The sequence below is a fragment of the Hylobates moloch genome, unplaced genomic scaffold (genome assembly GCF_009828535.3).
Source record: "Hylobates moloch isolate HMO894 unplaced genomic scaffold, HMol_V3 SCAFFOLD_8, whole genome shotgun sequence".
Lineage (NCBI taxonomy): Eukaryota > Metazoa > Chordata > Mammalia > Primates > Hylobatidae > Hylobates > Hylobates moloch.
In genome coordinates, this window is record NW_026652283.1 from 51,731,154 (window position 1) to 51,873,621 (window position 142,468).

General features: G+C 46.6%; 2 protein-coding genes, 1 long non-coding RNA gene and 1 other non-coding gene across 7 annotated transcripts; 2 read left to right on the top strand and 2 right to left on the bottom strand.

Moving 5' to 3' along the window:
- Window positions 1-18,087: 18,087 nt before the first annotated feature.
- On the bottom strand, window positions 18,088-18,191 carry LOC116474039 (small nucleolar RNA U13). The gene has a single exon (XR_004249579.1). It is a non-coding gene; the product is annotated as a small nucleolar RNA U13 (small nucleolar RNA).
- Window positions 18,192-23,902: 5,711 nt separating this feature from the next.
- Window positions 23,903-76,176, top strand: RNF11 (ring finger protein 11). Of its 2 annotated transcripts, XM_058442407.1 has the most exons (5): window positions 23,906-24,510; window positions 56,897-57,066; window positions 58,100-58,422; window positions 60,242-60,415; window positions 75,089-76,176. In XM_058442407.1, exons 1-3 carry the CDS (start codon window positions 24,388-24,390, stop codon window positions 58,269-58,271), a joined length of 465 nt encoding a protein of 154 aa, XP_058298390.1. In that variant the 5' UTR covers window positions 23,906-24,387; the 3' UTR covers window positions 58,272-58,422; window positions 60,242-60,415; window positions 75,089-76,176. The 2 variants fall into 2 exon arrangements, with proteins under 2 accessions (XP_032016705.1, XP_058298390.1); XM_032160814.2 differs by having other exon boundaries at window positions 23,903-24,510; window positions 58,100-60,415.
- Window positions 74,207-109,817, bottom strand: TTC39A (tetratricopeptide repeat domain 39A). Of its 3 annotated transcripts, XM_032160810.2 has the most exons (18): window positions 109,668-109,817; window positions 109,270-109,374; window positions 100,332-100,463; window positions 99,640-99,716; window positions 98,750-98,817; window positions 96,768-96,832; window positions 92,879-92,978; window positions 91,977-92,042; window positions 90,041-90,149; window positions 89,457-89,524; window positions 89,307-89,366; window positions 88,526-88,687; window positions 83,028-83,119; window positions 81,346-81,466; window positions 77,465-77,576; window positions 76,956-77,070; window positions 75,791-75,907; window positions 74,207-75,232 (listed from the first exon to the last, which is right to left on the bottom strand). In XM_032160810.2, the coding sequence occupies exons 1-18, from the start codon at window positions 109,709-109,711 to the stop codon at window positions 75,109-75,111; spliced, it is 1,737 nt and encodes a 578-aa protein (XP_032016701.1). In that variant the 5' UTR covers window positions 109,712-109,817; the 3' UTR covers window positions 74,207-75,108. The 3 variants fall into 3 exon arrangements, with proteins under 3 accessions (XP_032016701.1, XP_058298388.1, XP_058298389.1); XM_058442405.1 differs by lacking the exons at window positions 99,640-99,716; window positions 100,332-100,463; window positions 109,270-109,374; window positions 109,668-109,817 and adding an exon at window positions 99,454-99,607; XM_058442406.1 differs by lacking the exons at window positions 88,526-88,687; window positions 89,307-89,366; window positions 89,457-89,524; ... (7 more) ...; window positions 109,270-109,374; window positions 109,668-109,817 and adding an exon at window positions 83,314-83,331.
- Window positions 109,818-117,538: 7,721 nt separating this feature from the next.
- Window positions 117,539-119,166, top strand: LOC116473144 (uncharacterized). The gene is made up of 3 exons (XR_004249253.1): window positions 117,539-117,694; window positions 118,015-118,098; window positions 118,757-119,166. It is a non-coding gene; the product is annotated as an uncharacterized LOC116473144 (long non-coding RNA).
- Window positions 119,167-142,468: the final 23,302 nt, after the last annotated feature.

The following is a 142,468-nucleotide window of genomic DNA, read 5'->3' on the forward strand; positions in this document are numbered from 1 at the left end:
AAAAAATTAGCCGGGCGTGGTGGCGGGTGCCTGTAGTCCCAGCTACTCGGAGAGGCTGAGGCAGGAGAATGGCGTGAACCCGGGAGGCGGAGCTTGCAGTGAGCCGAGATTGCGCCACTGCACTCCAGCCTGGGGGACAGAGCGAGACTCCGTCTCAAAAAAAAAAAAAAAAAAAAAAAAAAAAAACTTATTTTGCAAATTAATTCGTCCTGCTATGATTTATCCTTGCTGAAAATGGGAAACTAGAGAGAGAAAAATTATGTTTTAGAAGAAAAATTATGTTTTAGAAGAAAACTATAGTCCACCCACTATTTGATTCTAGCCCTGTTCATCGTTTGTGAGTTTTTGTTATTTGCCTACAATATGAACGAAATCATAAATTCTTTCCTGGCTACAAGTCCCTATACTAATGTTTCCAAATTTTTCTTCCACTTTTCTGACTTGGACGCAATACAATTGCTACCGTCTTTTTCCTGAGGCCCTGCAGGCTGAAGCTCATATGTTGTGACATACAAACTGCAGGCAAGAAAAACCTGTCAGATTGCCAGCATCTACTTCCACTTTAACTGAAGATGCTTCAGGCCGGGCACGGTGGCTCACGCTTGTAATCCCAGCACTTTGGGAGGCCGAGGCGGGCGGATCACGAGGTCAGGAGATCGAGACCACGGTGAAACCCCGTCTCTACTAAAAATACAAAAAAATTAGCCGGGCGTGGTGGCGGGCGCCTGTAGTCCCAGCTACTCGGAGAGGCTGAGGCAGGAGAATGGCGTGAACCCGGGAGGCGGAGCTGGCAGTGAGCCGAGATTGCGCCACTGCACTCCAGCCTGGGTGACAGAGCAAGACTCCGTCTCAAAAAAAAAAAAAACAAAAAAAAACTGAAGATGCTTCAAGTCTTACATCCATACAACTCACCTGACTGCCTCCAGACTCTAAGGAAACTGGTTTATAGATTGTACCAAACATTAACCTTTGTTTTTCTTCTGTTTGAAAGCCCATCTGCGATGTCATCTTCTGATATGAGCAGCTTTTAGTGTGTGAAACTTCTAGGGAAGTTTCAGACAGGGTAATGTTGGGGCCAGGAAACCAATACCACAAAATATGGCGTTTTGACATGGGGAACTGAAGAAGCCTCAAGGTCTTTCTGACCTTCCCCCAACATGCACGTATACTGTCTCACTCAAAGTCCCTATCTGCCTAACGTCCAGACTCTCCAAAACGAACAATTATTTTTTCTTCCCTTCCCTATAAGACCAAGACTGTAACCACACCTGAAGCAACCCCTTCACAAGATAATGTACAAGTTAATCTCTGTTCCCTGATCCATTTATTCTCCCTAGTAATGCCCTCAATGGAATTCCTCTTCCCCCTCTCACAACCTGCTTTGCCAGAATAGCATACAAGCTTCTGAATCGCATTGTGGGATGGGCAAACACCCCATAATTCTCCCCATGTATGCACATTAAATAAATGTGTATGCCTTTTCTCCGATTAATCTGCCTTTTGTGAGCTGATTCTTCAGTGAACCTTTGGAGGGCAGAGGGGAGGTTTCCCTTGACCCGTAAAGCCTCAGTGTATCTGATTTACTCTGTGAGAAGGACCACCGAGTTGTAGGCAGAGTTCCTGACCGTCCAAATTATAAAAACGAGCTTTTTAATCCAAGCCTCTCCAAGCAAAAAAAAAAAAAAAAAAGCCATCATTGAATAATCTTTCAAAATAGAATGTCCTATAGAAAATATACATTCGCTATAAAAATAAGCACTAGGCCATGCATTCCTTGGTTCCCACTGCCACCGTCCTAGTTCAGGCCCCAATATTAGACCACCACAGCTGAGTCCTAACTACATTTTCTCTGCCTCCAGTCTCTTCCATCAGTCCATTTCCCCTTGCCACCAGATTGCTGTTTCTAAAGCACAGAGCTAATCATATCACTCTCCTGATTAAGAAAAACAGAAAAACAATTTCAGTGGCTCTCACAGCCTACTGGATCAAGTACAAACTCCTTTGTCTAGTATTCAAGGTCTTCCATTAACTGGCCCCAAACTACCTCCCAACACACACACACGTACTATACACACACACGTTCTTTCTCTAAATTTCAGCTTCCCTGAATGTTATTCTTAGAACACAGTGAACTTTCATGTCATCAAATATTTGTATGTGTTTTTCTCTCTAAAATGCCCTTTGGCCTGCCAGTCTTCTCTGTCTCTCTCTCTCTTTTTTTTTTTTTTTGAGACAGGTCTCACTCTGTCACCCAGGATGGAGTGCAGTGGTGCCATCTCGGCCCCCTGGAACCTCTGCTTCCCAGATTCAAGCAATTCTCCCACCTCAGCCTCCCAGGTAGCTGAGAGTACAGGTACACGCCACCATACCTGGCTAATTTTTGTTGTTTTTTTTTTTTTTTTTTTTTTTTTTTAGCAGAGTCAGGGTTTCGCCATGTTGGCCAGGCTGGTCTTGAACTCTTTTTTTTTTTTTTTTTTTTTTTTTGAGACGAAGTCTTGCTCTTTCCCCCAGGCTGGAGTGCAGTGGCGCGATCTTGGCTCACTGCAAGCTCCGCCTCCTGGGTTCATGCCATTCTCCTGCCTCAGCCTCCCGAGTAGCTGGGACTACAGGCGCCCTCCAACACGCCTGGCCAATTTTTTGTATTTTTAGTAGAGACGGGGTTTCACTGTGTTAGCCAGGATGGTCTCGATCTCCTGACCTTGTGATCCACCCGCCTCGGCCTCCCAAAGTGCTGGGATTACAGGCGTGAGCCACCGCGCCCGGCCTTGGTCTTGAACTCTTGCCCTCACGTGATCCGCCAGCCTCAGCCTCTCAAAGTGCTGGGATTACAGGCATGAGCCAGGCGGTGGGATAGCTTGAACCTGGGAGGTGGAGGTTGCGGTGAGCGGAGATTGCGCCACTGCACTTCGGTCTGGGCGACAGAGTGAGACCTGTCTCAAAAAAAAAAAAAAAAAAAAAAAGACTCAGTTTATTTTACTGCAGTTTCAGAGTGAGAAAAAAAGAAAAAGAAAAAGATTCAGCTTAAATGTTCCACCTAATGGTTAAAATCATGATGTCTGGTCTACCTGGGTCCAATCCAGGCTTACTTAATGGGTGACCTTGAGCAAGTTACCTAAACTCTCTTTCCTTTAGCTTCCTCATTTATATAATGTGGGAAATAATAGTAACTACTTCTTAGAGTTGTAGGTCATAAACCAAATAATACATGTAAAAAATTTAGAACAATGCCGGGCATCTGATTAGAGCTCAATGAATGTCAGCTCTGATTTAAAATAATGATAAATTAATAATGAATAAAGAAACAATACATAAATGTCCTATTTCCTGAGAAGGTTTTCTTATTTATCCAAAGAAATGTAATCACTTCTATCACAATACATTCATGGTTTATACTGCTTATAACATTTACTTTCACATCTCTTCATACAATTTCTGGAAGACAGAATGTGTTAAAAAATTATTTGTTTAAAATGAGGTCATATTTACTATTCAAAGTTGTTTTTTTTTTTCTTTCTTTAGAGATAAGGTCTCACTGTGTCAGCCAGGCTGGAATGCAGTGACATGATCATAGCTCACAGTAGCCTCAAGCTCCTGGGCTCTAGCAATCCTCCTACCCCAGCCTCCCGAGCTGCTAGGCAGGTGTATGCACCACACTGGATTTTTTTTTTTTTTTCTAGAGACAGGGTCTCACTATGTTGACCAGGCTGGTCTCAATCTTCTGGCCCCAAGCGATCCTCCCATCTTGGCCTCCCAAAGTGTTGGGATTATAAGCATGAGCCACCATGCCTGGCCAAGTTTTTTTATTATTTTTTTTGAGAGGGAGTCTCGCTCTGTCATCCCCCAGGCTGGAGTGCAGAGGCACAATCTCAGCTCACTGCAACCTCTGACTCCCAGGTTGAAGCGATTCTTCTGCCTCAGCCTCCTGAGTAGCTGGGATTACAGGTGCCTGCCGCCATGCCCGGCTAATTTTTGTATTATTAGTAGAGACAGGGTTTCACCGTGTTGGCCAGGCTGGTCACAAACTCTTGACCTCAAGTGATCCACCCACCTTGGCCTCCCAAAGTGCTGGGATTACAGGGTGAGCCCGGCATCTGGCCAAGTTTTTTTTTTTTTTGAGACGGAGTCTCGCTCTGTCGCCCAGGTTGGAGTGCAGTGGCGCGATCTTGGCTCACTGCAAGCTCCACCTTCCAGGTTCACGCCATTCTCCTGCCTCAGCCTCCTGAGTAGCTGGGACTACAGGCATCCACCACTATGCCCAGCTAATTTTTTTGAATTTTTTTTAGTAGAGATGGGGTTTCACCATTTATTTATTTATATTTATATTATTTACATTATTATAATATTTATTTATATTAAATAAAATAAAATATTTATTTCTTTTTTTTTTCTTTTTTTTTTTTCCGGAACAGGGTCTCATTCTGTTGCTCAGGCTGGAGTGCAGTGGCTTGATCTCGGCTCACTGCAACCCCTGCCTCCCAGTCTCAAGCAATCCTCCCACCTTAGCCTTCTAAGCAGCTGGGGCTACAGATGCGCACTACCATGCCCAGCTAGCTTTTGTATATTTTGTAGAGATGGGGTTTCGCCATCTTGCCCAGGCTGGTCTCAAACTCCTGGTCCACCTGCCTGAGGCCTCCCAAAGTGCTGGGATTACAGGAATGCGCCACCACGCCCAGCCTGCGTACCTAATTATATAAATTCTATGTTCCTCTGGTAATCCAACAAATGTCTACATGCCATCAGAAGTAGCCCAACCTACTTCAACTAGTCTTCATTGGAACTGAAAATCAGAGCTATAAAGGCCCTTAGAGTTCACCTAACCTAGCCTAACACTGCTGAAGTTGGGGAAATAGTTCTAGAGAGGAGACACTGACCCAAAGTCATGGAGTATTTCAGTCGTCCACTGCTATGTAACAAACTACCCCAAAGCTTAGTGGCTTAACCCAACAACCATTTTATTATTTCTCATAATTGTGTGGGTCAGGTATTCAGTCAGGGCTAGGCAGGTCACTTCTGCTGTTCCACATGAAGTCAATTGGGGTCACTCCATGGTATTCACTCACATGCCTTGAGCCTTCACTCATATTCCTTAAGCCTTGGCAGGAATGGCTGGAAAGCTGGCTTCATTTAGGCCCCTCTATCTCTCCATGTAGTTTTAATATGATCTCTCCAGCCAAGTACGTGGTGGGCTCCAAGGGACAGTGTTCCCAAGAGGCAGGAAATAGTAGTTACTAGTCTGAATTTCCTGGGCTTGGAAAGTAGCACAGTGTCACTTCTGCAGTATTCTATTGGTCAAAGCAATCGCAGAGGCCACCCAGACTCAAGAGGAGGCACTCCTTGATACTCGTACCCACCTGTCAATGGTAAGAGTATCAAAGAATTTACAACCATCTTTAATCTGTAACAGTCGGCCCTCGGGCCACAAATTATTTACATTCCTCACACATGCAAAATATATTCACATCTTCAAAGGACCTACCCAGCAAAATTCAGCACATTACAGCATCAGACTCAGGATCAAGGTCCATGATCTCATCATCTGAATAAGTTCCAGATGTGGAGGTGGGCTCCTCAGATGCAGTTCCTAGGGTGTAGCTTCTTTTCAACCTGAAGACTTGTGAACTAAAGAGATAAGTTATCTGCTATCTGCTCCTTATATAACCAGCTATAATGGTGATAGAGGCATAAGAACTGCAATAGACACTTCTGTTCAAAAGAGGTGGTAGCCTGGCGTGGTGGCTCATGCCTGTAATCCCAAGACTTTTTTTTTTTTTTTTTTGAGATGGAGTCTTGCTCTGTCACCCAGGTTGGAGTACAGTGGTGAGATCTTGGCTCACTGCAACCTTCACCTCCTGGGTTCAAGCGATTCTCCTGCCTCAGCCTCCCAAGTAGCTGGGATTACAGGCACCTGTCACCATGCCCTGCTAATTTTTTGTATTTTTGGTAGAGACGGGGTTTTGCCATGTTGGCCAGGCTGGTCTGGAACTCCTGACCTCAGGTGATCTACCCACCTCAGCCTCCCAAAGTGCTGGGATTACAGGTGTGAGCCACTGCACCTGGCCTGTAATCCCAATGCTTTGGAGGCTGAGGAGGGAGGATCCCTTGAGCCTAGGAGTTCGAGACCAGCCTGGGTAACATAGGGAGACTCCATCTCTACAAAAAAAAAAAGAAAAAAAAATTAGGCCGGGCGCGGTGGTTCACGCCTGTAATCCTAGCACTTTGGAAGGCCGAGGCAGGCAGATCACGAGGTCAGGAGATGGAGACCATCCTGGCTAACACAGTGAAACCCCATCTCTACTAAAAATACAAAAAATTAGCTGGGCGTGGTGGCACGCGCCTGTAGTCCCAGCAACTCAGGAGGCTGAGGCAGGAGAATCGCTTGAACCCAGGAGGTGGAGGTTGCAGTGAGCCGAGATTGCGCCACTGCACTCCAGCCTGGGTGACAGAGCAAAACTCCATCTCAAAAAAAAAAAAACGAAAAAAATTAGCTGGGCATAGTGGCACGTATCTGTGGTCCCAGCTACTTGGGGCAGAGGTGGGGCGTATATCAGGAGGATCACTTAAGTCCAGGAAGTGAAGGCTGTAGTGGGTCGTGACTGTGCCACTGTGCCCCAGCCTAGGTGACAGAGCAAGACCTTGTCTCAAAAAACAAAAACAATAAACAAAAGAGGTGGTGGTGGGGAACAAAAGCACATAGCAGTCACTGGTGCATAGAAATTCTGAAATCTAGCTAGGCATATTTTGCCAGTTCTGCTCCCTACAGATGATTCTCTGTGAATTTTGATTCTGCCTCTGAGTCATCCTTCCTTTTCCATAAGAAATAGCCCATTTTTGTAGCTGAGCAGTTTTCTTAGTCTGCTTTCGGCCCTACTGGCTGGAGGGGAAGAAAGGGGGGATCTAAAGACTTCTTCATTTTGTACTATCTCAGTAGGTTTCAGGCCAAGCTAATGTAATCTTTCTAAAATTTGGGGAGTTTCCCATATGGCAAGTTACACTTCACTCCATTAGCAAAGCACCACACCCACAAATGTCTCTCAAACAGCCTTTCTCTACCTTGGACCTCCTGTAAAGCTGCTGCGGCACCACAGCAGTAAGACTCTAAGAAACTCAATTATTTAGCACAGAAGGTCTATAAGGCACAAAATTAAGTTCCTTATAATTTTTTCCTTAGAAATGATTTTGAAAGTATCTATGAGACACTGCCTTAAATCTTTCTGATCTCTTAACAAAAGGTTTTACATTGCGTGCTTGACTTGTCTTTGCCCTGTGATATCGTTTTACTGGCAACACCATGGTCTTAATTGTTACCCTAAGGCCATTTCTTCCTTTTTTTTTTTTTTTTTTGAAGCCAGAGTGTCTCAATCTGTCACCCAGGCTGGAGTGCAGTAGTGCAATCTCAGCTCACTGCAACCTCTGACACCAGGGTTCAAGCAATTCTCATGCCTCAGCCTCCCAGGTAACTGGGACTACAGGCGCACGCCACCAGACTCGGCTAATTTTTTGTATTTTAGTAGAGACGTGGTTTCACCAGGTTGCCCAGATTGGTCTTAAACTCCTGGCCTCAGGTGATCCACCCGCCTCGGCCTCCCAAAGTGCTAGGATTACAGGTGCGAGCCACCGCGCCTGGCTCCTTTGAGATTCTTATTCGAACTAGAAATATTACCCTGGGCCCTTCTCATATCTCATCATAGCCAACTAGGAAAAGACAGATGACACTGTACTTTCTGCCTGGAATCTTCCCAGCCAGATCCATAAGTTCATTAGGTATCTTTCTATTTTCCATGTTACCTCAAGGGACAGCATTGCCAAACTTTCCTCCAGCTTCCAATAACAAGTACTCACCAACAATCTCCTCTAGGCCTTTCCAGTATGCAGTAATAGACTCCTCAAGACCCTTCAAATCTCTACCCATTGCTCAGTCCCAAAGCCAATGTCATATATTTTGGGTTGTTATGAAACCACCATTGCAAAATTGTAACTGAGACAGTGAAAAAGAGCTGACCTAACCAACTCCATCTTGCTTCTAACCTTCAAGCAAATGGAGTTGGTTAGGTCAGATCTCCAAGTTATTCATTCCTGGGCATAGGCTGAACTCATTTTGGGAGGAACTTAGTTTATAGTTTTGTTTTGTTTTGTTTTGTTTTGTTTGAGACAGTCTCGCTCTGTCACCCAGGCTGGAGTGCAGTGGCGCAATCTCACCTCACTGCAACCCCTGCCTCCAAGATTCAAGCAATTCTCCCTGCCTCAGCCTCCCAAGTAGCTGGGATTACTCAGATTCAAGCTGTCCGCCACCACGCCCAGCTAATTTTTGTATTTTTAGTAGAGGCGGGGTTTCACCATGTTGGCCAGGCTGGTCTCGAACTCCTGACCTCAAGTGATCCACCCACCTCAGCCTCCCAAATTGCTGGGATTACAGGCATAAGCCACTGCACCTGGCCATAGTTTATAGTTTAAAACAAAGATGATAACAGCCCTTTCCCAAAACAAACTTCCTTCTTGTCTGGGGACTAGACTGCCTTTGTAGGACTAACAGATTAACCACAAGATTACAAATTATGGTTTAGGAGTCCTGCATCTGGAGGCTACAAGATTCTGACCCTCCGTAAACTGTTCCTAAAATCAGTGCTTGAGATATTTTGGCCGGGCATGGTGGCTCACGCTTGTAATGCCAGCACTTTGGGAGGCCGAGGCGGGCGGATCACGAGGTCAGGAGATCGAGACCACGGTGAAACCCCGTCTCTACTAAAAATATAAAAAATTAGCCGGGCGTGGTGGTGGGCGCCTGTAGTCCCAGCTACTCGGAGAGGCTGAGGCAGGAGAATGGCGTGAACCCGGGAGGCGGAGCTTGCAGTGAGCCGAGATTGCGCCACTGCACTCCAGCCTGGGCGACAGAGCGAGACTCCGTCTCAAAAAAAAAAAAAAAAAAGAGATATTTTGCAGACCCTGCACTTGATGGATCAGTTGACACCGCCCAGATGGATAAAATGGCTCATATGATCTTGTGGCCCCCAACCAGGAACTGACTCAGCTCAAGAAGACAGCTTCACTCCCTATGATTTCATCTCTGACCAGACCAATCAGCACTCCCGGCTCACTGGCTTCCCCCCACCCACCAAGCTGTTCTTAAAGACCGATCCCTGAATGCCTGGGGAGACTGATTTGAGTAATAATAAAACTCCAGTCTTCCGCACAGCCCACTCTGTGTGAATTATTCTTTCTCTATTGCAATTCCCCTGTCTTGATAAATTGGCTCTGTCTAGGCAGCGGGCAAGGGGAACCCATTGGGTGGTTACAGTTACCGAAGCACCCCGTTTCCAGGTATCAGATTCTGTTCCAGATATCAGTTGTTGTATAACAAACTATCCCCAAACTTAGTTGCTTTATTTAAAAAAAGGTATTATTTCTCTCAATTCTGTGGGCCAATATTAGGGGTGAGGCTTGGATTGCCGATTCTTCTGCCCCACCGGGAATTAACCAGGGTCAGTTGATGGTATTCAGCTAGCAGTTGGGACAGTCTGGAGCTTCCAAGACTTCTCCGCTTCCACGATTGACATATTGGCAAGGACAATTGAAAGGCTGACTCAGCAGGGCCCTTCACCCTCTCATGAAGGCTAGGCTCAGCTAGATCCTTCTAGTCTCAATGCCTATCCATGAGGTCTCTCCAGAAGAAATGTCAGATATCTTACATGACACCTAAGGACCCCAAGAAGCAGTGTTCCAGGAAATAGGACGTGGAAGCTTTTAGTCTTTTAAGGTCTGGGCTTGGAAACTGAAACAGCATCATTTCTACCATATTTTATTCATCAAAGCAGTTACAGAGTCTGCTCAGATTCAAGGGGAAAAGATAACTAGCTGGGATAGCCCACAGTCTAATAAGGTGAGTAGATATCTTGAAAGATAATGCTAGATGCTAATAGAGAGGTGTACCAAATGCTGGCAGAACACAGGACTAGGAAATATCTATAGTGGGGAAAAGGGAGGATCAGGGTGGGCTTCCCAGAGAAATGAGTATAGTGTTAAGTTTTAAAAGATGAAGAACACTGGGTGTGGTGGCTAACACCTGTAATCCCAGCACTTTGGGAGGCCGAGGCAGCCAAATCACTTGAGCTCAGGAGTTTGAGACCAGCCTGGCTAACATGGCGAAACCCTGTCTCTACAAAAAATACAGAAGTTGCCCAGTGTTCTGTTACCTATTGTTCAAACACTAAGCAAATCATTCTGCTTCTCTGTATTTTTCTTTCTCTGAAAGCTCCAAGGACTGTTCCTTCCCATCTTGGAATACGGGGCCCCATTTTTCAAAAATAAGCTTGACAAACACAATATTCTATCCATAACTTTGCCCTCATTTTTCTAATTTTTTTCACTGCACAAACTGTTTTGAAACAATAATATTAACGAGGAAGAGAGAGAATATTGCTGACAATCCTCTCCTATTGAACCATTTTGATTTTTCTGTATTACCTTGGTGACCATTGTCTCCAAGTTCCAAAATTCTAGTCTCTGTCAACATGTCATTTTTTCATCATTTTAATGAGAGAACACATTTCATTGTATTTTCTGTATTTTTTTTTTTTTTTGAGGCCAGGTGAGTGCAGTGGGCAATCTCGGTCATGCAAGTCCGCCTCTGCCTCAGCCTCTCCGAGTAGCTGGGACTACAGGCGCCCGCCACCACGCCCGGCTAATTTTTTGTATTTTTAGTAGAGACGGGGTTTCACCGTGGTCTCGATCTCCTGACCTCGTGATCCGCCCGCCTCGGCCTCCCAAAGTGCTGGGATTACAAGCGTGAGCCACCGCGCCCGGCCTGTATTTTCTGTATTTTTAACTAAATATTATATCCCAATAAAGTTTTATGTTTCATTCATGCATATAGCCAACAACTATACAGTTCCTACAATGTGCTAAACTTTTTTTTTTTTTTTTGAGCCGGGGAGCCAGGGTCTATAGAAGCTCATCATTAACAGAAAAAATAAAATAAAGGGACAGGGTCTCTCTCTGTTGCCCAGGCTGGAGTGCAGTGGCATGATCACGGCTCACTGTAGCCTCAATCTCTCAGGTTCAAACTCTAGGACTCAAACAATCCACCTGTTTCAGCCTCCAGCATGGCTGGGACCACAAGCACGTGCCACCACGCTCCGCCAGTTTTTTTTTATTATTATTATTTGTAGAGACAGGGTCTCCCTGTATTGCCCAGGCTGGTCTCCAATTCCTGGACTCAAGCTATCCTCTGGCTTGGCCTCCTAAAGTGCTGGGATTATAGGCATGAGTCACTGTGCCCGGCCTTTTGTTTGTTTGTTTGTTTGTTTTTTGTTTTTTTTTTTTGAAATAGGATTTCACTCTGTTGCCCAGGCTAGAGTGCAAGATCATAGCTCACTGCAGCCTTGAACTCCTGGGCTCAGGCGATTCTCCTACTTCAGTCTCCTGAGTAGCTGGGATTACAGGTGTGAGCTGCTGTGCCCAGCTTAGACTATTTAAGATGCTGAGGATTGCTAGCAGTGAGTAAGAGAAGGCCCTTGTCCTGTAAGCTTAATTCCAGTGGAAGAGACATGCAATGAACAATTCATAATAGTAAAATGTCAGGTGTTATCAAGAAAAACAAAGCAAGGTAAGAAAATAGAGACTGACATTGTGAAGTATGACCATTTCAGAAAATAACCTCATGGAGTGATTATATGATTACTGTACTTAATCACTTCTGTATGATTGAATAGATTGTTATTTTTGAGATTGTCTTCAGTGAACATCTATATATATAATTATACATATTTTTCCTTATTTTATTTTTATTTTAAAATTTTAAAATTTTATCCCATGTGGGAAGCTGAAGATGAAAAATAATTAAAATTTTCCCCCAGGGAAAGGACTACAGGCAGTTTTAGCTCCTGATTTTTATTGCAGAATACTGTAATCACCATAATTAATATTTTAGATGTCTAAATGTTACCAAGACTTTAGATATGTTCTATGTGTAGTTTTCCAGTGTATCATGACATTTCTCTCTACTATACCTTCACCCAAGCTCTTCTGTCTCCTTGAGTCCTTCGTCTACAGTCAGTCCCACCATACCCAGCTGCTCTTCCTCCTCCTCCTCATACAAAACTTGAGTGTCATCTCCTCCAAGAAGACTTTTTAACTCCTGTAGACCAATGTTTCTCAAACCTTTTTTTTTTTTGAGACAGAATCTCGCTCTGTAGCCCAGGCTGGAGTGCAGTGGCATGATCTCGGCTCACTGCAACCTCCATCTCCCAGGTTCAAATGATTCTCATGCCTCAGCCTCCCAAGTAGCTGAGACCACAGCCAAGCCCCACCATGCCCAGCTAATTTTTGTATTTTTGGTAGAGACAATATTTCACCATGTTTGCCAGGCTGGTCTCAAACTCCTGGCCTCAACTGATCCTCCTGCCTCAGCCTCCTAAAGTGCTGGGATTACAGGCATGAGCCACTCTTTTTTTTTTTTTTTAAGACAGGATCTCATTCTTTCAGGCTGGAGTGCAGTGGCCCCATCATAGTTCACTGCAGCCTCAACCTCCTGGACTTAAGCTCAACTCCCAATGTGTTGAGATTATAGGCGTGAACCACCATGCTTAGCCTCTGAAACCTTAATGTGCATACAAATCACCTGAGGATCATGGTAAACTGTATATTCTCATTTAGTCAGTCTCAGGTGGGGCCTGAGAGGTTGCAGTTCTAACAAGCTCACAGGATATTCAAATAAGTGCTGATCAACAGAGCATCCTTTGAGTAAGAAGGCCTTAGAACAGCAACTGTCAAACTTTCCATTTTTGGATTAAAAAGTGTTGAGTTCCTTCTTTTCCCATATGCAAAAGAAGAAAAGAATAAGAAAATGTTTTGAGAGAGAGACAAAAAACAAAAATATTGAGAGGCCAGGCTTGGTAGCTCACGCCTGTAATCCCAGCACTTTGGAAGGCTGAGGCAGGAGGATCACTTGAGCCTAGGAGTTCAAGACCAGCCTGGGCAATGTAGTGAGACACTGTCTCTACAAAAAAAATAGCTGGGCATGGTGGCGTGTGCCTGTAGTCTCAGCTACTCAGGAGGCTGAGGCAGGAGGATAGCTTGAGCTAGGAGGCCAAGGCTGCAGTGAGCTGTGATCATGCCACTGTACTCCAGCCTAGGTGACAGAGCCAGCTCAAGCCCCTGCCTGTAAAACAAATAAATAAAATCTAATTAGAAATCAAAATTGAGAAATATAAAAAATATTTATTTAATTTGTTTAAAAGTAATAAATTAAGCCCAATAAATGTTAAGATAAATAACATGTTTATGAAAAATAACTATATTTTCCAAAACAAAAAAAGTTCTACATTTCTGCAATATCACTTTAATATCTGGCTCATTTTCTCGGAGAAATAGGCCAGCAAAAAATATGTAATAATAGGCCGGGTGTGGTAGCTCACACCTGTAATCCCAGCACTTTGGGAGGCTGAGGTGGGCACATCACTTGAGGTCAGGAGTTCGAGACCAGCTTGGCCAACATGATGAAACCCCGTTTCTACTAAAAATACAAGGAATCCAAGGGAAGTTGATCTGACATGGAAAGATATAATGTTACTGCTAGATCAGACACTAACCCCAAATGAGAGAAGTGCCACCATAACTGCAGCCCGAGAGTTTGGCGACCTCTGGTATCTCAGTCAGGTCAATGACAGGATGACAACAGAGGAAAAAGCAACTAAGTCAAAAAGTGAAAAGGGAGCTTACTAACTCAAAAATCTTAAAGTATGGGGCTATTCTGTTAGAAAAAGGTGATTTAACACTAACCACTGAAAATTCCCTTAACCCAGCAGATTTCCTAACAGGGGATTTAAATCTTAATTACCATACAAAGGTCCGACCAGACCTAAGAGTAACTCCCTTCAGGACAGGACGGATAGATGGCTCCTCCCAGGTGATTGAGGAGAAAAAAACACAATGGGTATTCAGTAATTGATAGGGAAACTCTCGTAGAAGCAGTTAGAAAAATTGCCTAATAATTGGTCTGCGCAAACGTGCCCAAGCTGTTTGCACTCAGCCAAGCCTTAAAGTACTTACAGAATCAAAAATCTCTATCTCAATCCTGACTCAAAAGGTTACCTGCAACATCTCTGAAATGAATTTGCATAAGAATTGTTGTTTATGGGAATGCATCTTGATGGGGCAGCTGGGTTGTTATGAACCCAGGAACCCAGCCCAGCTCTAGGACTCACCCCGAGCACAAAGGCAATGTTGGGCACGCTGGTAAAGGATCACCAGAATCCAGCAACCTGGACCTTTCTTTGTGGTCAAGAAAGGCAGGAAAACAGGTGCAAGACTGCTACATCGGTAAGCATAACTAATCCGATAAGCAGAGGTCCATGGGTTGTTAGGCACCCTGGAAAGGAATAAGCATTAGGACCATAGAGGACGCTCTAGGACTAATGCTCATCAGAAAATAACTAGGGGTGCTGGCATCCCTATGCTCTTTTTTCAGATGGGAAACATTCCCCCCAAGGCAAAAACGCCCCTAAGACGTATTCTGGAGAGTTCGGCCCAGAGTGCGTGTACCTTTTTCTCTCTCAGACTTAAAGCAAATTAAAATAGACCTAGGTAAATTCTCAGATAACCCTGAGAATTAAGTTAGGACAATCCTTTGATCTGACATGGAGAGACATAATGTTACTGCTAGATCAGACACTAACCGCAAATGAGAGAAGTGCCACCACAACTGCAGCCCAAGAGTTTGGCGATCTCTGGTGTCCCAGTCAGGTCAATGATAGGATGACAACAGAGGAAAAAGAACAATTCCCCACAGCCCAGCAGGCAGTTCCCAGTGTAGACCCTCACTGAGACACAGAATCAGAACACAGAGACTGGTGCCGCAGACATTTGCTAACTTGCGTGCTAAAAGGACTCAGGAAAACTAGGAAGAAGCCTATAAATTATTCAATGATGTCCACTATAACACAGGGAAAGGAAGAAAATCCTACTGCCTTTCTGGAGAGACTAAGGGAGGCGTTGAGGAAGCATACCTCTCTGTCACCTGACTCTATTGAAGGCCAACTAATCTTAAAGGATAAGTTTATCACTCAGTCAGCTGCAGACATTAGAAAAAAAACTTCAAAAGTCTGGCTTAGGCCTGGAGCAAAACTTAGAAACCCTATTGAACTTGGCAACCTCCGTTTTTTATAATAGAGATCAGGAGGAGCAGGTGGAACGGGACAAACGGGATTAAAAAAAGGCCACCGCTTTAGTCATGGCCCTCAGGCAAGCAGACTGGAGGCTCTGGAACAGGGAAAGGCTGGACAAATCGAATGCCTAATAGGGCTTGCTTCCAGGGTGGTTCAAGTAGAAATAAGCCACCCCCTCGTCCATGCCCCTTATGTCAAGGGAATCACTGGAAGGCCCACTGCCCCAGGGGACAAAGGTCCTCTGAGTCAGAAGCCACTAACCAGATGATCCAGCAGCAGGACTAAGGGTGCCCGGGGCAAGCGCCAGCCCATGCCATCACCCTCACAGAGCCCTGGGTATGCTTGACCATTGAGGGCCAGGAGGTTAACTGTCTCCTGGACGCTGGCGGCCTTCTCAGTCTTACTCTCCTGTCCCAGACAACTGTCCTCCAGATCTGTCACTATCCAAGGGGTCCTAGGACAGCCAGTCACTAGATACTTCTCCCAGCCACTAAGTTGTGACTGGGGAACTTTACTCTTTTCATATGCCTTTCTAATTATGCCTGAAAGCCCCACTCCTTTGATAGGGAGAGACATCCTAGCAAAAGCAGAGGCTATTATACACTAGAATTAGGAGAAGGAAAAAGGGTAAATATATATAGAGACTCTAAGTATGCTTACCTAGTCCTCCATGCCCACACAGCAATATGGAGAGAAAAGGAATTCCTAACTTCCGAGCGAACATCTATCAAATACCAGGAAGCCGTTAGGAGATTATTATCGGCTGTACAGAAACCTAAAGAGGTGGCAGTCTTACACTGCTGGGATCATGTGAAAGGAAAGGGAAATAGAAGGGAACCGCCAAATGGATATTGAAGCCAAAAGAGCAGGACCCTCCATTAGAAATGCTTATAGAAGGACCCCTAGTGTGGGGTAACCCCCTCCAGGAAACCAAGCCCCAGTACTCAGCGGAAGAAATAGAATGGGGAACCTCACGAGGACATAGTTCCCTCCCCTCAGGATGGCTAGCCACCAAAGAAGGAAAAATACTTTTGCCTGCAGCTAACCAATGAAATTACTTAAAATCCTTCACCAAACCTTTCACTCTGGCATTGATAGCGCCCATCAGATGGCCAAATTATTATTTACTGGACCAGGTCTTTTCAAAACTATCAAGCAGATAGTCAGGGCCTGTGAAGTGTGCCAAAGAAATAATCCCCTGCACTTCAGGCCATACATTTCAATCCCTGTATCTTTAACCTCCTTGTTAGGTTTGTCTCTTCCAGAATCGAAGCTGTAAACTACAAATGGTTCTTCAAATGGAGCCCCAGATGCAGTCCATTATTAAGATCTACTGCGGTCCCCTGGACTGGCCTGCTAGCCCATGCTCCGATGTTGATGAGATTAAAGGCACCCCTCCTGAGGAAATCTCAACTGCACAACCCTTACTTCGCCCCAATTCAGCAGGAAGCAGTCGGCCAACCTCCCCAACAGCACTTGGGCTTTCCTGTTGAGAGGGGGAACTGAAAGACAGGACTAGCTGGATTTCCTAGGCCAACTAAGAATTCCTAAGCCTAGCTGGGAAAGGTGACTGCACCTACCTTTAAACACACGGCTAGTAACTCAGCTCACACCCAACTAATCAGGTAGTAAAGAGGGCTCACTAAAATAAAAATTAGGCTAAAGCAGGAGGTAAAGAAATAGTCAAATCATATATTGCCTGAGAGCACAGAGGGAGGGACAATGATCGGGATATAAACCCAGGCATTTGAGCAGGGAGTGGCAACCCCCTTTGAGTCCCCTCCCATTATATGGGAGCTCTGTTTTCACTCTGTTAAATCTTGCAACTACAAAAATAATAATAATAATAAATAAATTATATTTTATAATTAAGTCCCACTCTTTGGTCTAAGGACACTTCCCAAGGGCTCCTTTCCAAAACCAGGTTAGGAAGAAGATCACTGAATAGCTACTTCCTCACATGTGAATACACGTTTATGCCAAAGGCATTCAAGATAAGCCTTCTCCCATTCCCTTTATCTGTGAATAGCCATGTGACATCACGCAAGTTACTTAATCTCTTTGAAGCCATATTCGTATTTCTTTTTTTTTTTTTGAGACGGAGTCTCGCTCTGTCGCCCGGGTGGGAGTGCAGTGGCACTATCTCGGCTCACTGCAAGCTCCGCCTCCTGGGTTCACGCCATTCTCCTGCCTCAGCTTCCCGAGTAGCTGGGACTACAGGCGCCCACCACCACGCCCGGCTAATTTTTTGTATTTTTAGTAGAGACGGGGTTTCACCATGTTAACCAGGATAGTCTCGATCTCCTGACCTCGTGATCCCCCTGCCTCGGCCTCCCAAAGTGCTGGGATTATAGGCGTGAGCCACCGCACCCAGCCATATTTGTATTTCTGCAAAAGATGACTATCACTATACCTTCCAGGTCTCTTTATTTGTCCAGTTCTATCTAATAAACGGCAGTTATGATTATACACACTAACAACTGTGGCTGGGTGAGGTAGCTCACGCCTATAATCCCAGCACTTTGGGAGGCTGGGATTGCAGGTGTGAGCCACCACGCCTGGCTCTACACAAATTTTAAAAATTAGCCAGGTGTGGTGGTGCATGCCTGTGGTCCCAGCCACCTGGGAGGCAGATGCGGGAGGATAGCTTGAGCCCAGGAGTTCGATGTTGCAGTGAGCTATGATCTTTCCACTGCACTCCAGCCTGGGTGATGGAGGGAGACCCTGTCTCTAAAATTCAATAAATAAATAAATAAATAAATAAATAAGAAAAAAATGTGTTAAAATATTCATATACGATTAGCAGTAGGCATACATAATATAATATAATAATAGATGCTTTTTTTTTTATCATTGCATATATTCCAACTGAATGAGATCAGAGACAGCCTCATGAAGAAAGTGGTATTTCAGGATAATTGTTTTTTCATGTCAGACCCATAATGTGTTGACGTTGTAACAAGGTTCCAGGGTGGCACATCTCACACATGCACGTGAATACCCAGTCATCATGCTTATGAATTACAAAAGAATCTGAGAATCTTAAAAGATGCTTGATTCAACAGAAGGGAACAGCATGGCAAAAGTTAGAGGATAGAGATGGAAAGACATACTGAAAGTCAAGGCTGTGGAAAGCACTGTGATGTGGCTGGAATGTAGGATGCCAGGTTGGAATTGGAGTCACTTGGTTAAGTGTAGACAGTCAACGAAACAATTAATCAAGTCCTGCAACATTTGTTGATTTCCAAGGTATAAATACTCTCACCATGGGCAATTTCAAGCTACCAATCTGGCATCATTAAACAGAATTAGGGAGAGATGTTCAGCGGCTTGTCATTATAAAGTTTTTTTTTTTTTTTTTTGAGACAGAGTCTTGCTCTGTCGCCCAGGCTGGAGTGCAGTGGCGTGATCTTGGCTCACTGCAACCTCCGCCTCCCAGGTTCATGCCATTCTCCTGCCTCAGCCTCCCAAACAGCTGGGACTACAGGCGCCCACCACCACGCCCAGGTAATTTTTTGTATTTTTTTTAGTAGAGGCGGGGTTTCACTGTGTTAGCCAGGATGGTCTCGATCTCCTGACCTTGTGATTCACCCGCCTCGGCCTCCCGAAGCCCTGGGATTACAGGCGTGAGCCACCGCGCCCGGCCATTATAAAGTGTTTCTGCTACAGAGATACACTAGAGGGAAATAGCCTCAATAACACAGATAATAGTGAAATACGGTAAAGTAGTTAGAAAGCCATTAGTTTTGGGTATTTATTATGTTTGTTTTTAATATACCTATTTAACTGTAAGTTTACATAATTTAATTTTTAGTAATGACTATGTTTAACAACAAGATCACACAATTCCCAAAATTCTAACAATTGGCTCATATGAGCTAGTATGAACCAACTCTAGCACATCTGTTTATATCTTACATCATTTGTAATATGGGGATATCAGCAGTGTCCATTTCATAGAGTTTTTAGGGTTGAATGAATTACCAGAGAGGGCAAATAAAACACATGCTGTCAAACAGAGAGTGTTTTATAAGTATTTGCTATGATGGCTATTATTCAACTTGGGCCAAAGAAAATGTTATTTTCACATCTGATTAGCTTGTGAGTATCCAAAGAGCCATGACTGTGTTAGGCCCTAGTCACTCTGCAGATCATTTAATTAGCATTAAATGAACAGAAGTAAAGCATTTGGGACAGTGCCTGACACATAGGAAGCACTACATAAGTGATAGACACAATTTTATTCTGGTAGTTTTATTCATTATTATCAAGACCACATGGCTGGGCATGGTGGCTCATGCCTGAAATCTCTGAACTTTGGGAGGCCAAGGCAGGTGGATCATTTGAGGTCAGGAGTTCGAGACCAGCCTGACCAACATGGTTAAACACCGTCTTGATTAAAAACACAAAAAATTGGCTGGGTGCGGTGGCTCACGCTTGTAATCCCAGCACTTTGGGAGGCTGAGGCAGGTGGATCAGGAGGTCAGGAGATTGAGACCAGGTGAAACCCCGTCTCTACTAAAAATACAAAAAATTAGCCGGGCGTGGTGGCGGGCGCCTGTAGTCCCAGCTGCTCGGAGAGGCTGAGGCAGGAGAATGGCGTGAACCCGGGAGGCGGAGCTTGCAGTGAGCCGAGATCCTGCCACTGCACTCCAGCCTGGGCGACAGAGCGAGACTCCATCTCAAAAAAAAAAAAAAAAAAAAAAAAAAAAAAATTAACTGGGCATGGTGGCCCCCAGCTATAATTCCAGCTACCAGGAGGCTGAGGCACGAGAATCACTTGAACCCAGGAGGCGGAGGTTGCAGTGAGCCAAGATTGTGCCACTGCACTCCAGCCTGTGTGATAGTGAGACTCCGTTTAAAAAAAAACAAAAACAAAAACAAAACAAAACAAAAAACTTCCATCTTTTTTTTAAACTATGTGAAAATTGTAGCTGATATTTTACTCATCCACAAGAAAATAATGGTCAATAACCATTCACCTTTTCTAAAATATCATTTCCCCTGAGCTCAGGGGAATATGCAACAGTTACTCTCTCACCAGACACAGAGGTCTAAAGCTGTACCTTTGTGAGGTAGTGATATATATATGCTCATGGAAGCAAAAGTTAAAAATAAAAGTAGAGCAAAGATAAAGGTCTGAATGTAGCCCTGCTAACTGTTCACCTACTTGTCTCATCTACTTGAGTTTGAGCTATTTGAAGGCAGGGACCATGTCCAAGCCATTAATGGGATTCAAATGCTCCTCCCATCTTCTGGCGAACAACCAACCTTGTTTGTTTGTTTATTTATTGATTCTCCTGCCTCAGCCTCCCAAGAAGCTGGGATTACAGGTGCATGCCACCATGCCCGGCTAATTTTTGTATTTTTAGTAGAGATGGGGTTTCGCCATATTGGCCAGGCTGGTTTCGAACTCCTGACCTCGTGATCTGCCTGCCTCGGTCTCCCAAAGTGCTGAGATTACAGGCGTGAGCCACCGCGCCCAGCCCAAGCTAGTTTTAGACTTAGCAATATCACTTATTTTCACAAGGCACTGTAGAACTTTTCAAGGGCTTGTGTCAGTGTTATCCACCTGTGGAAAAAAAGTATGAAAAACAAAACTTAAAAAAATAAATCTGGCCTGGCGAGGTGGCTCACGCCTGTAATTCCAGCGCTTTGTGAGGCCAAGGTGGGTGGATCACCTGAGGTCAGGAGTTCGAGACCAGCCTGGCCAACATAGTGAAACCCCGTCTTTACTAAAAATACAAAAAATTAGTTGGGCGTGGTGGTGCGCGCCTGTAATCCCAGCTATTCGGGAGGCTCAGGCAGGAGAATTGCTTGAACCAGGGAGGTAGAGGTTGCGGTGAGCCAAGATCGCACCATTGCACTGTAGCCTGGGCAACACAAGCGAAATTCTGTCTCAAAAAATAAAAATTGGCCGGGCGCAGTGGCTCACGCCTGTAATCCCAGCACTTTGGGAGGCCGAGGCGAGCAGATCATGAGGCCAGGAGATCAAGACCATCCGTGTCAGAAACCCCGTCTCTACTAAAAATACAAAAAAATTAGCCGGGCGTGGTGTCGGGCAACTGTAGTCCCAGCTACTCCAGAGGCTGAGGCAGGAGAATGGCGTGAACCTGGGAGGCGGAGCTTGCAGTGAGCCGAGATCGCGCCACTGCACTCCAGCCTGGGCTACAGAGCGAGACTCCGTCTCAAAAAATAAATAAATAAATAAATAATAAAAATTAAAAAAATTAAAACTAACTAAATAAATCTATGTCTGGCCAGGCATACAGTGGCTCACACCTGTAATTCCAGCACTTTGGGAGGCTGAGGCGGGAGGATCGCTTGAGCCCAGGAGTTCGAGACCAGCCTGGGCAACACGGCAAGACCTCGTCTCTACCAAAAACAAAAACAAAAACAAATGCAAGGCATGGTGGCGTGCACCTGTAGTTCTAGTTACTGGAGAGGCCTTAAGCAGGAGGATCACCTGAGCCCAGGAGGTTGAAGCTGCAATGAGCCTCGATCAAGCCAGCCTGGGTGACAGAGTGAGACCCTGTCTCCAAAACAAACAATGTCTACAAATTCTAGCACTGTGTAAATATTATGTCAAATAATTTTATAAATTATTATTAATAAAAATTTCTTTAGGTGTGACAATAATTTGTGGGGTAAATTTTCTCATTTTGTAAAAATTCCAGGGTACCTCTGATTTCTGGTAAATTTAGCCAATCATAAATTAAATGAGTTCCTGGAAGCTCAACAATTCCAAAACCAAAATTATGAGTCAGTTAGTTTGTTCTTTCTTTCCTTTCCTTCTTTCTTTCTCTCTTTCTTTCTTTCTTCCTTTCCCTTTTCTCTTTCTCTCCCTTCCTTCTTTCCTTCCTTCCTCCCTTCTCTCTCTCTCCTTCCTTTTTTTTTTTTTTGAGACTGAGTCTTACTCCCTCGCCCAGGCTAGAGTGCAGTGGCACAATCTGGGCTCACTGCACTGCAACCTTCATCTGCCAGGTTCAAGCGGTTTTCCTGCCTCAACCTCCTAAGTAGCTGGGACTACAGGCGTGCACCAGCACACCTGGCTAGTTTTTGTATTTTTAGTAGAGATGGGGTTTCACCACGTTGGCCAGGCTGCTCTCAAATCCCTGACCTCAAGTGATCCACCCGCCTCGACCTCCCAAAGTGCTGGGATTACAGACGTAAGCCACCACGCCCGGCCCAAAATTATGAGTCTGTTCAAAAATTTTATATCAAAAAGGTGATATTTAATGTGGAATTTGAGTGCATTTAAATAAGATAGTGACTTCGTAGAATAGGGACTGCAGAGTAAGAATGTTCAGACCCATTCGAGTTTAATATAGCCCTACCTCTAAGAATCCTTTCTGTTCCTCACTCAAATGAACTAATTGCTGTCTTCCGGTTCCTCTAAAAACCTTGGGGTCTGTGGCAGGGTGTGGGCTTAGGACTCATCTGATTACTTGTATTCCCAGGTGGTCTCTGGGCTCTATCAGGAACAAGCCAGGTATGATCATCCTTTTCCCTAGTCCTTAGCGTGGGGTCTGGTATACACACGCACACACAACTTCAGTAAATGGTGAATGAAACGAAAGGCAGTCAAGATCCACCTGTTGAATGAACGTCTATCAGGAGCACTGTCATCCTTCTTGGTTCCTTCTTTTGCATATGTTGTTTGAGCTGCTCATTCAACCAAGGAGAGAGCATACTCTACCTTGGGCAGTGTGCCAGCCTTGCACAGAGGGACAGATGATTCAGCTTGATCAGGCTGTGACAGAGAAAAGCTCAGGGTCTGAGAGCACAGAGGAAGCGACTAACCCAGACTGGAGGGTCAGGAGAGTCTCCCCAGGGGAAATGAAGTTGCATCCAGAAGGATTCCTGAGAATAATGATTAGCCTGATAAGATGCAGAAAGTTTGGGAGTGGAGAGAAGTGGGTTTCTGTGAGAGAAACAATATGGACAAAGGCCCCAGTCAGAGGCAATAGTATTCCAGATAACGAAAAGCATTTTAGAGAATCTAGTTTAGAATTTGTGAAGGAGGTGACAGTGCTGCTAATGAGATTGAAAGGGAGTCAGATTTGTAAACCATTTAAGGATTGTCTTAAGGACAGCCTTGAGGAGACATTGAAGGTTTTAACAGGAGAATGACATGATCCGATTTAAATTTTAAAAAGATAACTCTGTCAACTGTGCCAACGGTGAATTGGATGTGGGCAATGATGAACTCAGGAACAGCTGAGAGTCTATTGCAGAAGCCAAGGTGAGAGATGATGGTGGCTTGGACTTTGGTGCTGGGACTGGAAAGAAATGAACAATCTGATATACAACTGGAAGAATAATCTCTCTGGCTATGATGTGGGAGGATAAGGACATGATTGGATAGGTAGGGAGGGTTCACTAACGAGCTAGGACTTTATTCTGAAGGAATAAAGGGGAAGCCTTTTAACATTTTAATCATGGGACTGACCCATTCCGATATGGGTTTATATAAACAGACTGCTTGGCCGAGGGTGGTGAGAAGACTGTCAGGCAGTGCACAGGTAAGAACTGAGCCCTAGACGGGGCGGGAGCAATGAATGTGGGGAGGCGCGGAAGACTGGAGATTGGTTTCGGAGTCAGGTACCGAGCCAAGCAGAGAGAAGCAAAAATTGACGCAGCACCGGGAACAGCTGCTAGTGGAGAGGGGGATGGGCGCCGCCGGAGCCGCCCTCGCCCCCTGGCGCCGGGGGCGGGACCAGAGCACGCACGGCGCGATGACGCAGGGCCCGAGCCGGCCTCGTTCTGGCTGCCGCCGTCTCGCTGAGGCGGAGTAGGATGAGGCCCGCGGCCGTGGCTCCGGCGTCGGCGGGGGCAGCAGCAGCTGAGGCAGCAGCTGAGGCAGCCGCGACGGCCGCGCCCCCCCTTGCTGACCTGGATTAGGCCCAGCAGCTCCGTGGCCGCCGCCGCCCCGCGGGGGGGCGGGGTGGGGAAGTGCTTGGTCTCCCCGCCCCCCCCCCCCCCATCGCTGCCTCGCAGGAGGCAAACGCCGCGACCCCAGCGGAGCCCGCGGCCCAGCCTTGAGCCCCCACCCCCGGGGGCTGGCATGAGCGACCCCTCGGCGGCACCGTGGGGCGGTGGAGTCGCCTCCGCCTGATCCCCGGCCTGCCGCCCGACCCCACCTCGCCAACGGAGGCGGACCGCGGAGCGTGCGAACGACCCACCGCTGCTTTCTCCTCCCCTAGATCACGCACCCTAGCTCCGGAAGATGGGGAACTGCCTCAAATCCCCCACCTCGGATGACATCTCCCTGCTTCACGAGTCTCAGTCCGACCGGGCTAGCTTTGGCGAGGGGACGGAGCCGGATCAGGAGCCGCCGCCGCCATATCAGGTAGGGGAGGGTGTGTGTTGGGGGGAGCGAGGAGAGGCAGCTCTGGCGGAGATTGAGGGGGCTTCGGGGCCGTCTCTGCCCCCGGCTTCGGCAAGGCCTCGCCTGGGCTGCATTGACCCCTTAGGGCTGGATCTGAGGGCATTTGCTGTCTGATCTCAGAGTAAGGTTGATTCTTCGCCTCCCCTCGGGCACCGAGTGGGGTTGATACCCTCTGCCCTTGAGTTCTGGGATCAGAGTATGTGATCACATCCCCTTGGCCAGTGTCTGGTGGTTCGCTTGTGGAGTTTGGGAGTGACATTTTCCTGCCTTTATGTCTGAATCGTATGATTTCCTCATCGCACCGCCAACTGGATTATGGGTTCTGGATAGGTGGTTGCCAAGCACCACCCCCCCGCCCCATTTATGTTTTCATGTGTGGTCATCCTCTTACCCCCCTCCCTCGTCTTTTTGTTAATTAGATCTGGCAGGTTTTCCCTCTGCTTGGGAGACGGATCTCCAAGTGGTGATTTTAACCCTAGCGACATCGAGTTACTTGTTTTTATATATATATATATATATAAATTTTAATCCCTCCTCCTCTTGCTCCACCCATATGACACACCTTTTAAACGTGCTGACTTAAGAAAACTTGATTAGCTTGAACTTTGGAAACCTTTAAACCTGGCTTGGGAAATTCCTTCGGTTACTCGTGTTCTGCCTTTGTATCAGAGACTCTCCTAAATATGTTTTACTGCTTTCTGTACAACAATCAGTAGTCCCAGATGTGTTGCAGAATTCGAGTGAAGACCTCTTAAACTCAAAATAGGTATGTGGATATTATAATCCACAATATATGTGTGAAAACCTTTCCTGTGCTTTTTTCATTTTAGATGATATTGAATACAACCTTTTCCAGAGGGCTTCAATGGTAGTAGTGCTTAATTTTTTCCTGAAGAGTTTAGTTTTCTGACTGGGTAGGCTCCTTTGTTGTTTCATGTGATGACATCATTATCTAGTGTTTTCTTTTCTCATTTCTGTGTAAACCAATGTCTCATCATACCAGAAAAACCTGATCATATATGTTCGTTTTCTGAATAAAATTCTTCCGGGGCATTTCATATATACCAGTAAGGTCCAGTCTTGATTGTGGTATACAGAAGCCTCCATGACTTCTCTCTCTTAACATTCCATATTCCAGGCCTACCAAATACACCAGGCTGTTCACACCTTTTTTTTTGCCCCAGTTCCTCTCTGCTTGGAGCCCTTCCTCCCCCAGGTCAGCCAGGTGGACATCTAATCCTCTTTGAGAACTCAGCTTTCATGTCTGAAGTCCCAGCATTCCCTTCCCTCCCAGCCCGAATCCCTTGTGTCCCCACTGAAACCTCTACACTTCCATAAGCAATATCTATAACACTTTAGTGTTGTATCTTTGTTAGATGTGTGTCTCATCCTTGGATTCGCCTCCTTCAGTGCAAGCTGCGTGAAGGTAGAGAATCTGTGTTTCCGGTTTGCTGTTGTATCTCTCGCATCTGCCTCAGTAGGTACTCAGTAACTGGGAGATAAATTACGAGTAAAAGCCCTTGAGAACAGGGACTCTTCCCTCGCTCAGTTTCTGGCACATAAGCACCTAAATGCTGAATTAATTAATTAAGTTGAATTTAGTATTTTCTGTATTTACACAAATATTTTTTCCAAAGTAAGTTGTCACAAGGGTAGTCTCTTAAAAATCAAAGCTGAATCTGGGTATCTTTACAAGTACCTTTGAGTGAAGCAAGCAATCTGTTTATCCTTCACTCTTTCACTCCTATATTTACTATACAACAAAAGTGCTTATTTAACTTTTTTTTTTTTTTTTATGAGACGGAGTCTCGCTCTGTCGCCCCGGCTGGAGTGCAGTGGCAGGACCTCACTGTTCACTGTAACCTCCACCTCCCGGGTTCTAGCGATTCTCCTGCCTCAGCCTCCTGAGTAGCTGGAATTACAGGCGCATGCCACCACACCTAGCTAATTTTTGTATTTTTAGTAAAGACGGGGTTTCACCATGTTGGTCAGGCTGGTCTTGAACTCCTTTCCTCAAGCAGTCCACCCACCTCAGTCTCCCAAAGTGCTGGGATTACGGGCGTGAGCCACCGCATCTGGCCTGAAGTTTTTATTTTAAAATCTCTTATGCTCCCTACCCTCACCCCCTTCTATTTTTAAAAAAATAGAGACAGGGACTCCTATGTTGCCTAGGCTGGTCTTGAACTCCTGGCCTCAAGCAATTCTCCTGCCTCCTATCCCCATTCTTAATTGAATATCTTTGACTTGTTCTTTCTCCTATCCTTGTGATAATTGTACTATTAAAGGTACTAGAATTTATGGAAACTGTGTTTGCCTTTTCCAGAAGAACTAGATGATGATGAGGGATGAGGGGTTTTTGGTGTCATGAAGGAACTTTTTTTTTGGAAATGTTATATTTTTGACGGTGGGAGTTTTTTATGGTTGCAGTTTCCTGAAGTGAATGACGCAGGCTAATATACAAATTCAGTATCAATTGGAAGAAAATTACTTTAAAAGATGGGAGCATAAAAAGAAACTTTTGGAGAAAAAGTATTGTCCCCCACCCCCAAAGAAATAAGATCTGTTTTAGGAATGGTTATTTTAGATGATCTGAGAAACAGCAATCCAAGGTTATTTATTCATTTATTTGAGTTGAAAATCTCCCTCTGTCATCCAGGTTAGAGTGGATTGCTCACTTGGCAGCCTCAAACTCCTGGCTTCAGGTGATCCTCCTCCCTCAGCCTCCCAAAGACTGGGATTACAGGCATGAGCTACCTCACACAGCAGATTTATAGTATTCTCAGTTGATAAAATTAACTTTTTCAACAAATTGTATGTAATTAACAGTGAATAGCTGATTGTAAAGGAACATGTTCTCTTGAGGTGAGTAGTTAAAAGATGTCATTGTTTGCTGCTTTATATGTACAGTGTACCTATAATGACAAGAGCCAGTTCCAGTTATTTCCTATTAACATCTGACAAATTTGTTTTTATTTATTTTTGCCTAAAAGTAAACCCCTGCACCATTATGATCCAAGTTTGTAGGAAGTGCATATTTCTTTCCATGGTTTCTTTTGTAGCCTCCTAACAGTTCTCCCTGCTTTCACCCTTGTCCTCGCTAAGGCCTGTCCTCAACACAGCAGCCACAGTTATTTTGGTAAAACTGAGCATGACAGGCTGCCCAACCCTCTGTGTGGATCCTTGTTTCATTCAAAGTAAAAATCAAATTCCTTATAGTGTCCCATAAACCCTACATAATCTGTACCCCTTGTTTCCACACACGTCCCTTGACATCTACAGCTAACCGCTTTGTTGGCTTCCCTCCGGCTTCCCTGGCCTCATTGCTATTCTAGGACCTTTGTCCTCCTTATTCGGGAATACTCTTCCCCAGATTTCATGGCTGACTGATCTCCTTACCTCCTTCAAGTCTTTTCTCACTGCCACCTTAAACCTTCTCTGACCCACCCTGTTTGAAAGTGCAACCTGCCCTAATACCCTGGAAGTCCCTCTCACCCTGTTCTGTTTTTCCCCCCCAGTACCATTTATTACATTCTAACACACGTTAGAAAGTTACGTTGTCTATTACCTGTCTTTTCCCACTAGGTAGAAAGGAGGAAAGGGGATTTTTTTTTTTAATTGGTGTTTCCTAAGTACTTACAACAGTGCCTGGCACATATTAGGCATTCAGTAATTTGGTTGAATGAATGAATAGATTTCTTTTAAATGAACTAATGTATTTGAGGCAGGTATAGCTGAACTGCTTACAAGAACTCTGCATATTCCTAGTGCCATTTTTGCTTCTATATTGTAGATCAGTTTTTTTGTTTTTGTTTTTTGTTTTGTGACTGGGCCTCCCTGTGTTACCCAGGCTGGTCTCTCTCTGTATATATATGTTTGGGTTTTTTTGTTTTCTCTTTTTTGAGAGCAAGTCTTTCCTTGTTGCCCAGCTAGAGTGCGGTGGTGTGATTTTGGCTCCGCCTCCTGGGTTCAAGCGATTCTCCTGCCTCAGCCTCTGGAGTAGTTGGGACTACAGGCATGTGCCACCAAGGCCAACTAATTTTTGTACTTTTGTTAGAGATGGAGTTTTGCCATGTTGACCAGGCTGGTCTCAAACTCCTGACTTCAGGTGATCTGCCTGCCTTGGCCTCCCAAAGTGCTGGGATTACAGGCGTGAGCCCCTGAGCCTGCCCTTTATATTTTTTAAATTTAAAAAATAGAGACAGGGTCTCATTATGTTGCTAGTCTCAAACTCCTGGGCTCAAGGGATACTCCTGCCTCAGCCTCTTGAGTAGCTAGGGTTACAGGTGCACTTCCTCTCTGCCTGGCTCAGGTTTTAAAAAAAGTTTATTTCCTTTAGAGATGAGATCTTGCTGTGTTGCCCAGGCTGGAGTGCAGTAGCTATTCACAGGTGCAATTATAGTGCATTGCAGCCTCCACCTCCTGGTCTCAAAGGATCTTGTGGCTTCAGCCTCCTGAGTAGCTGGGACTACGGGGGTACACCACTGTGTCTGGCTGTTGTAGATCAGTTTTAAGGAATCCTAAGAAGTCAAATTCCAGTAATATTAAATACAGTAATTGGTTTAAACTAATGTGTTAAGTGATTTAGGGGTTTTTACCCTGTATATATATCACCACAAGATATTTAGGTAATGGGAAAGTACTTGGGGGAGAAAAAGGAAGTACTTGAATCCCTATCCTTGAAGTATTGGATGGGAAGAGATTTAGGGTGTTTGTCGAATTAGAAAGTAGAAACAAATTTGTCACACCCTCTACCCAACTCCCTTATTCCTAAATGTTTAAAAATAGTACAGAGGAAATCTGCCCAGCCAAGGCAATCTTGGAAGGACGGTGAGTGGGAGGATAAGCCAGGAAAGGCTGAAGAAGGGAGGTCCATGAGAGGGGGAGGCCAGGTAGGCAGCCCAGCCCTGAAAGGCATATGTATAACAGCTTGAGGTACCCCTCTGTCACTGTCAAGAGCTTTGTTATGTGTTAAATTGAGGGAGGCACTCTGTTAAAAGAGTGTAATATTCATTGAACAACAAACCATGTTACATTTTCTAATCTGAATATATAAAAATTAGGATAGGTATCTCTCAATTTTGCAGTAGTTATGTAGTTTGAGATTCGCCAGTCTTCTTCCCCGACCTATGCTTTTTGATTAATACATTTGAAATTTTAAAATCCTAAGAAAATAACTTTGTGTAGCATTGAATGCAAGTATAGCTCTGGTTTTAGAGTCAGATGGTCCTGTGTTCAAATTCTGGCTTTGCCGCTTACATGTAAAATACGAAAAAGGAAAGAATTTATCAGATTGTTTTGGGGAGCTTTTTTGACAAATAAGAAAATGTAACATTTTGGATATTTCAAATTGCGCCTGCATAAAGCTTTCTTCAAGATACTTTTTTTTTTTTTTTTGGCTGGGCACATTGGCTCACGCCTGTCATCCCAGCACTTAGGTGGCAGAGGCAGGAGGATCACTTGACCCCAGGAATTCGAGACCAGCCTGGGCAACAAAATGAGACCCCATCTCTATTAAAATACCAAACAAAAACAAAAAACAAACAAAAACAAAAACCCTCTTTTTTCGTTAAAAGGATTGGTTTATCCTGTAGAATGCACTAAAAATAACCCCCTTCCTTATAAAAAATCTAGAATGTACTGCTTATTTTTAAGCATGCAATGCTATAATGTTTTGTGGGGGATGGGCTTGTTTTTTAGAGATGGGGTCTCACTTTGCCCAGGCTAGTTTCGAACTCCTGGGCTCAAGTGATCCTCCCACCATGCCTCCCAGTGTTGGGATTACAGATGTGAGTCACTGTGCCCTGCCTGTAATGGTATATTAATGCCTCATTTTCCTGATAACTTACGAAGTTAAATTTAGATAATTAAAGGGTTGTGTTTTTTTTCTTATTAGCATTTTGTTTACCATTTTGGTGGAAAATATCCCCAAATTTATTTCACGTATTTGGCCTTATTATACAATTATTCAGCTTTTAACAATTTACCTTTTTGAAGTTTTATCCCTCCCCTTCTTCATGTTCAAGAAGTTCAGCCTTCTTATTCAGGGGCAGATCAACTAACTCCACCTTTCTTAATAAAGCCTTCACTGACCATTTTTTTCCTTTCACTGCTGATTTGTCATGTGTATTTTTTTTGTGTTTGTAACATTTATCTGGAAATCATATATTGCCTTATTAGCTTTTGTTGCTTTAACAGTTATTTTTCCATATCACAATTTCCTCAAGAATGAGAATGATACATTAAACTTGTAAGATGTCTTAGTGGGGTAGAATGTTACCTTCCATATTGTAGACACCCAGTGAATATTTGATGATAGACTAACTTTGAACTGTGACTTCTTCACCTTGTAAGGTTATCATCATAATTGAGGTCCTCATCAGTTCTTACAGCAACATAATTGATGTCTCCTCCTCATTCATTTCATACCATGTTGCCAGATAAATTTCATCCCTGATCAGATCACTTGCCTCATAATCCTTAATGATTATTATTATTATTATTATTTTTTGAAACAGAGTCTTCACTCTGTTGCCCAGGCTGGAGTGCAGTGGTGCCACCTCAGCTCACTGCAGCCTCCGCCTCCCAGGTCCGAGCAGTTTCCCTGCTTCAGCCTCCCGAGTAGCTGGGATTACAGGCATGCACCACCACGCCCAGCTAATTTTTGTATTTTTAATCGAGATGGGGTTTCACCATATTGCTCAGGCTGGTGTGCAACTCCTAACCTCAGGTAATCCACCCGCCTTGGCCTCCCAAAGTGCTGGGATTACAGGCGTGAGCCACCATGCCCAGCCCTTAATGATTCTTTTTTTTTTTTTTTTTTTGAGACGGAGTCTCGCTCTGTCGCCCAGGCTGGAGTGCAGTGGCGCAGTCTCGGCTCACTGCAAGCTCCACCTCCCGGGTTCACGCCATTCTCCTGCCTCAGCCTCTCCGAGTAGCTGGGACTACAGGCGCCCGCCACCACGCCCGGCTAATTTTTTGTATTTTTTAGTAGAGACTGGGTTTCACCGTGGTCTCGATCTCCTGACCTCGTGATCCGCCCGCCTCGGCCTCCCAAAGTGCTGGGATTACAAGCGTGAGCCACCGCGCCCGGCCAATGATTCTTTATTAGGACTAACCACTGAAGATATCTGACTTAGCGTTCAAAGTCATGATTTGGCTCTATGTATACTTTTTCAGCTCTTCATAGCCTTGTGCTTTCTTTTATACAACCTGTATACTCCAGTCATACTGAGCAGTTTGCTGTATTCCATGTATGTCTTCTGCTTTCTTGTCTTTCCCATTCTATATCCATTGCCCAGAATGTTCTTCCTTAATCCTTCCCAGTCTCATTTCTAATATCCAGGGCCCAGTTCAAATGCCAAGAATCCACAAATTCTGATTTCTCCTACGTATACTTTTCTTAATCTGAACTCCTTTATTACTTCATGCACCATTCTTAAGACACTTTACCCTTTTAATTTTAATTATTTGTGACAGTGTCACATCTACTCTTTTAGAATTCAAGTCTGGTTCATTTTCGTATTGCTAGAACTACAGTTTTCACAAAGCAGGCGCTTATACTTTAGTGAATGTCATGATCAGCATTTTGCTGTAAGAGTGTGCGATTGTATGGTTGTTAGTGTCTATTAAACATTCCCAGAATCCTGTGCTTTAGTATTTGGCCTATCACTTCTAATTTATAAAGTGCGTTGAGCTTTGGGAAAGTTAATTTCATTATATATTTTTTGAATTTGGTTTTGTGTTCCATGAAGTTCAGCTTGCCTAGGTGACTTTTATAAATAAGTAACCAGTTATTTGTTATTTGTGTGATCCCATTGTTGCAGGTTTTTTCTTTGTTTCTGCCTGATCTTTCATTCTGAATGTGCTTTAATAAAGGCTGGTTTTTTGGCATTAAGATTGTATGCATCATTAAGAGTAAGACAGTCTGTTCAGAGTTTAATTCTAGAGCTAATTGTAGGGTAACTTGAGAAGATGGGATGGTGAGTTACTTGGTACATAAGATCTGAGCACTTGATTTTCTTAAAATATTTTTTAGGTAATAGTAGAAACCTTTGTTGCAGAATTTTGATCTTTAAAAGTTTTAATATAAATACTTAGGTAAACTGGGATTCTTTTTCTTTCTTTGAGACATAATCTTACTCTGTTGCCTAGGCTGAATGTAGTGGCATGATCACGGCTCACTGCAGCCTCAGCCTCACAGGCTCAAGCCATCCTCCCACCTCAGCCTCCTGAGTAGCTGGGACTACAGGTGTGCACCACCTTGCCTGGCTAATTTTTATTTTTTGTAGAGACAGGGGTCAAGCAGTCCTCCCACCTCAGTCTCCTGAGTAGCTGGGACCACAGGTGCGTACCACCACACCCAGCTGTTTTTTGTATTTTTAGTAGAGATGAGGTCTCACTGTATTGCCCAGGCTGGTCTCAAACTCCTGAGCTCAAGGAATCCACACACCTCGGCCTCCCAAAGTGCTGGGATTACAAGTGTGAGCCACCATGCCCAGCCAACAGCCTTTTTTTTTTTGGAGATGGAGTCTTACTCTGTCACCCAGGCTGGAGTGCAATGGTGCAGTTTCAGCCCACTGCAACTTCTGCCACCCGGGTTCAAGTGATTCTCCTGCCTCAGCCTCCTGAGTAGCTGGGATTACAGGCACCTGCTATCGTGCCTGGCTAATTTTTGTATTTTTAGTAGAGACGGGGTTTCACCATGTTGGCCAGACTGGTCTTGAACTCCTGACCTCGTGATCCACCCACCTAGGCCTCCCAAAGTGCTGCGATTACAGGCGTGAGCTACTGGGCCGGCCACCAACAGCCTATTTTTAATAACCCATATGAATACAGGGCAGAAATATATCCCTAACTCTGTACCTGAAGTAAGGTAATACATAAAAGACATATTTGCAAATGACTTGAGGCAAGAAAAGAAATGTAACACATCTCTAATTCTGATTGTATCTACAGTCAACCTCTTATCACTTCCCTCTTTATGTGCAGAATTTACCTTGGCTGAGACACAGTCAAGAAGGAAGACAGGCGGCCAGGCACAGTGGCTCACGCCTGTAATCTCAGTATTTTGGGAGGCTGAGGTGGGCAGGTCACCTGAGGTTAGGAGTTTGAGACCAGCCTGACCAACATAGAGAAACCCCGTCTCTACTAAAAATACAAAAATAGCCGGGCATGGTGGCACATGCCTGTAATCCCAGCTACTTGGGAGGCTGAGGCAGGAGAATCTCTTGAACCCAGGAGGTGGAGGTTGCATTGAGGCTAGGTTGTGCTGTTGCACTCCAGCCTGGGCAACAAGAGTGAAACTCCATCTCAACAAAAAAAAAAAAAAAAAAAGAAGAAGATGACAGGCTCTGTACAGTGGTTCATACCTGTACACCAGCACTTTGGAAGGCCAAGTGGGGAGGATTGCTTGAGCCCAGGAGTTCGAAACCAGCCTGGGCCAAATAGCGAGATCTCGTCTCTACAAAAAAATAAAAAATTAGTCAGGTGTGTTGGCACATGCCTGTAGTCCCAGTTACAGGCTGAGGCAGAAGGAATGCTTGAGCTCAGGAGTTGGAAGGTATAATGAGCTGTGATGGCACCATTGCACTCCAACCTGGGCAACAGAGTGAATGGGGGCATGGGGAAGGCCAGGTGTGGTGGCTCACACCTGTAATCTGAGCGCTTTAGGAGGCTGAGGCGGGAGGATTGCTTGCGTCCAGGAGTTTGAGACCAGCCTGGGCAACACAGTGAGACTCCCATTTCTACAAGAAAAAATGTAGGCTGTTAAGTGGAGAGTTATTGTTTAGTGGGTCGAGTTTTCTGTTTTATAAGATGAAAAGTTCGGGAGATGGATAGTGGTAATGGCTACATAACTTTATGAATATATGTAATACCACTGAACTATACACTAAAAAATTGGAGCCAGGCTTGTGCCTGTGGTCCCAGTTAATGAGGAAGCTGAGGCAGGAGGGTTACCTGAGCCCAGGAGTTCGAGGCTACAATGAGTTATAATTGAGCCACTGCATTCCAGCCTAGCCAGCAGAGTGAGACCTTATCTCTTAAAGAAAAGGAAAAAATAATAGGCCGTAAACAGTTGATTCCTTACCAGTAACTTTTAATATTGAATTAATATATTTATGGTATTTTTAACATGCTCAGAGTTCAGGCTTTTTTCAGCTGTGATCTAAATGAAAGTGAAAGTGAGGTGGTGAGAGAAGTCGGTGGAAATGTGAGTGAAAGATTGAAGAAGAGCTGGCTTAGATAGCCACAGTGTGTAGTTATTTTTTTTTAGAAATGGGGTTTCACCTTGTTGCCTAGGATGGAGTGCAGTGGCTATTCACAGGTGTGATCATAGCACACTACAGCCTCAAACTCTTGAGCTCAAGCCAACCTCTTGGTTCAGCCTCTCAAGTAGCTGGGACCACAGGCTCATGCCACCACATCCAGTCAAAGTGTCTGGGTTTTTTGGTTTTCAATTAGGTTCCTCAGGTTAAATGGAAGTATGTGTTTTTTGTTTGTTTGTTTTGTAGAGACAGTGTCTCATTATGTTGGCCAGGCTGGTCTTGAACTCCTGGCCCTAAGCGATCCTCCCACCTCAGCCTCCTAAGGTGCTGGAATAACAGGCATGAACCACTAGGCCTGGCCAAAGTTGAAAAGTAAAGTGATAAGGGAGAAGTAAATATATTTTATCCTCTTGGGGAATTTGCTTGACCTATTGATTTTTATATTCAAATTGACCTATTGATTTTTATATTCAAATTGGCCTTTTGAACTCTTAGATGAGTTCCTTATTTTGACAATGAATGCATGTGTCCCTATCTTTTAATTAAGTTGCCAGCCTAGAGTGTACTCCCAGGGGCCAAACGAGTAATTATCTTGTTACTTAATCTAGAAAGCATACTGTAAGGTAACTAAAGGATCTGAAAGTGTGGGAATGAAGAAAGCAACCCTCCAAATATATTTGCTTCTAAAATTCTTAAAATTTTCTGACCACTTATAAAGTTGAATGGCTTTAAGAAGAGTGAGACTTTATAATTGACCTAGTTAGTTAAAGTTACATGTAATTTTGTGTAACAGTTTAAACCTTATTTTTGTGGAAGAAAAAGAAGCAGTTTACCATAACTGAGTAGCAAGGCCTTAAGGGTAAGAAATAGCATGCTTGATACCTATTTTCTTCTTTTTTTTTTTTTTTGAGATGGAGTTTCACTCTTGTTGCTCAGGTTGGAGTGCAGTGTCACGAGAAAGTACATTTACAGTGCTATACTGTATTTTCTTTTTCTTTTTTTGGCTTTGAGATGGAGTCTTGCTCTGTCACCCTGGCTGGAGTGCAGTGGCACGATCTTGGCTCATTGCAACCTCCGCCTCCTGGGTTCAAGTGATTCTCCTGCCTTAGCCTCCTGGGTAGCTGGGATTACAGGCGGCGCCACCACGCCTGGCTAATTTTGTATTTTTAGTAGAGACAGGGTTTCTCCATGTCAGGCTGGTTTCGAACTCCCGGCCTCAGGTGATCCGCTCGCCTCGGCCTCCCAAAGTGTTGGGATTACTGGCGTGAGCCACTGCGCCCGGCCTCTAGTTTGTTCTGTCAGTTAGCAAGTATGTTTTAAGCTCCACGGGGAAAGGAGAAATGATGAGCCTCTTACCCCTAGGAGCCTACAGTTAAGGGACAAGACATGAAGCAATTATGAGGTCAGCATGAAATAGTACATAATCAAGTATTAAATTGTTTCGTATATAGTTTTGAAGTTGTGTGATCAGTTTGTGATAGGGCAGTGAATCACAAATGTACTTTTTAGCTTCTGAATCCTTCGGATAATCTTACTTGGAACTTGAGTATAAAAAATGAATAAAAACAACAGAGCTGCCCTGATTAAATTGAGTGGTGGAGCTTGGAGTCAAAAGATAGCCTTCTGTATTAACAGGTTCCACATCCTCTGATCCATCCAATCACAGAAAATATTTGGGAAAGAAAACAAAAACAATACAAGAGATAATACAAATTAAAAAAATATATAGTGTAACTATTACATAACATTGTATTAGGTATTATAAGTAATCTAGCGATGATTTAAAGTATATGGGAGGGTGTACAGGTTATGTGCAAATATGCCATTTTATATAAGGGACTTGGGCATCTGAGGATTTTGGTGTTCAAGGATTTTGAAGTCAGTCGGGTGGGACTAATTATTAGATGGTGGATATGAATTTAGAGGTCATTGAGTTGTGTAATTTTTTTTTTTTTTTTTTTTTTTTTTGAGACGGAGTCTTGCTCTGTCACCCAGGCTGGAGTGCGGTGGCGCAATCTCGGCTCACTGCAAGCTCCCGGGTTCACGCCATTCTCCTGCCTCAGCCTCTCCGAGTAGCTGGGACTACAGGCGCCCGCCACCACGCCCGGCTAATTTTTTGTATTTTTAGTAGAGACGGGGTTTCACCGTGGTCTCGATCTCCTGACCTCGTGATCCGCCCGCCTCGGCCTCCCAAAGTGCTGGGATTACAAGCGTGAGCCACCGCGCCCGGCCGAGTTGTGTAATTTTGTACAGTAAAAGTATGTGTGTGTAAGTTTTAATTAAAATGTATTATACAGAAACTAGTGTATCTTTAACACAGTATCTTGAGTTTCTTTTGATTGACTGATTGATTGGTCGATTGAGATAGGGCTCTTGCTGTGTTGCCCAGGATAGCACTGGGCTCAAGTGATCTTCCTGCCTCAGCCTCCCAAAGCTCTGGGATTACAGGTGTGAGCCACTGCACCCAGCAGGTTTCTTAATTACATAGGCTGGTGCACTTGCAAAATATAGCCACAACTATAATATAGTCTATTTCCAAGCCCCCAAAAGGCTCCCTCCTGCCCCCTCCAACAGTTAGTACCTTTTTTCCAAAGGTAACTGTTGGTCGTTATGACCTCCTATCACCCATATTTGTTTTGTGTGGTCATGAATTTCAAATGGAATAACATTCTAGCATTGTTTGTGAAATTTGTGTTCTTACATAATGGCAGTAGTTCCCATTCTTTTTCATTGCTATGCAGTATTCAAAATTGTGTAAATATAACACATTTTATTTATTCATTCCATTATGTGTATTTGGGTAGTATCAATTTTTGGCTGTATAAATAAAGATGCTGTGAACATTATACCTGAGCACCTATTTTGAGTTTATATCCAGGGATAGAGTTACTGGATAATGGAGCCACGTGTATATTTAGTTTTTCCTGCAGCATTTTATTACAGAAATTTTCAAAAATAAAGAAGAGTTGACAGAATTGTTTGGATACCCATATTCATTCCTACCACCTAGATTCTGCAGTAAACATTTTGCTGTATTTGCTTTCACACATACCTATTCATCATTCTCCTGTCAATCTATCCTGTTGATGTGTTTCAAAAATAAGTTGCCAAATAGTTTTCCAAGTGGTTGCACTAATTTTCTGCTTGTACTGACAACATGAGAGTTTCATTTGTGCCACATCTTCACTAGAACCTGGTATTGTCAATCTTTATTTTTGAAATTTCTTTCAGCTTTGAAGTATAATTGATATAATTATATATACTTATGATGTACACCATGGTGTTTTAATATATGTATACATCATGAAATGATTACCACAGACAAGCTAATTTACAGATCCTTCACCTCACAGTTATGATTTGTTATTGTGAGAATATTTAAGATGTATTTTCATAGCAGTTTTCAAGTATACACAATACATTATGCTTAGCTGTAGTCACTATGTTATACAACAGATCTCCGGAATTGTAGGTCTGTTTTATTTTAGACATTTTAATAGGTGTGTAGAAGTATAGAAATGCAGTTGACCCTTGAACAACATAGAGTTGAATAGCATGGGTCCACTTACAGTGCTAATTTGTTTACACAAGTATGTTGGAATTTTTGTTTGAGATTTGTGACAATTTGAATAAACTTAGGTGATTCTCATTTTTTGAAATATCAAAAAATTAAGATATGATGGATGCATAAAATATGTAGATACTAGTCCATTTTATCATTTACTACCATAAAGCATTCACATCTATTATAAAAAATTAAAATTTGGGCTGGGCATGGTGGCTAATACCTGTCATCCCACACCTTTGGGAGGCCGAGGTAGGAGGATCACTTGAACTCAGGAGTTTGAGACAGCCTGGGCAGGATAGCAAGACCTCATCTTTACAAAAAATCAAAAGAATTAGCTGGAGCCAGGCAAGGTGGCTCATGCCTGTAATCTCAGCACTTTGGGAGGCCAAGGTGGGGGGGATCACTTGAGGTCAGGAGTTCGAGACGAGCCTGGCCAACATGATGAAACCCTGTCTCTACTAAAAATATAAAAATTAGCTGGGTATGGTAGTGCATACCTGTAACCTCAGCTACTCAGAAGGCTGAGGCAAGAGAATTGCTTGAATCCGGGAGACAGAGGTTGCAGTGAGCCAAGATCATGCCACTGCACTCCGGCCAGGGTGACAGAGCAAGACTCCATCTCAAAGCAAAAAAAGAGAGAAAGAAACAGAAAAAGAAAATACAGGATAGCACTGTAAATGTATTTTCTCTTCCTTAAGATTTTCCTAATATTCTTTTCTCTGGCTTATTTCATAAGAATGCAATATGTTTTACATGTAACATACAAAATATGAGTTAATCAAGTTTGTGTTATCCATAAGGCTTCTTTGGTCAACAGTAGCTTATTAGTAGTTTTTGGGAAGTCAAAATTTAGGCCAGGCATGGGGCATATACCTGTAATCCTAGGTATATGTCTTGGGAAGCCAAGACAGCAGATCATTTGAGCTCAGGAATTCGAGACCAGCCTGGGCAACACAGCAAAACCCTGTTTCTACAAAAAATACAAAAGTTAGCCGGACGTGGTGGCAGGTGCCTATGGTCCCAGCTACTTGAGAGGCTGAAGTAGGAAGATTGCTTGAGCCTGTGAGGCGGAGGTTGCAGTATGCCAAGATTGCGTCATTGCACTCCACCCTTGGTAATGGGAGTGAAACCCTGTCTCAAAAAAAAAGAAAAATTATATGAAGTTTTGCGACTGCACTGGGGGTCGAGACCCCTAATCCCCATGTTCAACGGTCAACTGTATTTCATTGTGGTTTTAATTTGCATTTTCCCAGTGAGTACTAGAGTTAACCTTTTCAAATGCTTGTTGGCCTTTCGGGTATTGTCTTTTGTGAAGTCTTTTGTCCAGTTTTTATGTGTGTGTGTGTGTGTTTTTTTTTTTTTTTTTTTTTTTGAGACAGAGATTCTTGCTCTGTTGCCCAGGCTGGAGTGCAGTGGCGCCATCTCGGCTCACTGCAACCTCCACCTCCCAGGTTCAAGCGATTCTCCTGCCTCAGCCTCCCAAGTAGCTGGGATTACAAGCGCCCACCACCACGCCCAGCTAATTTTTTTGTAGTTTTAGTAGAGATGGGGTTTCACCATGTTGGCCAGGCTCGTCTCAAACTCCTGACCTCTTGATCCACCCGCCTCTGCCTCCCAATGTGCTGGGTTTACAGATGCGAGCCACCGCACCCGACCTTGTCCAGTTTTTAATTGGGTTGTCTGTCTGTTAAAAACTTGATTTGTAGGAGTTTAAAGTATATTTTACTAATAAAAAAGAATGGTAATTGTTCTGTGCATAATATTTAGAAAATAAGGCCGGGCACAGTGATTCAAGCCTGTAATTTCAGTGCTTTGGGATGCCAAGGTGAGAGGATCCCTTAAGGGAAGGAGGTTGAGACCAGCCTGGGCAGCATACTGAGACCCCATCTCTACAAATAATATAAAAAAGTTAGGTGTGGTGGCATGCACCTGTAGTCCCAGCTACTTGGAAGGTTGAGGCAGGAGGATCACTTGAGCCCAGGAGCTCGAGGTAACAGTGAGATATGATCACACCACTACACTCCAGCCTGGGCAACAGCAAGATCCTGTCTCTTAAAAAAAAAAAAAAAGGGAAAAGGAAATAAAGAATAGAAGCAAAGTAGAGATTGTGTTAGATCCTAGAATGTAAAGATAAATAAAATGATCTCCATGTTCTCTGTACCCTCATTCTAGAGAGGGATGTAGGTAAATGGATATAAAATACACTGCCATAAATTTTATGAAGAAGAATGTTTAGGGTGCTATAATTTGCTCAACACTTCATTATTTTTGCTTTCTTGATAGTTTAAATAATACTATGAATGTTTAATCGATAAAACACATCTTGTTTTAGAATATTTTATTAGTATAAATTTTTTAGGGATTGCTGGATCTGGCCAGGCACAATGACTCATGCCTGTAATCCTAGCACTTTGGGATGTGGAGGCGGGAGGATTGCTTGAGCCTAGGAATTGGAGACTAGCCTGGACAACATAGTGAGGTCCCATCTCTAAAAAAAAAAGGGAAGGAATTGGAAGGAATTGCTAAATCAAAGGATGTGAGGATTTTAAAGCCCTACACAATCAAACAATCGGATCATCCGAAATAATTTATCAAAACCGTGGAAGAATATGTTCCACAACAAAGCATACCTCTTTGGTGACCAAAATGTGGCATTGATGAATATTGGGGGTTCCCCCTAAAACTTTAACCCCCTTTGTGTTGGCACATTCATGAGATAATTCTGTTGACTAGGTTATAGTTTTTTTTTTTTAATCAAAGAATAAAACATGGTCTCCTTTGCTAGCTCCTTGAATGAATTCCTTTTTCTTTTTCTGTTTTTGAGATGGAGTCTTGCTCTGTTGCCCAGGCCTGTAGTACATTGGCACGATCTCCGCTTACTGCAACCTCTGCCTCCCGGGTTCAAGCAATTGTGCCTAAGCCTCCCGAGTAGCTGGGACTACAGGTGCATGCCACCATGCTTGGCTAAATTTTTTGTATTTTTAATTTTTTTTTGAGATGGAGTCTCGCTCTGTCACCCAGGTTGGAGTGCAGTGGCAGGATCTCGGCTCACTGCAAGCTCCATCCCCTGGGTTCAAGCAATTCTCCTGTCTCAGCCGCCTGCCAAGTAGCTAGGATTACAGGCGTGTGCCACCACTCCCGGCTAATTATTGTATTTTTAGTAGAGAGGGGATTTCACTATGTTGGCCAGGCAGGTCTCAAGCTCCCAGACTCAAGTGATCCGCCCACCTCGTCCTCCCAAAGTGCTGGGATTACAGGTATGAGCCACTGCACCCGGCCATTTTTTTGTATTTTTGTAAAGGCAGGGTTTCACCACGTTGGCCAGGCTGGTCTGGACTTCAGGTTGCCCTGGCCCCTCAAAGTGCTGGGATTATAGGCATGAGCACCCAGCCTAGTTCCTTTTTCAAATGAATACCAAAGTATATGTTGGCTCTTACTAACTTTACTCTGGGAGAAAAAAAACATAGCTCCAATTTTCTTTTCATTATAGGCTCTTTCTTGAATAGAATACTTGCATAGAATAACAATAGCTTATACATTGGTGAGGGGAGTGTTTACATTGCCCCCACCATACTGTTTAATGCATAATATACATTATTTTATTTAATTATCACATAGTATCTGTAAAGAGGAACTATATTATTTTTAATACTATTTATATGCTATATAATATGTATATATATGTTTCTACTTATATATCATATGTAATATGTACATTATAGCTGACATAGAGACTAAGCAGTTTGTACTCTGGATAAATTTGTTACATTTAATTTTTTATTTTTCTTTTTAGCGACAGGGTCTCACACTGTTGCCCATGCTTGAGTGCAGTGGCACAATCATAGCTCATTGCAGCCTCAAACCCTGGGCTCAAGCGATCCACCTGCCTCAGCCTCCTGAGTAGCTGGGACTAGAGGTGCATGCCACCACACCTGGCTAATTTTTGTCTTTTTGGCAGAGACAAGGTCTCGCTCTTTTTCCCAGGCTGGCTTTGAATTCCTGGGCTTAAGCAATTCTACCTTGGCTTCCTAAAGTGTTGGGATTACAGGCATGGGCAACTCCACCCAGCTGTGTTTCACTTTCTTGCTGGTGTTCTTTGAAGCACAAAAATGATTAATCTGATAAAAGCCAGTTTGTCTATTTTTTTCTTTGGGGAGCTTTTGGTATTTTCAAGGAGGGGGTCAAACTTCGTTCTTTTGCATGTGACTAGCCTGATGTTCCAGCACCATTTGTTGAAAATAGTTTTCTTTTCTCATTGAATTATCTTGGTATTCTTGCCAAAGATCAGTTGTCTATAAATGTGAGAGTACATTTCTGGACTCTTCTGTTCCATTGGTCTATATGTCTGTCCTTAGGCTTTGTAAGTAAGGTTTGAAATCAGAAAGTGTGAGTCTTTTTTTCGTTGTTGTTCTCCCTTTTCAGGATTGTTATGACTATTCTTAGTCCCTTGTATTTCCATGTGAATTTTAGGATCAACTATCAATTTCTGCAAATGAGCCAGCTAGAATTTTGATAGAGCTACATTTAATTTTTTTTAATGAATCTACATTGAAATATTCAACGATTGCCCAAACATTATCACCCCAAACCACTGTTTACCTTAGAGTTCATTCTTGGTGTTGTACACGGATTTGCCATGTATAATGACATGCATCCACCATTATAGTATTGTACATATAGTTTTACTGCTCTAAAAATTCTCTGTGTTCCGTCTGTTCATCCCTCCCCCCAACTCTTGACAACCACTGATGGTTCTATTGTCTCCATAGTTTTGCCATTTGCAGAATGTTGCATATTTGGAATCATACAGTATGTAGCCTTTTCAGATTGGCTTCTTTCATCTAGTAATATGTATTTAAAGTTCCTCCATGTTTTTCATGGCTTGATAGCTCATTTATTTTTTAGTGCTGAATAACATTCCATTTGCATTGATATACTGTAGTTTATCTGTTTACCTACCGAAGGACACCATAGTTACTTCCACATTTTGATAGTCATGAATAAAGCTCCTGTAAACATTTGTTTCTGGGTTTTGGTTGGATGTGTTTTTCAACTCCTTTGGGTAAATACCAAAGGGTGCAATTGCTGGATCAAATGGTAATAATATGTTCAGTTGTATGAGAATTATCAAACCGTCACCCAAAGCATACCATTTTTGTTGTTGTTGTTACTGGTTTTTGAGATGAAGTCTCGCTGTCACCCAGGCTGGAGTACAGTGTGGCATGATCTCAGCTCACCACAACCTCCACCTCCCTGGCTCAAGCGATTCTCGTGCCTTAGCCTCCCGAGTAGCTTGGATTACAGGCACGCACCACCATGCCCAGCTAATTTTTGCATTTTTAGTAGAGACGGGGTTTCACCATGTTGGCCAGGCTGGTTTCAATCAAACTCCTGACCTCAGGTGATCCTCCCCCCTTGGCTTTCCAAAGTGCTGGGATTACTGGCGTGAGCCACTGTGCCTGGTCGCAAAGCATACCATTTTGCATTCCCACCAGCAGTAAATGAGAGTTTCTGTTACCACACATCCTTGCCAGGACTTAATGTCAGTGTTTTGGATTTTCACCATTCTGATAGGTGTATGTGGTATTTTTTGTTTTAATTTGCAGTTCTCAGTGCTTCTCAGTACCTCCCATCCACCTTGTCTGGGACAGGATGGCTGGAGGGGCTGGAGTTGGGTAGTTCCCTTTCCCCAGGTAGGTTAAGCTCTGGTAAAAGTTTCTCCTAGAACTTTATATTAAATTAAAAGTTTCGCATGAGGATAAGACATTAGGAGCAGAATGCTCTGGCATATTTAAAATGGTTTATTTTCCTCTCCGCCTCCTGGAAGCACTCATGTGAGGACCTGGTAGAGGTTTTGGAGTTAAAAATTCACAAAAATGTGGGGGCCCCATATGATTGGGTCCACTTGGAATTTTTGTTTTAATTTTCTTTATTTTTTATTTACATTTTTTGTTTGTTTTTTTGTTTTGGAGACAGTCTTGCTCTGCGGCCCAGGATGGAATACAGTGGCACAATCTCAGCTCACTGCAGCCTCTGCCCCCTCCAATTCAAGCCATTCTTGTGCCTCAGCCTCTCTCGAGCAGCTGGGATTACAGGTTTACACCACCATGCCCGACTAATTTTTGTATTTTTTGTAGAGATGGGGTTTCGCCACATTGCCCAGGCTGGTCTCAAGATCCCAGCCTCAAGTGATCCACCTGCCTCAGCCTCCCAAAGTGCTGGGATTACAGGCATGAGCTACTGTGCCCAGCCTTGACTTTTTAATAATAGCCATTCTGACTGATGAGGTGGTATCTCATTGTGGTTTTGATTTGCATTTCCTTTCTTTTTTTTTTGTTTTTTTTTTTTTGTTTTTTGAGACAAAGTCTGTCTGTCGCTCAGGCTGGAGTATAGTGGTGTAATCTTGGCTCACTGCAACCTCCGCCTCCCGGGGTCAAGCAATTCTCCTGCCTCAGCCTCCCGAATAGCTGGGATTACAGGCATCCGCCACCATGCCCGACTAATTTTTGCATTTTTAGTAGAGATGGAGTTTCACCATGTTGGCCAGGCTGGTCTCAAACTCCTGACCTCAGGTGATCCACCTGCCTCGGCCTCCCAAAGTGCTGGGATTACGGGTGTGAGCCACTGCACCCAGCCAATTTGCATTTCTCTAATGATCAGTGATAATCGGAATGGCACGCAATTTACATTAGTTGTTTATTTCTGGAATTTTCCATATAGTATTTTCAGACCCATGGTTGACCACAGTTAACTGAAACCTTGCAATAAGTGGGGACTACTGGAGATCCTCTTCATTTTAAAGATGAAGAAATAGGTTGGGCAGTAGAGCAGAGCAACTAGGAGAAATGCATTTAAACAATAGGGATAACTGCACAGTGAGGCAGAAAATGTTATATAATACACTAGATTTGGCTCAAAGGCAGTCACAGGAGCCTCTAGGAGTTCATTTCCAGTAGAGTCCAGGAGAGGAATGGGATATTGGAATTAAGTAGGTTATACAGTGATACTTGAAGTAATGAGACTTCTTTGAAATGAGTCTTCTAAAAATGTTTCATAAATCCTAAAGGTAGGCACAACATATGGCACATAAATTATCAGAAATACCCATATGTATAACATCTCTTTTTTCATTTGGAAGTAAACAGCACTGTCTCAGCAAATTTCTCAAGTTAACAAAATGTTTTTAGTGTCCCCATGTCTTCTTTTCTATTCTCAGTTGGTGATTTCCTTTCTTTTGCCATTCTCCCTGATAGGCAGTCTGTGCTCTCTGTCTAACCTTTCTCTCTTGAATTTATAGTGTAGTTACTACTAAGGCACAATTCTATCAATTAAGGCTCATTTCAGTGTAATGTGGATGTGTTTTATTGATGTGTTTTATTTAGTATTATGTCCACTAGGCCTTTGTATATTTAGCGTTTGCACCACTCCCCACCCCATTTTCATGTGACAACTGGAGGCCTTGTTCAAAAAACTACCAGAAAAAGGACATGTATCCCATCCTTTATGGCTTTCTTATAACACCAGAAACTATCCAGCCTTGTTTTGTCCTGTTTACTGTAAGATCCTAAGCCAGTGGTTCTCAACCAGGATGAATTTGCTCTCCAGGAAACATTTGGCAAAGTCTAGAGACATTTTTGGTTGTCACAACGTGGCAGGGAAGAGGGTGCTACTGGCATCTAGTGGATGGAGAGAACTGCCAAACACCCTGTGATGTACAGGACAGCCCCTACAACAAAGAATTGTCTTACTAAAATGTCAGTATTGCCCAGGTTGAGAAACCCTTCACTAAGCAAACCCCTTTTGCTCTCTAACCTCAGTTAGGTCCTTAATTTAAGTTTGTTTCTTCAACTGAAAAGTGGAGGTTATTGTACTTTTTCAAATGGTTGCAAAGATAAATGAATTTAAGGCACGGAAATATGTGGCACAGTGTCTGACACGCAGTGGCACTCTGCTGAAAGAATAAATTAGGGTTTTAAAAAAATGTTGTATAATGCAGCTTCTCGTCCATCCTGATTTTCCTGCAAAAATTCTCATGTTAAATGTTTTGATCCATTATCACTGTAAATCTCTTACATGTCATAGAAATTCCTGTATTTAAGCCTCTAAAATTTCCTAGACTACCTCTTAAATATGTTTTGATTTTTGGTCATGAAAGCAATGATTATCATATCACCACTGGAACAAAATCTTTTTAAGTAAGAGATACCTTTTCCTGTTCTTTTCTAAAGCACTTCAGTGAATTAAAGATTGGTGAGGAGTGTAGGTCAAAGTTTAAGTCAATCAGTAATTGAATATTTTTTGTTGTCAAACAGTTAATAAGTTCGTGATCAAATAGCATATGTAGGAGAAGACGTTAGATTTCAGAAACACTAAGCTTATCCCATTCTCTTTGTGCTTATAATTTTATGTAGCAATTCAAGGCTATCAATAGTTGTAGTCTTAAAAGCCCCTAAAAGCAGAAATGATATTACTGTCAAGAACCAGTAAACCATACATGAAAGATTTGTGGATTGTTTAGATTTTTATGATATACCCCTGTTTGCAAGGTGGTGTTAGGTCCTATGAATCAGGAGTTTGTAAGTTTAATTGGCTGAGGCCCATTGTTGATGTGTTAATTTTTTTGTGAATTAGTTTTTAACATACGGATCCTGCACAAGATAAATTTATACCTTTAAACATTTCAATGTTTTTGGTGTCTTAAATGGTGTTCAAACTTTTTATTTTGGCTTCCGGTTCATTGCTGGTATTTACAAATACAATTGATTTATGTGTGTTCTTTTAACCTGCAACCTTGCTCAATTCATTTTAGGAGGTTTTGGTTGGAGTCCTTGGGATTTTCTAAATAGGCTCATGTCTGTTTGTCTCTCTTTAATTAAAATTTTTAGGGTGTGTTTTTGTAAAGCGTTAATATTCAATTTTGGGTGTTTTCATTCTGAGGCTGATTCTCAACCTGGCCCTCTTTTAAACTTTCACACCTTCTCCCTTTTCATCTTCACTCCCTTCCCCAGAAATCACTGAAATGACTTCTGAGCACATTGTCGTTTTATCTTACTGATTCAAAATTATTATTAGATACGTTTATTATACCCTGGAGGTAACAGAATAGTGCATCCAGAGTCTTGAATTATGTAGGACAGTTGTGTTAGTGGGTGAAAGCTGTTAGGCTTTTGGATTCTTGCACCTACTTTTTATTGATTTTTTTTTTCCTCATTGTCAGTTCTTCATCTGCTGTTAGTGTGTCTGCCCTTAAAGTACCTCTTCCTACTTCTAATAATTTGGCATGTTGGAAAACCAGATACTGAAGCTCATCACAGTATTTTCTAGCAGCTCCCAATAGAGAGATCCCAGAGACAGTGGCAGTTGAGGAAAGTTGCATTTTCACTTGTGAATAAACTATTCTGGGGTTTAGATACATAGGTACTTTACATTTTTTTAAGTTAAAAAATTTTTTAAAGTTCGGAACAAATTTGCTTAATAAAGTCAGTTTTAGCGGGAAATTCACATGCACATGAGAATTGAAAGAAAGAACCTTTAATGTTGATGTAAGCTTATCGTTCCTTTTTCACATATACTGTGCACCACCTCCTCTGTGTTTAATTACCTGAACTTTTTTCTCATCCCTAGATTTTGTTTCTCAAAAATGTTTCTCCCTTAAAACATGTTATAATGAACTCTTTGTAAGATCTAAGTTCTTAATCTCAAAGTAATCTTTAGATTGAGGAGTACTAAAATTGAGAAGCACAGACCCTTTAAGGTCAGGGACAGGACTGCTTTCAGTGTGATCGATTTCCTTAGTAATCTTACGTGTTTTATTCAAAAATGTCATCTGAAATAGCTTTCATTGGACTGCATAAGGTTTCCATGGCAAAAAAAAAAAAAAAAGTTTTAAGAATCCGTGAGAGGCAATCCCAGAGTGAGCTCCTGTCATTGCTGCCAGAAACCACAAAGCCTTTTGAGAGTTCTGAACTCTGAGTCACAGAGTTCTGATAGGTATGTGGTATTGTAATTCAGTTGAATTTTGCTATTGCAATATTTAGGTAAATTGTCAGACATAAGATTTGCAGCACGAAATGGGCCCATATATATATATATGGAGTCTTGCTCTATTGCCCAGGCTGGAGTGCAGTGGCGCGATCTCAGCTTACTACAAGCTCCACCTCCCAGGTTCACACCCTTCTCCTGCTTCAGCCTCCCGAGTAGCTGGGACTACAGGCGCCCGCCACCACGCTCAGCCTGTGATAAGATTTTTCAATAAAAATTTCACGGCTTGTCACTGTGGCTCATGCCTGTAATCCCAGCAGTCTTGGCTCACTGCAACCTCCGTCTCTCCAGTTCAACCGATTCTCCTGCCTCGGACTCCCGAGTAGCTGGGATTACAGGCACATACCACCACCCCCAGCTATTTTTTTCTATTTTTAGTAGAGGTGGAGTTTCACTGTGTTGGCCAGGCTGGTCTCGAACTCCTGGCCTCAGGTGATCCACCCGCCTTGGCCTCCCAAGTAGCTGAGGCTACAGGCATGTACCACCACTCCTGGCTAATTTTTGTAGGGATGGGGTTTTGTCATGTTACCCAGGCTGAGATTACAGGTGTGAGCCACTGCACTGGGACCCAAAACAATTTTTAACAGATGATGCTGGGACACCTACATATAACCACATAGTTATGTGAGGTTGGGCCTCTTTTTTTTTTTTTTTTTTTTTTGAGACAGAGTCTCGCCCTGTCACCCAGCCTGGAGTGCAGTGGCGCAATCTCGGCTCACTGCAAGCTCCGCGTCCCGGGTTTACGCCATTCTCCTGCCTCAGCCTCCTGAGTAGCTGGGACTACAGGCGCCTGCCACCACGCCCAGCTAATTTTTTTGTATTTTTAGTAGGGACAGGATGGTCTCAATCTCCTGACCTCGTAATCCGCCTGCCTTGGCCTCCCAAAGTGCTGGGATTACAGGTGTGAGCCACCGCGCCCTGCCCCCCTTTCTTACTATATGCAAAAATTAACTCAGAATGGTTCATACACCTAAATGTAAGAGCTAAAACTTTATAAACCTCTTAGAAAATATAGGAGCAAGTGCTCATGACCTTGGGTTTGACAAACTTCTTAGGATACTGAAAGTAAAAGTAACCAAAGTTGAATTTCATTAAAATTAAAATTTAAAATTTGTTATTCAAAGAACAAGAAAGTGAAAAGATAACCCATAGGATGTAAGAAAATATTTGGGTTTTTTTTGTTTGCTTGTTTGTTTGAGACAGAGTCTCCCTCTGTCATCTAGACTGGAGTGCAGCAGCACAATCTTGGCTTATTGCAACGCCACCTCCCAGGTTCAAGCAATTCTTGTGCCTCAGCCTCCCAAGTAGTTGGGATGACAGGTGTGCACTAACACCCCCTGCTAGTTTTTTTTTTTTTTTTTTTGTATTTTTAGTAGAGACAAGGTTTCACCATGTTGGCCAGGCTGGTCTTGAACTCATGACCTCAGGTGATCTGCCTGCCTCAGCCTCTCGAAGAAAATACTTGTAAATCATTGGTCTGATGAGGGACTTGTGTCCAGGAGATAACAAAAAGATAATTTGCTATCAGAGAGGGCAAATCAAAATCACAATGAGATACCACATCTTACCCATTTGAATGGTTACAATAAAAAAGATAAGTTTAAGCAATGCTGTAGAGAAACTGGAACATTCTATTTCCCTTTTTAAAATGCACACTTCGTTGCTTTCCAGTGTGTTCAGAGTTACACAACCATCCCTTACCAATACAGCTCTCAATGGGATTGTAAGATGGTGCAGGTGCTTTGGAAAAGTTTGGCAGTTCTACGAAAGGTTTTGCAGAGTTCCATTCATTGGTATATATACCCAATAAAATGAAAACATTTACAAAAACTTATACATGAATTTTCATAACAGTATTATTCACAGTAGCTAGCAAGTAGAAACAACCCATGTCCATCAGTGACTAAACAAAATGGTGGTGGACTATTCAGCAATAAAAAGGAATGCAATTCTGATAAATGCTGCATCATGGGTGAACTTTGAAAACATGCTAAGTGAAAGGCGAGCCATGAAGACCACATTAGTATGATTCCATACACAGTTTTATTGCACTTCACAGGGTTGTGTGTGTGTGTGTGTGTGTTTACACAACTTGAAGGTTTGTGGCAGCTCTGCATAAAACAGTTCTTTTGGCACCATTGTCCCAGCAGCTCACTTCATTTCTCTGCTACATTTGGTAATTCTCGTGCTTTCAAACTCTTTCATTATATCTTTTACGGTGATCTCTGATCAGTTTTATTAGGGTGGTCTGGAACGAAACCCACACATCTGAGTAATGCTTATCTATGAAATGCCCAGAATAGGCAAATCTATAGAGACAAAAAGCAAATTCGTTAGTGGTAGCCTAGTGCCGGGGAGTTTATGGGAGTGACTGTTAATGAGTACACTTACTTTTGGGGGTAATGAAAATGTTCTAAAATTGATAAGTGATGGTTGCATAGCTCTGAACACACTGGAAACCATTGAAGTGTGTATTTTAAATAGGGAAATAGAATGTGAATTATATCTCTAAGGTGTTACAGTTAATGGAAGCCTTTTACCTTATCGTGATACTGTATTTCCTCAATGGCTGAGATGTGCTTTTTAAGACTGGGCTTGGCTGCTCACTCCTGGGATCCCAGCACTTTGGGAGGCCAAGGCAGGAGGATTGCTTGAGCCCAGGAATTCTCGACCAGCCTGGGCAACATAGTGAAAACCTGTCTCTACAAAATTTATTTTTTTAATTAGCGGGGCATAGTAGCATGGGCCTGTAGTCCCAGCTACTCAGGAGGCTGAAGTGGGAGGATCACTTGAGCCCGGAGGGTCGTCAAGGCTGCAGTGAGCCAAGATTGTGCCACTGCACTCTAGGTAACAGAATGAGACCCTATCTCAAAAAAAAAAAAAAAAAATATATATATATATATATGTATATATATAAGGAAGATAGATGTGATGCTAGCTTTTAAATCTCTGTGTGTAATTGTTCAGGAACTGCATCAGTGCTAATCTGGGGGTTTTTGTTTTGGTCAAGATTTCATGGAACATCAGAACTAGAATATACATTGAGACCAACTATTCTAAATCCTCCATTTTATGGTCTTAAATGTCAGTCTGGCAAAATTCAGAGAAAACATTTCCCAGTAGGAGACTGCAGCTGGGAAGAAGGTGGTGCCAGCAGCAGCTTGTAAGGATATAAAGAGAAAGATCAGAAGAGCTGGCTCTTATTTCCTACTGGAGGAAAAGATACAGCTTTTGGTGACAAGCTGCATGCTTTAGCAGTGACTTTATTTTTCCTTCACCACAAACCAGACTTGTACTATTTCCAGCCTCAGCACATTATTTAGGCACTTCCCCACTGCATTGTTTTCGTTTCTGAAATTGTATCACATTCCCTAAATTGAATCCAACTTTTAATGTAGTGCCCTTCAGACAGACACGTTTTACATTCACTTGTTTTGTGTCTTTCTTGGCTTAAACACCTAAGATTAGGGCCCGATACATTCTTGACAACATCCATCATTTTAGAGGTGCTTCATTTATATATTAACAGACAACCAGAATGCTTCAGAGATTTTTCTCATCAGATCAGACCTTGCTGTTTTTGGTGTTTGACCCTATCTTCTGGCCAGGCGCGGTGGCTCACACCTGTATCACGCCTGTAATCCCAACACTTTGGGAGGCCGAGGCAGGTGGATCACTTGAGGCCAGGATTCGAGACCAGCCTGGCCAACATGGTGAAACCCTGTCTCTACTAAAAATAAAAAATGAGCTGGGCGTGGTGGGGCGTGCCTGTACTCCCAGCTACTCGAGGTTAAGGTGGGAGAATTGCTTGAACCTGGGAGGTGGAGGTTGTAGTGAGCCAAGATCACACCACTGCATTCCAGCCTGGGTGACAGAGTGAGATCCTGTCTCCAAAAAAAAAAGACTCTTCTGTCCTGCTTCAGCATATTTTATAACCCTGTCTTCCATTTCTGTTCTACCCCCTTCCATGCTGCTGCATTTTTCCACAATGCATATTTTAATTTTAAATTATTCCTTTTCTCCTTTTCTTAAAGGCAGATGATTTCCTTTGGATTCTCCCTCTTTCTCTCTTTTGCATGCAGACATATGGAGAACTAAAGAAAGTATTAAGGAAAAGATTGTTTAAATTTATTTGAAATTTGCTTCTCTGTGAATTCCATCTTAAAATTTAAACTCACAGGGCAAGCCCATGTGTCTCCTAATCAACAGTGAGGAAATTAGGTAAGACTGTATGACATTTAAGTAGATGATAGTGGAAAAGGGAAGAGAAGAAGTCAGAGGAATCAGGAAGGATGAGATGTCTATCTCCAGTGACTAGTGGTGTCATTAGAGAAGAGCCCATATATTAAGCCCTTATCTTGGTAAGTGCTTTACTTATCTGCTTATTCCTTACAATACTTTTTTTTTTTTTTTTTTTAACGGAGTCTAGCTCTGTGGGCCAGGCTGGAGTGCAGTGGCATGATCTCAGCTCACTGCAACCTCCGCCTCCCAGGTTCAAGCAATTCTCATGTCGCAGCCTCCAGAGTAGCTGGGATTAGAGGTGAATGACTGCACCTGGCCTCCAACGCTTTATTAAGATAGGTATTTTGTCTGTTATGCTGATGAGGAACCTTAATGCTCAGAGTTATTAAGAAGCTTGCGTAAGGCCACATACATAATTAAATACCAGAGCAGAAATTCCAGGGAATGCCTGTACTCTTTCCATTATGCGTTTTTGTTCATTCACCTAGGTAGGGGGCATAGAAATTCTGAGTTGGAGAAGCATGTGGAAGGAAGTATATTTGGTTTGGTTTTGGACCTATTGAAGTTCCTGTGGGATGGGTAGGTGGAGCTTTGAAAGAGACAACAACCCAGGTATTTTCACTTGGGAGAATGTTGGGTGTAATTTATATCAAGGTTTCCTTTTTGGTTTTATTGTTATTTAATCCAAATCATTAGCAGTTTTTCTTTTTTTTTCTTTTTGAGAGCAGTTTTTCTTTTTGTTATTGTTATTTAATCCAAATCATTAGCAGTTTTTCTTTTTCTTTCACTTTGTCACCCAGCCTGGAGTGTAGTGGTGTGATCTCGTCTCACTGTAGCTCAACCTCCTGGGCTCAAGCGATCCTGCTGCCTCAGTCCCCCAGGTAGCTGGGAGTACAGGTGTACGTCACCACTTCTGGCTAATTTTTATTATCTTTTATAGAGATGGGATTTCACCATGTTGCCCAGGCTGGTCTCAAACTCCTGAGCTCAAGCTATCTGTTTGTCTTGGCCTTCCAAACTGCAAGGATTACAGGCGTGAGCCACTGTGCCAGGCGCATTAGCAATTTTTCATAGCATATCTACAAAGTTCTAATATGTATATAATGTATATTGCAAGAACATAAGTGCTTTGATTTAGATTATTCAGTTATATAATTACGTTGAGTCCCAACTATGTGCCAGATACCGTGCTGAGTAGGTAATAAACATTGGTAAGCAAAACAGACATAGCCCCTGCCCTTATCAAACTACCCAGATAGCCCGGGCACAGTGGCTCTCACCTGTATTCTCAGCACTTTGGGAGGCCAAGTCTAGAGGATTGCTTGAGGCCAGGAGTTTGGTCAGCCTAGTCAGTGAGACACTGTTTCTACCAAAACAAAAAAATTGCTGGGCATGGTGATGTGTACCTGTAATCCCAGCTACTGGCGAGGCTGCAGTGGGAGGATTACTTGAGCCTAGAAGTTGGAGGTTGCAGTGAGATGTGTTTGTATACCTTTTATCATTAGGTCCATATTTAGGCCCTGAAATAGGCTAATCAAAATACTTAGTTTTTTGTTTTTTTGTTTTGTTTTGTTTTCAGCTGGGGACGAAACACAGTAGCTTTGCAAATATAAAGTGGGAGCACAACCTAGCACTGGCATTGGAGGTCCTCAAAACAGTCCCCAGGTTTGTTGATTCAATAGGAGGACTCATAGGACTTAGTATATAATCTTACTCACATCTATGATTTGTTACAGCAAAGAATCAAAGCAAAATCAGCTAAGGGGAAAGGTGCTTTGGTCCAAAGGGAACTAAGCACAAGCTTCCAAGAGTTATCTCCTAGTGGAGTCACACAGGACATGGTTAATTCCTTCAACATATGTGAAAGGTTTTCTGCCAGAGAAGCTCATTTGGAGACTCAGTGCCCCAGGTACTGATTAGGCACCCACTGCCTAACATATGACAAAATTCCAGGTTCTCAGAGGGAAAGCAGGTGTTGAACATAAACCATATAGTGTCTGCAGATAGGGAATGGTGGGAACCACCCCCAAATCCACATCTATTTTGTTGTTAAGATGGAGTCTCGCTCTGTCGCCCAGGCTAGAGTACGGTAGCAAGATCTTGGCTCACTGCAACCTCTGCCTCCTGGGTTAAAGCAATTCTCTTGCCTCAGCTTACTGAGTAGCTGGGATTACAGGCGTGCACCACCACGCCCAGCTAATTTTAGTATTTTTAGTAGAGATGGTGTTTCACCATGTTGGCCAGGCTGGTCTCGAACTCCTGACCTCAGGTGATCCGCCTGCCTCGGCCTTCCAAAGTTCTGGGATTACAAGCATGAGCCACCACTCCCAGCCATCACATCTTTTAAAATTGTTGTTTTTATACCCCTGTCTAATCTTCTACTCACTCAGTGTCTGTTAGACAACAATTGAATCAAGATTCCATTTTGCTGCCTAGAAAATCAGTGGCTCTCTAGTTACAAAAAAATTGATAACTCAGATATCAAGCCATTTTAAAACAAGTATCATGAGAATTAAAATTTAAAATTAGGCATGTGTGGTAAGAAGGGTGAGGCCACATTCATCTTTAAAATATCAGGAGGTCTTAGTCATTTCCTTTCCTCTATGGTTTTCTGAACCATGTAAACTGAAATTAGATTGTTGAATCATTTTAAATATCTAAAAGATGTATAGAGGGTTCCTTTGTTTTAACAAAAAAATGCCAAAGGAGAAAATACACTCATAACATGAATTAAAATATAGTTTTTATTTTCTTCTTTAATGTTTATTAATGTTTCCCCATAAAGTAGAACTTGTCTTTTCTGTTCTCCTTTCTGTGTTCTCTACACATATGTGAACCACAAGACTGAAGAAATCTAGTCTCTGAAAAACCCATAGTTGGAGTTTATTTTCTCTAAAACAATTTAGTTATTTTTGTTTGTTAGGTTCAAGGATTTAAGAGACCCTTTATATTATCTTAGTCTTAAACCAGTTTGTTCCCAGTTTGCATGTGGATGACAGCTCATCAAAACTGGTCAACTAGGACTGAGGCTAAGATTCAGGAAGGTAGTCTAGACTGGAAATGGTAATTCAAGGGTTGAAGAACTCAGAGCCGGCTTCAAAGAGAAGCCAGAAAGCCAGGACCAAAGCCAAGGACAGTAGCACTTAGCTTAAAGTCTGCAAAGCAGAGAATCATGATGGGGAGAATTATGACGATGGGGAGATGTTAGAACAATTTACAAATATTGGCATTTACAAAGCTGTTAGTTATCTCATGATTATATCAACTCTCTAAAGTGGGTGCTGTTATCTGCTTTATTCAAAGACATTAAGAGACTTGGTCCGAGCAATCACAGTAAGTAGCCGAGCTGAGACTGAAATCTTGTAATTTAATTCTTCAGACTGAAAATCTCATCTTCTGAGATAGTAGTGTTTTTCAGACTGTTCTGTTGATTCTGAGGATTCTGCAGAGGTAACCAAGGTGAGGGCTTGGGAATGGGGAGCCTCATCCCTTCTAGGCCACACTCCATCCCAGCTTCATTCCATCAGAGTTGCTCAGTTTTAAATATTATTATAGGCCAGGCACCATGGCTCACCCCTGTGGCCCCACTACTCAGGAGGCTGAGGTTGGAGGATTGCTTGAGCCCAGGGGTTGAGTTTACAGTAAGTTGTGTTTGTGCCACTGCACTTAAGCCTGGGCAACAGAGGGAGACCCTATCTCAAAAAAAGGTGGGGGTTATACACACGATTCCTTTGAATGAATTGTTTTGTCGTGTAAAAAATCAGTTGGATTAGGAGCAGCAGAATTCTAATTTCAGTATTGTCAGTTAGTGACTGTAGGCAAGCTTGGTCCTATGAAATGGGAAAGTTAGTCTTAGATAACTTTCAGATTTATTTTTGCCATAGTCCAGTCCATTTAAAAAGTTTTTAAAATTATTTTTAGAGATGGGGTCTTGCTATGTTGTCCAGGCTGGTCTCTTATCATGTGGAAATAGTTGATTTAACATTCCATGCCAGTTCTTCAGTGAAGTCTGTGTTTATATCCTTTAGGCAGAATAAGAATGTTTTGGTGTGTGTATGTTTTATTCTAGTAGCTGAAGTTAAGGCAGGATGAAACACAATCATACAGCCAAACACTAGCCCAGCTTCCTACCCCTCCCAGGGCTCCCTTTCCCTTCTATCTCTGACCAAAAAATAAGCCCTCGAAAGGTTTTTAAAAAATAATCTTTTTCCTCTATATTTTAATATTTTAGGAACAAGTTCCAGTTCCAGTCTACCACCCAACACCTAGCCAGACTCGGCTAGCAACTCAGCTGACTGAAGAGGAACAAATTAGGATAGCTCAAAGAATAGGCCTTATACAACATCTGCCTAAAGGAGTTTATGACCCTGGAAGAGATGGATCAGAAAAAAAGATCCGGGAGTAAGTTTTAATTAATTTGTACATTTCAAAGTTTTATTTTCAGATTGCTTTTGAAAAATTTGCCTTTTCTCCTGCACTTTAGAAAGTCAGACATTTAATATATTGAAACACTTTGCTTAATGCAAGAGAATGTTTAATTTTTTTTCATAGCTCTATTACTGGCTATTAGCAAGAGAATGTTATGTAGTAATTAAGAATGTTCACAGGCCGGGCACAGTGGCTTATGCCTGTAATCCCAGCACTTTGGGAGGCTGAGGTGGGGGGGATCACTTGAGGCCAGGAGTTCAAGACCAACCTGGCCAACATGGTGAAACCTCATCTCTACTAAAAATACGAAAATTAGCCAGGCATGGTGGCACGCGCCTATAATCCCAGCTATTTGGGAGGCTGAGGTGGGAGAATCACTTGAAACTCTGTCTCAAAAAATAAAATAAAATAAAATAAAATAAAATAAAAAGAGAGAAAGTTAATGTTAATGAAGAGAGCTTTAACTACAGCAACCCAGTAAGTAGGCTGAAATTAGTGTTTCTGTTTTTACAGTTATTAAAATGAAAATTATCTTACTCTAGGATTACTCTAAATAGCACAAGGAAACAAAGTTGGCTGAAGTTAGTGTTTCTATTTTACAGTTATTAAAATGAAAATTGTCTCAGTCCAGGATTACGCTAAATAGTGCGAGAAAACAAAGTTGATCTAACTGATGCTTTTCTACCTAAAATAATCCCATTCTCTTTCAGGTGTCTGCTATAATATGTAGCTGTTTACAAGCACAGCAGTAGACTTGATCCATATGTAATCCATTTCTCTGTTGATTGTTCCTAAGTCCTGCAAATTCTCAGGGAATTGAAATAAGAGCCTGTGGACAGATCAACATTAGGAAAAAATTCAATTTGCATGCTTTGGTGATAAGATGACAAGCAAAGCATTCTGATGTGTTGCTCAGATTAACACTGTCTTTAATGGGATTTAAAGAGTTTTCTGAATAGGACACTTCTGAAAATGCCTTCTGATTTCTCTCCATTGCTCCCAACAGGTGTGTGATCTGTATGATGGACTTTGTTTATGGGGACCCAATTCGATTTCTGCCGTGCATGCACATCTATCACCTGGACTGTATAGATGACTGGTTGATGAGATCCTTCACGTGCCCCTCCTGCATGGAGCCAGTTGATGCAGCACTGCTTTCATCCTATGAGACTAATTGAGCCAGGGTCTCTCATCTGACTTCAAGTGAACCACCATTTTGGTGGTTTTGATCTTTTGTCACTGAGCCCAAAGAGCCAGGGATTAGGAATTAAGATCATGCACAAAAGTTTCCTTAAAATTCCTGGATGGCTGCAGATGTTGGGGGGAAAAGTACGTGATATTTTAGAAACTTAGTGGGAAAAGTAGGATGGTATTTTTATGTAAAGCCTTGACCCAATGTTTAAAAATATAATTGTATTTAGGTCTTGTTATTGCTCCAGTACATAGGAATTGTGTAAAGTGTTACAGCAGCTGTATTTGTTTAAATTGTGTGTATTGAAGATTAGGAAAAAGATAGTAGTTATTTTTCCTAAATGAAATAACTTTCCTCTCTTCTCCTTCCCCACCCAAATTCTTTTCTGAAGTTGCTGGCATTTGGGTCAAGGTTTTATTAAAAGCTACATTTTATAACACTGGCACACACAAAAAAGTAGTTTTAAGCTTGTTTGCACAGTTCTTTTTTTCCATTGGAAATGGAATTCATTGCCTTAGGTCTTTTTAAATAGTGTATTATTATCGTTGGGGCTGGCTCTATGCTTGAAAACCAGTTTATTTATAACCTGTTATAAGTGCTATATTCTGTTTGCAGTTAGGAAATGCAGAATTCAAAGTGATCTCCTAGCTTGTAAGCAAACTGAGATGCACTATCCCTTTTCTATAAAAAATAAGTTAATGTGTCAAGAAACCAACTCTATTAAAGTGGGGTTCAATATTACCCTTTCCTATGTGTTTTATCTAATTATTTTGGTTGTTAATATGGTGATAATGGAAAGTCAACTTAAATTTTAAATATTAAGAATTCTGATTTATTGAGATTGAATTATGCCACCACATTTATGTAAAAATGAAGATGGCACCGTGGTGAGACCTAATGAGAAATAGTTACTCAGTTGTAAAAATTTTGACTTATTCTCTTTCTTCTGACCTCCTTCCGTCTTGTCTTGAACCATAGCAAAAGGATACTGCATCTCTCATTACTGTAGTGCTGAGGTTATTGAAGTTATATAAAACACATCTCAGTCTCTGTTTCTTGGAAAGGTATCTATTACATCCTGCTAGCTGACTGACAAAACTAAGCAGGGAGAATAAAGATAATTGTATTTTATGTTTTGCACACAAACTTAGAATTTGTATAACCATATGACTTCATAGTTGTGATCTCAAAAAAGAAGGAATTTCTCCTTTGTTTCTTGCAGTTAATGTAAGAATACTTTAAATCTCTAAGCTTCTGAAGTGGTAGAGGTAGAGATGGTCTAGTAAAGATGTAGTAGTAATGTTTTATCCATTTAGCATGTGTTTATTTTTTCATATGTACTCAAAGGTGACTTATTGGTTCACCTCAGTGATATTACAGCTAAAAAAAATCATTCATTAGCAAAAAGAAAAGTGGTCTCAACCTAATATCAGAAGTGTTTCTTATTATTATTTTATATTGAGTTGAATATTGAACTCTAACACTTTTCTACATACAAAACACAGTGTCATGAAGGTTATTCATAATTGCATTATAGAGGAATGTAGTATGTCATAAGTACTTCGTAAAGATTTGACATTCAACTGTAGTATCCATATGTTGCTTAAATTTCCTTATGAGCCCCATGATGGAAAGACTTAAAGATGAATTTGAGAAAAATTGAAAGAAATTAGATTATCAGGTTCTGTTAAATTGTTACGTGTATCTTGCTTAAATTTCTGTTTATTAATTTATATCCACCCAATTACATAAAGCAAATTTGGAGGAAACAACTGAAGTTGTGCAATATTTTCTGATAATTGGTTTTTTTATTCTTGTGTTTTCTACTTAAACATAATGTCTATGTCATCAAGTATTATAGTCAGACTTTCTTTTTTTCTAGATTGTTAAAATTGGCAAATGAACTTTTTTTAAAAGCATCTTCCATGTTGCAGTTAGTCTTTCTTTTCATTACAGGTCTTTCACAGAAGTTTGGTGGTAATATTGAAAGAACTAGCATTGGGCAGAATGTGTCTTTTTTTAGGCACTTTGTATTCTCAACGTACAATGTTAAGAACCATCAATTTTGACTTTTAGTAAGTTGATAAAGTTATAATACAGCTGCGAAGGGCTAAAGTTAGAGTTGATTACGTAAGTATTCCCCATATAATCTTTTAAAAAGTTGTGTATGATTATTTTAAAATATCTCTCTCTCTATATATATATACCCGTGGGAAGTATTTTTTATTGTTTGGCATTTAATATCATTTAATCATATACTTAGGCTTGATAGCACCAAAGTTTCTAAAACCAAACAATAGCTGTAATCTCTTGATTTAGATATGGGCAAGATATGTTCAAGCTTGGCTGTGGGATTTGAAATTTCTGAAAAGCCTAACCAGGAAGAAACAACAGAATCTTACCCTTTTGAATGCAAAACCTAACAAGTTGAAATACTTTGAGATATTTGTAGTTTAGCTAACACAAACTTTTAAAAAATTCTGTGAGTTTCTTGATAGGGAATCTCCTCAGTCGGTACTAGAAGACTCGCCCCCTACTATTGGTGTTTATCATGTGATATAAAACAGTATGATTTCACGCAATAGTAAGCATTGAGGTAACAGATCACATGCTTACAAATCTTCTTCATAAGCATTCATTTTTAAAAAGGAGCAACACTTAATAAAGTACAGTAATCCCCCTTATCCACGGTTTCTGCCATTTCACATACCCACACACTACGGTGCAAAAAGGTATTTTGAGAGTGAGATACCACTCACATAATTTTTTTTTTTTTTTTTTTTTTTGAGACGGAGTTTCGCTCTTGTTGCCCAGGCTGGAGTGCAATGGCACAATCTCGGCTCACTGCAACCTCTGTCTCCTGGGTTCAAGCAATTATCCTGCCTCAGCCTCCTGAGTAGCTGGGATTACAGGCGTGTGCCACCATGCCCGGCTAATTTTGTATTTTTAGTAGAGATGGGGTTTCTCCATGTTGGTCAGGCTGGTCTTGAACTCCTGACCTCAGGTGATCCACCCGTCTCAGCCTCCCAAAGTGCTGGGATTACAGGCGTGGGCCACTGCACCCAGCCTTGCGTAACTTTTATTACAATCTATTGTTATAACTTTTGTAAATACAGTTTTTAAAAAACACTTAATCTTGGCCGGGCATGGTGGCTCACACCTGTAATCCCAGCACTTCGGGAGGCCAAGGCAGTTGGATCACTTGAGGTCAGGAGTTTGAGACCAGCCTGGCCAACATGGTGAACCCCGTCTCTACTAAAAAGACAAAGATTAGCCAGGCATGGTGGTGCACACTTGTAATCCCAACTATTTGGAAGCCTGAGGCAGGAGAATCACTTGAACCCGGAAGGCGGAGGTTGCAGTGAGCCGAGATCGCACCACCGCACTCCAGCCTGGACAACAGAGTGAGACTTTGTCTCAAAAGAAAAAGACAAAAACTTACTGTTTTACCAATGTTGTTCCTAATCTCTTACTGTGCCTGATTTGTAAATTAAACTTTGTCATAGGTATGTATGTGTAGGTATGTATGTTGTACTATCCACAGTTTGAGATATGCAGTGGGGTTCTTAGAGAGTATACCCCATGGATAGAGTTGGTGATACTGTAGTCGAAAGGAGAGCTGCCTAAGGTCTTGAGACTGGAAGTGGTAAACGAGAGAAAGTATGTTTCTTCAGCATAAGTCACAAAAATAGTTGGTGGCTATCTCTGCTTACAAAAGCAGTGGGTAGCAGTCATGGAGTCAACTGATGAAAGTTGCATTAAATGCATCTTAGTGTAATAACCTCACCTAATTTTTTAAGCCTTAATTTTAAAATTTGTGGACACAAGAAAAGTTGGATTTTAGGTTAATATCTCTTCAAGTAATGTTAAATTTACCTATCTGAATTTAAGTAAACACTCTTCTATGTTTTTTAGTTTTTATTATATTTTTATTTTTAAAATATTTTTTCTTTTAAATATCAACTGCTCTTTTACTGGGCAGGAAGAGAGAAGACAATCTGACCCGTCCTTCTGTACTTTTTTTTTTTTTTTTTTTTTTTGAGACGATCTTTCTCTGTCTCCCAGGCTGTAGTGCAGTGGTGTGATCACGGCTCACTTGGCTCACTCATTTTGTCTCTCTAAGCCACATTTTCCCCACCATGGGAGTGTTGGTAGATCAGTTGTTCTCAGAGGCCAGGACAACCAGAGCAGCACAACCTAGGTAATTACCTAGGGCTCTGGATGTTTATTAGTAATGGAGACCCCTATCATATCAGAGTGGCAGAGGAGAAACAGAACTTTTTGAGACAGGGTCTCACTCTTATCTCCCAGGCTGGAGGGCAGTGGCACAACTGCAACCTCCACCTCCCAGGCTCAAGTGATCCTCCCAAGGAGCTGAGACTATAGGCACATGCCACCACACCTGGCTAATTTTTGTAATTTTTTTGTAGAGATGGGGTTTTGGCATGTTGCCCAGGCTGGTCTCGAACTCCTGGGCTCAAATGATCCTTCCACCTCAGCCTCCCAAAGTACTGGGGTTACAGGCGTGGGTCACTATACCTGGCCATCTATCATTTGTAACAGGTTCTCTAAGTGATTCTGATGCACTAGCAGGTATTGGAACCATTGGTAGATGATCCCTTCCCAAACTTGTGAAATACAGGTTTGGTTCATTTTTCGTTTCCTGAGAAATTAGAAGCAGTATTGGGCACTTGTTGGTTATTCAGAGATGGATTGTCCAGGCACGATTATCTAGACTTTCTGCTCTTCATTTGTCCTTTTCCTATTTCCTTGCTCTTTAGCATAGATACAGAGCATCCAGATAAGTCCCTTTACAACCTATTTCCTGATTTTACAACCTTCTTCCATCAGAGGCACCAGTGAATTATAAAAAGGGTTTGAGATTTATTTGCACATTTTAATTGCCCACATTGTTTTTGTTTGCTTTATCACACTGAGCAGTTAGGCACAAGCTTTTGTTTTGGAGACAGGGTGTCACTGTGTCCCCCAGGCTGTAATGCAGTGGTTTGATCATGGCTCACCGTAAGTTCAGACTCCTGCGCTCAAGTGATTTTTCCCACCTCAGCCTCTCGTGTAGCTGGGATTGACTGCAGGTGCACTCAACCACATCCAGCTAATGTTTTTTTTTTTGTAGAGACTGAGTCTCTATGTTGCCCAGGCTGGCCTGAAACTCCTGGCCTCAAGAGATTCTCCTGCCTCAGCCTCCCAAAGTGCTGGGAGTATAGGCCTGAGTCACTGCTCCCAGCCTGGCACTGCCTTAGGACAATAGCTGGATGCATCTGATTAATGTTATTAACTGACTAAAGCCATTTATTGTTTCTTCACATACAGTTTTTTAATAAAGTATGGTCGAGATTACCTTTTCATTACATTTCTGTTTCTTAAGAAAAATTACTGTTCACTGGTACATTTAGTCATCTTTGGGTGCATAGAAGTTTTTCTCTTTGAATGAAGGAGTATTAGCAAAGGCACATGTTTTAGGCATCTAAAACTGATTGTGATGAAAGGAGCAGTGCCTATTTGCTTTGAACCCCTTCTCTAATATTGGTGCTTATGGGCTGCACATCTCTTAGCACTGAGAAAAAGAAGTTGAGGAAGATAACTAAGGGGCCTCCCTAAGAGTCTTGTCATGGCAGTGTGTACTTTGAATGCCTGTGAGAAGATTTGGTTGGCTGTGCAAAAAAAGTTCAGCTTCTCACTGGAGGCCACCACAGTAGCTAATCTGGTCAGTTAGGGCCCAAAAGCAAGTTTTAAGCATAGTGTGTGAATTGAGAAGCCTGGACTATGCTATCAGAAAGACCTGAGATTGGCTTCCAGCATTATCCAAATGAGGTGCAGGAATAGGCTACATTCTGCCAACCCCAGAATTGGAGCCAGGCCTTCAGCTTTGAAACAGTGCAGAGTGATGATCCTCTATGCAAAAGCTTAGCTGAACTGAGTAAACACATCATAAGTTAACAGCTACAACTTTACAGTGTGCAAGGTGTGGGGAAGGGAAGAGGTTTGGTCTTCGTGCCGCTTGCTTATACTCGTCACTATCTGTAGTGTTATCTTGACACGAGGAAGAATAATTCATAGGCATTTTTTTTTTTTTTTTGAGACAGAGTTTAGCTCTTGTTGCCCAGGCTGGAGTGCAATGGCATGATGGCTCAACGCAACCTCCGCTTCCCAGGTTCAAGCAATTCTCCTGCCTCAGCCTCCCGAGTAGCTGGGATTACAGGCATGCGCCACCATGCCCGGCTAATTTTGTATTTTTAGTAGAGACGCGGTTTCTCCATGTTGAGGCTGGTCTCGAACTCCCGACCTCCAGGTGATCCGCCCACCTCAGCCTCCCAAAGTGCTGGGATTACAGGCATGAGCCACCGCACCCAGCCGGCATTCTTATTTCTGGTTGTGAGACAGGTGCTATTCTAGTAAGGCATTTTCAGATGGGCTGTTTTTGCAAGTCCTGTTCTCAGGGCTCTTTCTTAAACTTTGAGTTAATGGCTTTGAAGATATACTTGAAGTAAGAAATCCTGGTCCTGGGCATGGATTTTAATAAACTGGATTTCTGATTTTTTGTGAAGAGCAAAGAACATGAAATACCTACTCATATTGAGTCTTAGCACCTAATTATAACTTAGCATATTGACAGCATTGACAGCTTTTTCTTTTGGACATAGTCTTGCTCTGTTGCCCAGGCTGGAGTGCAGTGGTGCAGTCTTGGCTCACTGTAACCTCTGCCTCCCGGGTTCAAGTGATTCTCATGCCTTAGCCTCCTGAGTAGCTGGGACTACAGGGCACATCACCATGCTCAGTTAAAATTTGTATTTTTAGTAGAAATGGAGTTTCACTGTGCTGCCCAGGCTGATTTCGAACTCCTGAGCTCAGGCAATCCACCCGCCTCAGCCTCCCAAAGTGCTAGGATTACAGGCGTGAGCCACTGCGCCCGGCCAAGATGCAGCATTTTTATGGTTTAGACAAACCAGAAGCAATTGGTGCTGGAGACTAACTTCCATGTTTAACCCTATATAATCCATTCTTCACACAGCAGTTAAATTAAGGTGAATAAATAAATTGATGTCATTTCTCAACTTAAAACTTTAATAGCTTCCTGTAACGCAGAGCATAAAACTCAAACTCCCTAACAGGGATGAGTTGGTTTTTTGCCTTTTCATTTGAATCAACCGTTTAGCCTCATGGGCCATCTGTGTGCCTTCTAAAATGGCAAGTTCCTTCCTGTCTCGAGTCTTTTTGTGCTATTATTTCTGCCCTGCAGCTCTCTTCTCCACATTGTTCAGATAGCTGACTTCTTATCCTCTAGACCAGATACATCCCACTTACAAGCATGAATTAGGAATTTTGTCCTCATGGAACATCATAGAATGTACTTGCACAAACCTAGATGATATTGTTGCTCCTAGGCTACAGACCTGGGCAGCGTGTTACTGTGTTGAATATCCTGGGCAATTGTAACACAGTGCTTGTATTTGTGCATCTAAACATAGAAAACTGTAAAAGATAAAAACAGTATACCTGTAGTTACCATGAAGGGAGCTTGCAGGACTGGAGGTTGCTCTGGGTGAATCAGTGAGTGAGTGGTGCATGAATGTGAATCCCTTAAGAGATTACTGTACACTACTGTGGACTTTATAAACACCACACTTGGGCTACATTGTGTATTATTTAAAATATTCTTTTTTCAATAATTAACAGCTTACTGTACTTTTATAAACTTTCTAATTTTTTTAACTTTTAAACTTTTGTAATATGTACCACATGTAATTGTATGTGCTATAACTGTATACAACTGGGCTGGGCATGGTGGCTCACGCCTGTAATCCCAGCACTTTGGGAGGCCAAGGCAGGCAGATCACCTGAGGTTGGGAGTTCAAGACCAGCATGGCCAACATGGTGAAACCCCATCTCTACTAAAAATACAAAAATTAGCTGGGCATGGTGGCGCATGCCTGTAATAGCTATTCGGGAAGCAGAGGCGGGAGAATCACTTGAACCCAGGAGGTGGAAGTTGCAATGATCTGGAGTGCTGAGATCATGCCACTGCACTCCAGCCTGGACGACAAGAGTGGAAGTCCATCTCAAAAAAAAAAAAAAAAAAATTTGATGATTGGCAATGCAGTAGGTGTGTTTACACCAACATCACCACAAATGTGAGTAATGTGTTGCCCTACAAACTTAGCGTGGCTATATCACTAGGGCATAGGAATTTTTCTTACTTATTTTTTTTTTTTGAGACAGACTTTCGCTCTTGTCCAGGCTGGAGTGTAATGGTGCGATCTCCGCTCACCGCAACGTCTGCCTCCGGGTTCAAGCGATTCTCCTGCCTCAGCCTCCCAAGTAGCTGGGATTACAGGCATGTGCCACCACATCCAGCTAATGTATTTTTAGTAGAGACGGGGTTTCTCCATGTTGGTCAGGCTGGTCTCGAACTCCCAACCTCACGTGAGCCACCGCACCTGGCAGGAATTTTTCAACTCCATCAAAATCTTATGAACCCACCGTCATATATATGGTCTGTGATTGACTGAAACATCGTTATGTGGCAGATGACTGTATTTACTCCATGGCTCTAATTCTTTGTTAACTTCTATGACTTCACTTTCAGAACAAGCTCCATGAGAGCAGGACGGTAGGTGTTCAACAGATATGTATTAAATGAAGGGAAGGAGAAAATGGGGAAAAAGAGGTCCTTAGAAATCTGAGCTAACTAACATCTCAAGGAGTTTCCTGTTGCAAAATAGGGATCTTATAAAGAAGAGTTTGGAGGGTGGCCAGGAGAAGGGCAACAAAGGCAAAGCTCTCCTTGAAGGTGCAGCTTGCTTCTTTCTTTCCTTCCTTCCTTTTCTTTCTTTCCTTTCTTTTTCTTTTCTCTTTCTCTTCTTTCTTCCTTTTTCTTTCTCTTCTTTATTTTCTTCTCTTTCTTTAACTGTCTCTCATTTTTGAGACAAAGACTCACTGTGTCACCCAGGTTGGAATGCAGTGGTGCAATCTTGGCTCACTGCAATCTCCACTTCCTAGGCTCATGCAATGGTACCTCAGCCTGCCAAGTAGCTGGAACCACAGGCGCATGCTACCACACCTGGCTGATTGTGTGTGTGTGTGTGTGTGTGTGTGTGTGTGTGTTTTGGTAGAGATGGAGTTTTGCCGTGTTGCCCAGGCTGGTCTCAAACTGGGCTCAAGCTATCCACCCAGTCTCAGCTTCCCAAAATGCTGGGATTACAGGTGAGAGCCACTGCACCTGGCCTGAACATGCAGCTTTCTGATAAGCCTTGTCTCTAACCAGTACACCCACTGTTGTCATCCTCCCCTGTTCTTGGGAATGGGGTAAGTCATTCTTCCTGTTTATCGACTTTTGAAAGAAAGGACATAATAGTGGATTTATGGTGTTTTTGTTTGTCCAATACAGTGTCTTCCCTTTTAGTAATTCCCCCACTGAGCATATGTCTGAAGGTAGGCCAATTGTGGTACCTCACTGCCATTCTAGGGCAGTGGGTCTCGAACTTCAGTGTGCATCAGATTCATCGGCAGATCTTTTTTTTTTTTTTTTGAGACACAGTCTCCCTCTTGTCCAGGCTGGAGTGCAGTGGCGCGATCTTGGCTCACTGCAACCTCCACCCTCTCAGGCTCAAGCAATTCTCATGCCTCAGCCTCCCAAGTAGCTGGGATTACAGGGATGCACCACCACATTCGGCTAATTTTTGTATTTTTAGTAGAAACAGGTTTCACCATGTTGGCTAGGCTAGTCTCGAACTCCTGACCTCAAATGATCCGGCCGCCTTGGCCTCCCAAAGTGCTGGGATTGCAGGCATGAGCCACTGCACCCGGCCATCTACAGGTCTTTTAAAACTCAGACTGTGGCCAGGCATGGTGGCTCATGTCACCTCAGGATCACCTGAGGTCAGGAGATCAAGACCAGCCTGACCAACGTGGTGAAACCCCATCTCTACTAAATTAGCCAGGCGTGGTGGCACAAGCCTGTAATCTCAGATACTCAGGAGGCTGAGACAGGAGAATTGCTTGAACCCGGGAGGCGGAGGTTGCAGTGAGCCAAGATCATACCACTGCACTCCAGCCTGGATGATAGAGGGAGACTGTGTCTCAAAAAAAAAAAACCAAAAAACAAAAAACACCTCAGATTTCAGGGCCTCAAACCTACAGTTTTTCGGTCAGGGTGGATAGAATTTGTATGTCTAACAAGTTCCCAGGGGATGCTAATGCTGATCGGGAACCACACTTTGAGAAGCACTTGCCTAAGGGATGGACATTTGAGCCAAGCCAGACTAATTGTCCTTATCTGGTATTGTTCATACTGGAATTAGGAAAAGCAGCCCTTGGCTTCACTGGCCATATGCCATAAGGACATGAGACCTAAAGTGCCATGTACTCCTGCCATGCAGAGAAGCCAGATCAAAAGAATCTAACACAGGGGCAAAAGCCAAGAGATAAAGAAAGCTTAACTGTGGCACTAGCGCCCCCGATTCAGTCATCCATCAGGTCAAATCCACCATTGCCTTCGCACAGTAGAAGTAAGCCAATAAATATACCTGAATATTGTATACTCGGGGCCATGCTAGGCTATTTATTTACATGCTTGCTCTTTGTCCTCAACAACCCTTGTGAAGCAGTTGGCATTAAACCCCATTTTGCCTTAGACTAAACTGATTCTCTAAATAGGGTGAAGTAGTTTGATTAAGTTGAATATATTGTGCTTTTATCCACTATCCCATGTAATTAATCGAACTTAAAAGTTGGTTAGGCCGGGCGTGGTGGCTCAGGCCTGTAATCCTAGCACTTTGGGAGGCCGAGGTGGGAAGATAGCCTGAGGTCGGGAGTTCGAGATCAGCCTGACTAACATGGAGAAACCCTGTCTCTGCTAAAAATACAAAAGTAGCCGGGGGTGGTGGCACATGCCTATAATCCCAGCTACTTGGGGGGCTGAGGCAAGAAAATCACCTGAACCCTGGAGGCAGAGGTTGCGGTGAGCCGAGATCACGCCATTGCACTCCAGCCTGGGCAACAAGAGTGAAACTCAGTCTCAAAAAAAAAAAAAAGTCTGGATATTTTTAGTAAACCAGCTTTCTCATACTGTGAATTTGCTCACAACCTCTTTTCCAGAGAACTGTAGGAAGTCATCTCAGTACCAGGAGGACAAAGCTGTGGCCCGTGGGTCACTTTGACCCACAAATGTGATGTGCTTAGCCAAGCACTCATAAGTGCTTAAACTATAAAACAGGTTTTAGTGCCTTTGGCATCATATGCTTCCCAGTTTGCCAGTGATCCTCTTTCTTATTGTCTTATACCAAGCCCCTTCTAGCACATGACTTGCTATGCATCAAGCCTCAGTGCAGGCTTCACTTCCCATCTCTGGAGTAGTTGAGTGGAACTCTACCTATCCGAGTGGGGACTGGATCATGCCTTTTCCTCCACCATCGCTCGATGATTTTCTGAGCAAATACTGTTGTTTAAGGATTGCTTTTCTTTTGGCTTTTTCCAAGTTAGGCCCTCTCCGTACTTCACGATGCCAAGTGCCAAAGGGAACCATGCCACACAGACGTGCTCCATGTGTTTGCAGCCGAGCATCTCCAACGGTGGAGCTATTAGTACTTCTTCCATTATTTTCACAGTGGCTCAAGAGTCAGTATAAGCTGGGTCTAACTTTACACAGGATTTTACAGCTTGACCAACAGTGTAGCAAAGTATGGGCTTTAGAATTCAGCAGCCTGTCTTCAAATCTTTCTGCTGCATAATCGTTGTGTGATCTTAGGTAACTTATTTACCTGTGCCTCAGTTTTGCCATCTGCAAAATGACAATGGCCCCACTTCATAGGATTATATAAATGTTATGAGGATTACATAGATGTAAAGTACTTAGAATAGCAACTGGCACATAATGAGTATTTAATAAATACTAGCTTTTATTCTTTTCCCCAGAGCATATGGTGTCTGATGTTCTGAAGTGTTTGTTAATGTGGAGGAAGAAAAACAAACCTTATCTAGTCATTTGTGAGACATCAGCTGTGATGTCTCTGATTAAACTTAAACATCCACTTTTTTTTTTTTTTTTAGACGGGAGTCTCGCTCGCTCTGTCACCCAGACTGGAGTGCAGAGGCGCGATCTCAGCCCACTGCAAGCTCCACCTCCCGGGTTCAAGCAATTCTCCTGCCTCAGCCTCGTGAGTAGCAGGGACTACAGGTGCCCGCCACCATGCCTGGCTAATTTTTGTATTTTTAGTAGAGACCGAATTTCACCATGTTGGCCAGGATGGTCTCAATCTCCCGACCTTGTGATCCACCCGCCTCGGCCTCCCAAAGTGCTGGGATCACAGGCGTGAAACACTGCGCCCAGCCAAACATCAACTTTTAACAGTCCATAGAGACCTTCAATAGTTAATTCTATGTCTTCCCAAAGGGCTCTATTCTTATTTTGTCACTTAACAGTTGACTTTATACAGTGGAAGCAGTCATAGATTACTCATTTAGAGATGGAGTTTTCGAGTCCCCAGATGAGGTTTCTTGTTTGTGGACCTAGCCTATTAATCAGTAATGAACTTTGCACTGGAATTCAAAGGAGCCATGCTAACCCGAGCAGAAGGCACTTTCCAGCCTTGGAAGGCTGCATCTGAGGGTGGGCGTGAGAAGTTCCCATTTGCTGCTTGGATTGCAGAATCCAGACACCTCTCGTTTATTACTGAATTAGTGTGAGGATGCTAAGGATGTTGAGAAGGCACTGTTAGACTTTAAATTTGAAGTAAACGAGGAAAAGACTGTTCTGACTCCCATCATCTTAGAAGAAACGAACTTGGGAGTAACTCCAGAGGAAAGGGTCTGGGTTTGATTCCCTTGAATGGTTCTAGTACTCAGCGCACTGGGGCTTTCTTAAAGCCTCTTGGTGCCATTCTTCACTTGGGAATCTCCCACCTGGACCTCAGCCAAATCTTAAGTTGGTGTTGGCCTTTTAGGATCCTGGCTTTGATGTCAGGTTGTGGCTTTCTGCTGTGAATGATGATGATAACTGTCTTGGAAACACTCCCATTCTGGCTCAAGAGATAAGGAATAGGGCAACCTGCCAACCCATGGGAGAGCTGAGGGCCCAGCACACTGCTAGAAGCCACTCTGCCATTCCGAGGGCCTGTGATCAGTGAGAGGCTGAGGTAGACTTCCTGTTGCCAAGGACCTGTTCAGATCATGTTCCACGGTTGCTACTTCCCTAACAACTGAATGCATCTTGGGGCACAGGATTTAGACTTTCTCTAAATGAGAATTACTTACGCTCTGGGTGTTCTGGCTACTGTAGAGCCCCTAAGGAAGTCTATTATTTCTGGTTGAATTGCTTAGGGACACAAGGCTTTGGCAGAAAGGTAGGGAAGTGTATCTGTTGCCTCATTTTGCAGATGAAAACCCATAAAATGTAGAAGGCAGGAAAGAGCCTTAATCTTGTCCAAATTGCTCATTTTTAGAGGATCTGTGACTTCTCCAAGGTTACTTTGAAAATCAGTAGCAAAGTCAGGACTGGAATTCAGGTCTCCTTATTTCCAGGCTCAAACTTTCCACCTGATCTGCGGCCTCTCCATGGCAGATGCGCTGGGAAGGGCTGCACTATTAGAGAAGCAGTGACCACAGATGACTCAAATAAGACATTGAGAGCCTATGACAGAATTTTCACTTTTGTGAAAACGCCCTTGCATAAGAAGGATATGGTGATGTTAGAAACCCAGTGTTTTCATTGTCCTTCACACATTATATATATATATATATATGATAGATTATCTCAGAATTTGCAAGTGGGATACAGGAGGCAAAACCCACTGATTTATCTTATCAGGGCAGCAGAGGTAAAAGTGACATAGGATTAATTAACAAAGCCCAGGAGGAAATCATCTTGACAAAATTTTAAAATGAAAGCACCCGTGGCCGGGCGTGGTGGCTCATGCCTGTAATCCCAGCACTGTGGAAGGCTGAGGCAGGTGGATCACGAGGTCAGGAGATCGAGACCATCCTGGCCAACATGGTGAAACCCCATTTCTACTAAAAATACAAAAATTAGCTGGGCATGGTGGTGCATGCCTATAATCCCAGCTTCTCAGGAGGCTGAGGCAGGAGAATTGCTTGAACCCAGGAGGCAGAGGTGGCAGTGAGCTGAGATCGCACCACTGCACTCCAGCCTGGTGACCTAGCGAGACTCTGTCTCCAAAAAAAAAAAAAAAAAAAGCACCCAAAATGAATGTTGAGATAAAGTTGTTTTTGTAAACTGCAATTTTCCAAAGTATGTGTTTGGTGTCCTGTGAGTAGTGCTGCTTTGATCCAGCAGCAGGCAACATTCCAACATGTGCGGAAGCCATGGAGGCCTGTCCTCCTGCAGCCTGTCTCTACCCCCTCACCCTGTCCTGTCCAGGAGCCTAGAAACAGGTTGGTCTCCCAGCATCCAGGCTTTGGAGAAGAGAGAGCTTGCAAAGGGATTACTCTCTATGGAGGACATTCTGCTGTTTCATTCTAACAATATGAGAGATTTTTTTTCATAGCATTCCTACTCTGACAATACCCATTGGAAAAGATAATCTTGGATGAGGGTTTTTTTGTTTTTCCTAATAATATATTTTGCCTAAAACCCATTACTTCATTCGATGTCACCCATAGGAGGCTGGTCAACTGGATCTTTTTTTTTTTTTTTTGAGACGGAGTCTCCCTCTGTCACCAGGCTGGAGTACAGTGACGTGATCTCGGCTCACTGCAACCTCTGCCTACCGGGTTCAAGCGATTCTCCTGCCTCAGCCTCCCGAGTAGCTGGGACTACAGACATGCGCCACCACGCCCAGCTAATTTTTTAAATTTTTAGTAGAGACGAGGTTTCACCATATTGGCCAGGATGGTCTCGATCTCCTGACCTCGTGATCCACCCGCCTTGACCTCCCAAAGTGCTGGGATTACAGGCAGGAGCCATCGCGCCCGACCAACTGGATCTTTATATATTAACCCAGACCCCTGGCAGATACTCATGTTTGTTAAATACAGCAATCCTAGAAGACTGGAAAGTTTAACTGGTTCTTCTTTTGTAGAAATTGCATTCATGCATTTGGGGAGTAAGGTTTTCACAGATGAATATTTTTACCGTGTGCATGATTTTCCCTACGGGGAAATGGTTAGGTTGAAGTGTGCTGACATCAGAAAGTGAAGGGTAAAACCTGGTGTTGGTCATTGAACCTGAGTTCTCACTTTAACAATCCTAGAGGTTGCAAATTCAGATGCTTTTAGGGGCCAGAAAGGTAATAGAAGTGTTTAAAGTAGCCTCGACTTAGCTCCAGCTGATTGTTGCCTCATGGGAATGAGGCTCAATGTTGCCAGTTTTTTGTTTTTTTTTTAATTACAGGCCAGGAACCAGATTCACCTGTAAAATCTCCCAATTTGTGAATGCTGGTAACTTATTCAAAAAGTTTAAAACATTGTGTGGTCTAAATAAAACATACATAGGCCGTGTGGCTTCTGATCAAGACTTTCTGCCCGGCCTAAGGATTCATGCAACACATATTTTATTGAAATACATGATGCACGATCCCTTAAGGGCATAAATTTTATCACTTGGCCAGGCGCGGTGGCTCACGCTTGTAATCCCAGCACTTTGGGAGGCCGAGGCGGGCAGATCACGAGGTCAGGAGATCGAGACCACGGTGAAACCCCGTCTCTACTAAAAATACAAAAAATTAGCCGGGCGTGGTGGCGGGCGCCTGTAGTCCCAGCTACTTGGAGAGACTGAGGCAGGAGAATGGCGTGAACCTGGGAGGCGGAGCTTGCAGTGAGCCGAGATTGCGCCACTGCACTCCAGCCTGGGCGACCGAGCGAGACTCCGTCTCAAAAAAAAAAAAAATTTTTTTATCACTTAACTATCTCTTTTCTCTTAACTGAAGAATCTAACACATACACAACAGGTCAAGAATAACAGTTCTAAGAAAAATGCTGTCAGTAAGCAAATGTACCTTGGAGTGAAGTACAGAAGATTTTTATGTTTCATAAATTATTCCCAGTGGTTTCAGTTTGGCATACAGCAAAGATACAGACTGGATTCTGAGAACCTCCTCCTGCCCCCAAACTTCCTGGCTTTGGCTTAGAAAGGGCCACACAGCTCTTCCATCAAGCCCTGGCATTTCCTACTGGTACAGATTGATTTTTCTACAGAAGAGCTCAGATTTTATCTCACTAAAAAGACGTGCTTGGCTTTTAAATTGGAAATTTACAAAAGGAGTGAAATGAAGTGTGAGTAGTAAGGTAGTGGGTGTCTGTGTGCATCCTGGTGCCCAACCCCAGAAGCATTGAAGCCTGAGGCTTAGCCTCTCCCAGGCATTCCTCAGGTCCTCTGAAGGGCCTTCTGTCACACAAGCTGAGAACTTGCTGAATTTGAAAAGCAATTTGCCCTTTGGCATCATCATATAAAGAGATTTACCTCCAGATGATAATAGGTGAAGACAAAGACTTAGAGGTGGTTGATTGTTGTTGGTTTTTAAAGCCAACTGTGATCCCATCAATGTATTTCTAAGGAAAATGTAAACTGTTCATACATTCTCTTAAACATCACAGTGAAAAGCAAGTACCCGTATGTGTGATAGGGCAGGCAGAGGGCTCCACCTGCTCTGCCCTTGGCAAAGGCCCTTGGCCACACTGGTGAAAATGCCAGCTCGGCTTCTACACGGATACACCATGTTGTGCCATCCAACTGGAGTGCCGGTGGACCCCGAACGCAGGGCAGGGCAGGGGGAGGGGATATTTTGAAATGTTTTCAGGAGCTCTGTCCAGCTGTCTCTGTTTGTCTCCCAGCCTGGAACTGCTCCACAAAGCTACAAGGACACTGATGAGACCATGGATCTGCTGCTGTTCTCTAGGGAAGACTTGGCTTGGAGTGTGGCTGCCTGGATTCGAAAGTGTGTCCTTGACTCCATGGAGTAATTCTTGTAGTTTTGCCTGGAATTGAGCAGAGAATCAGACACATGAGGCTGCTTGCTCCCAAAGATGCTTTTCCTCCTGTTTGAGCTGTGTGAGCCCCGCGAGCCAAGGAAGGATTGTAGAGAAATTAACGTGTCCAGAGAGAGTTGAGCCCTGCCCAATGGGAGAGTTAACCAGAAGGATTTGTGGCCCCTCATCCCTGGTATCATGCCCACTGGAACCACTCCTGGTCCTCCTGGGTTCCTAAGCTTGAAGGGGTGGTTTTAGGGAATAGACCCCTACCCTGGAAGGCAGGAGGCATGGGTCCTCACACAGCCATGCAGCTGGCTTCTGATGTGACCTTGGGAACTTACTTCCTGCCTCTGGGAGTCTAACTGCCCATTTATACATGAAGAAAGAAGTCTTCCTATGACAGGTGAGAGCTGGATTCTGAGGGACACAGGTCCACCCTCTAGACTGCCAGACTGGCCTTGCTAGCAACTCCACTCACTGCTGTCTGGGCAACTCTGTCCCCAGCCAGCTCCTGAGCTGAGTTCAGAGGGAGCAAAGGACAGACTGCGGTTACCCAAGCCTTACTTGGCAGATTCCAAGAGTTTGATGGCCTCTTCGTTTCTGCCTTGCTCCATAAGCAGCAGGGCCAGCTCCAGCAGGGCATTTGGGATCAAGTAGTGGTCATATTTAATCTTCTTCTCACTGCAGAACAGAGGACATGGCTCAGGTTCCTCCTCCTGAGCCTTTCCCAAACTGCACGTGAGGATTTCCTAACCCGAACTCCAGTTTTGGGAGGTTCCCACTACCCAGCCCTAGAAAGGCTGGAATCCATAGCAAAGCCTTCCCATCCTGTACCTTGGGCTCCAGCTCCCTGGCAACCCATGGCTCCTGTCATGTCCTTTGTCCACCGCCACCTAAGTCCCGACCTCCCTTTCTCCAGGTTGAATGGTTTATTAAACTGTAAAGTCTTCTGTCTCTGATCTACCCTCTCTGACCCGACCTCCATGCTGCCCTGGAGATATCCTTTTAAACCCCAAGTCTTCCTTGCCCGGTACCCTTTCTGGCTGTCTTCTTTGGGATACAATTTAGCCTTGTGAACAAAACATCCAGGCCCTTCTCATTCTATCCCTCCTTATTTCATCTTCAATCTTTTCTCTCTCTGACTTCACTCAGGCAGGTAAAGACCCCACCACTGTCACCCCAGCCTCAGGTGTCTTTCCTGTGTCCATGCACTGGTGCATGCTGTACCTACTCCACTTCAAACCTGTCCTCCCTTGCTTTCTCTACCTGATGAACTTCCCACTTTCAACATCAGCCTTGGAAAGCCTTTCCTGGTATCTCCCATTGAGTTTAGGTCCCTCCTTGGGGCACCTGCTGTCCTCTCTGCTTTCCTTTAGCATGGCCCTGACAAGCCTTGGTTGGGTTGCCTACAGCTTGCCATCTGTCACATTGCCCTCACCGAGGGCAAGGATAGAGTCACTGAATTACAAACTCCAGGAGACGCTGTTCACTCAAAACAATGTGGACGGACTCTTGTAGTCAGGCAATTTGGTGGCACTGGGAGGCTAGGTCTGAATTATCTGTACAGGTCTGGCACAAGTCCTGGCACAGAGTGGACACTGGTTTAGTACCTGTGTGGTGAGTGGGGTTGGCTAGGGTCAGCCACTGCAGTGGGCATGAGGATGGAGAAGCCCTGAATATTCTACCCGGGAGACTCAGACCCAGAAGGAGCAGCTGCAGAGGGACTTACTTGGCAGAGATGCTCCTAAAATTCTCCTCAGCCTCCTGGACACGGCCCAGGTATTTCAGACACAGGCCTTTCAACAATTTCACCAAGCACTCGTCATCCACTGAGTACTCGTTCTCTGAAAATAGGGATGTGAGGGAAAAAGACAGACTTGTTCATTTCTGCAGCAGTTACTTATGGAGCCCCCTACTCTGTGCTAGGTCAAAGGGACACAGGTAAATCAGACATGGTCCCTGTCCTCAGCGGGGGTCACATCTAAGAAGGAAAGGCAAATACTGAGACAATGACAATACAGTGAGGTCAGCACTGAAGGAAGCCCCACGGCTGTGGGAGCCCAGAGGCTTTGACCCTACCAGGGGGACAAGGAACAGCTGCTTGGAGGAGCTCAGTCTAGAGAGAGAAAGGAGAGTTGCCAGGGTAGGGAAAGGAGGAAAGACATCTTTGGCAGAGGGAAGCTTCAGCTGTAAAGACCTGACCTAGCCTGGCAGGCTCAAGAGCCTGAGGGAAGTCACCTGGGCCTTTCTCCAGCATCTCTTCAGCCTTAGTGATAATCTCAAGTATCCCATCCGTGAGTTTCGGCTGCTTCCCAATCACAGCGTAGCCGTTCCAGATGTACATCATTTCCTGAAGGCAGGGGGCAAGTCAGTCCTAGGTTTCTTCCTTAATGGGGCCTCAGTTTTCCCATCTACAAAATGGGCAGTTCAGATCAGAGGTTCACTAAAGGCCCTTCTAGCTCTAATCATCCATGACGGGTCTCAGTCAGCCTGTGAAGCTGTGGGCCTGAGGGGGTTATAGGAGCCTTATCATTGATTTCTTACTGAGATCTCACCTTATCCCAGTGAAGATGTAAGATGGACCAATGTCCGTAATGTGCTGCTCATAGCTGCCCAAGTTTTCCAGCTATTTTTCTGCTCATGCCCTCCCTGAGTGCTATTATGTCCTTTCTCCCAACCTCTCTGGGGCCAAACACTTTCTGTCCTTTGAGGACCAGGCCATGCTCCATACACACATTTCAAGACAACAGAATTTAAGGCTATGTCACCTTCTCTCCTACTCCTAGTCTCCCAAAGCAATAGGCTAAATAATGACACATATTCCATTTCCTTTAGAATGAAGTTACCAGCATTGAGACTCTTAAAACACATCTAATTCCTTTTTTTCTTTTTCTTAGATTCTTTTTTTTTTTAATTAAAAAAAAATCTGGGAGTGGGGCGCCAGGTGCAGTGGCTCATGCCTCTAATCCCAGCACTCTGGGAGGCCAAGGTGAGCAGATCACCTGAGGTCAGGAGTTCGAGACCAGCCTGGCCAACGTGGTGAAACCCCATCTCTACTAAAAATACAAAAATCAGCTGGGTGTGGTGGCAGACACCTGTAATTCCAGCTACTCGGGAGGCTGAGACAGGCGAATTGCTAGAATCCAGGAGGCGGAAGTTGCAGTGAGCCGAGATGGCACCACTGCACTCCAGCCTGGATGACAGAGACTCCGTCTCAAAAAAGAAAAGAATCTTGGGGCCAGGTATGGTGGCTCACACCTGTAATCCCAGCACTTTGGGAGGCTTAGGCAGGTGGATCATAATCACTCGAGCTCAGGAGTTCAAGACCAGCCTGGGCAACATGGCGAAACCCCATCTCCACCAAAAAAAAAAAAAAAAAAAAATTAGCCAGGCATGGTGGGACAAGCCTGGGGTCCCAGCTACTTGGGAGGCTTAGGTGGGAGGATTGCTGGAGCCCAAGAAATCTAGGCTGCAGTGAGGTATGATCACCCCACTGCATTCCAGCCTGGGTGACAGAGTGAAACTCCGTCTCAAAAAAAAAAATTGTTTTTTCTTTTCACCTTGTCTTTGTCAGGCTATTGGTTCCTTTTGTTTGTTTTTGCCTCGACTGCCAGGAAGCTCAGAATACTAAATTAGGCTGAATGCGGTGGCTCATGCCTGTAATTCCAGCACTTTGGGAGGCTGAGATGAGAGGATCTCTTGAGCCCTGGAGTTCAACACCAGCTTGGGCAACACAGTGAGATATCATCTCTACAAAAAAATAAAAATAGTAGCTGAGCATGGCAGTGCACGCCTGTAGTCAGGAGGCTGAAGTGAGAGGATCCTTTGAGCCCAGGTGTTTGAGGCTGCAGTGAGCTGATATCACCACTACACTCCAGCCTGCATGACAGAGTGAGACCCCACCTCTAAAATAAATATTTAAAAATAAAAAATAAAAATAAATAAAATAATACTACTAACTTTCATTCATAGTAACTGTGTTTGCTTAAATAAGCATTTCCTAAACTATCAAACCAGGTAATGGATGTGAAAACACTTTGTAGCCATAAAGTTCTAGAAAGACATTATTGTTGTGGTTCTTATGTTCTAGGAAGGGAATTTCAGTTTGGACCAGTATTTCTCAAATTGTTTTGTGGTCCCAAGTTAGCAAATGTTTCATTTTATTTTATTTTAGAGACAGGGTCCCACTCTGTCACCCAGGCTGGAGTGTAGTGGCACTATCACAGCTCACTGTAGCCTTGACCTCCTGGGCTCAAGCGATCCTCTCACCTCAGCCTCCCGAGCAACTGGGACTACAGATGCATGACACCACGCCCCACTAATTTTTGAATTTTTTGTAAAGATGGGGTTTCACCATGTTGGCCAAGCTGGTCTTGAACTCCTGGTCTCAAATGATCCACCTACCATGGCCTCCCAAAGTTCTAGGATTACAGGCATGAACCACCACACCTGGCTAGCAAACGTTTCATTTTTAAAAAAAGGATTCTCCCCTTCCCCTCAGATAAATAAAAATTAAAGTTAAAAATGATTCTGTGGCCAAATAAGTTAGCGAAAAAACATATCTTTAAGCTTCTTCTTAGATTAATATATAAAGACTCCAAGAAAGTCTTTAGTATATAAACTGTGTTTAGGCCAGTCTTTCCCAAATGTATTTAATCACAGAAACCATTTAATGCATAAACAGTATTTTGCGATTACAGTTTGGGAAATTCTCCCCTACGTTTTTGGTGTAGTTGCTTCCCTTGCCCTTCCTGCAATATCCTCCTGCTCCACTTGATAGTAATAGCTTTACTGTATTTTTTTTTTTTTTTTTTTAGACGGCGGATCGTTCTTTTTTCTCACCCGGGCGGGGGGGTATGGGAGCGATTTGTGTCTACTGCAACCTCCACCTCTCGGGTTCAAGAGATTCTCCTGCCTCAGCCTCCCGCGTAGCTGGGATTACAGGCATGCGCCACCACGCCCGGCTAATTTTGTATTTTTAGTAGAGGCAGGGTTTCTCCATGTTGGTCAGGCCAGTCTCGAACTCCTGACCTCAGGTGATCTGCCTGCCTCGCCTCCCAAAGTGCTGGGATGACAGATGTGAGCCACCATGCCCAGCCTATTGTATATTTTAAACCATAAAATATTTTAAAACTTTAGAAATATTCAGGTTGTAAGTGCTAAATCAAACTACATAAATATTGACCTTTTCAATTTATAAAGTGTTTAACACATTTTCCTCGTTGATGCTCATAACTGCTCTGTGAAATGGGAAAGGAATCTGTTATTATATCCATTTTACATAAGGGGAAGAGGGAACTGACCTAAAGCTACTCAGTTAATGAACAGTACAGCCAGGACCAGAAAAAGGTCTCTCAAGCAGGCTTCCTTCTACTTTTCCGGCTCCCTCACTACTTGAATGACAAGGACACTTAGCAAGCTGGAACTTTATCTGACACCTACTCAAATCGTGCATAGAATTAGCATCACAAACCATGGCTCAGAATATGGGCTGTGGGCCCAGACCGCTGAGTTCAAAGTTCAAATTCTGACTCCAACTCACCAGCTGTGTGACCTGGGCAAGTTATTTGATCCTTCTACTGATCTATTACGCCTTATTACCCCCATCTGTAAAATGGAGACACCAGCAGCGCCTACTCAGAGGGTTGATGTGAGGCTCCAATGAGGCAATAGGCAATGGGTATGGGCAGCCTTGAATATAGCAAGTGCTCGATAACAATGTTGGCTATTATGTGAGTTCAGAGTTGAATATAACGTGAAAAGGTTGGCCGAGTGAGGGGGACTGTGAAAACAATTATAATCATTGTGACAAGACTGGAGCAGACAGGCTGGGATCACAGGCAGCCGGGTGATGCCTCTGCCTGGGCACAGGAACATGGGGCTATCTGTCCAGGAGGGTGTCCCTCTCTGTCTCTTATCTGCAGCCTGCCTGTCTCTCCACTCCCAGCCCCAGTGGACCATCTCTAAGGGGCAGACTCCCAGGTGAATTGTGAAACCCTCCCCAGGCCCCTGAGGCATGAAGGTCTTTCTCCTCATCCACTTTCCCCTGGCTGTGGCTCTCAGTGAATCCCTACAATTCTATACCCGGAGGGCAGCACCAGTCCAGACCTCCTACCCACCAGAGCAGGCACTGGCAACGAGATAGGGTTGGAGGAGAGGTAGCGCCGGGACTTCCGGATGGCAAACTTCTCTGTGGGTAGAGATTTCCCAGCAATCTTGAGCTTCAGGCCTGGCACAGCTCTGCAAAAGAGATGGGGAGGGTGGGAGAGGATGAGAAAGAGCAGGAGAGGGCAGAGGGTCCCCAGCCTACCCAGCTATGCTTGGCCCCTCTCTGGGCCTCAGTTTCCCCATCTGTACAATGAGAGTGTTGGACTCTAAAGAGCCTTCTAGGTCTGAAATAGCCTGCAGCTATGATTTTAGAGACCGTGCCCCAAGACCTGGCCACTTCCTATGGCTGAGCAAGGGGTTCCTCCCCGCCAGCTGGCAGAGGTGAGAGTGTGCCAAACACCCCTGGGCCGGCCCTGCCTCCTAGTTATCACCTCCACTCCCAGGCCCCATTTCCGGGGAGGACCCAAGAGAAGTTTAACCCCAATTTCATAGGAGAGACCAACACTCAGAGAAAGGGTGGGACCTACCCAAGACCAAACAGCTCAAACCCTTAATTAACTCTTGCCTCGTGAGTTCTGGCCTTCTCAGCTGTTTCCAAGGGCAGAGCAAAATGCGGTATGCCGCCAGGCACGCCTCCACATCTGGGGCCTCACCCACCCAGCTCCATCCCACCCTCCTCCTATTTCTGCCACAGTCACTGGGTGTGGCTGTGACCTCCGGCCTGAGCCATTTCAGCTCAGGAAACCGCTGGATGTGGGTGTGAGGTCCCCCCAAACTCTTCCTTTGCTTATTCACTGTAGAACCTCTCTTGGCCTTAATTTCCTCATCTCTAAAATGGAGATAATGACACCTGCCCTCCTAGGCTTTCTGGAAGAGTCATCTGAGAGGGGGACATGGAGTCTGCTGTAGTGGCAGACACCCTGGAAGTGACAAATGCCCTATTATTGTGACAACAGTAGCCTAGGAGGCTCATGTTATACCCACTTCCAGGTCTGCAAACTGGGGTCAACCTCACCAAGACTGGAGGAAGGCTCTAAGCTCCATTCTCCACCTGCCAAGGCTGAGCTCTGCTCTAAAGACTTTCACAGGAAGCAAACACCGTGGTACAGAATGAAAACAGCCATCACTTAGTGGGCAGCTTCTAGGCTCCTAGTTCTATGCCAGGCTCTTTACATTTATTATCTAGTTGATTTGCAAAACAGTGCTGCAAGGTGGAGGTTCTTATTCCCATTATACAGATGCTGAAGTTGTCCAAGGTGACACAGCTAAGAACAAGCAGAGGCCGGTTTACTCCAGTTTGTTCGATTCCGACTCTCAGCTCTACTGTGCTTCTCTGAGTGTCTCAGGTTAACTCGGCAGAGTGAAAGACCTTCCCTCCCTGGACCTTGGGGCCACATCTGTCCTACTGCCCACATGAAAGAGACTCGGAGGGAGACGATATTGACAAAACCATTTCTGTGAAAGAAAGCCTCTAAAGAAATTCAAAGGGCTCCAACTACCAGCAGCAGCAGCAGCATGGGGTGGCGATGGGAGGGGAGGACACACAGGTGGGGCAGTCCTGGGGTGGGGGCAGGGAGCCACCCTGTTCCTCCCTCCCCAGTGCCCACAGCTCAGGGCGGCCTGGCTGGTCTGTCCATAGCAGCCTACACGGTGGGAGCGGCCTACACAGTGGGAGCACGATGGTGGGACCCACCTAAATAATTCCACTTCGTTGTCCCCGAACGGCTTGTAGTCCTCCTTCCCAAACATGCTGAGGTAGGCGGCCTTCATGTAAATGTAGGTGGCCTGTGCGAGACAGAGCAACAGCCAGGTGTGAGCAGCCCTCCTCCAGCCCCAGCCGGGCTGAAATCTGCAGACGGACCTCACGTGGCCCAGCACAGGAGCTCGCGTTGTCTCCAAGCCCCACGGGAGAAATGAAGGTAAGAAGCTGAAGCAACTTGAAGACCCGAATCCAGGACAACCCATGTCAAAGCAGTCACCTTCTTCTCCACTTGAAGCAGTGGCAAGAAGAACCCATGCAACTAGTAATGGGCAGGACAGGCTGAGGCTGCAGCAGAGACACAAGGACAGGGGCGCACTCAGGGCTTCCGGGAAGCAACAGCTTCACAGTGGGCCCCTGAAGGGCAATGGGGAAATTCCCTGAGGCCCCAGACAGGGCCTTCCAGCCAAGGGGAAGAGGCTGAGCAAAGCCAGGAGGTGGCAGGATGTGTGTGGATTACCAATAGGAGGATGAAGCACGGGCTGTAAAAAGAAGAGGCTTGAGCCAGAAACGTGAGCAGGGCCTGGGTCGGCTCAGCTCGGGCCACCCTGGTAGAACTAACTGCCTTGCTGTGTGTGCCAGGCACATCACATCCAGCACCTCGCTTGATCCCAAAGCCAATGCCAGAAAGGAGTCCGTACCCCACCTCTGCTTCCTGGGACCCCAGAGCTACTGGGGCAGAGCCGGGAGTCGACCCCAGGACCTTGCCCACTAGATGCACAGCCAGCCCTGACAGGGAAACCGTGGCCCTGCGGGAGACCCCCTACCCAACCCAGTCCTCCCTGCACGCGACGCCCCTTCCTCAGAAGTCCTGAGACAGGAGCCTGGCTCTGTGCTGCCCTCAAGTGGCCAAGCCCCGAACCACAGCTCCTGCCTCCTGGCTAAGAAAGGGTGGAAAGGAAAGGGCGCCGGACATCCGGGAGTTTTTCCTAGAGCAGGCGGAAAGCGGCCTCCACCTGGCAGCCCCACCCATGCCGGGGCCTCAGCCCGCCCTTTACAACATGAGGAAAAGCTGGTCTTTGTGGGCCACGGCGGGAAGAATCTCCCTCCCTGAAACCTGTTCCCGGTCCCATCTTTTTTTTTTTTATTTTTTGATATGGTCTCGCTCTGTCGCCCAGGCTGAGGCTGGAGTGCTATGGCGCGATCTCCGCCTCCCGGATTCAAGCGATTCTTGTTGCCTCAGCCTCCTGAGTAGCTGGGACTGCAGGCATGCACCACCACGCCGGGCTAATTTTTGTATCTTTTAGTAGAGACGGGGTTTCACCATGTTGGCCAGGCTGGTTTCAAACTCCTGACCTCAAGCTATCCGCCCGCCTCAGCCTCCCAAAGTGCTAGGATTACAGGCATGAGCCACTGCGCCTGGCCCCGGTCCCATCTTTAACCTCCCGGGTCGCCCTTGTCCTCTCCCTTTCCCCTCCCCTGACGTGGAGACACCAAGTCCCAGTGACTTTACCGCCCGTCTCACTCTAGGATCCTGCTGGCCTTGCCGTACGGCTCTCATTATCGGACTGCCACCATCTCCACAACGTCTCCCTGTTCCAGGCTACCCGGGATGTCTTTCTGCCGTCCTGGTACATATTGTCTCCTATCTCCCTGCTCCCACTCCTGTCCCCTGCAAGCCATTTCGCACACTGACCTTTTTAAGTCAGATCGTGTCAGTTCCTTCTGGAAATCTGGTTATATCCCATCACACTCAGGAAACATCTCCTACAGTTTCCTTGACACCTGCAGCACTCCAGCCACACGACGGCCTCAGGGCTGTTCCCAGGACACATCAAACACACTCCTGCCCTGCCCTGCCCAGCTCCCTCTGCCCGAACGGCCTGCCTTGTGACTGCCACGCACTGCTCCTGCGCTCCATTCTGGTGTCCCCTGAGACAGGCCTCCCCCGACCTCCCCTTACAAAGGAGCCTCTCCCATCACTCCCTGCACCCGGCCTCGCTTGTTCTTCACTGCACTTACTGGAACCAGACATCATGTTATATTGCCCATCTGTGTTTCTCGTCTCCCCACTAGGACGTGAGCCTTGAGAGGGGGTCTTTTCCTGCTCATTCTTGTATTTCCTGGCCTAGAATAGGACCTGGCCGGTGGGGGTGGCCCAGCAACTGCTGGTGGGCTTTCTAAAGCACCTAAGCCACAAGCCTGCCAAGGCTCCCCCACTGCTGGATAAAGCCCAAACAGCCACTCACGTCCTCCATGACCTGCCCTAACCTTTCTTTTTCTGGCTCATCTTCTGCCATTTCCTCCCCTACACTCCTTCAACTCTCCCCAGGCCTCTGCCTGTGTGCTCCTCGGCCTGGGATGCCATTATCCCTTCTCCACCAGGCTCATCTCCAAGAGTCTTCCCTCCTGCCCACAGACAGCTCACCCGCACCGCACCACCAGGGTTAGGATGGAGGCTGTGACAGAGTTGTGGATGCCCCAGCTCTCCAGGGATGTACGGGGGCTATACTGGGACAAAAGAGCAGCTGTCTCCCCTGATCCAGGCCCCCTGCCCTTCTGCTGCACCAACTCTTCACTCTGCGGCACAAAGCCCCTATGCAGCGCCCTGGCTTCTGAGCCTTTGGTCCTGCTGTCCTCTTGGCTTGGGGTGTCCTCTCACTTCCTCCACTCTGCCTCCCTAAGTCCTTCCTCTCTAAGACCCACCTCAGAGGTCTCTCCTCAGAAGCCTTCTGTCCTCTTGGGTTGCCTGGGGATGCCTTTAGCTCCTTGGGTTTCCCAAGCCCTGAGCACGCCACTGTCACCACCTTGTTTCTGGCCATCTCAGCCTCCAGGCTGCCAGCACTGGGGGAAACACAAAGGCCTCTACAGGGCTGACGGCAGGAGACAGGTCAGGGTGGTGGGAAAAATTATAGAAAGAAGCAAACCTTCTTGGAAGGCTGGGAGGTTTTGAAAAAGCTTCAGGAAAGGATTTGGCTGAAGGCAGCTGAATTCTCTTGGAGTAGATAACAAGAAGGGAATTGATCTAGATTAGTTTAGTTTACTTAGGCCTCAGAACCTGGCCTTTCATCATCGTGCGGAGGACTGCTCTCTCCGGCGGCGGGGTGGGGGGCGGGGGCGACAATGTCAATTACCCACAAATGGAGTTTGCTTTAGGCCTTTGTCATTACATCTGTACTAAATAAATGCAAGCGTGGCAGGCTTATGGGGGCCACTGCTGACTCTGGCAGGGGTCCCCTATCTGCTGACAGGCAAGCCTGTGTCTGCGTACTCCGTTCATCTGTCGCTCAGCCAGGGTCTGCGGGTCAGACCCAGCAGCTGACCTCGGAGGATCCTGGCAGAGAGGGGCACTGCCTGCACAGAGCGGATGGTGCCTATGGCAATGGCCAGAGGCCCAGGCTTCAGGACTAGAAGTTGGTGGAGTCTGTGGTGGCCAAGTTCTGGAGATTAGAAATGGGTGGGGCCCCAGAACTCAGAGTGTTACAACCCCCATTTTTCACAGGAAGTCCTCATGAGGAGAGTGTTGCAGAGAGAGAGGGACTGGCCACTTCAAAGCCACACAGCGGGCTGGGGACTGAGCCAGACTTCCTGACAGCTGGGAGGCCTGGCCCACCTTCTGTTCCTCTATATAGCAGCTGTGTGCCCCTGCCAGGTCTCTCCTTCCCCATGTGGTTAGCCCCAGCCGCCCACCTCACTCTACAGGAAGGCTTCGAGAGTCACTTTCAGTTCAAAAAGGTTCCCTAAGGCCCGGAATCCCAGCACTTTAGGAGGCAGAGGTGGGAAGACTGCTTGGGCCCAGGAGTTCAAGACCAGCCTGACCAACATGGCAAGACCCTGTCTCTAAAAAAAGAAAAAAGGTTCCTTGAGGCCTTGTCCTTGTTGGGAGTAGGAGGTAATGAGGAGGGGATGTGGGGGCCATGGGAGCTGGGCCTGAGGAGGCACCTTCAACAGCAGGGTGGGCTCAGGGCAAGCTCCGACTCCTCACTAGGACTCTAGGAGCAAGAGAGAAGCAGAGGCCCCTGAGTCACGCAGGACTGTCCTCAAATCCGGTGTCTGTCACCAACAGCCATGTGGGTGGGAAAGTCACAGTCCTCGCTTAGCGTCAGTGGCCCTCATGTGCCCAATGGAGATAGCAACTTCTCACTGGGTGTGGTGCGGAGGACATGACAGGTACCAGACACACGTTGAGAGCTCAGTAGAAGCCTGCTCCCTTCCCCAGCCCCACCTGCCCCAGACCCAGAGAATTCCCCTTCAGCTTGGTCCCCAGGCAGGGCTACTGAAAAGAGACCTCCATGCAGAGGAGGGGGAGGGACCAGATGCAGATGACAGGTCTCCTAACAGGTGCCAATGCGGGTCAGTTCTAACGGCTGCCTGGAGCTTTGCAGGGAAGGCATCTAAGGTCACAGCCAGGCTCATGGCAGAGGATTGATTAGCAATGTCTGCTATGGGCAGGGGATGAAGCCATGAAGACACATGTCCTGTGTATTTACAAATAACAGATTAGATGTTTGCTGAGCTAGGTGGTTCTGAGACTCTTGGTTCCAATTTATGCACTATCATTACTATGATGGTATAAGCTAACACTTGTTTCAATACTTACCGTGATAAATTTCATCTTTGGTAGGCGGGCATTTGTTTGGCTTTGTTTTGCCTATATGGCATCTTGTTAATCCCTCCACTATTTCTGGGTGCATCATTTTCTTCTGTGGAACCATCCCTCTCCTACTCTCAGCCCATGAAGAATCTTCCCACCCCTCTGTTCCAGGCATTGGCATGTGACAAGTCAGACCAGTAAGGCTCAACTGTGGGACTCTGGTTGAAACCAAGGGGAGGATGTGAGTAGAAGCAGCCCATGGCCACCTTGCCTGTCACATGGAGAGACCCTTCCTGCAAAGATTAGCAGAAACAAAGATGTCATAGGAGAGAGCACAGCCACAGATGGAAAGACCAAGCCAGATGACATCATTTGAATTCCTGGATCTAGCCCTACCTGAAGTTGGATGTGCCAAGAATGTTCAGTTATATGAGCCTTTTGTGTTTTGGACCTGCATAGTCTAATACAGTGGCCACTAGCCCTACATGGCTATTTAAATTTAACATTTAGTTAATTAAAATTAAATAAAACTGAAAACAATCAGTTTCCCAGTTGCACTAGGCACATTTCATGTGCTCATTGTGTACATGTGGCTGGCTGGTGACTACCATATTTGGGCAGTGCATAAGTAGAACATTTCTACCGTAGAGACAGTTCTATTGGACAGAGGGAGCCCTGTTTCTGTCCTTTTGACTAGAAATCTCTTTGTGACACATTGTGGTTCAGAAGTTTCTCTTGTGGTCTTTAGTTCCTTCCAAGCCTGAGTCCTATTAGAATTTATGGTTATGTTTAGATTCCAGCTGAGGCATCTGTGTTCAGTTAGGGATTTGGCCCGTGGTCTGGAGGCACACAGTCAGCCCTGATCACCCAATGCCCCTAACACGTGGCATCAGCCCACCTTGGACCAGCAGTTCTCCTTGCTGAGCAGGTCGGCGTAGAAGTAGGACATCTTCCACTGGCCCTTGTAGGTGAAGCACCACATCAGCTCCCAGTAGCACATGTGGTGGAACTGCTTCCAGTGCTGCTGGGCCTCACAGCACTCCTCGAAACGCCGGATGGCCTGCAGGCATCTTCTGGTCAGCCTGACGGGTGCCCACCTAGCCTCAACCCCTCTGCATCCTCCGAACCTCCCAACACCACAGCAGACGGGGCCTCCTCCAGGGCATGGTGGTCCAGCCCTGTGCTAGGCTCAGGTGGGGCCCCAGGAGCCAGGAGATCTGGCCTCCAGTCCTGGTTTTACCTCCTAAGTCTTACATGACCTTGGGCCCAAATACAGCCCCCGCCTGGGACTCTGGTTTTTAGTAACAAAATGAAAGAGCAGGACAGAGCTATAATGGAGGGGAGGTACCAGACTCCAGCTTAATCGCCATGCCCTAAACAGATGGGCTTTCCTAACCTCTGCCTCCCTCAAGCACCTCCCTCAACCTCCCTCCACTGCAGTGCTGCAGTCCTGTATCTCCCAGTCAAAATCCCAGGCACCACAAATGCCTCCTCCTCCCTCGTCTTCCCAGGCTGCTCTGTCAGAAGGGCCTCTCCCGCTCCTGCTCTCTGGTTGGTTCTCTCTTGGGGGCTCCCTCCCAGTCTGTCCTGTCCCTGAGTGTGTCACATGTGCCTGACTTCCTGCTGGCCTGGGAGACCCCGAGGGATCCCCAGCCCCCGCCCGGACCCCCATCACTCACTGCGTCAAGGTTGCCTTTAATGACTTCAATCCGCCCTGCAAAGAACAGGAAGATGGCGCCCTGCAATGACACACATGTAAGTCTGTGTGGGTCCGTGGGTATCTGTGGGTGTTTGTGGGCTGCGGGTACCGGGCAGCGCATGGGGCTGACCTTAGGGTACCGGTTCAGGTAGGGCTTCAAGAGCTTCTCGGCCTCCTCGATGTTAACATTCCCAGTACCTGCAGGAGGTGGTGGGGGAGACACAGAACATGTCACCACCCCTTGCTCCTGTGATCCTGCCAGCAACCCAGCAGGGACTTCCCGGGGCCTTCCCCTCCCCCTCTGTGAAATGGGGATAATTCTCCGTGTCCCTAGGGTGACATGAGGATTAAATAAGGCAGTGCAGATATCGCTCCAGCACTTCACAGGGCACGATAACCAGGAGCCTGCATCCACCAAGGCCGTGCCCAGAACCATAAGGTGCTGTACACAGTGTCTTCACACCCTGCACAGGGTGGGCACTACCACCCCCATTTCACAGATGAGAAAACTGAGGCTGGAACCCAGTCACACTGTGAGGCAGTGGGCATCAGTAGGCCATTCCCCGGGACAGTGGATGTGGCTCTGTTTCTGGTTTCAGTACCCCTATCTCTAGCCACAGGGGCATGAGCAGGGTCTGTAGCCCCTCATTTTCCTTCCCCACTGGAGACGACCAAACCCCAGGGCCCCAGGTCCCCCTGTACAGGGGCACCTACCGAGCACGAAGGTGAGGAAGGTGTGGTAGCACAGCAGAAGCATGACACACAGCACAGCGCGGAAGCTATGCCCTGACGCGCCCTCCTCCAGCTGCAGCAGCCCGTAGTCCTGAGGGGACGGGAGGGTGGGTGAGGCTCCCAGAGAGGGCAGGGGCTGGGGAGGCGACTGGACAGCTGTGTGGGCAGTGCTGCCAGCACAGGGGCGGAAGAGCACTGGAACCCTGGAGGCTGGGTCAGCTGTGTGGCCCTGAGCAAGGGGCTGCCCCTCAGTGCCCCAGCACATTCCTAGGGGAAGGGGACACAGCTGCCAAGGCCAGGACAAAGGCTTGGCGGGTCTCAGGTGTCCCCCACCTTCTCCACAGCCCCTTCCCCACCCTCCGTGTAGTCACCGGCTTGGCCGCCCTGCAATGGGTATTGAGGGCCTGAGCAACCGAGGTCTGGTTGGGAGCAGGAGAGACACGGAGCTGGATGATCCCAGCCGTGGGCTCAGGGCACAGGTGGGGCCTGGGAAGGCTTCCTGGGGGAGAAGCCTCCAGAGCCTGGCTGGGGAGGGGCTGGGGGCAGATCCCCCACCTTGTTTCCCTGCCTGCAGTCTTTGCTCCTCTGTCTGTCCTCCAGAGCATTCTTGTTCTTTCTAAAACACAAATCTGACCTGCCTCACTCCTGCCTCAAACCGTCCTTGGCTCCCCTGCCTTCGAGATAAAGAGGAAGCCCAGGCTGGCACGGTAGTTCCCGCAACCCGCCTGGCCAGGCCACACTGCCTCACCTCTGGGCCCTCCCTTCTTCATCCTGAAATCCTACTCATGACCCATGTGCTTTCTTAAGGAAACAAAACTGAAAGAGACCTTCACAGCCTCTAGTCAATGTTTTCCAAAGCTCAGGCAGCAGATGGCAGCTAAGATTTCAGGGGTCCATGGGCAGACGCCAGGAAACACTGAGTCACGGTAAGGGTTTTCCCTTCTCAGTTATCTTTCTATCCTTTGGTGGTGCCCAGGAGAAATCCCCAGTCCTTTGCTCGTGGGGTTCGAACTCTCTCACCCTACGCCCCTTTTCTCAGAAAGAGGCAGCCTGGCTGAGCCCGGGCCCACTACACAGTCTAGCTGGGCTTTCCAAAAGATGGCTGGGCCCTCGTGGTATTTATTTTTATGATTATGTTCTTATCATGCCAAATAATATGGAGGTTTGTGTAGAGATGTTTCCTTTAAATCAATTTCAGTAAAAGTCATGAGTCACTTTTCAGAAAAGTAATATATAAATTATAATAGAGAGGTCTGTGGGTGTGGCAAATATCAGTAAGGGCCAGTGCACGTTTGAGAAACACTTATCTGGTCCATAACAAAGCCCTTATTTTACTAAAAAGAGGCTCAGAGAAGGGAGGGACTTGCTCAGAGTCACAGAGAAAAGGGGATGAGGCTGGACTGACCCAGAGCTCCTAACTTCCAGGCCAGTGCTCCTTCTCCCACACCAGGCCTCCTCCACCAGGAAGCCCTCCCTGATCTGCTGCCTTCAACCTGGGGTTGGTACTCAGGTTCTTGCCCTCAGTAAAGTCTCTGGGTGCTTGAGTTCTCTGGTTCCTCCTCAAGGTCTGATGCCCAGTAGGGCTTCCCTCGGGCATCTGCTGGATGAAGTGGTAGCACCAGAAAATGGTCCTTGGGGGAAGGACTTGCTCAAAGTCTTAAAGTGAGGCAGAATCTTCACACCCACCCCCACCCAGAGCCTCTGCACCCTGGGAGGGCCAGGCAGGGATCACTAGCCCCATTTGCCCGGAGAGAAGACTGAGGCCCAGGGAGGTCTGGGCATTGTCCAGGGCCATACAATGAGAGGGGCTGAGCCAGGACGGGCACCTAGGCCCTGCGGCCTGTCAGCCCCACCCTGTCCAGCCCAGCCCCAGTTCTGGGGCTGAGCAGGTCAGGGGTGCTAGGAGGCAGGTGGTTACCTTGTTTCCTGAAAACCCCACAAACTCCAGCAGCCTCAGGATCCTAGTAGGAAGCATGGACAGTGTCTGCAAGAAAGGAGGCAATCAAGCATGTGAAGGTACCCAGAGTGGGCAGGGGCCACCCCCACTGTCCCAAGTCTTGCTCTTTAACAGGCTTTACCTGGAGGGGAGAGGGCCACCCCTCTAACTTTGGAAAGCCTCTAGCCAATGTTTTCCAAAGCTCAGGCAGCAGATGGCAGCTAAGATTTCAGGGGTCCATGGGCAGGCGCCAGGAAACCTAGCCAGGAAACCCCTGGCCACCTAGGTTCCCGAGGCTAAATCTTCCCTGGGAAGCTCCTCCTCCCTTGATCAGGCACAGTTTTCCCAGCCTTCCTGCTCCCTCTGCCTGGAAGCCCCTCCCCAGCTGGGAAACTCCTAGGGATCCTTCAGGAGCCAGCACAGATGCTCACCCCCTCCCGTAGGAAATCTTCCCCCACTCCATGCAGGAGGAAGACTTAGTTCTCTGTCCCCTCTAAGTCATCAGCTGGTTTCAGGACTGTCTCCTTTCCTGCCACTGGTAAATGTTTAACCAGCAGCTCTCCAGGGCAGAGAAAGCCCTGATGTATTATGTGTGCCAAGGTCGGGTGCTGTGAAGGCTCCACCATAGTGGATTTCAAGCTACTGGCCTGACTTGGGAAGAAATGCACCGATGGACTCTGGAGCTGGCTGCTCCAGCGCCCACTCCACCCCCACCCCAGCTGTGAGTCCCTGAAGGCTGACCACACGTCTGGTCACCTCTGGATCCCGGTGCCCAGCACACAGCCAGGTGCAGGGGCACTTGGCAGTGACCACACATGAGTCAAGGACAGAAGTGGAGACTGAGCTCGAACCAGGCGCTGTGGAAATGGGGAAGGAGCACTCACCAGGTTGAAGGCCCCCACACCGAGCTTCACTCCTCCTTCAAAGTGCGGGTGGTTCTCGCCCTTGCAGTATCGTGAGGACTGGACAAGGCTGTCCAGCTCCCTGCAGAGAGATGCCAAGTGCTGTTTCAGCCACTGCTGGGGGTGGGGGGTAGGGGCTGGGACCCCTTCCAGCTGGGCCTCAGGTAAACTCCCTAGTGGTGGATGCATACAGTTCTGGTAATCCTGAGAGCTGATATTTGAGGAATTTCGAACCCCATCTCCCACCATGATAACACACTCCTCACCCCCTGAATTTCAGCCGTGTGGGCCCTGGCACACTGTGCCATGGGCAGCTTCTGGAGATTTGTTTGCACTCCACATCCTGTCTAAAAGAGGTTTTCTCAGCCTCCACACTACTGACATTTTGGGCTGGATAATTCTTTGTTGGCGGCAGCGGCAGGGGAGCTGTTCTGTGCATCGTAGGATGTTTAGCAGCATCCATGGCCCCTGAGCACCAGATGCCAGTAGCATCCTCTCCCCAGCTGGACAACCAGAATGTCTCCAGATACCCCCAAATGTCTGATAGGGGGAAGTCACCTCTAGCTGAAAACCACTGGGCTAACCCAAACACCACCTCCTTCAGGAAGTCTTCCTGGAGTCTCTTGGTTGGAATTCAACTCTATTTCTCCTGGTTACCAACTGCACAGAGCCCCTAGCCCAGCCACCTGGGGCAGGACAGAGGCTTTAATGATGTGTCTGCCTCCTTCCTGGGCTAACGGCATTTTAAAGGCTTTCAATTAGCAAGCTTGAGGCTTCTCTGTGCCAGGCACTGGAAGACAGCAGGGACCAAAACCACCAAGCCATTGCCCCCACAGCATTCTCACTTTAAGGGACAGACTCCCTTGCCCCCCCCCCCCACCCCAATTAAGTCACTATGAGAGTGATGACAGGCTCCAAGGAGAAGAATCCTTGGGCCTGACCTAGTCTGGGGATAGGAAAGGCTTCCCTGAGGAGGTGACATTTGAGCTGAAATCTGGTACAGAAAGCCCGGTGCAGAAAGTGTTTCCGACAGAGAGAACAGCACGTCCAAAGGCCTTGAGGTAGGATCCACCTTGGCATATTTGAAGAACTGGGGGAAGGCCCAAGGACCTAAGGCAGAGTGAAGCGGGAGATGTGGCAGGAAGGGCAGGGGTGAGCTCCCAGGAAGGACTTGACAATAATGCAGGACTTCTTTTAAGAGCAAGAGGAGCCTTGGGAGTTGGCAAGGGGTGGCCTGACAAGGTGTGTGCTTTGGTGACATCATTCTGGCAGCTGGTAGGGAGACTGAAGGGGCCAGAGCACTTGTCTGGTTTTTCTAGAAAAATTCTAGCATAGGCCCCCAAGGTAACGTGATGTTCACATGCTATATGGTACATTATACCCTAGCAATACCTTGTAACAAGCTCACAATATCCCTGCAGGGAAGCAGCCACATTAAATGGGGAGATAAAGATGATAAATAGGCCAGGCGCGGTGGCTCACACCTGTAATCCCAGCACTTTGGGAGGCTGAGGCAGGCGGATAACCTGAGGTCAGGAGTTCGAGACCAGCCTGGCCAGTGTGGTGAAACCCCATCTCTACTAAAAATACAAAAAATTAGCCAGGCGGAGTGGCACACGTCTGTAGTCCCAGCCACTCAGGAGGCTGAGGCAGAAGAATTGCTTGAACCCAGGAGGCGGAGGTTGCAATGAGCCAAGACTATGCCACTGCGCTCCAGCCTGGACAACAGAGCAAAACTCCGTCTCAAAAAAAAAAAAGACTTTTTTATTTTTCCTCTTTTTTTCTTTTTTTTTTTACTGTGATAAATATACATATCATGAAATTTAACATCTTAACCAATGTTAAGTGTACAATTCAGTGTTATTAACTACATTTACATTATTATGCAACTATCCCCAATATCCATCACCATGAATTCTTTTTTTTTTTCTTTTGAGACGGAGTCTCACTCTGTCGCCCAGGCTGGAGTGCAGTGGCGCAATCTCGGCTCACTGCAAGCTCCGCCTCCCGGGTTCACGCCATTCTCCTGCCTCAGCCTCCCAAGTAGCTGGGACAACAGGCGCCCGCCACCACACCTGGCTAATTTTTTTTTTAATTTTTAGTAGAGACGGGTTTTTTTTTTTGAGATGGAGTCTCGCTCTGTCGCCCAGGCTGGAGTGCAGTGGCGCAATCTCGGCTCACTGCAAGCTCCGCCTCCCGAGTTCACGCCATTCTCCTGCCTCAGCCTCTCCGAGTAGCTGGGACTACAGGCGCCCGCCACCATGCCCGGCTAATTTTTTTTTTTTTTTTGTATTTTTAGTAGAGACGGGGTTTCACCGTAGTCTCGATCTCCTGACCTCATGATCCGCCTGCCTCGGCCTCCCAAAGTGCTGGGATTACAAGCGTGAGCCACCGCGCCTGGCCTAGAGATGGGGTTTCACCATGTTCGCCAGGATGGTCTCAATCTCCTGACCTTGTGATCCGCCCACCTCAGCCTCCCAAAGTGCTGGGATTACAGGTGTGAGCCACCATGCCCGGCCATCGCCATTAATTCTTTTCCTCCTGTAAAAGTAAAACTTTATTCCCCTATCTTTTGGTCTACAGCTTCATGTCTATCCTTAGCCCCCTTTGCCATGTTATTCCTCTCTCTCTCCTGCCTGATGGAAAAAGCATGAAGTAAATTATGTGCCTTCTCTGTGGTGCATGTGGACTACTGAGCAGGTGTAGTAAGATGTCACCATAAATTTATCATCACCAGCTTCAGCTGGGCTTCTCCATACTGCCAGTCACTCTTGTGCTGTTTCCATAGTGATTTCTCCGTAACCTTCTTCATATTTCAAACCTTATCTACTCTCTATAAACCTCTTGCCACCCCCACTTTTTTTTTTTTTGAGACGACATCTTGCTCTGTCACCCAGGCTGGAGTGCAGTGGCACGATTTCAGCTCACTGCAACCTCCGCCTCCCAGGTTCAAGTGATTCTCCTGCCTCAGACTCCCAAGTAGCTGGGATTACAGGTGCCTGCCACCACACCCTGCTAATTTTTGTATTTTTAATAGAGACAGGGTTTCACCAGGTTGGTCAGGATGGTCTCGAACTCCTGACCTCAGGTTATCCACCCGCCTCAGCCTCCCAAAGTACTGAGATTACAGGCTTGAGCCACCGTGCCTGGCCTCAAATCAACTTTAAATGGAAACAAGTTTTAATGCAAAACTTGGTGAGTGAGGGACTGGATTTTCAGAGCTTTTGTTGCTGTGGGAACCATAGATAAGGGATTATGGATCCATGTTGGGTAAAAATGCTCCGAACTGAATCTTCATTCATAAACACGGCCTGTGCCTGGGCCAGTTTGAATGTCAAGGATCCAGAGATAGCATGGAAATGAGGAAATGATTTTGGCCTGCAGAGAGCGCGTGCATGCACGTGTGTGTGTGTGTGTGTGTGTGTGTGTGTGTGCATGTGTGTGTATGTATACCTTTCCTGTATACTAGAGGGGTTAAAGAAGGCTTCATGGGGAAAGTGGCATTTGGACTGGGCCTTAACAGATGTGTAGGAGTTCTGCTGCTGTTCCCAAAATGGCTGTTCCTGTGTCTGTCTCCCTGCCCCCACCAGAACACCCTGTGCAGAATCTGTGTCTTATTTTCCCCAGCAGGGGTCAGGCACGGAGTAGGCACTCAAGGGACCAAAGGGAAGAGACACAGCCAGAAAGCCAGGGGAATATGATTCCAGGAGACCGAGGTCCTGAGGGCATGGAAATCAGCCTGCAACAGCAGTCTACTAGGTTCTGGCCTCGGTTAGTACTCTTTTCCTCCCACAAAGCCGCCTGAGGGGGACAGCGTAGCAGATGCTGTGGCCCAGGGTCTCCCCACAAGCGCATGGCCAGCCCCACTCACTTGTAGGTCTGGTAGCTGTTTCGAACTTTGATGCCACCTTTGATGAAGCTCACCATGTTCTCGTCCTGCAGGAGGAAAAGATGCTGAAGGCCTGGCCCAGATGGGCAGCTGTAGGCATGAGAGGGATCATGCAAGGCTCTGGGCCTGACTGCTCCCCTCCCCGTGAGGAACCCTGGGGGGATGAGGTCGGAGGTCAGCCAAACCAGCCCCCCCTGCACTTTGGCCCAACAAAACCTCTAAAATGCCCAGGGTTGGACCAGCCTCCCAGGTACACATACTCTGTGCTTGGAGAGAGGCCTGGAGGGGCCACGCCCAGTGGTTAACAGTATCTCCCTCTAGGTGGAGGGACTGCGAGAAAGGAGGGGGGATGCTTGTTTTTGGATTGTTTGTGGTTTTTACAACAAGCAGGTATTTATCACATTTATAAATGTAAAGCTCTGTTGCCTACAGCCCGCCAGCAACTCTATTCACTGTGTACACACAATGGAAACGGATGGACAAGGGTTGTGGAAGTTCATGATAGCCAAGAAACAGAAACAGCCCAAATAGCCACCAGCAGAAGGACAGATAAACAAACTGTGGTGTGTTCATGCAAGGGAATAACACATAAGACCAGGTGAAGAAAGCAAGCGACATAGTCACATAAGGCCGGGTGAAGAAAGCAAGACCCATACCACTTAGGAAGCTCAAAACCAATGGAAACATCACAATATGCTGTTCAGACATGAGTACAAAGCTGAGGAAGCTATTTAAAAAAAAAAAATAGGGTAGGGCCAAGGTGGGCACATCACTTGAGGTCAGGAGCTCGAGACCAGCCTGGCCAACATGGTGAAACCCCATCTCTACTAAAAATACAAAAATACAAAAATTAGCTGGAGGCTGAGGCAGGAGAATTGCTTGAACCCAGGAGGCGGAGGTTGCAGTGAGCCAAGATCACACCACTGCACTCCAGCCTGGGCAACAGAGCGAGACTCCGTCTCAACAACAAAAAAAAGGGTAGAGGACAATAAACATAATACTCTAGGTAGTGATTCCCCTGTTGGGTGCATGGACAGGGTGAGGAGGAGCCCCAGGGTGAGGAGAGTTATTGCCAGTGTTCTGTCCTCCAGTTGGGTGTGGTGTTGGTGGGTGTTCATTATTTGTAAAAATGTAATAAACAAAACAAAATGTCATTTATGGTGCAATCATTACAGTGAATCCTAAAGCAAGGATTAGGATTAATCCAATTCTAATCTCCCCAAGTCAAAAAGATAGAAAAAAAGCTATGAAATTAACCAGCACCCCAACACAAAAATGCCCTCTCCTGCTAAATACACATATATAAGGATGATGATGTGTTCTCATTATAACCCAGGCTTTCAGGCAAAAGCATGCAGTGATCGTTCTCATCATTCCCACTGTGTGGTGAGGAGGCCTGGGCTCCAACTTCATCAGACCTAGGTTCAAATCTGTGCTCATCATTTGCTAATCATGTGACCTTGGGAAAGTGACCCTTCTCCTCTAAGTCTCCCCTTCACAGGCCTCTGTGGTGAAGATTAAATAACAACTATAAATGTTAGCAAAACAAACTGTAATGTGTGTAAGGTATGTAAAAACTACATACCTGTACCGTGTGCAAAAAGTCCGGTACATCATAGGTGCTACAATGCTTGTTGAATGAATCAAATGGAAAGCAGGCTTTGAGACAATGCCTATCACCCCCACATGACCCTTAACAGGAAATGCAGCAGTCACACAGTGGAAACAGCATCCCGGTAATGGTGGGAGTGCGTGTGCTCGGGATGTGAGGAGATGATGCCCATCACTTCCTTTTGAGCCCTGCCAGGGGCAGGAGTGTGAAGGATGGGTCACGATTGCTACAGGGGATGGGTCATGGTTGCTATGGGGGATGGATCACGGCTGCTCTAGGGGATGGCTCGTGGTTGGACGTGGAAATTGATCTTCTGAAATCCCAGCCTCCTTGTACAAGTGGGGGTCCCTACCTGCAGGAAGGTCAGGGCTGCTCGCTGCAGCAGGCACTCTGCATAGCAGACCTCAGCGTGGATTTCCTCTGTGGGGAGAAAACCAAAGCCCCGTGGCCTCCTGGGACTCTAGTCAGGAGGCCTGGGACAAATCCTCACACCCCCACTTCCCCAAAAGCAAAGGGAACCTATGTCAGCACCTCTCCTGTCCCCTAACTCGTCACCCAGTGCTTCAGGGCATTCATCACTGTCCTTAGAAGCTAGCTCACACCCTCCCCTAGAAAGTTGCCTAGTCTTGTTCTCCAAGCACCACTGTAGGTGCTGTGTACTCAGCAACATCAGATACATTGTGGGGCGCTAGAACCTTCCAGGGCTCTTGAGGAGGGTAAGGCCACTTTCCCCTACGCTGCAGAGCCCCTCACTGCTTGTGGTCAGCCACTGCTGCCTCCAGGACAGCTGCATGTGGTCATGGCACAAAGACCTGGATGGACCATGACAGCCCAGACCACCTTTTCTCATGTTGTCCCAGTGACTCAGCTGCTGAAACCACATTCCCCTCTGGGGCCCATGCGATCACTAGGATAATTAAATCAGTAAACTTAACTGCACATACAACTCTAAACACCCGTTGGCCTGAGGAGCAGAGCCCTGGCCTTGTGACAGCTTTCCCTTTTCTTGACTTGCAGGTTCTCAGCCAGTAGTGCTATCACATAAGTGGGTCTCACCTGCCCCCCACACCCTCACTAGAGAGCCATGCCTCAAAAGGCCCCAGGTCCGACCCATGTGTGTCCTGGCATGGACACCAGGGCCTGGCCCCCTAGGCGATGACAGGGAAGAAAACTGCCCCTTCCTGGGCCTGGAGCTGGCCGCCTGGGCTTAGCATGGTTGAGAAGATGTCCTGGATGCCACACCTTCCGTGAATTGGCCCAGCGTGGGGCGGTTCACCAGGCTGCTGAAGGAATCTGTTACAGAAGACTTCCTCCGGTGCCTGAAGAGGAAAAAGAGGGGCCTCAGGTGAGGACTAGAGAGAGGCCACACTTGTCTCTGCCCCTCTCTGCTACACTGTAGAACATTCCTAGAGAGACAGAGCTAACAGAAAGAACACAGGCTTAGGGGTCAGGCAGAAGAGGTTTGATATTCTGGCAAAAAAGTCACTTAACTTCTCTGAGGCTCAGTGTCTTCACTGGTAAAATGGGGACAGTTACCACCTGATCAGTCCTGGGGCTGGGGCTATACAGCAGCTCCTGGCCAACCTGCTTCCTGGCCAGGTGATGCTGCTCCTGGCGGCTCCCAGCCTGTCCCACATTTCGGTTCCTCTCCTTAATGTCTCTTCGTGCCCAGCCTGGCCTACCCTTCCGCCCACCCAGGTCTTGGTGCCTTCTCCTCTACTCTGTCACCCTGGTCCCTAAAAGCTGCCCAGTGACTGGCTCAGACAACGTAGCTCCTGAGGCAGGGCCAATAGGGAAGGCTCTTAGCACATGCAGAGACAACCTCTTAGCCGAAAGCAGCAGTGCAAATAGTGGCATGTTAGGCCCTGGAATGGGCCAGGGTGACAGAAGGATGGGCCTCCCAACCTCTGATCCCTGCTCCCAATGCCCCCAACCTCTGACACAGCATCTGTGCCTCCTTCATCATGTTGCCGGCGAGCAGGATGTCCTGAGGGTCGAAGGTCATCATGGCCTGCATCTCCAGGATGGTGGCATAAGTCAGTGAGTGGTACATGCTTTCCTTGGTTCTGCCAAAGAGAAGGGACATTGAGAGCACCACCGTATAGAGCCCCAGAGGCAGCTGGCCCTGGGCAGCTCATCTCCACCCTCCTCCATTCTGCAGTGAGGCGAGGGGACTGGAGGTCCAGGCACGGGGAGGGCCTTGGTCAGGTCTAATCTGCTCACTGCATTCAAAAGACCTCGGATTCTGTTTCCAGCTTGCCTTCTTCCTGCTGGGTGGCCCTAAGTGATCTACCAGATTTGAGCCTCAGTTCCTCATCAGCTCGGTAAGGGTGGCAGCAGCATAGCTGCCATGAGCACTGAGAAAGGGATTGATGTATGTCGGCCAGAGGCTGCCCTTCTCTGCACCCAGTGCTACCCTCTTGCCTTCTGCCCCCACCTCCTGCAGGCTGAGCCCAAGTCCTGTCTGTGAGATCCTGTTTAGCCCAAACCCCACTCCTGGGCCGCCCTCAACCCCACTTCCCTGGACCTCCTCACTAGTCACCTGCTGCCTCTTCCCACTCCCTCCCCTCATCTGATCATGGTGCCCAATGGTTACACCTTCCCATGGCTCCCATATCCTAGGAGATCCTGCCGGGGCTAAAGCTCCATGAGACGCCAGCCCTACCCACCTCTCCAGCCCGCTTGATGCTTCTGCTCCTCACCCACCCCCATCTGGTCACATTCAAGATTGCACCCCCAGCCACAATGAACCACACAGACCTTCCATGAGAAAATCCCACATTTCCCTCCTCCGGGCCTTTGCCCAGGCTGTTCCCTCAGATTGCAATGCCCTTCCTCGGCCAGGTGTGGTGGCACATGCCTGTAATCCCAGCACTCTGGGAGGGCAAGGCGGGAGGATTGTTTGAGCCCAGGAGTTTGAGACCAGCCTGAGAAACATAGTGAGACCCTGTCTCTAAAAAGTAATAATAATTTTTTTAAAAAAGAAAGAAATGCCCTTCCTCTACATCTCCTGACATATCTGTCAAGGCCCTCAAATGCCTCCCAGGCCACTGGGAATCCAGGCCTCCTCCTCAGGGACTCCATCTGTAACTGAGGCACGGGCCACGCTGAACTGACATCAGCATAGGCTCAGCTCTCCCCAGACTGTGGGCACCTCGAGGACAGAGCTTGTGTGTGACTCATCTCTGTCCTCAGCACCGATGTCAGGGCTGAGCCAAGGTGGCCTCAGGAGCCTCCAGGCTCCCTGCTCCTTCATTGCCCCAGGCTCCTCAGCTGAAGGTTGTGTTGGGGGCAGGGGGTGGCATTTAGCCCATCACATGGAGAGGGCAACAGGCAAGGAGGGACGGGAACAACGCCAGGTCCTCTCTGTATGTGGAGGGAGTCACTTAACACGTCCAGGCCTAGATTTCTGCTTCTGCAAAATGGGGATGATAATGCCGCCTGCCCGGGTCCCTGCGAGCCTGTGGGACTGAATGGGAGTGCCTTTACCCCCTTCCCCAGGTCTCCTTGTGAATTATTTATGAAGCTCCTCAGTGCCAGGTTTATGCTGGGAACTTCAGACGAAAGAGAGATGACTAAGGTTTACAGGCTGTTTGGTTGTGAAATCATGTGACTTTACCCCTTTTCCTGCTTTTCCTGTTCATAAAACACTCGTAAATTAAGTTACTTCTGGGTGACACTCCTGTGATCCTTGAGGGTCAAAGGAAGGAAACCAAGGCTGCTCCACCAGTCGCCAGCCGGGGGGCACTCTCTGGATGCTCCCAGGCCTTTGCCAGGACTGCTTAATCTGCAGGCAGTGGCTTGTAGAGAGGAGCAGGCTGCCCAGAGTGGGGGCCAGAACCAGGTTTCAGAGTCCCTCAGACACAGGTTGGAGTCTCAGCTTTGCCAGCTACCAGCTGTGTGACCTGGCATGTCTCATGTCTCATAGCCTCTCTGAGCCTCAAGTTTTTCCCTGCAGAAGGAAAACCTTAACTCTTCTCCCCCACGGGTTTTTGCATGGCTTAAACAGAATACTCAGGCCAGGGGCCACTGCACCAAAGCTCGCTAAATATGAGTCCCTCTGTGTCCGGCGTCACTTACCTGCATAAAAACCTTCTCCTTGAGGAGGGGCTTCCCCGGCAGCACAAAGACCTATCCCCCAGATAACACCCCCAGCCCCCAGGCCTCTCCATCTCTCAAGCCCTTGTCTCTCTCTTCCTCTCCCACTGCAGGTCTGTGGCCTGGGACTCAGCACCACCTGCTCAGCCCCACCTGTGGAACCTTGTCTGGTGCTGGGCCCAGAAAGGAGGACAGCCCCACCCGGGCAGCTGGCAGACAAAGTGGAATTTCTAGTCTGAGGTCCAAGGCCCCAACAGGCACCTGTGGCTAAGAATACTAGCCCCTCCCCAGCCTACCTCCTGGAAGCCCCCAACTCTAGTCTGAACTGGGAAATGGGGTACAGAGGTATAACAACCCTCAAACCTCAGGCACTCCAAGTTTAGCTTGTACCCAAGTTCTTATTTGCATATATATCATCCAGGTCACCAGTCCCCTCATTCCTGAGCTGTCCCCTCACTCTGGGACATGTCTACTGGGGTCCCACCTTCTTGGGCCCAGACCAGCTGTCAGGATAGGGAGGGCACTGGAAGGCAGAGGCAGCCCCTTGGCCTCTCCAAGTCTGCCCCTTCGTGCTCACTGAAGCTCCCCCTACTCCACTTTCTGGTCCTTTCAGACCCCACTTCATTGTCTTCCTCTCCAGCCCAAGTCGCTTCTATGGACTCCCCATCCGCAGTCCGCTGTCCATCACCCTGCCCTCTTCCTTCTGGGACCGGCCTCAGCTCCTCCCACTCCAGCCAGGGTGAGTGTCTCCATCTCTCAGATACTCCAGACCCTCATTCACTGCCCAGCCTTTGCACAGGCTGTTCCCTCTGCCTAGAAGCGCCCCCTCCATCTGGCTGACTACTTCTCATCCAGTCCATCTCAGTGTAACTGTCGCTTTTTCCAGTAAGCCTTCCAGGGCAGCTTCATGGGTGTGTGGTCTATGCCGTTGTACAGGGCCTGTACCTAAAAAGGGCCCATGTTTGGTTTAATTCTCTGCTGTCACTGTCTTTAAATTTTAATAATATTTGAACAAATGACCCCGAATTTCTATTTGGCAATGAGCCCCAGGGAATGAGGCAGCCCTCCTGACTAGCCCCTTTCCCATAGGAAGTGGGGTCCCTGGGTAGTTCTCGGCACCCCTTATTGCTTGTTTCACCATTTTCCTACTGGACCCTGAGAATAGCCCACATCTTGCTCAGTAATGGAGCCCCAGCACCCAGCACACTGCCGGGCCCAGAAGGGTGCTCAAAGGCTGTTGCTGAATGAACAAGTGACAGGTGCCCAACCACCTCCATCCTTTGAGTCACCTTGTCTTCATCACACAGAATGGCTCTGCTTCTGGAGTCTTAAAGGATGCCGCCACCTTCCCAGCTATAAGCCTCCTGACCTGCCTGTACTGGCTCATCACTCCCGCTGCCCATCCTCCCTCCTCCAGCCTGTCCCCTTTTCCTGACTGCTTAGCCTAGTGTCCTCATACCAGTCTCTCTCTCTCGTCAACATACTCAATGCCAAGCCTGCCAACCTTCTGCTAAACCCAGCTAGGAGCCCAGCTCAGGAGCCATGCAACCGCCCACCTTCTCCACACGGCCACTGAGCAATGCTGGAGAAAGCTGCCCCTACACAGACAGACACAGGCTGGGCTGGGGCCTCAGCCTCAGCCAGGCCCAGCATCCTGCCCAGAAACACCTCTTCCCCTCTCCTCGTTATCCCTGCAACACCACCTGGCCCCTTGCTCTTGGCAGGTGACCTTGCCTCTTCCCTCAGAGAAACTACAGAACACTCAAGGGCATACCCTGAACTTGCTGCACCCCCACACGTGCCCCCGGTGCACCCTTTCCACCTCCTTCACTCCTCGTGGTTTGGGGGAGGCAGATGTGAGGCCCCGCCCAAGGTAAATGCCGCCAACCCAAGGGGGATGGCAAACCACACACACAGCAGTCGGTGTGTGGTTTGTGCAGCTGGAGGACCTGGATCCGAATCCCAGTCTGCCGTTTATTAACCACGATCATATAATTCAAGAAAGCCCAAAGCAGTAGCCTCCATGTCGCAGAGACAGTGTGTCAGGTCAGACTCAGTGCTAAGTGAAATACGCTAGAAGCAGAGACAACGCTATTCAAAGGTGTGACTTATGGAAAGCAGAGGCGAGGCAGGGAAGGGAGCTAGGAAAGCCCAGATGCCCCAGGCGGAGAGAAAGAGGAGCACCATCCCCCACTGCATGGGACCAGGACAATTAAATGAGACAATGTGTGTTCAGTGAAGAACAGCGAATGACACTGGGCCCAACATCTTCTGAAGCTTCGGTGGCCATCAGTGAGGAAGGGAGGCTGTTTTCTAGCAAGAATTATTTTCTCTAGACCCGTGGTTCTCAATGGAAGTGCCAGGGTATTCCCACTCCCAACGTGAGGACATGTGGCAATTTCTGGAGACATTTTGGGTTGTCACAGGTGGTATGGGGGGAGTGTGCTACTGACACTACTATTTGGAGGAAAACTGTTAAACTCAAAAAGAAAGAAAGGGCCTGGTGTGGTAGCTCACACCTGTAATGCCAACACTGTGGGAGGCCAAGGCGGGCGGATCACCTGAGGTCAGGAGTTTGAGGCCAGCCTGGCCAAAATCGTGAAACCCCATCTCTACTAAAAATATAAAAAATTAGCTGGGCGTGGTGGCATGCACCTGCAATCCCAGCTATTCGGGAGGCTGAGGCAGAAGAATTGCTTGAACCCAGGAGGTGGAGGTTGCAGTGAGCTGAGATCGCACCACTGCACTCCAGCCTGAGCAACAGAGTGACGCTCCATCTCAAAAACAAACAAACAAACAAACAAAAAAAGAAAGAAAGAAAGGATCCTTTTCTGGAATAAGGCAGGGGCTAAGAAACAGAAGCTGCACTGCTTCCCACGTGAGGTAACAGGTGGCTCCATGGGAAGACTGGTTTCCTGGGGTGTCTCTGTTAGGACGAGGGTTTCCTTTGGGGATCCTGAGTGCTACAGGACTCCTGTTAGAATGCCCTCCTGAGGTGAGGGGGCCACAGAGGGAAAAGCCCTTTCAGGGACCCTGTGGCAGGGACAGCTCGAGGACCCAGGCGCAGCCACGGCCTTTGGTTTTAGTATTTTCTCCTGTGTTTCGACTCCCTTCTGTTGGCCCCAAGTCTGCAGGACAGTTTAGAGTAGGCTAAGGCACGGCCTTGTTGGGGCTTCAGTGGGTGAGGAGAAAGGTGCCTGAGGTGTCTGTGCTTGGGGTGTGGGACAGGCTGAGCAGCTGTGTCCTGGGCAGCTGGTTTCCAGTGCAGGAGGGTGGCTATGGTCTGGGGTCTAGGCTCGAGTGAGCGACAGGAAATGACTAGGGGAGAAGCAAGAGCTGGGGAGCCTTCCAAGAAAACTGAGAGGGAAACCTGGACATTCCAAGGCAGAGCAGGCTGTGGCTGGGCCTGCCTCAGGCCATGGCCACACTCTTGCTGCAGGCCCTGACCACCCAGCCTGACCCCCTCAAGCCAGGGCCCCTCAGAGGGTGGGAGTGAGGGATGGAGACTGCCACATGCCCTGGAACACCCACCCCACCCCAGAAGCTGGGCCACTGACCCTAGATGGGAGAAAGATGGGTCCATCATGTCTACAGAAATTGAACAGGTCAGGCCTGGGGACTTGTGGAAACCAGTCCCCCGGCCTCAGCATTCACTTTTCCTTGGGGCTTGGGTGCAGGGGACAAGCTGGAGCTGAAAAGAGGGGGACTGGGGGTAATAGGTGGCAGAGATGATTAGACCCCAGCCCCTAGTCTCCCAATTCAGGCCGCCAGGGCTCTTTGTCCAGGCTGAGAAATGGAGGATTCCTCTCTGGAGAAGCCAAGTCATCCCGGGTGCTGACATCTGGGGGCCAGCTCTCTGCCAGGTCATCCAAAGCCAACCCCACTAACTACAAGGCAGCTTGGCACAGACCTCCCAGCTGGCCTTCGCATGAACTCATTCTTAAACAAGACTAGACAGATAGCCGGGGATGGTTGGGTTTTTGAAGAAAGCACCCCATGAGAAGAGGATTCCCCCATTAAACAGACTCCAGGAACACGGAGAAAGCCTAGTTATGCAGGAAAAGAACGAACCATTTTAAAGAGAAATAATATTCTGTGACAATAATAACAATAAATACTTTATTAGATACTTAATACATGCCAGGCACTGTCCTAAGGGCCTCATATTCCAAATATAGATATAAAGAAGTTAGTGCACCATAAACCAAGAAGAAGATGTTACAGGGAAAAAAGAAAATTCAGAGAATAAAGAATACCAGGAAATTAATCATATGATTACAGAGATAAAGAAGTCAACAGAAGGAATTAATGAGAAGGGTGAGGAAATCTTCCAAAACTCAGATGAGATAAAAAGATAAAGCAATGGGAAAAAGGAGAGGGAGAGGGAAAAGGCTCAGAAGAAGACTGACCTAGGAGGTCCAAACGGTGAGTTAAAGAAAGCCCAGGAAAGGGAAACAAGATGGAACCATCGTACAAGAGCATTTCCCAGAACTGAGAGCCCGCATAACAATCCAGAATAGAAAAGACTTCATTGCCACACATCATGGTAAAATTCCAGATTTTCAGAAATACAAGAGCCAATCCTAAACCTTTCTGGAGAAGGAGTAAGTAAGAAGAATTTCGGTTCTCACAGCTACAGTAAATGCTAGAACACTGAAGCAAGGTATTCAAAATTCTTAGGGAAAAAAATATATTTATGCAAGTCTTTCTTAGAAAATTTCTTTTTTTTCTTTTTTTTCCAGACAGAGTCTCACTCTGTCACCTAGGCTGGAGTGCAATGGAGCAATCTCTGCTCACTGCAACCTCCACCTCCTGGGTTCAAGCGATCCTCCCACCTCAGCCTCCCGAGTAGCTGGCATTACAGGCACTCGCCACCATGCCCGGCTAATTTTTGTATTTTTAGTAGCGGCGAGGTTTCACCATGTTGGCCAGGCTGGTCTTGAACTCCTGACCTCAAATGATCCACCCACCTCAGCCTCCCAAAGTGCTGAGATTACAAGCATGAGCCACTGTGCCCGGCCTTTCTTAGGGAATTTCTGTAGGACATTCCCTGGCAAACGAGGGGGACACAAGAGACAAGACCTGGAATCAAAGAAACAGGAGAAAAGCAAAGGAGCTCCAGGGAACAGCCGGGAGGAGCCAGAAGACATGCCTGTCCTCCCAAGGATAGGTTTCCAGGAAAATGAGGGGGGTACTGAGTGCTTACTTCATAGGTTTCAGCATTTTGGGAAAAACTCACGATAGGATGATCTGATGGAGTGGTTATAAAGACTTACAGACAAATGTTTAGCAAATTAGGCCAATAGGAAAAGCAAGAAAATTATTAACTCTAGAAGGAAACAGTCTCACACATGATTGTCTTTGCAATAAGCATTAATCACAAAGGTATAGTAAGGTAAACAGTGATTATTTCTTTCTTTTCTTTTCTTTTTTTTTTTTTTTTTTTGAGACAGGGTTTTGCTCTGTTGCCCAGGCTGGAGTGCAGTGGTGCACAAGGTCACAGCTCACTGCATCTTAACCTCCTGGGCTAATATAATCCTCCCACTTGAGCCTCCCAAGTAGCTGAGACTATAGCTACTATACACTATAGCTGAGACTATAGGCACACACCACCATACCCAGCTAATTTTTTGTATTTTTTTTTGTAGATATGGGGTTTCACCATGTCCAGGCTGGTCTCAAACTCCTGGGCTCGATCTACCTGCCTCAACCTCCCAAAGTGCTGGGATTATAGTCAGGAGCCACCGTGCCTAGTTAAACACTGATTATTGATTTATCCCAATATTGTGATATAATGACAAGAGAAAGATGAGGGAAGGAAGGTGGGGCAGGGGTGTAAGGAAGCTAAATTCTCATCTATCAATAGATGTTTTCTGTTTTTTTTTTTTTTTTGAGACAGAGTCTTGCTGTGTCACCCAAGCTGGAGTGCAGTGGCACGATCTCGGCTCACTGCAACCTCCAACCTCCACCTCCAGGGTTCAAGTGATTCCCCTTCCTTAGCCTCCTGAGTAGCTGGGATTACAGGCACAAACCACCACACCCAGCTAACTTTTTATATTTTTGGTAGAGATGGGGTTTCACCACGTTGGCCAGGCTTTTTTATATTTTTGGTAGAGATGGGGTTTCACCACGTTGGCCAGGCTGGTCTTGAACTCCTGACCTCAAGTGATCTGCCCGCCTTGGCCTCCCAAAGTGCTGGGATTACAGGTGTGAGCCACCACACCCAGCCCAATAAATGTTTTAAAGTCATAAGAAAGGGTGAGTTTTATGGTATCTGAATTATATCTCAATTTTTAAAACTGAGAAAAAGTGTTAAGTAAAGAAAAAGGAGTATACGCACATTATTGATTTGTATTTACAGAAACATGGCAGTGAGCACTCAAGGAAATGGTCAAGCAAGCAGCCCTCTTGATTGCCCTAAAACACCCAGGAAAGCAGGCAACCTAAGTCTTTAGTGCTTTGGGGAAAAATAAACAAACGAGTCGTGTGAGAGCTGGTGAGGAAGAAACTCCAAGTGGATTCTGCAGGAACAAGTAACGAAATGTGAAGAACCCTCAAGAGCCTAAGGAGAAGTAAGTCACAATGACCTTGGAGAGGGCCTGGCTGCACGCAGGCCATGGAATGGAGCCTGAGCCATTTTTATGGGACTTCTCAGAGGTCCTGGTGACCCAAAAACCGAAGGCATTTAGTTACACAGGGTTTCTCTCATACAAGACCTCTGGTTCTCCCTGACCGTCACGCACACCCCCTACCCAACCGGGGCTTCAGCCTCACCTGGGCTTGAGGTAGCTGAGTGCTTCTGAGAACTGGTTGGTGAGGAAGAGGTCCAGGGCGGTCATGCACTGGTCCAGGGCCTCGTGGAGGCTGCTCTCAGGAGTCCTGGGGGAAGAGATGTGGGGCATGACACAGGGGCCCTCCAGCCTCTCCTGGCTGGAACAGAGCCTCACAGCCTCCCTGGGTCTACTCAGCCTCCCTGGCCAGCCTTGGGTGCCTGTCACGAGCTCTTCCAGGCTGCCACTCTGTACTGAGACACAGGGACAATTTGGACCCACCTCTTTGTGTTCCCAAGGGTGGGAGGGGGAGCAGAAGGGTATGTCATCTGAGATCTGATGGAGGCGGGGGGAGGGGCCAAGGGCAAGGTGCAAAAAGGCCTCAGGAATTAATTATCTTACCCTCCACACGGGTAAAGGGAGTCTTTGTGGCCCTTCTGACCCATTGGGCTCTGCTGCCCCCTGGGGGGGTGCAGCCCACCCAATAAATCCCACAGCCCCTTTTTCCCTCCTCCTTCTCCAAGGCCTCCCCCTCCCCCAGGCCTGGACTCTAGAATCCCAGACGTTGTCACAATGGGCTTTGAGGGTCAGCGGCCCCATGCAAGAGGCCCAGGGCCTTTCAAATTCACTCTGCCAATGGCTCCTCCAGAATACCTGAGCCCTTTCCAGTCCCTATGTTTCTCTATAGCTTTTACCACCCTCTGACATATTTTACTTATTGTTGTGTTTATTGTCTTATTTCCTTGTGTGTTTTGCAATTATATTAGAAATTCATGTTTGACAGATCCAAAGGGACTGTGGGACAGGATACATTGCTCCACTAAACTATAAGCTCCAAGAAGCAAGAATCTTTAACTGCTGTATCCCTAGCAACTAGTATCCGGTACAAAGTAGGCTTTTAATCAATATCTGTTAGGTAAATGAATGAACGAATGAATGAAGAGTCCAAGGCTAGGAAAGCAAACCCCTGACTTTTCTGGGTCTCAGCTTTCCCATATAAACATGAGAGATGAAACTAAGAGATCCCAGAAGCCCTGTCTATTTGATGTTTTCATAATGCCTCTTCTCAAGGGGCCTCCTTTGAGTGAAAGAATGTTCCAGAAAGGGGCTTGATGCTCTCCCTGAAGGGAAATCCTATTTCCCAAAAGTTAGTTAAAAGAAATTCCCTCTCCACCAGGTAAACTCCTACATATACCTTAAGGCCCAGCTCTAAAGTCTCCTGCTCTGAGATGCATCAGCAGATCTTCCCAGGCAAACTGAAACATGTCTTTTTCAAAACTGAACTCTTGTTCATTCTCCCAAACTGTTCTCCCCCAGTCTTTGCCTTTCTTTTTTTTTGGTACATATGGGGTCTTGCCATGTTGCCCAGGCTGGTCTCAGTGAACTCCTGGGCTCAAGTGATCCTCTTGCCTCAGCCTCCCAAAGTGTTGGGATTACAGGCGTGAGACACCATGCCTGTCCTCCATTTTTTAAAGAGCAACACTCTTCTACCCGATTCCTCAAGTCAAAAATCTGATAATCATCTTTGCCATATCCCTTCTCTGGCCTCTGTCATCCCCTCTATCACTAAACTCCACTAAACACTAAACCCCATCAATTCTACTTCCTTTTTTTTTTTTAAAGAATTTTTACAGAGATAGGGTCTCATATGTTGCCCAGGCTGGTCTCGAACTCCTGAGCTCAAGTGATCCTCCCACCTCATCCTTCCAAAGTGCTGGGATTATAGGTATAAGCCACAGCCTACTTCCTAACATCTCTCAATCAACCCCTTCTATGCCCAATACCTTCTGGTCCAGGCCAGCACCATCTTTATCCAGGTCTGTTGGAACACTCTCCATTCCACTCTTTCCACCTTCTTCTCTCTTCTCTGTTAGACCTTTTTATTCCATATTTCATGTCTCTTAACTAACTTCTATACTATCTCTTGGGCTCTCTGTTAGACCCTGAGTAATTTCTTTCATTTCACCAGCTCTCTCATTAGGTGTGTCTGACCTGCTACTTATCCTATCTACTGAATTTTTCATTTCAATGACTATATTTTTCATTTTGTGAAATTCCACTTGGTTCTTTTTCAAATCTTAGTTATTTGGGGTAGTATTACGTTCCCTGCCTCAAGTCCATCTTCAATTCCTTTATACATTTTAAACCTAATTATTTCTATTCTATATCTCATAATTCTAGCATTTTAGACTCTCAAGGAAACTAATTCTGCTCTTTCTTGTTTCTGGTGCCTGCTGCTCACAGTGGCTTATTTCCTTGTGTGTTTTGCAATTATATTAGAAATTCATGTTTGACAGATCCAAAGGGATGTGGGACAGGATACATTGCTCCAGGAAGGATTTTTCATTTACTTTGGCCGGGTTCCTGGGGGAACTACCACCCTGAGACCATTTAAGTTACTTTTTTAAGTTTATGGTTTCCAGGACCACAAAGGTAGTGGTGTGCCATCAAACCCAAAGTTTGTGTGATTGCAGACCAGTATTTATAATTTTTTAGGGAGTCTTTTTTTCCCCACCAGAAATGCTGTCTCGCTTTGCTGGTGGGGGCGGACCTTTTTTCTAGCCAATCTTCCTATTCACTGAGGCTGTAGCCCTTGGAGGGTCCCAGATTTAAGTGTTGAGTCGGGGGATGCTAAGTTCCAGCTCCTCAAACTGTAACTGTGTAGGCCCAAGACCTTCTTTCCCATCTGTTGAGTGGGAAACTCCTGGCTATAGATTTCTGAAATGTGTAAATAGCCTAAGGTTGCTGTGGCTTCATCTTGTTTGCCAGCCTGACTTCAGTTCTCTCTTCACTCTTGGCTGGAGGGGGTTTCTGTTACTTCTGTGGGAGCTCAGGAATGTACTTAATTATTTTATTTATTTATTTATTTATTTATTTATTGAGGACAGGATGTTGCTCTGTTGCCCGGGCTGGAGAGCAGTAGTGCGATCTCAGCTCACAGCAACCTCCTCCTCCCAGGTTCAAGCTATTCTCCTGCCTCAGCCTCCCAAGCAGCTGGGATGACAGGCGCCCGCCACCATGCCCGACTAATTTTTTGTATTTTCAGTAGAGATGAGGTTTCACCATGCTGGCTAGGCTGGTATCAAACTCCTCAGGTGTTTGAGCTCAGGTGATCCACCCGCCTCAGCCTCCCAAAGTGCTGGGATCACAGGCATGAGCCACTGCCCCTGGCCAGGAATGTACTTTAAAGGATGTTTGTTGTAACTCATCCCCGCCTCTAGGTAGTTTCTTTGAGACAGAATGTTGGAAGCATTATTTCCCCTAACCTGTCTCTCCCATAATTGCCAAAGATACATCTTTAAAACCCACATCTGGCTGGGCGTGGTGGCTCATGCCTGTAATCCCAGCACTTCTGGAGGCCGAAGCGGGCGGATCACCTGAGTTCGGGAGTTCGAGACCAGCCTGACCAACATGGAGAAACCCCATCTCTACTAAAAATACAATATTAGCCGGGCGTGGTGGCACATGCCTGTAATCCCAGCTACCACGGAGGCTGAGGCAGGAGAATCCCTTGAACGTGGGAGGCGGAGGTTGTGGTGAGCAGAGATTGCACCATTGCACTCCAGCCTGGGCAACAAGAGCAAAATTCCATCTCAAACAAAAAAAACCACAAATGTCACTTCTGGACTTAAAATCTTTCCCTGGCTTCCCATTGCTCTTAGGGTAAAGGCCAAGTTCCTTTCCATGGCCTAAAAGACCCCACCTGATGCAGCCCCTGCCCCTCTCTTCAGAGGCTGGGATGGTGTCTGTCTCTGTGCCCAGGGCATAGCCTTAGTGACTGGTGTTCAAGCCATTCATCTCTGTTGGATCAATCAGTGAAGCGGCAGTGAGCATCTACTGCCTAGGTGTTTAACTGGCATTCTAACTGCTCTCAAAATGCCCTGTGAAATGGGATTATTACCCCTCCACACCTATTGGAGATGGGGAAACTGAGGCACAGAGCACGGGTAACTTGGCTAAGGTCACACATCCAAGCATGCATTCTAACCCAAGTTTCTGCCTGAGCCAGTGCCCATCAGCTCAGCCCCAGGGAGTCAAGCCCATTGTTGTGGTTTATGCCAACCTCTAAACAATTTCTGAGCCAAGAGCCTGCCTCCCATTTCTGCACACACACCCACCCGTCACCATCTCCATCCCCCACCAAGGAAGAGGTCCTGTCTACTTGGTCTACCTGGAGAGAAAGATCCAGGCCGGATGGACAGTCAATGCAGAGGGGCACAGTCCTTCCCTTGGCAGCCCCGGTACCTCTTAATGGGGATGAGGCTGTCTGCGGTGACCTCCCCGAGACTGGGAGTGAGCTGAACCCAGGGCTGATTTCCTCCCTCCTTCCCTCCCACAAGCACCCACAAATCTCGTGCTGTAGGCTATGCGTGGGACTGGGCTCTGGGGACACAGAGTGGACACAGACCTAGGCCTGCCTCTTCAGGAGCTCACCGCCTACGGAAGACAGATGCAGACAGGGCAGCGACCGCTACAGTGCTCAGGGCTGTGATAATGGGAATCACTGGGGGCCAAAGGGGTCCAGAAGACACCTCTAACTGAGGCTGGGGCACTGAGGAGGCTGAGTGGAAGGAGGATGGCATCATGGAAGTAGGATGGCATCAAGGAAAATGCCATCAAACTGAGAACAAGATGGAGAAAGAAGTCTAAGAAGGGGAAACAGCACACACACAGGGCTGGAGGCATGACACCACAGTTAGGAGGTACAAGCGTTCTGGAAGGGCTTGGAAGACAGAGGCTCTGCAAGGCCAGCTAAATGGAGGGGTGAGGCTGCGGTGGCTAGAGAGCTCAGGAAGGCTGGAGACCTCCGCCCCATTTGACTTAATAATAGCATTAACAACCACCCATCACCACAAAGATTACCACTTCAAGTTATCTAAATTGATGACTGCATTATTTTACTCAGTCCTGCCAGCAGGCACCCTTATCTGTCTTTGATAGATAAGCAGGGACAGGCAGTGAAGACAGGAACGCAGTCAGGCTCCATTCAGGAGCCTGGGAGAAGACAAAAATGCATTCTGTGGAAGCAACAGCACCAAACCTTTCCCCTCACCTGGCTGAGACTGAGGACTCCATTTCTCCACAGGCTGCCCTTGTGTCTCCAAGACCTTTCTTTTCCCGGGACACCTTGCCTGGCCCAGGTGACATCTATTCCTGTGGTGATGGTGGTCTCTCCACTGTGTGTTGGGGACCGAGGAGAGGGACGTGGAGAAGAGGTGCTGGGCTGGATGGAGCAGAGCTGGTGGCCAATGCCAGGAGCTCTGGCATAGTGGTGGCGGCTGTCTTATTCAGATCCCACCCACACTTGAGGCCCAAATGAGAAGGGAGCTAGAGGGTGGGAGGGGGTGTCAGGTAGCCCAGAGCTACCCCCACTCTCCCCTGCCCTCTCACTTCTCTACTATAGTTGGCTTGGACTGCTACTTCTGTGCCTCATGGGCAGATCTGGGTAGAGCTGGGAGACTCTCAGTTCCCACTGAGAACAGAAAATCCTCCTACCTCCATCCCAGTCAGGATGAGGTGGGTGTGGGGTGGATGAGGCAGCAGAGCGGTCGCTCAGGAAGCCAACTGCAGTCAGAGCTGGATTTTAATCCCTGCTCCACCACTGAGGGGAACTTTGGCTCAACGAGTAAAATAATCTGTCCGTGGGGATCTGTTGCTTCTGAAGTGATCTTTCTAAATTGCAAAAATGACTGTGACTGTCCTTCCAAAGAGTCCCCCTTAGCTGCACATAAATGTATCACGGAGTGATGTAGCATGACCTAACACAGTGTGGCCTGCAAGAGTTCTGAAAGCAGACAACCCTAGACTCAAGCTGCAGCTATTACTTGCTGGATAACCTCGGGAATGTTCCATACCCTCTATGAGCCTCCGTTTCCTCATGAAGGAGATGGGAATGACAGTACTTACCTCCCACGGTTTTTGTGAAGAACGACTAAGACTATGGAAAGCACAAGAGTACTCAGAAAATGTGAGTAATTATTATTTTTTCTAAAATTATGTATTGCCATTTTTTTTTTTTTTTTTTTGAGAGAAGCTCGCTCTGTCGCCCAGGCTGGAGTGCAATGGCACTACCTGGGTTCACTGCAACCCCCGCCTCCCAGGTTCAAGAGATTCTCCTGCCTCAGCCTCCCGAGTAGCTGGGATTACAGGTGTGCGCCACCATGCCCAGCTAATTTTTGTATTTTTAGTAGAGACAGGGTTTCACCATATTGGCCAGGCTGATCTCAAACTCCTGATCTCAAGTCATCAGCCTGCCTGGGCCTCCCAAAGTGCTGGGATTATAGGCATGAGCCACTGCATGCAGCAGTATCATCATTTCTTGATCAAGTAGCACTGACTTTATAATGAAACTAAATAACTTTAAAAGATTGAGTGGCCCAGGCGCGGTGGCTCACGCCTGTAATCCCAGCACTTCGGGAGGCCAAGGCAGGACTGCTTGAACCCAGTAGTTTGAGACCAGCCTGGGCAACAAAGTGAGATCCTGTCTCTATTTTTAATTTTATTTTATTTTTATTTTAGATCGAGTGCACATATCCAACAACCCAGCAATTCCACTACTAGGGGGCACCCTCGTGAAACACATGTGCAAAGGACCATCGTACAAGAATATTCACTGTCTGAATAACAAGACACTGGGAACACCTCGACATCCATCAAGAAGGATAAATAAACAAATGGAGGTGTCTACATAGGGTGGTATATCACACATCAGGGCAAGCGGGACAAGAGCTGCAGGATCAAGGCTAAATCTGAGACCTGAAGTTGAGTGTGAAAATGCAAGCTGCAGCATAACACATGCTATAGGACTCCATTCACAGAAAACTTTGAAGTAAGAACAAACTACATATTTTTAAGACTTACACTCACTGAACAAAAGAATAAAAACAGGGAAATGATAATACCTAAATTTAGGATGGCAATTAATTTGGAGAGGGAAGGAGGGAAGAGGTTTCCACAAGACTTTCAAGGGTCTCTACTATGGTTTATTTCTTAAAAAGAATATAAAATAAATGGGGCACAATGTAAATATCTGACAAAGTTGGGTGGCAAGGGTTTGTGAGTTCATTTTACTATTTGCTATATTTTTCTGAAGGCTTAAAATATTTCATAATTTTTTTTTTTTTTTTGAGACAGAGTCTCGCTCTGTCGCCCAGGCTGGAGTGCAGTGGCGCAATCTCGGCTCACTGCAAGCTCCGCCTCCTGGGTTCCCGACATTCTCCTGCCCCAGCCTCTCCGAGTAGCTAGGACTACAGGCGCCCGCCACCACGCCCGGCTAATTTTTTTTTGTATTTTTAGTAGAGATGGGGTTTCACCGTAGTCTCGATCTCCTGACCTCGTGATCCGCCCGCCTCGGCCTCCCAAAGTGCTGGGATTACAAGTGTGAGCCACTGTGCCCGGCCAATATTTCATAATTTTTAAAGAGGTAGAGATTTAAGGCTTGATTTGTTCACCAATGACCATCTGGGCCCAGAGCAGGCCTAGCTGAGTGTCTGTTGAGTGAGTGTCTCTGTAGTGAAGGTGAGAATGGTCCCGCTGCATGTGGCCCTCCTCTGCTCAGACCCCACCAGGATGACCCTAACCAGGGGTGGGGACAGATGGACAGGTGGCTTCAAAGAAGAGTGGGCAGGCATGCAGAGAGGCAGGTACAGTTTCGCATGAGGAAGACCCACCAGCGTGAGAAGAGCAAGCTTGCTGTCCTGAGGCCTGCAGCAGGGCCAGAGGAGCCCGGGGTTGTAGAGGGCACTTAGGCAGGGATGTAAGCATATAAGGAAGTGGGATGAATGTGGTTTTCAGCCAGGGAGTCTAGACTTCTTTGATAGATACCTTGCTCCATGCCTGCCTTCTCTCCTGGAAACCACTTTTCTGGACCCAGCAGGGTGGTGGTACTCAGTCAGGGCTGCGCAGAAGGAACCTACACAACCTCCAACTTTACAAAGACTTGGGCCCAGAACAGGAAAGGAGCAGCCAGCCCCATTTCTCCGTGTTTTCCACAGGAGGGACCAGAAGTCTAGGAAGGGTAAAGGACTTGGCCAAAGTCACACAACAAAAATGATCAAGCTTAAACTCACCAGGCAACCCTCTCCCAGGCCAGGGTGTCCCCCAGCAACCCAGCTTCCAAGCCCTGATAGAGCCACACACACGCAAGCCCAGTGGAGGCTTCCAGCTGCCAGCTGGCACCAGCCCCGTCACCTCCCTGTTCATGTGTCAAGCCTCGGGCCCTTAGCAAATATTGTCAGTGGTGGTGAGGCTCCAGGCAGGGTGAGCCCTCCTCCCAGCTCACCTGGGCCGGCTCTCTGCCCAGCAACTTCCCAGCAGTCAGGGCTCCTAGCAGCTGCCCCGTGCCCTGCCCACTGGGGCCCAGGAAAAGCAGAGAGTTGCTGAAGGTCTCCTGGCAGTAGCAGCTGTCACTGCTATGGGGGGTGATCTAGGTAGGGGTCCCATAGGGGTTTCTCAGTGGGATGTGGGTAGGGTTGGGCAGGAGAGCCACGTTGAAGGTGACAACACCCACTTTTTACTACCCAGGTTCCTGCTGCACCCAGTGGGTCCGGCTGGCCCAAACCTTAGCCGTTTAAGTTCCCCTAATGTCCCTGAAGATGATGGGGTGGGGGGATCTGACAACAGACAGAACTGAGTTCAAATCCCACCCCCAACTCTTACCTCCTGGGTGACCGATGACAAGTCACTTAAGTGCTGTGCCTCAGTTTCCTCATCTGTAACGGGGATGAGAGTAACAGGGCCCACCCCACAGGAGTGAACGCCACGAGGCAGGTGGGGAAGGCTGCTCTGAACGTGTCTGTGACTACAGCTCCGTGAGAAAGTTGGGACCCAGAAGGTGAGTGACCGACCCGGGGTCCCCGCGCCTCCATCTCCTCGCAGCCCCCCGCCCCCACTCCTGACGGCGGCGGCGGCTCCCAGGGATCGGGCGGGGTGGGGGCTGGAAGCCGCAGTGCGGCCCCAGGCCGGTGCGCGGGGGAGGCCTGGCGCGGCGCCCACCACCTGCCCAGGCCCCAACCCGCGCCACCCGCGCCCCCGGGCCTCCCAGCCGCGCACTTACCCCGCGGGCAGGGCTCCTGGGGCGCCGCCAGCCGAGGTCATCGCCGAGGGGCGCGGGCGGCGCTGCCCCAGCCGGACGCCAATCGCGGCCCAGGTGCTGCCGCCGGAACCCCGAGCCGGGCGCTGTGCGGTCGCGGACGCTGCGGCCGGGGAGGGGCGCGCCGGGGGCGGGGAAGGCGGCGGGGCCGGGCCGAGCCTCGGTCTCCCCACCCGCACGGTAGGGCCATGGCCGCCCGCGGCGACCCGCGCTCCCGCACCGCCGGGGGGGTCTGGGCGGCCCCCACCCCCGCTCCGACAGGTGAGAGCCCGGCGCCCTCTGCTCAGACACCGCCCGGGCCGGGAGCTCGCGCCCTCCTCATACGTCCCCACCTATTTGGCCTTAGAAGTTCTTCTCCGGGACCTGAGGTCCACTTTACTGTCACTTCTCCTCCCCACAGCTTCCGCCCCGAAGCGGCCCCCACCTGAGCCGTCACCATCCTCCCGCATTAATGGGGGCATTCGTGCAGACAAAGACAGCCCCCAGAGTCAGGCCTGGATTTTAATCCCACCATCTCGCCCACTGAGTGACTGCACGAGACCAGAAGGCGGGAAAAACGCGGTTTAGCACTCACTGCTAGCTGGCAGTTTACACTGCCTTCTCAAATGATCCCCATAATTGCTATTTTACAGATGGGGAAACTGAGGCATGGGGTTCATTTGATTCACGCATGGTCACTCACCTATTAAGTGGCAAGCTAGGACTGGAATCCATCCCTCCTGAATCCAAAGCCAACACTCTGGCCCCTTTCCCCCTTGGCCCCCTCTCCCCTGCATTCCCAGTGCCTGTGTGGGGGTCACCCACAACACTCCCCAAATGTCCACTGTGCACCGAGCCCTGAGGCGGGTGTCTCCACCTGACCTGATCTTCTGGCAGAGAGAGCCACTGGCCCATGAAGAGTTAACCAGCCACCACCTCCTGGCCCCAGATGCTGCTCTTAACCATGACTCATCAGAGCATGTGGCTGCCATTAGAGCTGTCCGTTCACAAAGGAAGGGACAGAAGTCAGGAAGGACTGTAGCTCCCCTGGAGCAACTATGACAAACAGAAGGAGACAGCCTGCAGAAGCAACCACGGTGGGAACAAGACTTGCACCAGATCCCAGGGGAGCCAGGCAGTTTGGGCTTGGTGGTAGCTGCTTAAAGGTAGCTGCCTGGAAAGGCAGTGAAGTCCCATCCTGCCCATTTGTGAGCAGGGGCCAGATGCTCACTTGCAAGAATCATCCCATCTCTGGGAGTCTCATATACAGGCATGAAAAAGATAACTAACTGCTAGAAGCAAGCTATGATAACATACATCCACCAGCAACTATAAAGAATCCAGACAAGGGGAGAGCCTGGGGAGCTTCCTAGAAGAGGTGGTGACAGAACTGAGCCTTGAAGTTTATATTATTTAAACAAACTGAAGTCGTGGAGAGGGTGTACCAGATTGGGGAGCAGCATGGATGAAGGCATGGAGGTGGGAAAGGGTGAGGCTGGTGAGACCACAAGCAGTACGTGTAAAGAGGATGATGAGGCTGGGGCCCCTATCACATGCCATGCACTTTCAAATCTCTAGGCATTTAAACATGCTGTTCCCTCTGTGTGGAACACACCTTCCTCCCTTGTCACTTGTTAGTCATTCACGTAACCAGGGGTGGATCCAGAAGCTTACAATGGGGAGGCCGCTGTTCACAAAAAAGAATACAAATTTACCAATACAGGTTGAGCATTCCTAATTTGAAAATCCAAAATCCAGAATGCTCCAAAATTTGAAGCTTTTAAAATTTTCTCTTTTTTTTTGAGACAAAGTCTCACTCTGTTACCCAGGCTGGAGTGCAGTGGCACAATCTCGTGATCTTGGCTCACCACAATCTCCATCTTCCGGGTTCAAGTGATTCCCATCCCACAGCCTCCTGAGTAGCTGAGATTACAGGGATGTGCCACCATGCCCAGCTGATTTTTGTATTTTTAGTAGAGACAGGGTTTTGCCATGTTGGCCAGGCTGGTCTCAAACTCTGGACCTCAAGTGATCCGCCTACCTTGGCCTCCCACAGTGGGATTACAGGCGTGAGCCACCGCGCCCGGCCTGAAACTTGAAGCTTTTTGAGCACTGTAGTTGGAGACTGCAGGCCTGCCATGTTTGCTGTGCTGTTGTTACAGCGGACACAGGCATTCTACTGATGCTCATGTGCTGCTGAGTTACCCTGAACACTTTTCAACTGCATTAATGGCATGTTATATTTTTATTGTTAAGTACTGATGTGTGAATAAGGGTAAAAAAAATGCTTATTGGGAGCACATAAATTCAGAGTCAAAAATGATGGTGATGCCAAATAATCACAGATTGTCCACATGGGTGGCCGAGAGAGTGACACTTCTGCTTTCTGATGGTTCAGTGCACACAAACTTTGTTTCATGCACAAAATTATTCACAATATTGTATAAAATTACCTTTAGGCGGCCGGGCATGGTGGCTCACGCCTGTAATCCCAGCACTTTGGGAGGCTGAGACAGGCAGATCACCTGAGGTCAGGAGTTCGAGACCAGCCTGACCAACATGGAGAAACCCCATCTCTACTAAAAATACAAAATTAGACAGGCATGGTGGCGCATGCCTGTAATCTCAGCTACTCGGGAGGCTGAGGCAGGAGAATCACTTGAACCTGGAAGGTGAAGGTTGCAGTGAGCAGAGATCATATCATTGCACTCCAGCCTGGGCTAACAAGAGCAAAACTCCGTCACCCCCGCCAAAAAAAAAAAAAAAAATGACCATTAGGCTATGTGTGTAAGGTGTATATGAAACACAAATGAATTTCATGTTTAGGCTTGGATCCCATCCCCAAGATAATTCATTATGCATATGCAAATATTCCAAAATCCATAAAAATCCAAAAATTGAAACACTTCTGATCCAGAGCATTTTGGGTTAGGGATAGTCAGCCTGTATAAAATTGCCAGGGTTCTCCCAGAGCCTTGGAAGGGGCCAGGTAAATGAGGAATCCTGAAGCTATAAGCTGTATTAGCTCCAGGGTAAACCTTTACTGTATTTGACCAACATTTGTTGACATTTTGCCATATGCCAAAACTCCTCCTAACCCTGCAGGTTTCAGTTCAGATGTCACCTCTTCCAGGAAGCCCTCCCTCCATAGATGGGTCAGGGGCTCCCTTTGCACCCACTGCCCTAACCCACTCTGATCCACCTTAATCACCCTGGGCTGTCACTGTCTGTGTGTGGTATGTGTGTTTGGGGTGGTGGGGAGCAGAGAATGAGGTTTGTATGTGACTGTCTGCTTCTGGAGGCTAGGACCTGGTCCAGTTCATCTCTGTGTCTCAGGGCCTGACATCAGGTACCTGACTAGTCACCAGACACTAATGTGGGGCCTAGCACTTTACAATTTCCCTCTGAGGTTATTATTATAACAATGGCTAACCCACGTCACAGGCTTTTTACATGCTACACATGATGTTCAGTGTATAACATGGATTATCTTATTTAATTTTCACTTTACCACCTCTCTGAGCCTCAGTTTCCTCATCAGTAAAATGGAAATAATATTGCCGACTTCCAAGGTTGCTCTGAGTATTAAGAATTCATATATAACCTGAGCATGGTGGCTCACACCTGTAATCCCAGCACTTTAGGAGGCCAAAGCGGGCAGATTGCATGAGCCCAGGAGTTTGAGACCAGCCTGGGCAACATGGTGAGACCCTGTCTCTAAAAACAAAAAAAAAAAACCAAAAACCAAAAACAAAACAAAAAAAGGCCAGGCCAGGTGTGGTGGCTCATGCCTGTAATCCCAGCACTTTGGGAGGCTGAGGTGGGCAGATCACCTGAGGTCAGGAGTTCAAGACCAGCCTGACCAACATAGAGAAACCCTGTCTCCACTAAAAATACAAAATTAGCCGCGTGGTGGTGCATGCCTGTAATCCCAGCTACGTGGGAGGCTAAGGCAGAAGAATCGCTTGAACCCGGGAGGCGGAGGTTGTGGTGAACAAAGATCGCACTATTGCACTCCAGCCTGGGCAACAAGAGCGAAACTCCATCTAAAAAAAAAAAAAAAGCCTGGCATGGGGTATGTAGTCCCAGCTACTCCAGAGTCTGAGGCAGGAGGATCAATTGAGCCCAGGAGGTTGAGGCTGCAGTGTGCCATGATGGTGCCACTGCACTCCAGCCTGGGTAACAGAGCGAGACCCTGTCTCAAAAAAAAAAAGAAAGAAAATAGCAGAGTGCTATATAAATGCCCTAGTGATGGCTATGGTGGACCACTAGACACTACTTTCCTCCCCATTTCACAGATGAAAAATGAGCTCAGTAAGGGAAGCAGAAGAGCTGCCTTTAGAGCTGGAACTCTCCCCACACCATCACAGTGACAGTGATGCTGGAGCCAGTCACCTGGTGAGTCAGCACATCAGAGTGGCCCACCCCTCAGGAGGGCCCCACCCAGGCCGTTCCCGGCCCCCAGGAGCTCTGGCCCAGCTCCAGTGCAGGGGAGTCTGTGAGTCACCATTATCATTTCTGCCTCCCCAACTCAGGTGACCTTACTTGGATCACCTGTGTGTCCCCACCTTGAGGTGACAGCTGAGCCCTGGCGATGGGAGAGGATCCTGTGTCCTGGGTGCCTTCCTCCTGTCAGGAGACCTGTTTCCTGGTGTGTTACACCTCGGAGATGCCAGGCCTGCTTTCCTCCCTCGTTTCCTCCCCAAGGTGCAAGAACAAATCACCAGCATCACCACACCTCTCAATGGCCCTGAGAACCTTCACAGACTGCTTTCACCTGTGCCATTGTCAACTTAAGAAGGCCCTTAATATGGCCGGGTGCTGTGGCTCATGCCTGTAATCCCAGCACTTTGGGAGGCTGAGGTGGGCAGATCACTTGAGGCCAAGAGTTCAAGAATAGCCTGGCCAACATGGTGAAACCCCGCCTCTACTAAAAATACAAAAAAAAAAAAAAAAATAGCTGGGGGTGATGGTGGACACCTGTAATCCCAGCTACTCAGGAGGCTGAGGCAGGAGAATCGCTTGAACCTGGGAGGTGGAGCTTGCAATGAGCCGAGATCACACCATTGCATTCCAGCCTAGGCGACAGAGAGAAACTCTTGTCTCAAAAAAAAAAAAAAGGCCCTTAATAAATACCTATTAAGTGAGCCCTCAGAATGCCCTAGAAAGTTTGTAATAGCATTACCTTCCATCCTACAGATGAGAAAATAGAGGCTTGGACCAACATCTAGCTGTAGCTTGAACCCAGGTCTTGATTCCTTATTTTCTAGGGAAAGGGGGAAGAAGAGAAGAAAGGAGGGGTGTTTTAAGTGGGAGAGGTCACAGAAATGGGGGATGCAAGCAGTGACACATGATGCCATTGTTGTAGAAAGAGCTTAAGCTGTGAAGTCAGTTCTGCCTCTACCTCTCAGAACCTCAGTTTTCCCATCTGTAAACCTGGGATAATAATCCCAAACTCTCAGGGATGCTGTGCGGATTACTGAGCATTATTTGGGTGACTCCTTCCCCCTTCTCAGCACCCCTCCCAGCCCCTTCCCCCAGGCCTTTCCCTGGCATGAAGCGCCCCCTCCCCAACACCTGCAGTCTCTGCCAGCCCAGATCCCCCTCTTCAGACTCTAGAACCCTTCCTCTCTCGCTGAACTGGTGACTATAAAGCAGGTCTTCTTAAAGCGAGTGAGCCCCACCCTAGCAGGTTACAGGCTTGGGCTCGTTAATAATTCACAAGTGAACCGGCCCATCAACAAAGGGCCTTTGGAGGGCTGTGACAGTGACAGATCTTAAATATTCTCTGGCAAGGGCCCCTAAGGAAGGATCTATTCCTGCTCCTTGGGTAGGCATGGACTCTGCCCCCCACTAGCTCTGTGACCTTTGGCAAGTCACTGCCCCACTGTGGGGCAGTTTCCTCTTCCCAACAGATATAAAGGGGAGAGAAATTTGGGCCAAGAACTCAAGGGCCCTCCCTGCTCTGAGGGTCTCTATTCTAGGATCTGGGCTCTTCTACCCAAGTCTGGTCTCTAGGAGCTGCTGAGGGTAGGTCTAAGGAAGGAGCCTGGGTTAGCACAAGGGACCAAGAACAGCTCTAACTGAAAAAAGGGGTCAGAGCTCTAATGAGGGGCTTCCAGCATTGATGGCACACTTTCAGGGGTCAGAACTTGGGATGCAGAGCCAGGAAGATCTGGATGGACTCCTAGCCCCACTATGTCCTAGCTGGGCAGTCCTAAGCAATTCATCCGATTAGAGAATAGTTCAGAGAGCAGGTTTGAAAGCCAGGGCTTGCACCTGACACCCTGGGCCAGCACCTTCATTTCTGAAATGGGGATGGTGATGGCACCAACCTCATTAGGTTGTCGCAAGGATTAAATGAGCTACATATCTTCAGGGCAGATGAGCTACCTGACACGCTGCCAGTAGGAATAGAAATTGGCTCCATCTGCCTGTAATCCCAGCACTTTGAGAGGCCAAGGCAGGAGGATTGCTTGAGGCCAGAAGTTGGAGACCAGCCTCGGCGACATAGTGAAACCCCCGTCTCTACAAAAAATAAAAACTGAGTTGGGCATGGTGGCACACAACCGTAGTCTGCTACTGTCTATTATCCACACAGCACCAGGCCCGTCTGAGACTTAGGCCAGGTCACATCACAACTCTGTTCAAAGCCCTGCAAAGGCTCCCCATGTTCCTCAGTGCAAAAACTAGTCTGTCTATGACTCATGAGGCCCTGCACAGCCTGCATGCTCCCATCATCTCCCGACATCATTTCCCTTTATTCCCTCTCTTATTTCAGCCACACCGGCCTCCTTGCTCACCTCCAAATATGCCAGGCACATTCCCACCTCAGGCCCTTCGGACTTGCTATTCCCTCTGCCTGGAATGCTCTTCTCACACGATTCACTACTTCACCTTCTTCAGGTCTCAGCTCAAATATCACCTTCTCCATGAGGCCTTCCCTGACCATTCTGTGTAATATTTTTTGTTTGTTTTTGAGATGGAGTCTCACTCTGTCGCCCAGGCTGGAATGAGTGGTACAGTCTCGGCTCACTGCAACTTCCGCCTCCCGGGTTCAAGTGATTCTCCTGCCTCAGCCTCCCAAGTAGCTGAGACTACAGGTGCCCGCCACCACACCCGGCCAATTTTTGTATTTTTAGTAAAGACTGGATTTTACCATGTTGGCCAGGCTGGTCTTGAACTCCTGACCTCAGATGATCTGCCCGCCTCAGCCTCCCAAAGTGCTGAGATTACAGGCATGAGCCACCATGCCCAGCCCCATTCTATTTAAAATTGAACCCCTGCCCCCATCCTCCCAGTTCTTCTGCCCTGCATTATTTTTCCACAGTGCTTGTTGTCATGTGACATCTTTTTATTTTGCTTATTCATTCATTCTCCCTCTCCCCATTAAACTAAGTTCCACAGGTAGGGTTTTTGTTTGTTTTGAGTGGGGTCTCACTATATCGCCCAGGCTGGTCTTTAACTCCTGGGCTCAAGTGATCCTCCTGAGTAGCTGAGACTCTAGGGACATGTGGCTGTGCCCAGCTTCAGGAATTTGTTTTTACATTACTGTTCTGTTCTCTAATTTGCCTAGAACAGTGCCTGGCTCAATAAAAAGACTTGCTGCCTAAACCAATTTGCTTGAGTATGGAAAAATATGAAAAAAGCAGAACACAAAATTATCCACCTAATATTAAAAAGAAAACCCTGACATCTATGCATTTTAGGAAGCATGAAGAGGTACTGAAGCCATTTCTGGGGGAGGCAGTACAATATAGTGCTGGGAATAGGATATTTGACTCTGAATTTTGGCTTCTTCACTATAATCCAGGGCAACACTCTTCACCTCCTTGCGCCTAAGTTTCCTCCTCTATTAAAGTGGAGAAAGCAAGGCTTCCCTGGTCAGAGTTGTGTGGATTACAGATGATGCTGCATGTCACGTGCTGGCTGTTGGGGCACAGTCAAAGGCAGGTCTCTTGCATTACAGATTACAGAGAAAGGGAAAGAGAACATTCTAGAGGCAGCAGGCAAGTTCAGAAGGTGTCCAGGGGAGAGGAGCTGGGGCTTGGAGGGAGCAGTGGCAAGCAAAGGAGGAGAGAAGGGGATAAGGGTGACCACCCGAGTGCAGCGCTGTCGAGTGGAGATTTATCTTCTTTTTTTTTTTTTTTTTGAGACAGAGTCTTACTCTGTTGTCCAAGCTGAGTGTAATGGTACGATCTTGGCTCACTGCAACCTCCACCTCCCAGTTTCAAGTGATTCTCCCGCCTCAGCCTCCCAAGTAACTGGGATTACAGGCACGCACCACCAAGCCCAGCTAATTTTTGTATTTTTAGTAGAGACAAGGTTTCGCCATGTTGTCCAGGCTGGTCTTGAACTCCTGACCTCAAGTGATCCACCCGCCTTGACCTCCCAAACTGCTGGGATTACAGGTGTGAGCCACCGCACCCGGCCTGATTTATCCTCCTTTAAGTGGCCTGTCCTGTGCTCAGGGTCAGCCCTTTCGTACACCTTTCAATCACCCAGATGTAAAGCAATTGCCCACATACTCATTTACTTAGCAGTTTCTTTCAACCTGAGATTTAGCTACTGTATGTATCTGAGGAAGGATGTTTCTTAGTTTGAAATGAATTGAGCAGCTGCAGTGCTTCTTCTTGCAGAGTCTGGGGGCTGGTCAGAGCAGACCCTGTAAGAGGGAAGCTAAGGAGTAACACCTGAGGCTGCAGGAGGCAAAACAAATTTCACTCCCATGGGAAGAAAAGGAGCTAAAAGGAATGGAGTGTCTTAGCCCAGTTCCACGTGGATGGGGTCTCTGATGTCCCGCCTAGTCCTAATGTAATCGTCCTTTTGGCAGGGGGTCATGGGGCAAAGGACCAGCCATTTATAGGGCAGGGGAAGGATTTTACTTGAAAGTGGTAGATTTGGCCGGGCGCGGTGGCTCACGCTTGTAATCCCAGCACTTTGGGAGGCCGAGGCGGGCGGATCACGAGGTCAGGAGATCGAGACCACGGTGAAACCCCGTCTCTACTAAAAATACAAAAAAAATTAGCCAGGCGCGGTGGCGGGCGCCTGTAGTCCCAGCTACTCGGAGAGGCTGAGGCAGGAGAATGGCGTGAACCCGGGAGGCGGAGCTTGCAGTGAGCCGAGATTGCGCCACTGCACTCCAGCCTGGGCGACAGAGCGAGACTCCGTCTCAAAAAAAAAAAAAGAAAGTGGTAGATTTCTGCACTTCTGATCACCTGGGAAAGACTGATCTATTATTTTATAGCCGATCTTAGCATAAGAAAGGAAGCCTTGGGAATCTTGGGCTAAGAGAAAAATTCCTCTTTTCTCCTGGGAAAGAAGATGTTGGAAGACACATTGGGCCCTCCCAGAAGTGGATGTTCTATAGGAAGTCTCCTTCCAGTATGGCTGAGGGGAGAGGGCCATAACATCATAAAATCATCTGTTCCTCGCTCCCTTCTTCCTAAGGTGTTTTTAAAAGTTATAGCCTGGCCAGGCATGGTGGCTCATGCCTATAATCCCAGCACTTTGGGAGGCTGAGATGGGAGGATCACTTCAGGCCAGGAGTTCAAGACCAGACTGGGCAACATGGTGAAACCCCGTCTCTACCAAAATAAATTAATAAATAAATAGATAAGTTATAGCCTGGCCTCAGTCGAGCTGCTGGGGAATTAAGGGAAGGGTCTCTCCCACCCATGGCATGGGGTGATTGCTATAGAGTGACAGTTTGCATCCCCCAACATTCATATGTGGAAATCCTTATGTCTAAGGTGATGGTATTAGGAGGTGGGCCCTTTGGGAGGTGATTAGGCCATGGGTGCAGAACGGGATTGGTGCCCTTATAAAAGAAGTTCAAGAGAGACTCCTTGCCCCTTCCTCCATGTGAAGACACAGCAAGAAGTCACCATCTGTAAGCCAGAAAGCAGGCCCTCATCAGATACTGAATCTGCCTTGATCTTGGACTTCCCATCCTCCCGAACTGTGAGAAATACATTTCTGTTGTTTATAAGCTACCCAGTTTATGCTATTTCATTATAGCAACCTGAATGGGAATGAATTAAGAAAGGTGATCTAGCAAAGTGCCTCAGCGACCATTCCCCCACCAGGCCAGGGTGGTGGTGGCAGTCAGGGAGAGAAGGGCTGTTTTCGGCAAGGCCACAACACAGGAGAGTGGTGGGTGGCACAGGCCCCCAGAGGGGCCATGAGGGACCTTTCAGTTTTCAGATCTCAGAGCATGAAAAACAGCAGGGGGACTCAGAGGAATGGGCAGGGTGCTCCAAATATATCGTAATTTGGGTATGTCATGAAACTACAGCTTTAAGGCCTGCTCAGTGGTCACATTTGCTAAATGCTGCCCTCCTGTCGCATCACGCCCCCTTTCTCCTCCCCTCCTCTCCAGCCCATTGGCTGAGTGAGGAGCCTCTTCTTTTTTTTTTTTTGAGAAGGAGTCTCGCTCTGTCACCCAGGCTGGAGTGCAGTGGGGCGATCTCGGCTCACTGCAGGCTCCGCCCCCCGGGGTTCACGCCATTCTCCTGCCTCAGCCTCTCTGCGTAGCTGGGACTACAGGCGCCCGCCACCTCGCCCGGCTAATTTTTTGTATTTTTAATAGAGATGGGGTTTCACCGTGTTAGCCAGGATGGTCTCGATCTCCTGACCTCGTGATCCGCCCGCCTCGGCCTCCCAAAGTGCTGGGATTACAAGCGTGAGCCACCGCCCCCGGCTGTGAGGAGCCTCTTCTTACTTGACCCCACTTCTCAGGGAACAGTGATTGGTTGAAGGAAGTACCAGTTAGAGTAGTCTCCTGAGCTTTTTCAGACTAAAGCTGGTGAAGCCCTTCCTCTTATAATCATCACTCGCGCTGGTATAGCAGCGTGCCAGGCAGTGCTTTACATAAACTAACTCATCCGATCCTCACAACAATCCTGGGAGGTGAGTCCTAACGTTACCCCCATTTTACAGATGAGGAAACTGAGGCACGAGAAGCTAAACAGCCTGTCCAAAGTCATACTGCTAGAAAGTCTCAGAGTCAGGCTTCAAAACCAGCCTAAGGCTGGGTGCGGTGGCTCATGCCTGTAATCCCAACACTTTGGGAGGCCGAGGCTGGTGGATCACTTGAGGTCAGGAGTTTGAGACCAGCCTGGCCAACATGGTGAAACCCCGTCTCTACTAAGAATACAAAATTAGCCGGGCGTGGTGGCGCATGACTGTAATCCCAGCTACTCGGGAGGCTGAGGCAGGAGAACCTGGAAGGTGGAGGTTGCAGTGAGCCGAGATCGCACCACTGCATCCCAGCCTGGGCGACAAGAGTGAAACTCTGTCTCACAAAAAATAAACCGCCCCCCCCACCCCCGGCCCACACACACACCAAAAAAACAAAACCAGCTTATGTGGCCCCAGAGTACTTCTCACTGCTTTGATTTACCATCCCAGGACTTGAGCTTGGAAGCTGCTGACAGCCATGTCTTGCACTGAGTGGAGAAGCAGGTGAGCGTTAGGAGAGAATGGAGCTGGCCACAGACAGAAACTGTGTTGAGAGGCAGAAATTTTCAGGAAAAGACAAAGCAACTCAACCTCAGGTCACAGATTTGAAGATGTTACAGGAAATGTGGCATGCTCGCAGAACTGAAGTTGCAACCCAAATCTATTTCTCAATGACCCCCAAAAGGACCTAAATGTTCCAAGTTTGAACCCCTCCATAACTGATAGGGGGACAAAGGTTCCTTGAATGTCTTTCAAGTTCTTGTCACCAGGGATTGAGGATCTGAGGGACCACAATGTGCCTCTCATGCTATAGCCCTCTCCTACCCCTTACAGTCACCTTCAGCAACAGGGGGCAGAGTAGAGTCCTGGGATTAACAGCTTCAACACACACACACACACAAAGAAGAAAGAAATTTTAAATCACAAGTCTGGGAATCACAAATGCTTCAACTTGCAGGATCTGAGAATCACAGAGGTCAAAACTCAGCACTGGCCTCAAGTCCAAATTGATTCCCAAGGAAGAGACCTCAAAGCCACCCAAGGATTCCTGCCACCAAATTAGAAACTCCCAACCTAGAAACATCTGAGAGCTCCTCCAGCTCAGGCTCAAACCAAGAGCAGGAATTCTGACTACAGCAGTCCTAACAGGCCTCCAGCCTCCTTGGCTGGGCCCCTCCATTCTTGAGGAGGCCCCTCCCTCCCACAGCAGATCTGCCACTCAATTACTCTCTCCAAAGCAATCTGCCGGTCTACACATCCCCTTTTATTTTTGGTGCTGTCCCCTACTGCGAGTGGGGGCTATGGTATGGCTAAAAAGGGCCTGATTTGTAGGCTGAGCAGGGGGCGGTCCCCATTGTAAGATGCATGGGTGTCAGGAACAGTCCCCTTTCCTTTTCCCAGCAGTTCCCAGCTACCCAATCCTGGTGCCTGGAATCCCACCATTGACTCTCAAGCCTTTCAGAATCCCCTCTGCTCAATGCAAATACCCTGGAAGGAAGATTACCTCATACCAGTACCGAGAAGGAAGTGAACACCGAATATGCCCCAGTGACTGTTAGGTCCTTTACAAATGACTTCAATAGATCTTCCCACAGCTCAGAGAGTAGCTGTTATTTTACAGCTGAGGAAACTGAGGCTCACACAGATCAAACAATGAATCAATGTCAAAGACCCAGTAACTAAGTGGCAGAGCAGGGGTTGAGCACCCCTCCACATCCCCATCCCCCATGCCAAGCTCTTTGCCCTTGGCTATGCTGTGGGACACAGGGTGGTGTGGTGGACGAGGGGTGAGGGTGGAGAGGTCACAGGTCCTGAGCTGGGAGAATGGAGACCCAGGTTTGAGCCTCGGGTGTGAGACCTTGTGTGGGCAACTGAGAGTAAAGAATTCTCTGGGTATTTGTGCCCAGCAAGTTCCAGCTGAAGTACAAAGGCGCATGTGTGCAGGCTCACAATGCACTTCCTCACACAGGCCCACTGGGGGATGCAGAGGCCTCTGCTTGACCAGAGGCCACCCCTACACCTTCTCCTCAGCCTGTCCATTCACTGCTTCTCATTTCTTCCTTCTTAGCGTCTATCTCCCATTCTCTCCATTCTCCTAACCCATACCCAAGCATCTCTCTCCTGGACCACCATGCCAGCCTCCCCTCTGCTCTCCCTGCACACTGAGAGGTGTGTAACATACACACACGGGAGACCCTGAAGGCTCCCTGGTGCCCACAGGACGATGCACAACTGGATTCTCCCAGGCAGGGCAGGTCCTGGAAGGCAAGAAAGCCATTTGGCGAAAGGATCTCGTGCTCCGCAGAAATCATCCCATGTCCTGATCAAAACTGAAATGCACTCTGAGCCCCATTATGTGCTGTGCTCTGGGAACATGGGGACAAATGAGCCCTGTCCCCTTTCCATAAGTAGTGGAGAAACAGAAAAAGAGGAGGTGACAGTGATCCAGCATTGAAATGGTCTGTCCACAAAAATCCTTTCTCCGTAGGACAGCATGGTCAGCTTTAAATAAGTAAATGCCCTGCTAAAGCCCTCCAGTGGCTTCCCACCACACACTGAAACCTAAATTCCTGGTCCTGTTTGTTCTGGCCAGCCTGCTTCCTGGGTCTCAGTGATCTTCCATCACTCTCCCTCCTTTCTTCTCAGACACAGCTCAGGCTTTGATGTGAGCTATCCTGCCTGCAATGCTTCAGCACTGCCAATTTTACTGGGCATAACATTGCCTTATTGTACACCTTGCCCAGCATCTATTTCTGATGTTTACTTGTTTGTGTACTTGTTTATGTCTCTCTTACTAGAACCTGGTCGCCAAGAGCAGGACCTGTATGTCTGAAGTAACACCATACCTGCAGTGCCTAGTACAGTGCTGGCCCAGCACACAAGTGCTCAACAATGTGTGCTGAAAGGCTGAATGAGAGTCACCAAAGGGTGGTGGAGAGCCATGGAAGGGTTTTATTTTCTTTAATGTTTTTTCCCTTATTTATATAGAGATAGGGTCTTGCTGTGTGGCCCAGGCTGCTCTCAAACTCCTGGGCTCAAGCAATCCTCCCGCTGGGATTACAGGCATGAGCCACCATGCCTGGCCCATGGAAGGGTTTTAAAGTAGAAAATGGCTTGGTCTGGTTTGTGCTTTAGAAAGGATGTGTGGAAAGGGAGAGACAGGAGGAGCTGGGGAAGGGGGCCTGATGCAATAGTCCAATGAGAATAAACAGCTTTGAGGGACATTGGGAGGTAAAATCAAGAGGACTTGTAGACGGGGGTGGGAGTAAGGTAGGGAGGTGTCAGGGATGACTTCCAGGTTTCGGACTTGGGCAGCTGGGTGGATGACCATTCACTGACCCGGGGACACCAGAGGAGGAACAAGTTTGGGGCTTGCCAAGTTTGAGGTGTTCATAGGACAGTCAGATGGAGGTGTTGGGAGGACAGTTGGATTGCACTCTCTCTGGCACAGTAGGGTGAACTTTAAAGATGTAAATATGAAGGGGAGGGCTGAACCTCAGAAGATATAAATATGCGGGGAGGGCTGAACCTCAGAAGAGAGGTCAGGGCTGTCGTCCCCTCTCACAGGAACACAACTGGGGTGCACTAACTTATCCCGGAGGTAGGGTCAGCTAGGGAGGTGGCTGACACACCCTGGAGGGCTCGCCTTGGAGGAGCTGGGGTGCACATAATTCACCCTGGACTGGGCCTGGAACTGGAACCCAGGACTTCCCCCACCTGCTCCTCGGATGTGGACAACCCCTCAGGGACACAGCGCCCTGGCGTCATCTGTCCTGGCACACAGCGTGCCCACACTTGGCTCATGCAGACCTGAGGAGAACCAGGTGAGAGGATGGAGGGTTGAGCGCAGACGCCGCTGCCCAAACCTGACCGCCAGCCCCGCCTGAGGTCCTGCTCACCGAGCTGCCTTCGCAGGTGGCCCGCGTCTTGCGACACTGAGCAGCGCTCAGGTGGGACCGCGTCTACCCTCCCCAGTTCCCGCCCTGCTGGGGGCGAGGACAGAGAGCAGGGGGCGCGCGGCGCTGCCCCTCCCGGGCCTCCGGCCGACCCCCACGCCCAGCAGCCACACACCCTTTCCCCAGCTGTGCCCCTCAGCTGTTTCCCCGACGTCGGCTGGGTCCTCCGGGGGCCCCTTGGTCCCGTCCGCGCCTTCCGCCGAGTCCCCACCCCTGCCTGGTACCTGCAGTTGCTTTCCCGCGAGGCCGCCTCCTTCCATGTGGTCAGAAAGGACATGGGCGCGGGCCGGGCTCGGAAGGGGCCGCGGGCGGCCCCTCGCGGCGGCGGCGGCGGCGGCCGTGGCGGCTACAGTGGCAGCACCTGGACGGGGCGGGGAGGGCGGGACACGTGGCTCCTCCCCGCCCTGGACCTGCGCCTCCGTGCTCGAAAGTGGAAGGGCTTAGGTGTTCCTGGAGCGGGCCTGAGGTCCCTGGGCAAGCCCACTCCCACCCAGGACCAGAAAGGACCCCGAACACTCCGAAATCCCTTATTGGGCACCGGGAGAAACGGAGCTCCAGGCTTTGTCCAAGGTCACAAGGGGGCCAGCGGCCGGTCTCCCACTCGGTCCAGAGCCTAGCCTCCAAACTGACGGGCCACACTATGGCCTTACCGGGGTCCCTGCGGGACATAGCAGCACCACCAACCCTGTTCCCTCCTCCCTACGTACAGAGCCAGCTTTGCTAGGGCCTCGCCTGAATGGGGTCAGAAGCTCGGAATTGAGTCAAATGCTGGGCACAGAGCACCCGCAGCAGGGGTCTGATGGGCAGGGAAGTGGAGAGCAGCTGTCTGGGCCTGAGGGTGGAGGCTGCAGGCCAGGCCAGGCCCTGGAGTGACCCACTTCACCGACTTCTGAGTCCAGTCCCCCGTGGCAGGTCGGGGGACAGAGGAGAATGAGCCACAGCCCCATCTCCAGTGTAAACTTTCTTTGAAGCCCCATATTTCATCTTAGGCCGCGTACATTTTTGTTTTTATTTTAAATTACCACCACCAAGCAGAATCAGCTCTGGAGCAAGGGGATCCCCTGGCGTGCAGTCCAGGGGCTTTTATGGGAGGCCCAACTAAAGACAAGGAGCAGGGGAGCACCGCGAGGACGCATTTGAGAAGGCCTGCTCCAGCTCCAGTGTGAAGAATGGATTCAGGGACCCCTGGAAACTTAGCTCATCAGAGAAGGTGGGGGTTGAACACAGGGCAGGGGCAGGGTGGCTAAGGCCCATTTTTGTTTCCTTTTGGGCTGGGTCGGTATCCTAGGTACTTGTGCAATACAAATTTTGTGTCCAGTAAGTGGTGACTGGTTCTCACATGTCAGGTGTTCTCTCATGTGTCAAGCCCTGAGCCAGGCAGTTTACACCAATTCTTATTTATCTACATCTTGTTACATACTCATCCCCATTTTACAGTTGATGAAACAGGTTCAGAGGGGTGAACGACCTTTCCTGAAACCAAGTTGTGAAGTCAGGTCTTACACAGGCTTCTCTGCCCAATCTGGTGCTTTCCTCCCACCCTGCCTATGGACCATGGGTGGGCTTAGCACAGAGTGGGAGGCCCTGGGCAAAGCTGCCCAGAGGGCAGAGGCTCTAAGGACCATCTGGGCAATTTCTCTCACTCTTCCCTGGTAGGCAGCAGAGAATATATGGCCTTTCACTCTTTCACTCATATCATGGTCTTTGCAGATCAACAAGGGCCCGGGAATACTGCTCATCTGATCACAAAGCTAGAGCTTCTAAATCTGGAAAATCCAGTTACAGTATGCCCAGGGACCCAAACCCCTTAGTCCAGAGCCTTGTCCAGCTTGGCCAGCACTGGGCACTTAGATAGCCAACTTTCTCCTGGGTTCACAGGCAAGAAGAGCCACAAGACCTCAGAATCCTGACCTTCTATGGGCCCAGAGCCCAGTTTACTAAAAGGATTAATCTCACCGAGCCTGTCAGCCCACAGCCAGCACCACTTCCTCCAGGAAGCCATCCAGGATCTCCCCGTCGGAGCGGTCTCTCCATTTGCAGAGGATATATTTTAATCTGTCTCTCTCACAGCATTTAGCATTACATATTTTTAAATCCTTGTATACGTTATTTACAATGGTATTTCAGATTTCTCTCTGAAGGTACAGATAGTATCTCATGTGTCTTCTACAGAGCCCAGCACTATTGCTATACATAGTAGGTACTCAATGGTGAGTAAATAAAGAAGGAGCTAATATCTATCAAGCTTCTACCCAGTGGCAGGCACTACACGGAGAGCCTTTACATATCTACCTCTAATCTAGACAACTGTTTTAAGAATATTTGGGTCAGAAGTTTAGAAATGTTCCTAAGATCAAATCAGGAGCTGGGATTCAATCCCCGGGTTCTTAAACTTCAAGGCTTCTTATTCTTCTTCCTCATCTGTTTAGAATTATGTTACTTGGGCACTATTTTAAACTCTTCACATGTGCCAACTCATTTAATCCTCAAAATAATCCTAACATGTATGCTCTTTTACAATCCCAATTTTATAGTTGAAAAAGTGAGGCAGGTAGGAATTAATTTGCTCAAACTAGTTAAGTGGCAGAGCTAGGACTCAACACACACAGCCCGACTTGAGAATGTGCATCTTAACCCCAGCCCTAGTTTTTCTGCCACGCAAGCTATTAGATGCACAAAGCATTTACGAGCCACTTTTTCAAGCTTATTTTGAATCATGTAATAAACCCAAGGTAGAATAGGTTTTATTCTTCCCATCCTCCCTTCCACTGGAGCCACACTGCTTAGGTTAGCATCTTGGCCCCACCACTAGGTATCTGCACAACCAGGCAAGTTACTCAACCTCTTTGTGTCGTTTTCTTATCAGTAAAATGAGGATAACAGCACCTATTACAAGGGTTGTTGTAAGGATTAAGTTAATGCAAGCAAAACAGTGCTGGACACACAGTGTGTTTTACCTGCACCTCCTATAGTGATAGTTTTATCCAGAATCAGAGGGCAATGAAGTGTTCTATATAAATGAACTTTCAAGATAACTGAAGTTTATCCCCTTTATTCAGATTCACATTTTCTGAAAATGTATTGTTACCTCTTCTTTTTAAACATGGGCATGGCAGCTTTTAGTGAATATCTGCCATGTAACAGAAACCATGACTTTGTATCCATCATCTTTTTTTTCAGAGTGTCTCACTCTGTTGCTCAGTCTGGAGTGCAGTGGTGTGATCACAGCTCACTGCAGCCTCGAACTCCTGGCTTCAAGTGATCCTCCCACCTCAGTCTCTTGAGTAGCTAGGACTTCAGGTGCATGCCACTATGCCTGGCTAATTTTTAATTTTTTTTTTTTTTGGTAGAGATAGAGTGTTGATATGTTGTCGAGACTGGTCTGGAACTCCTGGAATCAAGCAATCCTCCTGCCTGGGCCTCCCAAAATTCTGGGATTACAGGCATGAGCCACCACACCCAACCTGTATCTATCATTTTTAATCCTGGCAACAATCCTGTAAGGGAACTGTTATCTCTGAGGACCACAGAGGTTAACAGATTTACCCAAAAACACACAGCTAGGAAATGGTAAGACCAGAATTTAGGCCCATGTTTATAAAACTCCAAGGTCTGGATTCCCTCTACAAGGCCAGGAACCTGCTCAGGAAGCTGAGATGCATCAGGGTTTTCTTTTGCTTGTGTGTGGTTAAGGCAGCATGCTACAAGGGAGCAAGTGTGGAGGGCTCCTAACCTGCTTCTACGCATTCTAGGTCCAGGGTTTTGATTCAAGTAAGTACAGCCTCTACCAGGTCTCTATATGTCACAGTGCCTAGAAGGATCTTTAACTCATGTAGAGGCCCACAATCTGGAGGAGAACAAATCAGGGTTGTCTCAGTCCTGACAAGTCCAATCATCATTAAAAGGCCCATAGGCTGAGCAAGTAGTTCAGTTCAGTCTCTCCTGTGTGTCTTATAGAGCCTTGGAGGGGTGTAGGGTCTCCACTGTGCTCGATGAGGGCCTAGGTTGCTGAGTCTTGCACAACTGCTCTTAAGGGCAGTCCTTAGAGCGTTAAGTAGCCACAAAGAGCAAAAGGCAGTCCAGTGTGGTAGAAGAGTAAGTCTCACAGCTGAGGCACCTGGGCTGGAAACTGGCTTGTCCAGCTGTGAACCTTTCCTAGGTTGGGGTTTCTTGGCCAAATTGCTTCCATCTCTCTGTATCTCATGTTTTCTATTTAAGTGTCATGAGGAATAAATTATACATATATTAAGAATCTTAGTGCCAGGCTCAGAGAAGGTCCCCAGAAAGTGTCAGCTTTTTCCCATTTCTTTTCCTTCCCACAAACTAAGTCAATCCTTTCAAGTTCTGACTCCAGAGGAAACAGACAGGAGAGGCTGTAACTAAGCCCTTAGGTCTCGGGCAGCTGCCCACATTCTATACACTTAGTGCAGTGGCGAAGGAAAAATGGGTGGGGTCTTTCTGTAGATTCCCCCTCCTCCCATGAGATAATCTTTTATATCATTCACCTGGATACATAACATTAGGACTTACATTCCTTTGGAGAGATTTTAAAAAATAAATGGCTTTCAAACATTTTATCTTGTGACCCAGTACAAATTCAATAACGAATTCTATTTAATGATTTTTAAAATGATGCTTATTAACATACTGAAAAATTTGCATATAATGGATCACAGCAAAGATATGCAAAGTCACCCCAAAGAGGCATTATAGTTACCCGACCAGCCAAACCAGACTTTAACCTGATTAAAGATATTAATGTGAAAAATGTGTCCATGAGAGGGGCCCAGGCATCCCTGGCTGCAAAGATCAAGCAGCGCCTCAGAGGGAGGAGGTATCCAACCACCAGCAAGGGAGGAGTCATGTTCAACCAATTGTGGGCACTCCAAGCCCTGTGACAACTTTTTTTTTTTACTGGAAAGTGACATTCTGGTCTTTCTATCAGTCCCTGTGAAATTTCTTAATAGAGATCTGTCTGTGTTTTATTGATGAAAATCAGGTTTCTAAACTTGAAGGTCAGACCTTGGATCAGGCTTAATTCACCCAAGTAATGAATGCTACTTAAATGAGGCCTCCTAGGAGACTGCTGGCCTTTTCCAGTGAACACAGCCCTAACATCAAATGATGCAGACTTGTGAGAACTGTGCTTTTAACAAAAAATTCCAACAGTCACCATGTATATTTTTAGTAATGCTGGTAAGGAACAGAATACTATCTTCTGGGGACACCTCCTCTGGGAAGACTTCCCCAATCCTCTCAGCTAGAACTATTCTCTCCCTGCTCTGGGCATCCCAGCACTCCTACAGTATCCTCAGTACGCAATGCTGTGAAATTATGTAAGTAGATGCCTATCTTTCCTACTATACCACTAATGGCAAGGCCCTCATATGAGTCTTCTCTGTCCCTGGCCCAGCACACAACAGATCTTAGCAAAGGTCAATAGAATAATGACTTTCTCACTGTGCATTTCAAAACTAAGACAATAGAGACCTTTTTGGAAGTAAAAGGTACATCATAGATCCCTGCATAGAAGAAAAAAAGTATCTTAATGTATTTTTTTTCCAGCAGAACAGAGTAATTGAACACGGATTTTCGAGTCAGACTGCCTGGGTGTTTTGGGGTTTTTGAGACGGAGCTTCGCTCTTTTGCCTAGGCTGGAGTGAAGTGGCGTGATCTTGGCTCACTGCAACCTCCACCCCACCCACCCCCCACACCTGGTTCAAGCGATTCTCCTGCCTCAGCCTCCCAAGTAGCTGGGATTACAGGCACTCGCCACCACGCCCAGTTAATTTTTTTTTTTTGTATTTTTAGTAGAGACAGAGTTTCGCCACGTTGGCCAGGCTGGTCTGGAACTCCTGACCTCAGGTGATCCACCCGCCTTGGCATTCCAAAGTGCTAGAATTACAGGCATGAGCCACCATGCTCAGCCGACTGCCTGGGCCTGGGTTTGAATCCTAGCTCTGGTGCTTTTTAGCTCAGTGATCTTGGACAAATTATTTAACCTCTTTGTACTTCTCAGCCTTCTCATCTGTAAACTGGGAATAACAGTACCTAACTTAAAAGCATGTTATGGAGGTTAAATTAATCAGTATAAAGTACTTTAAATAGTACTGGGCACTAAGTGCTATATAAGTGCTAACTTGCAATTATTATTTTTATTTTTGGAGAGAGAGTCTCACTGTCATCCAGGTTTGGAGTGCAGTGGCGTGGTCTTGGCTCACTGCAGCCTCCATCTCCAGGGTTCAAGTGATTCTCCTGCCTCAGCCTCCTGAGTGTAGCTGGGACTACAGGCATGCACCACCATGCCCAGCTAATTTTTGTATTTTTAGTAGAGCCGGGGTTTCACCATGTTGGCCAGGCTGGTCTCAAACTCCTGACCTCAAGTGATCTGCCCACCTCTGCCTCTCAAAGTCCTGGGATTACAGGCATGAGCCACCATGCCCAGCCTGCAATTATTATTTTCAAAAAGTGTCTATCCATAAGAAAGATTAGATGTTACCAAGAAGCAGAATCCACAGGTCAAGTATAGAATGACAAGGTACTCTGCAACAGCACTGCAGAGTAAATGAATGGATTTAATAAAACTTGCAAACAAAAGAGACTTACCTACTCTACTCTAGTTGTTCTCAAAGTGAGGCCCCTGAGTCAACATCACCATCACCTGGGAACCTGTTAGAAATGTAAATTTGGGGGTCCAACTCTACAACCTACTGAATCAGAAATTCTGGGGCTAGAGTACAGCAATCTGTAGTTTGACACGCCCTCCAGGTGATCCTGTTGCTTAATTTTGTGTACTCCTTTCCCCTTACCATCTACATTTAATCAGACCTCAAGGCCTGTTAATTCTCCTAAATCTTTCTCAAATTGGTCCCCTTCTCTCAGTCCCCAGCCACAACCACATTTTTAGTTCTTACCATCTCACGTGCATGACTGCAACAATCCTCCACCTGCTCTCCCTGCCTTACCTGATTTTCTTCTAAGGCAATTCCCCAAATCACCACCAATGAAATCTTTCTTATAAACACAAACACCTCAGTCTTTTGCCCACAAACCTACACTCTAGTCACACTGAGCTACTTCAAACTCTTCAAAACTTACTTTGCCTCCCTTTTTATGTACTCTTGCCAGAGCCTTGTCAGTAGTGATAAATTACTTTTCATTTTTTCTAGCCTTTTGGTTTTAAATCTTGTATTTAAAACAAGGTTGGGCTGAGCCTATAATCCCAGCACTTTGGGTGGTTGAGGAGGGAGCATCACTTGAGTTCAAGACCAGCCTGGGCAACACAGCGAGACCTCTATTTCTACTAAATAAATAAATAACTAGGTCCAGTGGCATGCACTTATAGTCTTAGCTACTTGGGTGGCTGAGGCGGGAGGATCCCTTGAGCCCAGGAGTTCACAGTTACAGTGAGCTATGACTGTGCCACTGCACTCTAGCCTGGGCAACAGAATATGACTCTATCTCTACAAAAAAAGAAAAATTAAAAGCAAGGCTGGCTACTCCCCCCATATACTTACCACTTATGATAACACTAATAATCATAAGTGTTTTCATGAGTCAGAAACTGTTCTAAACCCTCATACGAGTTAAATACAAGAATGAATGGGAAAATGTTTTATAAGATGCCATGTATAATATAGGTTTATTCCATTAATCCTCAAGAACAGCGATTACATGGATTATTTCATTTGTGACACTGCTCCTCTGACTACTCATCATTAACAGGAATACAGAGTAGTGGTTAAAACTCTGGAGCCCATCTCCTAGGTTCAAATTCCAGCTCTACCACTTACTAGCTGCATAACTGTGGCCTAGTTTGGGTTCCTCTTCTGTAAAATGGAGAAGATAATAGTACCTATACCTTTCATGGTTACTATTGTGAGGATTAAATAATAGTAAAGCATTTAGGATCATGCCTGGAGCTTAATAAATGTTATTTATTATTATTAATGATGTCCTGTTCCTACCATTTCCTGTAAGTAAATTTATTTTTCACACAAAATAAAACATGGTAAACTGAAAAGAGTATCATGCTTAGGATTAGACAGACCAGGGTTCAGTTCCTGGCTCATCTTCTCATCAGCTGGATGATTTGAAGCACATTATTTTAATGTTTTTGAGCCTCAGTTTCTCCATTTCTAAAGCAGAGGATAACAACAATATCTACTACTTAGAGGTATTATGAAGATTAAACAAGAAACAAGAAAACATACATAAAATGCCTAGTACAGTGCTTCATATATAATGTACATTCAACAACCAACAGCTCTTTTCACTATTAGTAATACTGTGGTTGAATTTGCTTATTTAAAATAAATAATAAAAAGCTATTAAAGCTAAATCCTTTAGAACAATCCTGTGAGTTAAGTACTATGACGTACATTAGATGAGGCAAATGAGGTTCAGGGAGGCGAAATAACTTTCTAAAAATCATCTTTACATTACATCCTCAAAAATGGCAGAAAGAGATTCAGTCCCAGTACTGTATGAGTTTATTAGAACACAGTGCCTTCCAAAAGTCCATGTCATAATTTTTTTTTTTTTTTATATACAGAGTCTTGCTCTGTTGCCCAGGCTGGGGTGCAGTGGCACAGTCTCGGCTCACTGCAACCTCTGCCTCCCAAGCTCAAGCAATTCTCCTGCCTCAGCCTCCCAAGTAGCTGGGAATACAGGCACCCGCCACCACGCCCGGCTAATTTTGGTATTTTTTATTAGACAGGGGTTTCACCATGTTGGCCAGGCTGGTCTTGAACTCCTGATCTCAGGAGATCCACCCACCTTGAACTCCCAAAGTGCTGGGATTACAAGCACAATTTTTTTTTTTTTTTTGAGACAGGGTCTTGCTGTTGCCTAGGTTGTAGTACAGCAGCGCAATCCCAGCTTCTTGCAGTCTCACTGGGCTCAATTGATCCTCCCACTTCAGCCCCCAGTAGCTGGGACTACAGAACACGCACCACCACACCTGGCTAATTTTTGTTTTTTTTTGTAGAGACGGGGTCTCACCATGTTGCCCCAGGCTGGTCTCAAACTCCTGGGCTCAAGGGATCCTCCCACCTCAGCCTCCCAAAGTGCTGGGATTACAGGCATGAGCTACTGTGCCCAGTGACAAATTCTTTTTCCTTTTTGAGACAGAGTCTCACTCTGTCACCCAGGCTGGAGTCCAGTGGTGTGATCTCAGCTCACTGCAACCTCTGCCTCCCAGGTTCAAGCAATTC

Bases quoted from the DNA above. Each gene is read 5' to 3' on its own strand.
- TTC39A (XM_032160810.2), bottom strand. From the start codon at position 109,711: ATGGGTCAGAAGGGCCACAAAGACTCCCTTTACCCGTGTGGAGG. The intron at 100,464-109,269 runs GTGAGGCTGAAG...TCTCTTTGGCAG, and splicing joins CTCAGCTACCTCAAGCCCAG to AACCAAGGAAAGCATGTACC. The intron at 98,818-99,639 runs GTGTGGCATCCA...TTCTCCCCACAG, and splicing joins GCTGGGCCAATTCACGGAAG to AGGAAATCCACGCTGAGGTC.
- RNF11 (XM_032160814.2), top strand. From the start codon at position 24,388: ATGGGGAACTGCCTCAAATCCCCCACCTCGGATGACATCTCCCTGCTT. The intron at 24,511-56,896 runs GTAGGGGAGGGT...TTAATATTTTAG, and splicing joins AGCCGCCGCCGCCATATCAG to GAACAAGTTCCAGTTCCAGT. The intron at 57,067-58,099 runs GTAAGTTTTAAT...TGCTCCCAACAG, and splicing joins TCAGAAAAAAAGATCCGGGA to GTGTGTGATCTGTATGATGG.